This window comes from Schistocerca serialis, chromosome 6 (assembly GCF_023864345.2).
Source record: "Schistocerca serialis cubense isolate TAMUIC-IGC-003099 chromosome 6, iqSchSeri2.2, whole genome shotgun sequence".
NCBI classification, from domain to species: Eukaryota; Metazoa; Arthropoda; class Insecta; order Orthoptera; family Acrididae; genus Schistocerca; species Schistocerca serialis.
The window spans coordinates 460,328,457-460,472,635 of NC_064643.1; the positions used below are offsets into that span (position 1 = coordinate 460,328,457).

A 144,179-nucleotide genomic window follows, 5' to 3' on the forward strand; every position below is an offset into this window, starting at 1 on the left:
GCCGATTGAAAGTGCGTGAAATTGCTCATGTTTGCCAGATGTCCTCTGAAAGGGTGTATCACATTTCAAATGAAGAATTAGAAATGAAAAAATTATCTGCAAGATGGACATATCTGAACAATGTTTGGCCCATTTTAGGAGAAGCAAACAAGATTTTTTGCGCCCGTTTATGAAAACAGATGAAACTTGGGTGCACTACTATACCCCAGAGACAAAATAACAGTCAAAGCAGTGGAAACATGCTGATTCTCCGCCAACAAAGAAAGCAAAAACAATTCCTTCAGCTGGAAAGGTCATGGCATCAGTGTTGTGGGATGCAAAGGGGATTCTGTTTGTAGATTATCTCCCCACTGGGTAAACAATTACTGGAGAATACCATGCTAACCTCTTGGACAGATTGCAACAAAAGATACGCGAAAAAAGGTCAGGTAAAGTTCAGGTTTAGCAAGGAAGAAAGTCCTCTTCCATCAAGACAATGTGCACCCGCACACATGAGCTGTCGCCATGGCAAAATAACACGAACTAATGTATGAATTGTTGCCACACACGTCTTATTCACCTGATATGGCTCCGTCAGACTTCCATCTCTCCCCAAAACTGAAAATATTTCTTGATGGACGAAGATTCACTTCAACAGAGGTGACAACTATTTTGCAGACCTGGAGGAAACTCTTTTTCGAGGTGGGATCAAGGCAATGTAACATCGTTGGACCAAGTGCATTAATCTACAAGGAAACTACATTGAAAAATAAAAAATGTTTCAGTGATGTAAGTACTTTTTTTCTATTCCATTCTAAGAATTTTTCAAACCACCCTCACTGTGCTGGGTAGCCACGTGGGTTAAGGCGCCTTGTCACAGTCCGCGCAGCTCCCCCCATCAGAGGTTCCAATCCTCCCTGGGCCATGAGAGCATGTTGTCCTTAGCGTAAGTTAGTTTAAGTCATATTAAGTAGTGTGTAAGCTTAGGGACCGATGACCTCAGCAGTTTGGTCCCATAAGATCGTACCACAAATTTTTCAAACCACACTCGTAGTTCCTGCGTATGTCTGAATAGCACCTCTCGTTGTACCGTGTGTGAAGCAGATACTTATGCCATGTCATTTAAAGTTGATTCAGTCGTGATCTCTTAGGGTAACATCACTTTTTATACAACATTATCCAGTGCCTTGCGGGCCAGTCAGGTGTGTATTATATGTAACGGCGACAGTTTAATGCTTCATGTGAATTTTGATAGTTTTGAATGTAGATGTTTGCTGTCTTTAGATTCTTGTGAAATAAACGTGCAATAACTGAATTCTTTTGGTATTATTTTGGTAGCTAGTTAACCTCTGTCACTTTTTGATTATGGCTTCACCAGGGCCATCAGCTATACATACAGTATTTACATTGTATGTACACTGATAGAAAAACATCACAGCATCAAGAAAGAGTTGTGCGACATAAAATAAAGTTAGTAGGCGTGTTTCTACATCTGAAGAATGATGTGTATTCAGATTTTACTCCAGTCTCACAAGAGTGCCGCTACAGGATAGAAGTCAGATTTGCTTTAAATACACGGTGTAATGGCTGTGAGCATTGTTACCTTTTTGATTGGGTGTGTTGAATTGATGTTAGTCAAGCATGCTTACAGGGCGACAAGGATGCCATTATCAACACCTTCTGCAATAATGCAGAAAGCCTTGGAAACAATGTAGCCACTGCACATGATAGCTGGCAGCAGTGGTCACAGAGTAAACGGTTGCAAGAAGACCAGGCTCTGGACGGCCACATGGCACCACTGAGAGGAAGACCATGGTGCGCAGCTATGGCTCCGGTGCATCGTACTGCATCTGCAACAACAATCTGAGCAGCAGTCAGCACCACAGTGACACAACAAACTGTTACAAATCAGTTACTTCAAGGACAGCTCCAACCCAGTCACCCTGCAGTGTGCATCCCACTGACCCCAAACCACTGCCATTTGCGACTTAAGTGGCGTCACAGAGAGGTCATTAGAAGGCAGGGCAGAGGTCTGTTGTATTTTCTGGTGAAAACTCGTTCTGCCTTGGTGCCCTTGAAGGCTGTGTGTTGGCTAGAAGTAGACCAGTCGAAGGATTGCAACCAACCTGACTGTGTGCTAGAAACACTGGACCTACACCTGGAGTTATAGGTGGGATGCGATTTCGTATGAGAGCAGGAACACTCTCGTGGTTATCCTATGCATCCTGACTGCAGATCTGTATGTCAGTCTGGTGAGTGGGCGTGTTGTGCTGCCATTCATGAACAGCAATCCATGGGGAGTTTTCCAACAGGATAACGCTCGCCCATATACCGCTGTTGTAACCCAACATACTCTACAGAGTGTCGACCTCTTGCCCTGGCCTGCTCGATCACCAGAACTGTCTCCAATTGAGCACATATGGCACATCATCTGATGACAATTTCAACATCATACACATACAGCATTGACTGTGCATGTATTAACTGACCACGTGTAACAGGCATGCAACTCCATCTCTCAAACAGAGATACAACAACTGTGCAACACAGTGTATGCAGACATGCATGCATTCAACATTCTGGCATTTACACCAGTTATTAATGAACCAGCAACTCGCAGTTCCAATGGCTTACCTCGCACTTACTTCAACCTGTGATCTTGCAATGTTAATCACTTAAATATGTTACCTAGATAACTGTACTCCCAAAATTTCATTTTTCTACATTAATAATTTTTTGGTGTTGTGATTTTTTTCCGATCAGTGTGTAAGGCACTTTCTTTTCAACGAGTACGTCGGATAAATATCGCGTGCATCGGATAAATATCAATTACCGACACGTAGCATTTATAGAAATCACTGGTATCGGTAAGTCACAGGGAGTACTGGCATGCACCGCCAAGCAGCCGGAAACTGCTTGTCACTTTACTGTCCCGAGACGCTAGTGACGTGAACCAGTTTGCAGTTCCAAACATGTACGCTTGGGGCGCTGCTGCAGAATTGTACACGAAGGTATAATGCAGGCTTAAGTTATCAGGATTACCGTCAGACTCTGTAGTACTTTGAGGCATCATTCCTAAGATTTCATCTGCAACGTTATCAATCTCTCTTCAAAGACATCAGTATTACAGAAGTTGACAAAACATTCGGCTGCGCCCGTTTGCTTATTGTGAGTAAATGAGATTAAAGTTGGCTGTTGCATAGATAAATGTCTCCTTATCGTCCACTGATATTAGTGTTGTCTATCGTGATAAACTTTGCTGTGAAAATTTTTTCCATAAATTATTAGTATTAATCTGGCAGCTGGTATCAACATGACAAAAATTACAGTGAGACATTTTCTAAGTCTCATATTCAAGTGCCAGCAGTGACCGATAATATCTTTGAACAACTAAGAATATTTGGTGTGTGTATCTATAGCTTCGACCATAGATTTATGATCGAAGATCTATAGTCAAGTATAAAGATGCTCGAATGTTACGAAGATATCACAAACAGACAGTTGCGTTACGTTCATTCTGATAAATTACACTGGTTGAGTGGTTGCGTTATTTAAAGCTGTACTCCATCAAAATGCTGGTGTGGTCTAGCTTTCACCTAGCTGAGAACTGACGTATAACCGTTTTGGGGGTAGGAGACATCTACTAAGACTACAATTTTATGTATACTACGAACAGTGGTGCAACTATGGGTCGTGAATTATGTTAAATAGTTCCCACAGAAGTCTGACACGTGAAGAGAACAGATTAATTGTATATAAATGCAATACAAGAAAACGAATTATATTTCTGAACTGTTCGTAGGAGTTTAACAACATGTGTAAAATTACAAAGTGCAAATGACAGAATTATTTTAAAAAGGTATCCACATTTAAGTCCCGTTGGACGCGTTATTAAATTTTGGTAATAACTTGGAAGTAATGAGAGGCGTGATCTTTCTAAAAATAAATACACCGGTATTAATACCTGCATCTGGATGGAATCAAGGGCAGAGAAATGTTGGTTTTGCTTGTTAAATCGTGATTTGAAACTGACTTCAGAAAATATATCTTTTTTCTTCTGTTCCTCGTGACTCAGAATTATATGGATTTCAATTAGTTTATCAACCGGCCATTGACAAATTACACTTGTTTGAAGTTCCGTCATTGCGTGCATGACAGTGTGACGTAAATTTTAATTTCCTTAGGCTAGCAGTAGGCCCACTTAGTAACCTGATTACCACACTCTGTAGCGGCCAAAATTCATAGTCAATGTCATTTCATCCACTTTTGGCAAATACCGCCCAACAGTTCACGCTGTTGTTGCACGTAATGACAAACAAAATTTAATTGGGAATGGAACATTACACCAATTGAAAAAGTGTTAAATCATGAATCAATATGATATAAATCTGAATAAAAGTTCTGTATCGGACTCAATCGATGCAGTGTTTATACCTTTTTGGTCTCTGACACGCCAATTTACTGCAATGGGTATATCATTTATCATCAGGTGGGAACGTTGTAGAGTGAATGGACGTCAGTAAGCGTCAATTCTGTTTACGAGGGATGTTTAAGGGCTTACCGATTGTCCTAGTTGGTCAGAGGATAAAGAATGATTGAACGCAATAGGGGAAAGAAATAAGCTATCAGAGGTTGATGAAGGAGTGTAATGTTCAAATGTGTGTGAAATCTTATGGGACAACTGCTAAGGTCATCAGTCCCTAGGTGAAGGACTGACTGAGGATGTAAATATTTTATGCTTCAAGGAAAGACAGAACTGACGCTGTGCGGCAGTTCATTATTAATTCACTACTGTATTACAAAAATACCTTCTACTAAAATGCAGCTGCTATCTCGAACAAGGCAGAATGAAAATAAACGTTTTTGTACAATAAATGCTACTGGAAGGTGGTGTTACTTTGGACAGCTTTTAACACAGGCCTATTTGTTACTTCGCAAAATGAACATCAGGGATCCACCGAGACATATTTTCTGGACATGATAGGTATAGCGCAAATCTTAGTCTACAATAACCACAGGAAAAAAAAAGAAAAACATGTTGAAATTGTCTTAATGTTATCATGCAGATGGGACACCATTGTAAAAGTAGTAATTTTATCTTGAAGTAGTAGGGAAAGATGTCTGTCATAGTTTTAAATACCAGTAACAAGTGTTTGTTTAAATTGTAGGTGTACACTAGGATGCGTCATTTTACGAGCCGTACACGAAATTTTATTCCTTGCCAAAGACTTCTGGTTTTGCTTTGGCAGTGGTAAAATGAAAACTTTAGGCCATCATTAATTAAATGCTTGACCTCAAAGAGCCCTCATTTACCCACCAATCTTGACGTCTTGAGTATATAAAACGCCAAATGTTGTGCTTGAAGTATAAAATTTTTTCTTGTTAGTGCACTGGCTGTTTCCAAAAACTTTTGATCATTTTGTATAATGCTCACTATGTATCCCCCATCTTTAGTTTCACTCTCCTTCCAGGGAAATTGCCAACCTTCAAAGTTAATCATTATAAAATATCATGTTTTGAAGTAATGAGTCTGTTTTAATATGATGATGCCATTATTTGGGTGCCGACAATCCAAATGGACACTATACTGTTGGTTGGTTCTTTGTCTGTCACCTTCGTGTGGAGAGATATATATATAAGGAAGGACTATGAGACTTTGGTAGAAGATTGCACTTTCCTCCATGTGTGCATTAGTTCTAGATTGTTCATAGGCTTTAGCTGACATCATAGAAATTCGAGCAACTGTACTTTTTCCTGGCAGGACATTTAGCTTGTTTCCTCTATTCATAGCCTGACTTATTTTGTTGTCACTTCACCAGACCTTTTTTTCTCCCAAAGAATACTTCATTCACTGCACTGTTATTGGTCTCAAACTTTTTTTGAGAACTGCTTGCTTGAGTTAGTGCAGAAACTTGTTTGTATCCAATAGTAGTTACTCTTTTATATGCTTGTGGGGGAGGAGGGGATAGTTGTAATTTAAAATCTTATTAGCTCAGGACAGTTCCAGTCTTTTTAGAATTCCCTTCTTTTTCAATACTTCCACTGTTTCTGTCCATGAGCACTTACGTATTGTGCAAGATTTGAAAGACAAGTGACTTTCAGAAAAGGAAACATACAAATATTCATTCACAAAAGTAAGAACACCTCACACACACGTCCACCATGTCTGGTAGCTCGAACTGGAATGCTGGTCTAAGTTGCTGGAAATGGCAGTCGTGTTTTTTATGTATGCCTGCTTGTGTGGGTGAATGTGTATGTGTTTTCATTTCTGATGAAGGCTGTGGCTAAAAGCTGATGTGTAAGTGTCATTTGGTTGTCCCTGTCTGCAACAAAAAGTACCATCTTCAGCACAAGTAGCAATCTTTTCTTTATTCTGTTGATATTCCAACCTGGAGATTCTGTTGTTTAATGATAACTGAGTTACATCTACAGTCGTTTTGTAATCCCATTTCATGGTATTAAATGGTGTGTGTCAGCATAGTAATAAAAATGTTCTTCTGATTGTCCGTAGTTTTCACTTGAAATAAACAAAAGTTGACAGCCAAATGGTATACACCTGATGAGCAAACCTCTCATATGTTGGGTGTAGTTCACACATAAATTTCTTTCACACCCCAGCTTTATTTGTTGGTGCCCCCTGCAGCTCCCCTCTCACTTACAGCTCCCTAAATCAATCAGGAAAAACTATGTGGAATGTATGCCCACTGTGTTTGCTATAAGCTCATCACCAAAAGCAATCCACTACATGGGAAAAAAAAAAATAGGTTTGCAGATGGAGAAAGGCCAGTTTATCGTAAAAGCCACGACTCTTACTCATCAACTTGTTTGGGGTGGTCCATGTTTCTTTTGTGATCAGTGGCAGGACTTCAAGTCTTCAAATTTTTCTTTAGAAATCAGTTTTTTTTTCCATGGACACAGTGGAATTAATTGTTCAGTGAATTGCAATGGGGGGAAGAAGATCTTTTTTTTTCTTCCCCTTTTCTGAGTGCTTGTTTTAACAGCAGTCTCCTGGTCAGAGTCTCTTTTTCATAAAAATGCTTAGAGGTTTGTCTTTTCTCACTCCAATTTCTGTAGTTTTCTGTTTTCTTCATGTACAACCATTGTTGTAGCTTCAGTGCATACACTGCCTCCAAAATCACTGCCATTGGGCAAAAAGCTGTGCCCTAGAAGAATAAAGCACAAAGTAAACTTTTCTAATGTGGGGTGATTTTCCAACTCTGTTTTAAGTAACAGCACTATTTTTATGTTATGATTTTGGCTTCCACATGAGTCTGACTAAAGAATAAGTTCCTTTGCAGTAACATATTTTTATAGATGTTTTTTGAGGCTGCTGCTAACCTCCTGATCTCCGCAGCCAGCTTCACCCTCAACCGAGACATAGCAGTGGCCTTTGCCATCCTTGTCACTGTGAATACCTAAATTATACACATACTACTGCCTATTATGATATACAATGTTGTTAGGAATCTTAGGCTGAGGGTATGTTTTTGTAAATCAAAACACAAGGTTTCAGCATCAGGATTATTCTTGGCTACAAGCATGTCTTCCCTCCTCATATCTTGTGCCTTTTCTGCTTTTTACAAAATGACAACTCTTCTCTCTCTTTAACATTTGCAGCTTCACATTATCATCCCAATGTTCTATTTCTACTTCTAATCTGTCACACGTTATATGTGTCTTTGTCAAGCATTTTCCTACGTAGGTTGAATTTGAGCAAAACAGTTTTTTATATGACAAGCTTACAGGTTTAGGACTTTTTAAATATGTTCAGTTACTTGTTGTACACAAGTATCATCAGATAAATTTTTTCCACCACCTTCTGTATGACAGTCACGAACCTCTTCAGCGCATTTAATATCCTCAAAATCTGTAAAAAGAAATTTTACATACAACCATACCATACAGTTTGTATGACATACTAAACTTCCTTGCTTTCTCTCTCTCTCTCTCTCTCTCTCTCTCTCTCTTTGAACTCAGAAATGATTGAGCAAATCAATGCATGCTGAGCATCATGAGATTCAGCACTATAAAATTGGTTACATTCTTTTGTAGCATTGTTCTCTCCTACTTTTGGCAAACATTTGCAGGGACGCAAGTAGAAGACATTTCTTTGAGTAAAATAGCCCTAGTTTTGGATGCAACATTTTTTCCTGGTCTCTCTGTCTTGGTTTTCATACTTACATTTCTGGCCCCTATTTGATTTACCTTTTAATAATTGATTTCTATCTGGTCCAGGAATGTTATTTTGTGCTTCAGTAGTACACACATTCTACTTTGGGATTTCTTAAAGTATGTTTTCATCTTTGTCAATGTGGTTACTCCCGGATCTGCAGTTCTCATCTACATTACATTTTACAGCCTGATCATGTTTCCTTACCCAAAACTACACTTGAAGTTAAATCATTGTTACAATTATTTTCATTCATAGAAGAATCTTTGTTTGGAATGTCTGCACTTGAAGATGTATATTCTCCCCAAAAAATGGAAGAAGTGGAATGCGTAAGGTTTTTGACATTTTGTTAAGGTCATTTTGGAATGGTTTTGAGGTTACTCTCCAAAAGAAACATATTTGTATACCTTTAAACTCCAGATCCATTTGACATCATTGTTGCACTTTCAGTAATACATTGTGCTCTTGGCTTGGAAGCATCCATTATTGCACCTGGCAATCGCAACATTCATGATGTCACAACACACAACCTAATACAAGGCCTACAAACACTACACAGCTCACAGACCATGGCACTTTGTCTGCTGTCGCAGCACTACAGTTTTCACTGTAGCTTGTGGATTTGTGGTGCAAAATTGACAGTCAAATGCAGACGAAGTGGCTCTTAGCCTTTGCCAATAAGTCATGGCAATCATTGCTACGACAACAATGGTGATTTTTTTCCCAAATAGGTTATGTTCTTTTCCAAGGATGCATAATGTGGTTCTCATATAGGCCTTGACAATTTGGTTATATAATGACAATAACAATGTGTTCTACAATTTTGTACATTGTTAGCACAGTTTGCAGCATAGTACATCTGTAATATTTTAGTGTGTATACATTTCTTCTTGACAGTACATGACTAGTTTCCTTATGTTTAAATTTACATACAAGTGTATTGTTTATCAAGATCGAATGATGGTTACTTGTATTTTCAGGTTTTTGCCTGCATCATAGTTTTTTTTGTATCTTCCTTGCAATAATGAATAAGTTCATGTAAGGAATAAAACTGATTTTTCTCCAATAAATCTTTGACTGTGCTTAAAGGCATTAATGTTCTTTATTTGGCTGATATTGCTTGGAAGGCAGTCAAAATAGATACAGTCCCATGTACGTTACACTTTCTTTCATAATGACTTTACCAGTGCTGGATTGTTCTCTATTTCCAGCAGTTTCCTGTGTTGTACTGATGGACCTTCTCATTTTTCTTAAAATAACTTCTGTTTTCTGTTCTTGTTTATGTGTGTCAGCTCTCTCTTACCTTGATAATAAATTAATCTGGATAGAGCACATTAAAAGCATGAGCAATACATTAAATTTAGAATTTAGGCTGCTATGCACTACAGAAGTTAGCAAGTGTGTGTGTGTGTGTGTGTGTGTGTGTGTGTGTGTGTGTGTGAAGACATGCAACTGTTGAGACACATCACATTTCGTGAGGAAACATAGTTGATTTGTGAATTTCACAGTTAGTAGCGATGCCCATTTGTTGGTTTGCTACACACTGATGTGAATAATAACTGATTGTTCATGGTGTTGATGCAGACAGTGCAAATGTTCGAGCAAAACACTTTGTGGTAGGCACAGTAGTTTTGTGAAATGTTTTGTTATTAGACACAGTTGTCACATATTGATTTACTGAACTGAGATCTGAATTCACAGAGGAATCTGTTCAAAGTCTAGCAATAGTTTGTATTATGTCTGCCATTGTTGTGACATGATGGTTGTCAATATGGCAGTCAGTGTCTCATTTAACAATGGCACACTCAAATTTTATCACTGTGTGGTTTTGAGCATAGTAATTACACTGTCAGTGCATTTCACTCAAGGCCCATCCAGATGTGGTATTGTATGGAGCTGGAATAATTGGGAATCCAATAAAAGATGGCTGCATTGTTAATGTGTAGTAGGCTACTCATAATAAAAATTCACATTTTGCGTGTTGTGGTTGTGCACGGGGTCGCAACTTCAAAGGCATTCACTGTGAGGTGGTAAGAGTGTACCAGTAACAAGGTGGAAGCAATGATACTGATATCAGATTTACAGAACAAGCATATGTTTCCATATGAGTACAATAATTTCTCATATGTGAATATGTGGAACATGAAAAAGGTATTTTTCTAGAAAGAGATGTCCAATACTTATTTCCTTCCAGTAATACCATGATTCATAATACACCGTTTGTGCATCAGATCTCAAATGTGAAGGTGCCAAGCAAACCTTCTAACTACCTTAAGTCCCAATAATTTAAAATGTTCATTATTTCATCATCCCATTATGTTAAATTGTAACTTTAACATGGGTAATCTATTAGAAACTTTGTGCACTGTGTTTCCTAGTAACTGATAACCACTCTGTTTTCTGTAGGCCAAAGCCTAACTGATTACAGTGCACTCCACATATTTCACAATGACATTTGCCTAGAGAACCCAACATGGAAGCCAATTTGGAAGACAGTTGTCAAGCTGTGTTCAGAAATGTGGATGCTTTCTCAGTTATGGGTTACCTTCTAAAAATGGAGAAATGACTGGAGGGAGGTAGCTGAATCGGAAATACGGAAGCGTCCGATCCCGCCCGTCTGCTTTGACCCATGACGTCACAAATATGGCGGAAACAAAAACAAACACACATACTTTCCACAAGAAGCCTAATGACACTAACGGGACAAGCGCGGGAAATGGGGTGTTTTGGGTGGGGGGCAAACTAAATATAAACAAATTTAGATGCCTTGCGTAGCTACAACGTGTAAGTGAAGACAGCCATGCATGAATACCCACCCACCTCCCCAGGGGTCATAACCCCTGCAACCCATAGAAGATAAAGATGCTTCAGTAGCTGATTAGTGCTTTTTGTCTTTTTAAAAAAAAATCTCACGGGATAGAACGAACAGATCAGAAAGATAAATATAATAAACTAAAACAGAAATTGGAGGAAACATAATTAAAATAAGTAATAAGTGTTTTTAAATTAAAAAAAAAAAAAATCTCACGAGATAGAACGAACAGATCAGAAAAGTAAATAAAATAAGATGAAACAGAACTGGAGACAGCCACACTCAAACCAAACTCCGCGCCGTCATGACGTCACACACGACAACACCCTTACGTCACGGGTCAAAGCCGACGCGTAGGATCGGACGCTTCTGTCGACCCGATGAATCTGTATTTAGACTTGTTTGTTTATGCCTTTTATTCATGAGGGAAGTTAAAAACTTCTTCATATAACTTAATCAGTGACTTGTCTGACCTTTCATGTCCTAAAGAACAGAAAGAACACTTATGTTCCAGAGAATTGATGGCTATCTACTCAGTATATTTTTGTAGTTAGACTATGGTGTCACTTACAAGTTCAGCATGATTTCATGCCTACATACTAAGTACACCTTTTTTATATATCTTTGAAATCATTTAAGCTTGAAATTGTTACTGATGAAATTATGTCAAAATATGGTTAAGTCCAGAAAGTGTCCAGATAAATCATCATGTTTAGAAGTAGAGCTAGAAAATATTCAAAAGAGATATTTTTATTCATACACCATTAGGTTAACAGTAAACATTAAAAATCTGAAATACAAATTTGTCAGTTTCAGCTCAACTTTGGCTGACTGACGTTTGCTTAGACATGCTCATAACCAGAACTGGAAAACACTCATCTGGAGGTGTAAGAATTTTATGGCGGATGTGTCGTCTACCAACACCCTTGCTAAATGGTAGAAATGAGTTATTGTATTTTAATGTACTGATCCTTTGCAGAAAATAGAATTCTTTATGGGAATTAGTCAACATTGTTACCAGTAACAGTAAGACAGCGAGGATCAGACACAAAACTTAAACAGTCACAAAATAAGGAATAAAAAGAATAAACAGAGTAAGCATTAAACACATAAAAAGCTAGTGTGTCATGAGAGGAAGCTTTCGAAGAGCAGTTCTGAGCAATATGGTCCCTCAGATGATGTTATAATTATGGCTGGATTGTGTGGATGTATGCAGGGCATTGGCATTATTAATTCATCCAGAAGATGCACTGTCTCTCCATAGACCAGCTCCATGTCTTTTACACTGATGAGCCAAAACATTATGACAACGTGCTTAATAGCTTGTTGGGCCATCTTTGTAATGCAATAGATCAGCAACTCTGCATACCATCGATTCTACAGTTGATGTTGACTTGTGGAGCTATGGCACTAGGTTTTTTAAACACAAGCCATGTGATTCCTGTAAATAACAGGCCGCTGATTCATGTATGCAGTGATGGCACTCAATAGTGACTCAGATGGGAACCATTGGATTCACATGAGGTGAATTTGGTGGCCGAGACATTAATGTGATTTCACTATCATGCTCCTCAAACTACTGTTAACACGAGTCTGACATCAAGACAGGGGCAATTATACTGCTGAAACATAAAATCATCATCAGGGAAGACATCAAACATACAGAAATGCAGATGGTCCACAGCTGACATGTTTTCAATTACCACCGTAGCTCCCATGCAAGCACAAGAGAATGTCTATCATCACACAATACTGCTCCCACCAGCCTGTGTCCATGGTGCTGTGCCTCTTTCAAACAGCTATTTGCGTGGATGACCATCAACCTAGTGTAGCAAAAATGTAATTTATCCAACAAGCTGACATATACTCAGTGATACACAGTCCAATCTCGATGATCCTGAGCCCACTACAATCATAACTGATGATGTTGCTGGGCCAACAAGTGAACATGTACGAGTCATCTGCTGCGGAGCCCCTTGTTCAACAATGTGCGCTGAATGGTGTGCTCTGAAACACATACGCATCCATCGGCATTGTGCTCTTTCACCAGGAATGCCACAGATTGCCATTTATCCTATTTTACAGAGCAGGCAAGCTTCCAGACCCCACATTCTGTGAAGAGTTGTAAATGTACAGCCATGTGGCACCTAGTGGTAGCTCCACTGCCCTTCTAACACTTTTGATAGATGCCCATGAGAGTAGCACGTGAACATTCAACCAGCTTTGCCACTTTTGAGGTACTCATTCACGGTCTGTGCATAATACTAATCTTCGCTTTGGCAAAGGTTGTTACCTCACTGGATTTCTCCATTTGCAGCACATATCTTCACTAGAGTAATTCCCCATCCATCTCTGCTCAGGTTACATACTTTTTTTGCTGCCGATGGGCACTGCCGCTAGCCAGCAGGTGAAACGATCTATCATGGTCAATAAATAATGTCGACTGTTGGATGGAGAAAGTGGTCCCACTACATCAAGACAAACATGTTTAAAAACATATGGTTACAATCAGAATACCACCAACTGGCCCATGCAGATGGTGAGACACTTTACATTGTTGGCACTGTAGACATGTCTGCACCCATTTCAACATTATTTTTCCATTACCAGCCAAACAAAGCACTGAGGCGTCAGACAAAAGGTGGGGGGACTCCTGGATGGTACATGTTGTGGATGCTGTCAAAAGTTCGTCATCTGAATACTGATGGAAGTAACAGTTAACGTTTTCCCTGTGAGATGTCACAGTACAGCCTGGCATCTTCTTCTGGAATGTCGATGAGCTGCAGTCATAAAGCTGAGGTAGCATTGTCGATGGACATCCAGAGTTCATCATCATCATCTTTCTGTACTCAGTCCAGTGTGAAGAGTCAATATGGCTTCTCATACTGTTGACATGTGAAAGACAGTCAGCCACCACATTATCAGTGCTTGAAATGCGTTTAATGTCAGTACTGAATTGTGTTATAAATTTGAGATCTTTATATTGGTGAGGAGAGCAGGTGATACTGTTCTGCTTAAGTGCATAGGGCAATGGTTTATATCCATGAAGATTGTAAATATTGTTGCGGGGCATCAATAGTTGAACCCGGAACTCCAGATGGCTGAGCAGAAGCTGGGACCCACCGCACCACTTTTCATCAGGAGGCCGAGCAAGTTCAATAGTGTCCAGGGGCAGTGCAGAGTGATACAGCGGTATTCAGAAGCATTGCTTTATTCACATAATTCACAGAAGCGTGATGTCGGTGTGCCGCCCGCGGCATTGTCCCGCGAGTCTGGTCGTCTCAGCATTCCTGGACTGCCGACACCGCTGCTGCGGTCAACAAGACCGCCTGACGATGGAAGTCTGCGGCACTTGCCCAGTCGCTGCCATCGAGCGTCACGTTTTGCACCGTGTAGCTGCCTGCGATTCCAAAAACTGTTACAGTCCCTGGTCCCTGCCACCCTCCGCCCCGTTTGACCTGCTCTGTCTGACCATGGGATGAAGGTGGTTGTACTGGCCACTCGTGGCCCTCAGCCACTGCTGCTCCCAGGACAGGACCGGACTCAAATCCGCACCTTCCTTCATGCGGTGCCACAACTTGCCGCTAATGGCGCTTGCCATGTGGCAACACCCACTGGCGATTCTGGTGCTGCCACACCTCCTGCAGCGCACGCCTCGCCCAGACCCCGGTACGACAGGTGGGAAGCAAACGTGGCCCGTCCTGGACCCGCTGCAGACCGCTGTCACTGCCCTCCTACAGGCGACCATGCAATCTCCAAGTACACGGCTGCCGTTCCATCCCGTCCTGTCCCTGTGTTGTGTCCCCAGAGGCGGAATACAGCCTGAACAAGTACATAGAAATAAAGAATAGGTTACACAGAATAATTACAACATTGCTGCCAGACTGGCCTCTATAAGCGTAGACCAGCACAGGTCCAACCCGACTCTCGACTGACCTGACCTCGACGTTACAAGCTGAAAGTACCTGTCTATTTAAACTGCTTTTCCCCTTGCTCTTGATGTAGTGTCAGAGAGAGGCAGAAACTATGGCAGGGATGAATTCCCACACATCAGCCATCTACAAGCCCCCAGGGGCTCAGCATTCATTTGCTGGGTAGGGGCTTGGCGAACCCAGGGTTCATGAGCTGGGGACTGGTAAGCGCCGCCAGTCCCCTGTCACCGTAAGCTCTGGGCATACTTCAGCGGTGCGGCGGTGGAATGTTGTGTGTCTCAGGGAATGGGGATCGTGGCTTGACTGCCCGGATCGCGAGGATGGAATAAACCTCTATAAACAATCCCTCAATCTCAAAGTGTGCTGCGCGCTGATGAGATGTATGGCTGTTGAGGTGGAACAGTTGTTAGCGGGCAACCTCTGGGGAACTTGCTGCACCTCAGTTGTACAAGGCTTACCTAGGCACTTGGGGCTCTGTCTAGGTGGACTTCTGTTTCCCCTAGCTGCTCGTGGGACCAAGATGGAACCCTCGAACTTTTATTCTTCTCCTCCCAGCGGAAAGGGTGGGCCGCTGGTAGGTTCTAACACCCAGTACAACAAGAGGGCCCTTGTAGCCAGTCCTGATTCAGTTACTGGTAACAGAATGCAAACTGCTTCGCAGAATGTGTTTCTTATCATTAAAAGAAAAGAGGGGAGTTTCGATAAAGTTTCACCATTTTATATACAGAAAGGCTTAGAAGGCATTTCTGGCACCTTAACATCTGTCAAGCGCTTGCGAAATGGAACCTTGTTGGTTGAAACATCTAGCTTCCAGCAAGTCAAGAACCTTCAGAAGGCACAATTTCTTGGGGAGTTTGTGGTAGAGACTGAATTTCACAACACCTTGCACTACAGCAAAGGTGTTGTGACTTGCAGAGATCTCGTTGACATTCTCCAAGACGAACTGAAGGCTGAATGGTCCCGGGAAGGAATTGTTGACGTGCAACACGTTATGAAACGGGTGGATGGTGCTCTCATGGAGTCCGACTCATTTATCCTTACTTCTAACAGCACCAAATTGCCAGAGCATGTGAAGACATGTTTCCTGCGTCTCAGTGTACGGCCTTATTACTCCAACCCCATGTGGTGTTTTAAATGCCAACACTTTGGACACACTACTCTCGGCTGTAGAGGGGAAGCCACTTGCGGGAAATGTAGTAAAGCCACTCATGAGGGAGTTGGTTGCTCTCTCCTCCCAAGTGTGTCAACTGCTCTGGGGATCACCCTGTGTGGAGTATGGAATGCAGAGTTTTCCCTGAGGAGCGGAAGATCCAGGAACTTAAAACCACAATACGCTTCCCATATGGTGAGGCAAAGAAAATGTACAAGTCCATGCAACAACTGCCCATGTACGCTGCCTCCTTTTCTTCCATTCTGAAACAGCCTGTCTCGAAAACTGATGCCGCCACACAAACGGAGGTTGCTACTGTGTCAGCACTAGCACCTGCATTTGTCAATGTACGTGTGCTGCAGTTCCTGTAAAGCCTGCTGTCCCCCCCGGCCTTCTGACCAGGCCGTGGTAGCTGACGTCATGGACCTTCCTGCCTCTTCCCGGGTCCAGTCTTGTGCACTGCCCAGCGCTGCTACACCCCCTACTGCTTCTGAGGTTTTGGTTTCAATGCCACCTCAGACCAAAAAATCTAAGCCAAAGGTAAAGACTTGCCCGCTGAAGGAGACTGAAGTTATACAGTCTGCTGATGTTGATGTCATTCTTTCTGACGTCTGTCTCGACTCCTCTTCAGAGGCAATGGGGCAATCATCTCACCCCAAAACTGAGCCTCCATCTGTTGTGGGCTCTCCTCCCCGACAGAAAGTGAGGGTGAAGATACTCCCACCCTGATAGATGGCTCCCATTGTACAGTGGAACATGAATGGATTCCGGACACATGTGGAGGAACTGAAACTCCTAGCACAGCAACACCCCCCTGTGCTTGTGTTTACAGGAAACACAATTAAAACCATCTGATGCTCCTGTACTAAGGGGCTATATGTTATATCGCAAGGATGACCTGACTGGGGAAAGGGCCAAAGGTGGAGTTGCCGTGTTTGTCAGTAATGGTTGCAGTTGAAGTTCATTCACGTTGGAGGCTTACCGTTTGCTCCCTTTATTTACCTCCTCTGGATTCAGTGAACTTAGAGGCTCTCACAGATCTTATTGAACAACTCCCTCACCCATTTCTCCTCCTGGGCGACTTCAATGCCCATCATGTCCTGTGGGGCTCCACTTCTCCTTGCGCTCAAGGTTGAGTTTTGGAGAGCCTCCTGACATCTCAAGTGTTGTGCATCCTCAGCACTGGTACTCTCACTCATTTCTCTGCTGCTACTGGGTCATTCTCAGCCATTGACCTATCTTTCTGCTCTCCAACCCTGACCGACTCTGTTCACTGGGAGGTCATTGACAACCTTCATTCCAGCGATCATTTCCCCATCCGCATTCATCTCCTGGATGGTGTATTGCTGGAGTAGAGGCCACCATCGTGGATGATTGGCAGGGCTAACTGGCCACTGTTCAGTCGGTTGGCTGTCTTTGACCACCGCAACAGCATACAGGAATGGGTGGATCACATCACACTTGTGATCCATCATGCTGCTGACCTGTCCATACCAAAGTCTTTTGGCCCTCTTAAGCGGCGCGTTGTGCCTTGGTTGACAGAAAAGTGCCATTCAGCCATTCGGCTCTTTGACAATTTAAATGCTGCACAACAGCAGTCAATCTTACCGCCTTTCGAATCGCGAGAGCCAGGGCATGTCGTGTCATTAAAGAGAGCAAGAAAAGGTCATGGCAGGAGTTCCTGGACTCCATCAACCATTCCACTTGTTCCACAAAAGTATGGGAAGCCATCCTGAGGATTTCCAGTAAACACCGCTGTTTACCAATAGCTGCAGTCCTGAACCAGGGATGCCTCCAAACGACGCCCAGTGCCATTGCTCAGATGCTGGCGCAGAGCATGCATTTTGCACAAAGTACTACCACTGCAAATCAGGATCCAGTGTTTCTTCGCTACCGTGTGACTGTCGAAAGAGCAAACTTGGACTTTCGGTCGAACAGTTCTGAGGCCTACAACTCCCCTTTCTCCATGTGGGAACTTAAATCGGCACTTACTGAGACTTCTGACACTGCACCAGGTCATGACCACATCCGGTACTACATGATTCGACATCTGCCAGCGGCGTCAAAGGAAATCCTCCTCGAACGTTTTAATCTCATATGGCAGATATGAGTGTTCCCCACCTCATGAAGGGAGGCAATGCTCATCCCTCTCCTCAAACCAGGAAAGGACCGCAGATGTCCCAGTACTTATCAGAGTATCGCCTTGACGAGCTGTGTCGGAAAGACCCTGGAATGAATGATTAACCGTCGTCTGGTCTGGCTGTTAGAAACCAGACAGCTCCTTAGCCACTCTCAGTGTGGATTCTGACAATTTCGGTCCATGGTCGACAACCTGACCCTCCTAGAGGCAGCTATTCAGCAGGGTTTCCTCCATCAGTATCACTGTATCGGTATCTTCTTTGATATCAGTAAGGCATATGATACTACTTGGAGACACTGTATTCTTGCACAACTGCATCAATGGGGCTTTCGTGGCCGCCTCCCCATTTTCATTCGGTCTTTCCTGTCTCAGCGGTTTTTTCAGACCCGAGTTGGTAACACACTGTCTGATCGCTTTGAGCAAGAGAACGGTGTCCCCCAGGGCAGTGTTTTAAGTCTTACCCTCTTTGCCATAGCCATCAACAGTATAACATCTACAGTGAGGCGTCCAGTACAGTGCTCCTTATTTGTGGATGACTTTGCTGTTTTCTGTTCCTCCTCCAGTGTGGCAACCGTGAGCCGTCAGTTGCAGCTAACAGTGCGGTGGTTAGAGGAGTTGGCTGCAAAGACGGGTTTTTGGTTTTCTCCCGATAAGTGTGTTTGTGTTCATTTTAATCATTCTCTTTGTCTTTTTACTTTGCCTGCCTTGCATATGGGGGATACTGTCCTACATTTTAGAGACACAGTGCGGTTTCTGGGCCTAATTTTTGACTCCAGGTTGTCATGGCCACACCTACAAGACTTGAAAGCCAGAACCCTGAAGGCACTGAACATCCTCAAGTGCCTCAGCCACAGGTCTTGGGGGGCAGATAGGGCGCATCTCCTTCAGTTTTATCGGGCTTTTGTGTGTTCACGGGTGGACTAAGGGTGCACAGTGTATGGGTCAGCGAGGCCGTCTTATTAGCAGATCCTTGACGCTGTCCACTATGCTGGGATTCGAATGGCCACGGGTGCTTATCGGACCAGTCCCATACCCAGCCTTTGTGCTGAGGCTTGGGAACCACCACTTACCATCCGGCAGCAGCTCCTGCTGGTGTGCCAGGCTTGTAAGTTTCTTGCAGCTCCAACCTCACCTGCTCACCATATTGTTGCTCATCCACCTCTGGACCGTCTTTTTTTCCCACCGTCCTCGGGCTATGTTGCCGCTTGGGATCTGTGTGCAATGTGTGCTAGAGTCCCTCAGTGTGGAGTCTGTACAACCCCAAACCCTGGGTTTTAACCGACTGCCACCCTGGTTACTGAAGAGGGATTGATTTTAGATTTATTGCAGTACAAGAGAGATTGCACTCCTGCCACCGTTTTTAATGCAGCATTTTCTGCCATTTTATCTGAGCACCACGACTATGTAGCTGTTTTTACAGATGGGTCAAAACAAGGGGATTCCGTTGGTTGCTCTGTTGTTTCTCCAGATTGTGTCCTCAAGGTCCGACTCCCTCAGACTTTCTGTCTTTGATACAAATTGTCTGCGATCTTGCAGGCACTGGAGCAGATGAGACATTCTTCCTGTCCTAAATTTCTTGTCTGTTCCAATTCACTAAGCACCCTTCACTCATTGCAATGTTTGTATCCAGCAGATAAAATAGTCCAGACCATCCAGGATGCCCTCCTCCGACTACAGCGACTGGGGAAGGTGGTGGCTTTCTGCTGGGTTCCGGGGCATGTCGGCATTGCTGGGAATGAAAGGGCAGAATGAGACTTTCACTCTGCAGCGGAGTGTGCGCTGATATGAAACTTCCTGGCTGATTAAAACTGTGTGCCCGACCGAGACTCGAACTCGGGACCTTTACCTTTCACGGGCAAGTTCTCTACCACCTGAGCTACCGAGGCACGATTCACGCCCGGTCCTCACAGCTGTACTTCTGCCAGTATCTCGTCTCCTACCTTCCGAACTTTACAGAAGCTCTTCTGCAAACCTTGCAGAACCAGCACTCCTGAAAGGAAGGATACTGCGGAGACATGGCTTAGCCACAGCCTGTGGGATGTTTCCAGAATGAGATTTTCACTCTGCAGCGGAATGTGTGCTGATATGAAACTTCCTGGCAGATTAAAACTGTGTGCCCGACCGCGACTCGAACTCAGGACCTTTGCCTTTCGCGGGCAAGTTCTCTACCATCTGAGCTACCGAAGCACGGCTCACACCCGGTCCTTGCAGCTTTACTTCTGCCAGTATCTCGTCTCCTACCTTCCAAACTTGGTAGAGAACTTGCCCGCTGCGGAGTGAAAATCTCATTCTGGAAACATCCCCCAGGCTGTGGCTAAGCCATGTCTCCGCAGTATCTTTTCTTTCAGGAGTGCTAGTTCTGCAAGGTTCGCAGAAGAGCTTCTGTAAAGTTTGGAAGGTAGGAGACGAGATACTGGCAGAAGTAAAGCTGTGAGGACCGGGCGTGAGTTGTGTTTCGGTAGCTCAGTTGGTAGAGAACTTGCCCGCGAAAGGCAAAGGTCCCGAGGTCGAGTTTCGGTCGGGCACACAGTTTTAATCTGCCAGGAAGTTTCAATGAAAGGGCAGATCTCGCAGCCAAGGAGGCATATCTTGATCCACAAGTATCTCAGTGTGCTATCCCCCTGCACGCACTCACCTCGCTGTTGAGCTCACAAGTCGTGCGTCGGTGGGAGGATGAGTGGCTGGAAGTGACTAACAATAAGCTCCGTATAGTCAAGCCCACAACGCGTGTGTGGTGTACTTCCTTTCAGCCCCGTCGATGGGACGAGGTTCTCCTCACTCAGCTTTGGATAGGCCACAGCCCTATGACGCATGGCTTCCTGCTCCAGCGAGAGGACCCTCCAATGTGTGGTGCTTGTGACATCCAGGTCACTGTGCGCCACGTTTTATTGGATTGCGTTTTATTTTCTGACCAGTGGGCCGCGGCTGACTTGCCAGCGGACCTGCCATCTCTTTTAGGCAACACTCGGACAAATGTGGTTAAAGTTTTAAAGTTCTGTGGCATGCCAAATGTTTTTACAAAGATTTTAGGGAGAGGATCTTAATTTGCTCACTGTGTGACAAGCTTGCCCATATTTTATGTAAGTGGCCAGCCAATGACAATTTCCTGTGGCATTCTTAGTTGCTGTGTTTTCCCTTTTCTTACGTTTTACTTTCTTGTGTAGCATTTTCCTTCTTTTCCTGCTTTCTTTGCATGTGTGCTTCAGTTTTATCAGGTCTGTCCACATTCGTTCCTTTTAATGTGTGTCAGGGCGCTGATGACCTCGATGTTGAGCACGCATAAGCCCCAACACACACACTCTCAGCCATCTACAAATCGCCACTTGGCTCTGGCCTAGTACCTTGCCTCATATCGCAATAACTTCAAGCTGCCTCGTTGTTGCTTCACACAAAGCAAATCGTGTGCGCAATACCACTGTCGCGGCACTGCACTGCACTCGCGAGTGCCATGTTTGCATTTCCTGGCCCACTAGCTGTCGACTGGTACAACACCCTGCCAGTGGCCTCAGATGCCACGCCCAACTGCACCTTCATTGACTTTTGATAAAATTTCCTCTTTTCTACGACTAAGACTAATACTAGCACAGCAATATTTGTGCCCCAGTCAGCAGTTGAACATATTTAACAGCTTTGTGCATAGCCAAGAGCTCACGGTCATATGTGATCCACTTTCCCTGAGATGAGGACAGAAAGACACCAGTGGTTGTCATGAGCTCTTTGACTATTGTTGTAACAACATGTTGAAAGCTGTCTGGCTTGTGTTCACTGCTAGTGCTAGAGGCGTTTTGAGCTTGGAATGTGCAAGGAGCACTGCATTAAACATGGTGCATTTCGTGGCCTCAAATGCAGAGCACATAGCTCAGGACATTACACTAGGGATCTACTTTTCACTTTAGGTCACACCAGCACCACAATCAATGGTTCCTGCAATTCTGCTGCGTGAGGTAGAACACAATGATAAAAGTTCAATATACCTAGAAACCAATTCAGTTCCTCAATTCTGGTTGGTCTACTTAGGTGCAGAATTGCTTCAACCTTGTCTGTGAAAGATAGAGGGCCTGCAAATGGAATTCTGTGTCCCAAGAAAGTAAATTCAGGTGTCATAATGCTCCAGATGCTTAAATATAGGGTAGTTGTAAACATGGCCACATCATCCAGATATGAAAAACAGAACAGAATGCCTTGAAGGATAGAGTCAATAAATCTCTGCCATGTTGGCCGTGTGTTCCGTAATCCAAATATCATATTCGTGCTTTCAAACTGCCCAAATGGCTCTATAATTATGGTCTTCGGAATTTCTTCTTTTGTCACTGGAATCTGCATATAGGATTTTGCACATTCCAATACAATGAATATCATTGCACCATGTAATGCATGATTGTAGTCCCACAAGAGCGGCACAGGGTAATGGTCAAACACTGTTCTCGAATTAAGTGCACAATATTCACCATAGGGGTGCCAGGCTTCACCTGTCTTAGGCACTAGGTGTAAGGCGAAGAACCAGAGACTACTCGATGGTCTGATATTGCCCTCTTGTGGCATAATGTCAAACTCCACTCTAGCAATGGCGAGGTGGTCCAAGGCCAAACTCCTAGTTCTCCATGACCCTGGTGATCCATCTTTCATTTCAGTATGGTGCACAGTATTGTGTAGCATTAGCTTAGGCAGTCCTGGTTGTATGGTCAAATTTGGAAACTGACTTAGTAGAGAAACATACTCATTCTCTTTTGCAGGCATCAGCTTCACTCTTTGTATGGCTGCACTGTGATGAAACCCAGTGAAATTTAACCCAGAAATACAGTCGACCATCTGGCAAGAGGTTGTAATGTACCAAGAGATCTGTGCCAGTTATAGCTTCTGTGACGTCTGCAACAGTAAAATTCCTAGTGAATGGATGGCATAATCCTAAGTTCAAGTCCATCCTCTGGCTGCCGTAGGTCATGACAGGCAAACTGTTGGCAGTCAATAGACAGAAGACAGTTGGCAGCCTGCAGTGATGCTTTGGAGATCATGGTAGGATACTCAGATCTGAATCAGTATGCACCAGGAATTTCAGGCCAGAACTTCTGTTGCTAATAAACAGGAGACGAAATGGTGATGGGCAACTGGTTGCACCTATGACTTACCACCACTGGAATTCGAGTGAAAGCACATCACTTCACATTTTCATGCCTGCTCGCCAATCTCCAGTGATATCAACACATAGGCTGCTCACGCTGAGAATATGTAGCATTGCTAGCAGATTGGCTTCTCAGACATCTGGGGTAGTACCCTCTGTTGTTTCCAGCGCTGCTTTGTGGCAACAGCATGCTGACTTGTGTGCATAACATTTTCATGTTTACTGCATGTGTGTTGTTATCAGTGCTTACTACTGTCAGTGAGGCCATTTTACTGCTGCACAGCGTCGCAACAGCACTAATCTGAGCATGGCCGATAGCTTCCTGTCTGTAAATTCCACCATAGTGTCCAATGACATGTTCATTTTAGATGACACTACTGCCTTTATCTATGGTGACAATCTACTGCTCCACAGAGTGCACAATAAATTGTCTGGTACAGTGACTGTATCTACCTTGCTGTGCAGATGCCTTAGATATTGCTACAGCCTACCATCTCCAGTGTCCTCTTGTGTAAGAATTTCGCTTATCCTATCGTCCTGTGAGGCAGCAACTCTCCATTTAAATTCCGTCTTGAGCTTCTCAAAGGGATGTAGTGAAGACATCTTGCAACTCAGGCATAAAGTGATGAACCAGTTGGCTCACTACAAAGCTGAAATTTGTTGCGTCAGCCTTGATTCCAGTGTAGCAGCAACTTGCTTCCACCCCTGCATCCTGCAGACCTGGGTTATTGGCCAAAACAGAGGCAAATGGACTGCTAGTCTTGACACAGCTGATTCTTCTGACATGCTGTAAATGCGATGCAAATCATTTGCTGTTTAGCTCCTTCCATGTCTGGATCATGTCACGGTCACCACTTGTCAGTTTCTGCTCAACTTTGGCTGATTGGCTTTTGCTTGGATGCGATCATAACCAGAACTGGCAATCAAACACTCGTTTGGAGGTGTAAGAACTTTATTGTGAGTGTGTCATCTATTGGCACTCTTGCTAATAGATAGAAAAGAGTTATTGTATTTTAATGTACTGATCCTTTGCAGAAAACAGGGTTCTTTGTCCAAGGGAACTAGTTAACATAGTCACCAGAACAGTAACACAGCAAAAAGCAAACACAAGATATGTAAACATAGCTGTGTTTTTTCATTTGGAGAAGGCTTACAATAATTGCTGGAGGACGAGCATCCTCTGTAGAACGCACATGTGGGGCTTCCAAGACCGCCTGTCGCATTTTATTTGGGAGTTTTTATAAGACAAGGTTTTCAAGGTACATGTGGGTTCAGTTTTGTCAAACACTTCTATTGAGGAGAACAGGTTACCTAAGGGCTCTGTGCTGAGTGTAGCCCTGTTTGCCACAGCAATTAACCCTATCATGAACTGTCTCCCAACAGCCATCTCAGACTCTCTTTCCATTTATGACTTTGCGATCTGCTGCAGCTCTCAGCGAATCTGTTTGCTTGAGCTATGACTTCAGCAATGTTTCGATCATCTTTAGTCGTGGAGCATCGACAACGGCTTCCACTTTTCCACTGAAAAAACCGCTTGTCTGAATTTCTGGAAGTGTAAGGAGTTTCTTTCACCACCCTTACATGATGGTCCTGTTGCTCTTCCATTTGTTGAAATCACAAAATTCATGGGGTTCACAATCGATAGGAAACTCTGGTGGTCCTCCCACAAATCTTGCCTCGCAGCATGCTGTACCCTCTCTCTAAATATCCTACATGTTTTAAGTGGTACTTCATGGGAAGCAGATCAGAAAATCCTCTTCTGCTTAAACCAGTCCCTTGTCCAATCAAAAATGGACTGTGGGTGTCTAATTTATTCATCTGCACAACACCATCTATTTTACACCGTCTCAACACAATCTGCCATTGAGGCATATGTTTGGCCACTGGAGCTTTCTATACTAGCCCAATTACGAGTGTCTATGATGCTGCTGAATTACCCCTGTCATACCAGAATGGTGTTCTCCCCAGCAGATAAGCATGCCACCTGTCCTCTATTCCCTTTCATCCATCCTATGCATTCTTTTTTTGTGACATCACTGATTGCCAATACGGGGCAAGTGCAACTTCTTTGTTGCCTCCCAGAGGGCGCTTTGAGTTACTGCTGCGGAAGCTTAACTTTACATTGCCTGCCACATTCTACATCTACATCTCTACTTTTCAGACCACCATGAGGTGTGTGGCAGAGGGTATGTCCCATTGTACCAGTTATTAGGGTTTCTTCCTGTTCCATTCATGTACAGAGCATGGGAAGAATGATTGTCTGAATCCCTCTGTGCATGCAGTAATTATTCTAATCTTATTCTCATGGTCCCTATGTGAGCAATATGCAGGAGTTGTAGTATATTCCTAGAGTCACTATTTAAAACTGGTTCTTGAAACTCTGTTAATAGACTTTCTCAGGATAGTTTACATCTATCTTCTAGTACAGTTCCTTCAGTATCTCTGTGACACTCTCCCTTGGATTAAGCTGACCTGTGACCACTCGTGGTGCACTTCACTGTATTCATTCAGTATCCCTTATTAGTCCTATCTGATACGGGTCCCCACACTCTTGAAAACTATTCTAGGACCGGTCGCATGACTGATTTTTAAGCAATCTCCTTTGTATACTGACTGCGCTTCCCTAGTAATCTACCAATAAACCAAAGTCTACCACCTGCTTTACCCATGACTGAACCTATGTGGCCATTCCATTTCACATCCGTACAGTGTGTTATAATCAGGTGTGATGGGTGAGAGATCTTCACCATCTTGGCTTCATGCAGAGGTGTGCATTCATCTTGGATTTAGTTCACTTCTCAAGAACATTACTCTAGAATCAACCTACCACTGTAAGTTTCTCGAACTTTGCACATAACTCTGAGACAGGACCTTCATCTACACGGATGGCTCTAGAATGGAGCATGTTGTTGGACACTCCTCTGTCACTGGTAACAAACATTTTAGATTCCAACTTCTAGAGCAATGCTCAGTTTTCACTGCAGAGCTTTTCATTCTCTATCGGGCTACCAAGTACATTTGACAACACAGGCTTCTCAATTGTGTATTATGTTCGATTCACTTAGTGCCCTCTTCCTGTAATACAATGAATCCAAGAATACCTCCACTTATTGTCTGGTGGTGGAGGCAGTATGATGTTCATGTGGGTCCCTGGTCACGTTGGAGTGTCAGTAAATGAAGCTGCTAATGCTGCTGCCATGGCTGCGGTCTGACTGCCTAGGCCTTTTAATTGTTCTGTCCCTTCATATGATCTCTGTGTTGTCACACATAGGCACATGGTGTCATTCTGGCCAAAACATTGGTCTTCTCAATATGCTATCAGACCATGGGAAACTAGGAAACAAAACACCTCCCAGTGGCTTGGACAACTTCCTTTCACCCCTCTTGTCTCGAGAAGATACAGTTAGGCTGTGTATTGGGCACTGGTGTTTCAGTCACCATCATTTATTAAATGTAGACCCTGCACCACTCTTTGTTTACTGCAACCAACCATTGACAGTGCACCATTTTCTGACCCAATTCCAATTTTTAACCGTTTGTTTTAATGTACGTTTGCCACCTGAATTATCCATTATTTTAGCAGATACAGCATGAACTTTAGGTCACATTCTACTTTTTATTCATCATAGTAGTATGGCGAAGGAAATGTAACTTTCACCCAAATGAACGACCTTTTCAGAGGGGAAGTGATTATTTTTAGTTATTCCTCTACTCCAGCTGATTCGGCTCTATGAGTATTATTGAGTTCAAATTCTTTTGATAATTGACCTTTTTAAGTTATGACATGGGTGCTTATGACTTCAGGTATTTTGCACCTTAAGGTAACAACAAACAATCATTACATGTGAATTAACAAAACAAGGACTAAAAGGCGTGGTTGACTTTACTACATCATGTGACACTGCACCACCACCCACTATGCGGACACTTAGTTCTGCAATAGCACATGACAACACTCATGTTAGACACTACAAATTGAACAGTTCAGAAAGTCATTGACATATGAAAAATATTCTACGTATTTCAGTTAGTGTTCAGACCATTGTTACTGGAATGTATAGGATTTTCAAGATGTGTGAGATTATACACATAAAAAATGAGAAACAATACAAACCTCTTACAGAATTGGAAATTATTTGATGTACTAATCTGCTACTGCACTTAACTGTAAAGTTGGATGATAGAAAGGTTATATAAATAGTTTCAGAACACTGCTGTGTCTGTTTTTAAAAGGACTTTTTTTAATGCGGAAGTCAAATTTTTCAAAAATTTGAGAAATTAAATGGTATGTCTTTGCAAAGCTGATGTGCTTTTCTACCATTCAGGCTTAATAAGCAGAAATATTGATGCAAAGAAGGTATTAAAAGTCAACAGATGCATTACAATGCTTGTCATTTTTTCAGACATGTAAAGATAATGAAAGTAAACAGTTATTTTTCAGTCACGCACTGTATTTTCAAAAGGCCTTAACAATGTAATAAATATATTGCTAGCACAAATTAACCTTGAGTTATATTAATTGCAGGTGCTGTAATTAAACACAAAACTATGACTGAAGTCATTGGGACAGAAACAGAGTTACTGAAGATTTCACCCATGTTCAAGGAACATTTTCTCACTGATATATTAAAAGACATGAGTGGGCAACCAGATGCAGCACTTAAGAGCTACACATTGTCTCCCATGGCTGATCAGGCAGACTGCTATGCAAGTGACATTAGAAGAATACGAATTGAAGGCACATCACATAATGGCTCTAAAGCTTGTTCTGTATCAGTTGTTATTAAAGCTTTACCATCTAATATTTGCCACAGAAAATCATTTAAATTGGTAGAATTCTACAGAAATGAAGTAAACTTCTACAAAGAGGTAAGAAAAATTCATTTCAGTGAAAACACAAACATTCAGATTTTTAGTTTCATCATCATAAGTATGATTAACAACAAATATTTTCAAGCATTACTTGAAGAAAATAATTATGAACTTAATAAATACAGTATTACTTAATATTCAAATACTCACACAATTAAGGTTGTCAACTTCTTGATCTGCACATTGTTAAATTATCAGCCTGATGAGCTGTGATGCTAACCAATCTGACAATACAATCTCAGGTACATGAGTGAGAAGAAGGGCTAATATATATGTGACAAAAAGAATGTGCAATGAAGTTTACATTTAAAAATGTCACTGTAGGACACACTAAACACAGTACGCTTCATCTTGAAAATGTTCTTTGTAAGATTTATTTTTGTATTTTTCAGTCAAATTAAATTTCATTCTTATTAATGTTGAATTAGAATTACAAGATGATGCAGCACTACTGTCATATTTATTTTGGCATACAAGAAATTTGTCATATTAACTACCATGCTTGCTACTTAACAAAGATCTTGAATTTCACAAATTAAATTGATGATTGAGATTACCATGATGACACTTTCAAAACTGAAACTGAATGTGTTAGTTATAGTATGGAAAGCAGTCTTAAACACCTCACTGTGCACTCAACTTTCCTTCACAATTTGTTCATATTTAATCACACATTGAAAGAAGAGAGAGAAATTCGAATCAGGTAACTGATGCAGCAGGTAGTATAAAAAATGCTCATTTTAGTAACAGGCTGTACAATATGTTAATGTGTGGCATACATGGCTGAATACAGACAACCAAAATCAAAATGCTGAATGCTCTATTTTCAGGTGGCGCCATCTTGCTTAAGTAATTGTTGCAGTTTGCTGAAATGTAAGCTCAGTTTGCTCCAGGCATTCTACATGTGACACTCTATTTTTGCACACAACTGGCTCAGTTCTTGATTTAAAATTCCACCTCTTCACTATGTCAGTTAGCATCACTGTTCACTATGAAGAAGTATGAAAACTCTGGGAATCTCACTAAGGTCAGAGAAAATATTCTGACTCTTTGCTTGGGTGAAAAGCAGATTCTGCTTATGGCTTATGACATAACTATGAACAAAGCAGGCATGTTTAAAATGCTCTGTCAGAAGAATCTTCAAATGTTAATGGCAACTGCTCGTAACAGCTGCACTATTGTAGCTCTGAGCTATAACTTTATCTGAATTATTCACAGTATCCAGTAAAGTTTCTTTAAGAGATTCTGCTAAAGCTTTTGCATCATATTCATGATGGCTGAAGAAAGTCCAAAATCTTTCTGCAGACTTACCCTCAGAAAAAACATGTTTGATACTCATGACAAACTGAGAAGTTGTTGAAAATATCAAATGTCTCATCACTACTAATTGACACAAAATCAACAGCAGCAATTTCATTTCTTACTTCTTCATGATAAACCTCACAAGAAACTGAAACATTTTAAATATGTTTAGAAGTGTCTTTGGAAACAATAGCCTTTGAAAGGTGATCACTAAGCACAATATCAAGTTCACCAATCAAATTTATAAGGTAGAAGAAAATTCCTGGATTTGATGAATCATTGTGTTTGTCACGTCCATGAAGCATGAATTTAAAATCGCCACAAAATTTAATAAAATCCACAATTTTATAGAGTATGCAATTATTTTTGTGACTGGTCATTGTGTCTTTCAATTGAGTGCCTATAAGCACCAGCCAGTTGATGGCCAGTATCACACTTCCTTAAAAGACTGTGTTCTAGCTGTGCAGTCATAAGTGATTCAGTCCACTCGTGTTTATTTATCTTCTGTGATAAATGTCCAAGAACATCAACATCTCTTAGTGCTGAAGTCATTTCATACCTAGCATTTTCTTTTGCAAGCAACAGACATGGAAAAACAGTACAATTTCTTTGTGACACCACAACCAAATATCCAACCCACTATCCTCTAGGTGTCTTGTCTGAAAATTCTTACAATTTCTTTAATTTTATGCTTAAGTTTCTTGACTAATTTGATATCTGACATTGATCTCCCTGGGTCCTTGATATGGAACTCATCTTCAAGCAACAGGAAAGAGAAATTACTTACCCTTGAGCCTCTGCAATGAATTAACACACATGTTGACTTCATATTGTAGACATTGTGTACCTGAGAACTCATTTCTTGAAACTCAACAGCATATCAAATCCTCCTGCATGAAAAACAATAAAATCTGGACACAGTATTGGTAACTTAACTGCAACAAATAAGAGAGAACTCCTACCTAACATTGCTGACTAGACTTTCCTTGTTATTTCAGTTCTAGATATATAATTGTTTTCAGGGATCAACAGCACAACAGATATTATAAGTTACATAAATGAAATAGATTCAGACCCTGCTAATTATGTGTCATGATGAAATAACGACTGTGGAGGAAGAGGAATTGCACTTGAATGAGGTTCAACAGCATGAAGGGAAGCTGAGTCTCTGATGGATACCACGAAGGAACATTGCTACAACAAATGCCAGGATAGGAGGCACTTTGTGCCCCCATTCCAGTCTTCATCCCTCACCAATGAACTCGGTGGCTGGAATATGGTTTTGGGGGGTCCAGGACCAGATTTTGCACATGGATTTTCAAACGAGACTGTAGACATCAGCAGGGAGGTTAAAATACACTACCAAATAATTATCTGTCACGGAGACTGGATTATTTTAAGTTTAGAAACTTTATGCAGTGTAAATTTTTTTCAGCTGCGAATATTTCTACGGGTCTTCGTTTCTCTGTTGTACCATAGGACAAACTGCTACTACCTTGGTTTCATACAGACTGAGTAACAATGAGGCCACGCCACTTACACCCATCATGTGTTATGTTATGTTATGTTATGTGGTTTATTCATCTCATTACATACAATTTTCAAATCATCTGATTTGATGTACAGGAGACATGTCAAGGTTTACAAAAGAAACTTTTTTCACTTTTTTAAGAGAACTACAAAAGTTTACATTATATTTTACATTTCTAAGTTACAGCTACACATGTACATAAAATAATAAATGTATTACAATCCCTGTGTTCAGATTGTGAAGCTGTCCTCAATGAATTCATCGACAGAATAATAACACTTTTCCACCAGGAGAGTAAAGAGCAATCTTTTCAGTGAACCAATCTCCATTTTAAATATATTACTGCCTTTGATTTTAATGAAAATTTTTAACCCCATATACTCTGGCGTTTGGGCATAAAGTTTTAAACGATGTGTTGGAAGTTTGAAGTTATCTCTGTGGCGAGTGCTGTAGTTGTGGTCAAAACGGAAATTGTCTAGTGTATGTTGATTTCTATATAGGAACACCACCATCTCATATATGTAAAGTGAGGGGATAGATAGTACTTTTAAATTTTTTAACAGTGGTCGACAGGATTCCCGTTTTTTTGCAACACACATGTTTCTAATTACTTTCTTTTGTAATACTAGGAGCCTAGTGACATTAGCTGAATTTCCCCAGAAGATTATGCCATAACGAATAACTGACTCAAAGTAGCAGTGATAAACTATCTTTCTGGTATCTATGTTTGTGGCACCTGACAAAATACACATTGCAAATGCTAAGTTGTTCAGTTGATTTGCTAAGTAATCTATGTGTACCTTCCAATTTAAATTTTTGTCAAGATTTAGGCCTAAGAACTTCACGTGGTTTGCTTCTGTGATATCCTGATCATTGCAAGTTATCTTTATTTCACTCCTTTCTACTGATTTAGCTTCAAATTGCATCATTTTGGTTTTAGTTACATTTAGTTTTAGTCCATTTTGATAGAACCAAGATTCAAGTTTTTCTAAAGTGTTTTTGGCTTTTTCTGGAATATTTTCAGATACCTCATTTTCAATTAGAACTGATGTATCATCAGCAAATAAGACTGAATGAACATCAATAGCAAGAGGTAGGTCATTTGCGTAAAAAAGAAACAGATAGGGACCCAATATCGAACCTTGTGGGACTCCTTGGGGAACTGTTTTCCAGTCTGATGAATAATTGGTTCCATTTGAAGTTAAAATTTCTCTTTGTTTCCTACCTGACAGGTAAGAGCTAAACCATTTTAAAGCAGTGTCTCTGATTCCATACATCTGTAATTTGTGGAGGAGTAATGCATGGTTCACTGAATCAAAAGCTTTAGTCAGATCACAGAAAATACCTGTGACCTTTCTACCTTTATCTAACGTGGAGCATATTTTTTGGATAAACTCATTTATAGCATTCGCAGTGCTTTTACCCTGTTGGAATCCGAACTGGTTTTTAAAAATTATATCATTTACAGTAAGAAAGTTATTAATTTGTTTTGCTGCAATCTTTTCAAACACTTTAGAGAAGACCGGCAAGAGAGAGATAGGGCGGTAATTCCCCATATCTTCTGTCGATCCTTTCTTGAATAGAGGTTTGATCTCACCATATTTCAATACCTCTGGAAAGCATCCCTGTTCATAAGATTGATTTATAATAGTTGACAGTGGTTGGGAAATAATATCATACACATACTTGATCACAGATGATGTTATTTCATCCCACCCATGTGAGGTTTTGTTTTTTAGAGACAATATTTCCTTTTCCACATCCCTTTGGGTTATTTTTTCAAATTGTTTAAAAGATGTGTTCTGGCTGTTTTCCAAACTTGTGATGCCCTGATAGAATGTCATATCCACATCCGATCTTACTACGTTTAGGAAGAATTCATTGAAACAACTTTACATCTGAACAGGGTTTACTATAATTTCATTTTCATGTCTAATTTTCAAAATCTCATGAATTTTTACTTTGGCTCCTAGTTCAGACTGAACAACTGACCACACTGCTTTTGTCTTATTTCTGTGTTCTCGTATGAATTTATTATTTGCCATTTTTTTAGCTGCCGCTACAACTTTCCTAAATACAGCTTTATACTGTTTGACATAAATGACAAAATCTGGATTTCTGTTTGATTTTAACTCATTGTGGAGCTCTCTCTTTCTGGCACTAGAGATCTTTATTCCTGTTGTAATCCATTTGAGTTTACCATTAACCTTCTTTTGCTTATATCTACGAGGAAATGATTCATTAAATACCTCTAAGAAACAATTTAAGAATTTGTCATAGTTAATCGAGCTTGAACTATTGTAGTCTACAGGCCAGCTTATTATACTTAATTTACTGCGGAATAAATCCATTTTACTTTTACTGAGATCCCTTTTTATACACACTTCTGGAGACTTTAGGTTATTTGCTTTTGGGAGCTCAATAAACAGAGCTGAGTGATCTGAAATACCCAGTCTACAATGATGATACAGTGAGATGATCAGCTAGTCATAAGCTGCAATACAACAAAATGGCAGTTAGATCAAATGTGTGGTATTTTTAACTTTACATGGTCGAAATTGCGTTTTTAATGTTATTCTGCACTCTTCTGACATATCAGCAGGGTATGATCATGTGATTTATTATTCAAATGGGAATTTTATAAAATCTTTCCAAAAACACATTTAAGAAATTCACCATCATTTCCCACAAAAATAACATCTTACTGAAACAGTCAATGCATCAACATTTTCTGTTGGAGTTTCAGTCCTTTTTAGTCATGTTGTGCATACCAACCAAAGAAAGCCTTAGTGGGACTACTTTAAATGGGAAGAAAGCAGACCATCAGAGATTCTGGGAAGAATCCATTTTAATCTGTCCTTGATAGCTGAGAAACTCTCAGTTTTTGCATGGTCTTGACAGTAAGTATCATTCTCTCATTGTCTTTATTTCTTTTGGTTTCCATCCAGCCATTGTTTTCAACTTTCTTAATTATAAAAACTCACCAGCTGGTCTGTTGACTCCACCATCAGTCTTTAATATTCTCTGCACCTACATCTATGTCTGTACTCTGTAAGCCACATTATGGCATGTGGTAGAGGGTACCTTTGGTAGCACTACCATTTTCCCCTTCTTTGTTCCATTTAGAAAAGGTGCATGGGAGTAGTGCCCCTCTATAAACTTCCATATGATCTCTAATTTCTAAGATTTTCTGATTATTGTCATTTTATGACACATGTGGGACAGAGATTTAGGAATCAGGTATTAAATTATAAGACATTTCCAGGGGCAGATGTGGACTCTGACAACCATCTATTGGTTATGAACTGTAGATTAAAACTGAAGAAACTGCAAAAAGGTGGAAATTTAAGGAGATGGGACTGGGATAAACTGAAAGAACCAGAGGTTGCAGTGAGTTTCAGAAAGAACATTAGGGAATGATTGACAAGAACAGAGGAAAGAAATACAGTGGAAGAAGAATGGGTAGTTATGCGAGATGAAATAGTGAAGACAGCAGAGGATCAAGTAGGTAAAAAGACGAGGGCTAGTAGTGATCCTTGGGTAACAGAAGAGATATTGAATTTATTTGATAAAAGGAGAAAATATAAAAATGCAGTAAATGAAGCAGGCAAACGGAATACAAACATCTCAAAAATGAGATCAACAGGAAGTGGAAAATGTCTAAGCAGGGATGGCTACAGGACAAATGTAAGAATGTACAGGCATATATCACTAGGGGTAAGGTAGATACTGCCTACAGGAAAATTAAAGAGACCTTTGGAGAAAAGAGAACCACTTCTATGAATATTAAGAGCTCAGATGGAGAACCAGTTCTAAGAAAAAAATGGGAAGCAGAAAGGTGGAAGCAGTATATAGAGGGTCTGTACAAGGGCGATGTACTCGAGGGTAATATTATGGAAATGGAAGAGGATGTAGGTGAAGGTGAAATGGGTGATACGATACTGCATGAAGAATTTGACAGAACACTGAAAGACCTAAGTTGAAACAAGGCCCCAGGAGTAGACAACATTCCATTAGAACTACTGATAGCCTTGGAAGAGCCATCCCTGACAAAACTCTACCATCTGTCGAACAAGACGTATGAGACAAGCGAAATACCCTCAGACTTCAAGAAGAATATAATAATTCCAAAACTGAAGAAAGCAGGTGTTGCCAGGTGTGAAAATGACCAAACTACCAGTTTAATACATCAAGGCTGCAAAGTACTGACATAAATTCTTTACAGATGAGTGGAAAAATTGGTAGAAGCTGACTATGGGGAAGATCAGTTTGAATTCCATAGAGATGTTGGAACACATGAGGTAATACTGACCCTACAACTTATTTTAGAAGATAGATTAAGGAAAGGTAAACCTACATTTCCAGCATTTGTAGACTTAGAGAAAGCTTTTGACAATGTTGACTGGAATACACTCTTTCAAATTCTGAAGGTGGCAGGGGTCAAATACAGGGAGCGAAAGGCTATTTACAATTTGTACAGAAACCAGATGGCAGTTACACGAGTTGAGGGGCATGAAAGGGAGGCAGTGGTTGGGAAGGGAGTTAGACAGGATTGTAGCCTATCCCAGATGTTATTCAGTCTATATATTGAGCAAGCAGTAAAGGAAACAAAAGAAAAATCTGGAGTAAGAATTAGAATCCATGGAGAAGAAATAAAAACTTTGAGGTTTGCTGGTGATATTGCAATTCTGTCAGAGACAGCAAAGGACCTGGAAGATTAGTTGAACAGAATGGACAGTGTCTTCAAGGGAAGGTATAAGATGTGTAGTAACACGGTTCACGTTTTCCGTCGCACTTCACATAGCGTAGACCGGGAACTGTCTCCTAGGCATGCCTGATGTGAACTGCTTGGGCACGGCCCGTGCTGCCTGAGTTGTTGTTGTTGTTCCGCCGGCAGAGGTCGCGGCCGAATTCTCGCGTGCCCTCTGGTGGATGGGACTCTACTTGCGGCAACTACCGTCAGTGACGCACCGTGCCAATGTGCGCCTCTCGCGATCTTTCTGGTGGCTACTGCACTCCTCCTCCTTTGGGCGGTGAAGCCTCTGTGATCCACTGCGTCAGAAGGTGGAGCGTCATGCAGGAGCGATGACCTCCATGTCCATCGGAAGGCTGGAGTCGGGGGAATGTGCCAACCCTCAAGTCGGAATCTTCGAATACGGCTGGAAGTGACCCACACGAAGAGGCCCCCATCGACCCACCACTGGAGCCCGGGACAGAATGGGAGACAAGCCGTCGAACTCCGGATCCTGGTCCACCTCGGGAGGGGCAAGACCCAGTGGCGGGGACGATGGGGAAGGGACAACCACAGGTGAACCAGCCTCCTGAGAACCTGGGTCTGCGAGGGGGGCCAGCTGTCGCTGGGGCATCTCTAATGATGGCGATGCCGGTGCTCGAACTACTGGAGGCTGCCAAGGCTGAGAAACATCGCAGTGCGGCGGAGTCACAGGGGGGAGGGGCGGTAGCGTCCCCTGAGAAACCAACACGGGTGCCGGCAATGGGGAAGCCGGTGCCCGAGGGGTCGGAGGGTGGGCGCTCAAACGTCAACGTAGCTGATTCTGGTGATGATGTTCCTCCCGGTCCCCCGCCTGCAAGGTATAGAGCCAGCGGCCATTTCGGTGCAGGACCACCGCCAGTATCCAACGTGGATTGTGACCAAACCCACGTGCCCAGACCAACATACCCGGTGGAAAGCCGGATACTCCGTTTTGCAAAGACTGGCGAGGACCAGGCCGGAGGAGGTTCAGCAGAGTCCTAGGTTGGTGCCTGCGGAGGAGCTCTGCGGGGCTGCATTCTCCCATTGGTGTGGTCCAGTATTCCGTCAAGAAAAACGTTAACGCCTCCTCCGCAGGAAATTCGTGCACATACTTTTTCATCTGCGTCTTAAATGTGCGCACCATGCGCTCAGCTTCCCCATTCGATTGTGGATGAAAGGGGGGAGAGCAAATGTGCCGAATACCGAAGCGCTTACAAAAATCCTGGAAGGTCTGCGAAATAAACTGAGGTCCATTGTCTGAGACCAGGGTGACTGGCAGACCTTCCACAGAAAAGATTTTTGCTAGTGCCTGGATTGCAACTTCTGAAATGGTTGAGGAGCAGTGAACCACATATAGGAATTGGGAATAAGCATCAATGACAATGAGCCAAAAGCCATTGAGAAACGGGCCCGCAAAATCAATGTGAACACGTTCCCATGCCTGGGTTGCAAGCGGCCATGAAGAGAACGCTGACCTGGGAGATGCCTGTTGCCTCGCACACTGGGAACAGGCTGCCACCAAGTGCTCAATTTCTCTGTCGATACCGGGCCAGTACACATGTCTGTGAGCCAAGGTTTTAGTACGGGAAACACCCCAGTGCCCCTCATGTAATAACGTGAGGACTTCCCTTCGCAAACTTGCAGGAACAACCAAGCGAGGAGCTGTATCATCGGTAGCCAGAAGAAGAACTCCTTCCAAGATGGAGAGGCGGTCTCGTAGAACAAAATAATTATGAAGAGGGTTCGAGGGTGGGTCAGCTGCCGTTTCCCTGGCGACTGTAGAACTAGTGATCGGGAAGCCATCAACCACTTGGCAGGATGCCACATCCAAATGAAAACACACAATCTCCCCTCGATCGAACTTAGGATCCGGGCCCACTGGAAGACGGGAAAGAGCGTCTGCGTTGGCATGCTGTCCGGTAGGGCGAAAATGAATGTCATAATGGTACTTAGAGTGGAACAAGGCCCAGCGCTGTAGTCTGTGGGCCGCCCTATCCGGAATCTGAGAGGTGGGGCCAAATAATGATATTAACGGCTTATGGTCAGTGATTAACTGAAACTTCGTGCCATACAAGAAAGGGTGAAACTTGGTAACAGTGTAGACAATGACCAAAGCCTCTTTTTCCACCTGGGAGTAATGGGCCTGTGCGGGACTAAGAGTTTTAGACGCAAATGCCAGTGGCTGCTCGGAGCCATCCGCGTTGCGATGGGCCAGGACCACCACCACCCCATACTGTGAAGCATCTGTAGCCAGGACCAATGGCTTATGGGGGTCAAAAGTAGCCAAACAAGGCGCTGACGTGAGGAGGCCCTTCAACAAGGTGAACGCACGCTCGCATGCAGATGACCAGTCAAAAGGAACACCCTTGCACAGAAGGCAGTACAGGGGGCAGGCGATGGTGGAAGCCCTGGGAATGAACCAGTGATAATAGGCAATCTTGCCTAAAAAAAGCTTGTAACTCCTTCAGTGAAGTGGGCCGCGGAAGGTCGACGATACCTTGGGCCAAACTTCCTAGCGGCTGGACGCCGTGCCGAGAGATGATGTAGCCCACATACTCAGTGGACGGTTGGAAGAAGTTTGACTTAGGCAGGTTGCAACGCAAGCCCATGGACCTAAATTTGAGGAAAAGGATGCGAAGGTTGTGCAAGTGTTCCTTCGTGCTGCGGCCTGTGACAATTATGTCGTCCAGGTAATTAATACAATGAGGGATTGTCAACGTGACGTGCTCAAGATAACGCTGGAATATCGCCGGGGCACTGGATATTCCGAAGGCCAACCGCTGGTATTGGTAAAGGCCAAATGGGGTGTTGATGACTGCCAGCCGTTTGGAGTCCTCATCAAGTGGTATCTGATGATAATCCTCCGAAAGATCGATTTTCAAAAAATATTGGCCTCCTGCCACGGCGGAGAACAATTCATCAGCACGAGGCAAAGGATAGGTGTTCACCACGAATTGGGAATTAATGGTGGCCTTGAAATCGCCACAAAGACGTAATTTTCCCGAGGGTTTCCTGACAATAACGAGGGGCGAAGCCCACTCACTAGAAGAAATGGGAAGAACGACTCCTAGGGCTGTCAGCTGGTCTAGCTCTTCTTTTAACTGAGGGCGGAGAGCCAAGAGGATCTGCCTCGCGCGTAGAAAACATGGGCGAGCCAATCCCTTCAACGTTAAGTGAGCTTCAAAGTCTGAAACACGCCCCAGGCCCTCCTCAAAGATATCCGGAAAGTCATAGATGAAAGATTCCAGTGATTGATAGGGAACGTCTTCAGAGACCAACTGTATGGTGTCAGCGATAGAAAAACTGAAAGTTTGAAAGGCATCCAAGCCAAAAAGGTTAGCGGAGCTCCCATCACTGACAACAATAAAAGTAATAGGTCAAGTGACTGATTTGTAAGTCACGTCGGTAGTGAATTGACCCAGTAGGGGAACGAACTGTTTACCATAACCGCTTAGACGCCAGTAAACTGGCGCCAACAGGGGCGACTCAAGGTCGGAGTAAGTTTGTGCATTCAACAAAGAAACTGCTGCACCCGTATCAAGAGTTTGTGTGTCGACGTGTTGGGAGCCTGGCCCAATGAAACTTCCTGAATGTCAGTGTCCATGTCCTCTGTACCTGCTTCCGTAGATTCTTTTGAGGCAGAGCGGCAAACTTTAGCAATGTGTCCTTTTTTATTACATTTGCGACAAACGGCCCAACACGGGGCACTCTGATAGATCATGATGTATATAGCATGGCGCACAGGACAGTAACAGGGGCCAGCATCCGGAACTCTGTTTACGCGCCGTGCGGGAGCGGCCATAACGGCCGGATTGTACCGCTTGCACGTCATTCACCCCAGACGCAGTGGACGTGGCTGCGCCGCCCTGAACCACTGTGACGTCGCACCATGCTTCCAACTGTTGACCTGTGGTGTGAGAGACTTCATACGATTGAGCAATGGACAAGACTTCCTCAAGGGAAGGGTCTTCTAACTGCAGGGCCCGTTGCCGGACCTCCCTATCAGGGGCCAAACGAACAATGACGTCGCGCACGTAACGTGGGCGTACGACTCTTGCAACTGCTCCGTGACAAAATGACACTTGCGACTAAGACCATGCAGGGTAGCGGCCCACGCCCGGTAAGCCTGATGGGGCAGCTTCTTGCATTGATAGAACTCGACCCTAGCCGCCCCAACATACGTGCGGCGGTGATAATATGAAGACAGCAATGAACACAATGCGTGAAAAGACAAGGACAATGGTTCCTGCAATGGCGCTAGCTGCCGCAAAACTTGATACAGTGAGGGAGATATCCAAAACAAGAAAAGAGCACGACATACCTCCGCATCGGCAACATGAAACGCCTGGAAATGCTGGCGAAGGCGATGTTCATATGCGTCCCAATCCTGCGCCATCTCGTCATACGGGGGAAAGGGAGGAGGGAACGGCGCTGAAGCAGACTACGTGGAGAGCAACGCCGGAAGCACTTGTTTCATGGTTGCCATGAGCTCCGTCTGCTGCTCAACCAAAACCCGCACTAAATCCTCCATGCCGTGGATAAGCTGCGAAACCGGAACAACGACGCAACATGCGAAAGAACGACCCTACTCGTCGCCAATTGTGTAGTAACATGGTTCACATTTTCCATCGCACTTCACATAGCATAGACCGGGAACTGTCTCCTAGGCATGCCCAATGTGAACTGCTTGGGCATGGCCTGTGCTGCCTGAGCTGTTGTTGTTGTCCAGCCAGCAGAGGTTGCGGCTGAATTCTCGCGTGCCCTCTGGTGGACAGGACTCTACTTGCGGCAACTACCATCCGTGATGCGCTGTGCTGATGTGCACCTCCCGCAATCTTTCTGGTGGCTACTGCAAGATGAACATCAACAAAAGCAAAATGAGGATGATGGAATGTAGTCTAATTAAATCAGCTTATGCTGAGGGAATTAGATTAGGAAATGAGACACTTAAAGAAGCAGATGAATTTTGCTATTTAGGGAGCAAAATAACTGATGATGGTGGAAGTAAATAGGATGTAAAATGTAGACTGGCAATGACAAGAAAAGCATTTCTGAAGAAGAGAAGTTTGCTAAAACTGAGTATAGATTTAAGTGTCAGGAAATCTTTTCTAAAAGTATTTGTATGAAGTGTAGCCATGTATGGATGTGAAACATGGACAATAAATAGTTTAGACAAGAAGAGAACAGAAGATTTCGAAATGCGGTGCTACAGAAGAATGTTGAAGATTAGATCGGTAGATCATGTAACTAATGAGGAGGTGCTGAATAGAATTGGGGAGAAGAGGAATTTGTGGCACAACTTGACTAGAAGAAGGGATTGGTTGGTAACTCATGTTCTGAGGCATCAAGGGATCACAAATTTAGTATTGGAGGGCAGCGTGGAGGGTAAGAATTGCAGAGGAAGACCAAGAGATGAATACACTAAGCATATTCAGAAGGATGTAGGGTGTAGTACTTACTTGGAGATGAAGAAGCTTGCACAAGATAGAGTAGCATGGAGAGCTGCATCAAACCGGTCTCTGGACTGAAGGCCACAACAACATCAACATGTGGGAGGAAGAAATATATGGCCCTAGTCTTCTTAAAATGTATGATTTCAGAATTTCAGTGATAACTCTACACTACACTTCTCTTGTAGCAAGTGCCACTGAAGTTTATTGAGTGTCTCTGTAGTGCTCTCATGCCAAATAAATGATCCTCACATGAAACATGCTGCTCTTCATTGGATCTTCCCTATCTCTTATGTAAATCCTGGCCAAACAAGTGTTTTGTAAAGCACTTCTTTTGTGGGTGAATGACATTTGCTTAACATTCTTACAGTGAATCTCAGCCTCACCTCTGCTTTTCTACAATTAACTTCATGTGGTCTTTCCACTTTAAGTAAGCCCAGAAGGTTAATTCTAGGTGTTTTATGCTTGCCACCTTTCAACTGAGTTTTCAGCAATAGCGTTATTGAACAGTAATGGATCTCTTTAACTATTTATGTGTTATCTGTTATATTATTAACAATCAGGATCAACTGTCGGTCCTTGCACCAATCATTGAGCCTCTGCAGGTCTTCCTGCATTTTGCTACAGACTTCTTGCATTACCATCTTCCTGTAGACAACAGCATCATTTGCAAAAAGCCTCATACAGTTTCTGATATTATCCTCCAGAACATTTATATACATACTGAAAAAACTATTGGCCCTGTAACTCTCCTTTGGGGCACCTCAGAAATTACCTTTACTTTGGTCGATTCATCCCATTAACAATAGAGTACCGAGTTCAATATCTTATGAAATCCTGCATCCAGTCACAAATCTCATCCCATATTCATACTGCTCTCTAAACAACAATGCAGAACTGTATTGAATGCCTTTCAGAAGTCAACGAACAAGGTATCAACCTGGGTACCATTGCTTATGCTGCTCTGATTCCATGGACAAACATTGCCAGTTGTGTTTTGCAAGCTCTCTATGTATGGAGTCCTTGTTCATTTTTGTGGAGTAGATTTTGGTTCTCCAGAAACATCATAATGCATGAGCATGGAATGCATTCCGTAATTCTACAACAGATTGATTTCAGCGATAAAGGCCTATAATTATGTTCATCAGTTTAGTTGCTAATCTTGATAACAGGAATGGCCTGTACTTTTTCCCAATCATTTGGTACTCTTTGTTGTTCCAGCGATCTATGATAAACTACTGCTGAAAAGGGAGCAAATTCTTTCGATGATATCCATTGAATCTCACAGGTATCTCATCTGGTTCAGATTCATTTCCACTGATGATAGGTCAGATTGATTTTATATTTCAATATCACTTTTCAGTATCTGCCATTTGTAATTCTTGTGATGATTAAAAGGAGGAACCGTATTACCATCCTCTGCAGTGAAACAGTTGTGAAATACTGAACTCCGTATTTCAGCTTTCTCTCCATCATATTCCATTTCGGTGTTATTTTCATCAATGAGCAAATGAATAGATTATTTTGATCTGATTACTGGCTTTAAATGAGACCAGAACTGCTCTATATTTTTAATCAGATCAGTAGGCAACATTTTACTTTTGAATTCATTCACTGCTTTTTGCATTGCTCTCCTTCTGCTCAATGTGGCTTTGTTCAGCTTTTATTTGTCAACTAGACTTCTATTTCACTTAAATCTGTGATGAAGCTGTCTTTGCTTTCATAGCAACTTTCTAACATGTCTGTTGCACCATGGCAGAACTGTGCCATCACTCAAAACTTTGTTTAGCACTAATTGATGTACAGCATGTAGTAAAATGCTTCTGAATTTCATCCATTTTTGCTCCATATATTTGTCCCCATCGTTGAATGTTTGATTACTATTCAGATACTTTGCAATTTGTTTCCTATTACTAATCAAAATCATCTTCCTGTCTTTCATAACATTTCTTGTGACACATGTACTCAATGATGCTATGACAGTCTTACAGTCACTAACGTCCTCATCTACTTTAACTCAGTTGAAAAGCTTGGGTCTGTTAGTTACTGTGCCACTACAGCTCCTGAGGCAGATGGTTCATAAAAGCATCCTATTACCATATTTAACTTACCTTTGATATTTAACTGCTGTTGTAATCTCACTACATAATATCAAGCTCTTTATGACAATAAATGTGCTACCACCATTGTCATCTTTTCAATGTTTTGGTTATATAATATTTTAATCTGATTATATTTGATATTTTTCTGGCCTACTTTCCCACTAGCTGTTTTAAGTTCTTCAATTTGTTGTTAAAATGTATCTGCAGTAGAGGCAAACAGTAAAGCCTTACCATGAAATGAAAGAGGTTCAGATATTACCCATATCCTACATTTATTTTCCCATATTAAGGAAATGAAAACTTCCCCATGGGGTGCTGAAAATAATAGCTTTGTTGATACCAATTCTGCTTGAATCCTTTATTTCTCACTACCCTAATGGTACCCATAACTTTGACAGATACTGTGTTCAGTACACTAACTTTGGATGAATCAGCACCTTGTTTCTCAAGGAAAAGTAGTCCCGAGTTCAATTCTCGGTCCGACACACAGTTTTAATCTGCCAGGAAGTTTCATATCAGCACACACACACTCCGCTGTAGAGTGAAAATTCATTCTATAAAGTAGTACATACTTTGTTGAAATTAAATCTGTAGTATCTACAGGTTCTCCATTAACAACAACCAGCACAATAAATACAATTGCTGAAAGCATCAGAATTATAGACACATATAAGAACATTAACAGAAAAATTGCAGTCCAGGCCAACCAATAACATGCAATGTTAGGCATACAATATCATGGAACTGTAATAGTCAGTAAGCAGAACCTTCACTGAGTATGGCTAAAGCAAGAGGGTGAAGCTGCACTGGTGGCATGCTGCCGTGCCACTAGGACCACTCATCTGGTGGTGGCATTGACAGTGAGTGAAGCAGGCATTCTTGTTTTGACTTCTCACTGGCAGCACTGAATATGATTCTGCGGTCATAGTGGCAGCATAGGTCAGTTTGCTGCCACATCCCTCTCCTCCTCCATGGAGCCAGTGCTACAGGCACTGGTGGAGAAGGAGAGCCAGACATGTGGTACTGCCAGGGAGAGGCTGCTGTGGCTTAGGAGGCCACGGGATTCACCCAAGTGACCCCACAGCAATGGTGGCAGTAGCTTCTAGGTGATGCTGTTTGGCTTACTGGCATCCGATGAGGTATTGCTGTTGTGGGGCTAAACTGTCAGCTGTCTCTGGCCCAGGGCGGCATATAGCCAGGAGTAGCCCAGTGACAAGCCGAGCAACAGTGCAGAAGTTGCACCGTCAGTGGCGAGGGATGGTGGCAGTGATATTGGAGAAGGAGCTATTTGGTGCTCCTGCGCAAGGGCAGCATCCAAGCAGCCACCATCAGACTTTGGCTGAGGATAAAGTGTGGTTGGCAGCTGCATCTCGATGTCACTATTGCCCAACAGCACATCAAACAGAAGTGCCATGTGGTGCCCAGTCCCTGGAGTGGAGCAGCAGTTGCAAGAGGGCTCCCTGCTAGCAGCCACTGGGCCTTGTGGCTGCGGTCGCAGGGTGTCGGTGCCCCGCCATGGATGCAGTTGGTTCTGATGGCAGGAGAGCAGCACACTGCTGGTGTCCATGGTAAACATTTGCTGACTGTGTGTCACTTATTGCTTTGCCAGTACCCATCCAGGACACCAGCTGAAGTTACATTTCCAGACAGGGTTGCTTGGTCCTATGATGAAGGGTGTGAATGCACCTTAGGCCAGGGTGCAGGGCTCTGCAAGTGCAGCAGCATCCACAGCTGTTGGTCATGGAGGATCTCCACCAGGCTTTGGCCATTTAGTGGGATGGTCCTGTAGGTTCTGAGAAACAGAGGTAGTGCCCATCCTACAAATGAACACACCAAGCATTTTTTTTAACTACATCATAAAGGTGCACATCATACACTCCACCTGTCCATTTGACTTTTAGCTGACATGAGGTAGGTAATATCACTGCAGATGCAGATATCAGGAGACAATGCCAAAGCGAACTGTGGATCATTATCAGAGATGATAATTTAGGACAACCCTTTGATCAGGGACGCATGGATAAGAGCCTGCATGGTAGCTTCCACCATGTTGGAACATGTATATATGATGTGTGGATAATTGGACAGCTTATCAAACACTGTCAACCACATAGAGTTACAGAAGGGGCCTGCAAAGCTGATGAGAATGCAGTCCCATGGCTGGCTCACCATGGGCCATGGAATGGAATCCATGGTAGTGTTGTCTGCTACTCAGTGCACTGTTGGCATTCACTGAGAACCTTCTCAATTGTAGAAACAATCACTGGCCAGTAGATAATATGCTGCATGAGGGCCTTCATAAGGGTACAAGAGAGCAAGGATGCAAGCCCACAGGACCAAATGGACAATAATACGAGGATCGTCTCAATCACTGCTAAGGAGGAGTGCACTATTGACTGCTGCCAGCCAATGATAGAGGAGGAAACAGAGTGGACCAGACTTCTTGGTGGGCAGCCACTCAGGCCAACCATTGTGCAAAAAATGAACCACTTGACATGGTATGGGATCTTGCCAGGTGGCCTATGCCATATGATGGCCTGTTACCAGAAGTCTATCCACCACATGCTGCATGTGATCATTGGTATAGTAACAAACAACTTCAGGTTTGTCGAAGATCAGGTCAGGTCCCTTTGTCAAGCATGACTACAAGTAATGCATTAACATGCTGTGCAGTCAGTAGTAATGAATCTCATACTGATAAGCACTCAAAAACAAAGCACAACTCTTGGAGTCATAGTGTGGTTCTGTCGGGAAGCTGCAAATGGGGGCCAGAAAGTGCTACAACAAGTGGTTTATGGTCAGTGATGTGATGGAATTTGATTCCACAGAGAAAAAAACTGGAGCTTCTGGACTATGTACATGATGGCCAAAGCTTCCCTTTCTGTCTGAGGATAATTCCATTTAGTGGCTGTCAGTGTGTTGATGGCATATATGAGAGCTATCAGCATTTCCATGGGCCAAAACTGGAGCTATCTGTGGTCATGACAAGCTATTTACCCAAGCTATTTACCCAGCGTAAAAGTATCAAGTCATGGTGATGACTTGATGCAGGTGAAGGCTCTGTTGGAGTCTGCTAACCAAACAAAAGGAACACCTTTTTTTATGCAAGTTGTTTAATAGGTGAGTGATATCCACTGTATAGGGGAAAAATTTTGAATAATAACTGGCTTCACCCCAAAATGATTGGAGTTTCTTAAGGTTCCATAGTTTAGGTGGGTTGACAGTAGTCACTACATGATGTTCTGTAGGATTGACATCATCCTTTGAAAGAAGGTGGCACAAATATTCTGTTTCTATTTGATAAAACTTTGTCTCCTACAGATTACACGTAAAGCCTGCATCTTGCAGTTAACAGGAGCAAAAGGTTTTTGCCAATACCTGTGACAATATCATCAAGATAGTTTGCACAGCACAAGACACCTTGCATTAACTGTTCTAAGACTCTCTGGAAATGAGATGGAATCCAGGTGAAGCTGCAGATATGCCTCTCTCAAATCAATTTTCAAAAAACACTCACTGCCTTCCAGCTTTGTAAGTATTTCTTGGGGTAGGGGCAGTGTAGCAACCTACTTATGGTTTGGGTAATGGTGTACTTAAAATCTATGCACAAATGAAGTGTCCCCGTAGGCTTACGAACAACAACCAGAGGCATAGCCTGCTGGCTGGAAGAAATGGTTTCAATGATATTCCTGCAGTCATCCAGATCGTGCTTGATAGCTGGACACAGAGCAAAAGGAATAGGCTGGGGATGACAAAATTTAGGAACAGGTGATGGTTTAAGGGTGACGTGAGCCTTGTAGTCTGTTGCAGCAGCCAGTTAAGGCAAAAATAGAGACCTGAACTTGATAGTTGTCGTCCAAAGACTGTGAATCAATTGGAAACAAAGATGCTCTCTGACATTCCCTTGTTGACAGCCAAAAATGTTATTGCCGTTCGTGATCTGTTGATACTCAACACTGATCATGAAATGGCCTTTAAAAGGAAGCTCTTGATTTCCATAGCCAACCAAATGACGATTTGTGGAGGGAAGAGCAGGATGCCTCAAGCAATGGTAATTGTCAAAGTTCACAAGAAAGGCAGAGATTCTCGTATTGACCTGGATACAGAACAGTTAATGCTGAATTTGCAGTGTAATACAGATCTCGCTGGGAATGCTAAACACCCAGCTGTGCATTAATCCAATGTTATCAACCTCTGTAAACTGTATCCACATCCGAGGACTTGTTATGTGGGCAGCTAGGGCAGACAGCTGCCAAATGCCCATGTTTATGGCAAGCCGCATACTGTGCCTGCCAGTGTGGACAGTAACAACTGGCATGCATATGGAACCAGTCAGGACACAAGGGACCCCTGTGTCAGAAATGGGCACAGTCCAATAGCGAACAGTGAGAATCAGATGAGCACAATGAGTGCATCAGTGAATGACTCAATTTCTATGGAAATTAATGCACCAACACAACATCCATGATGTCCTCAAACCGTTCAGTAGCAGCCTGTGAGACTTTGAAAATGTGAGTGATTTCCAGAAACTCCTTGACTGTAGGGTATTCTAAACACAAATCCTTGCAGTGTACCTGTCTGTCTGGAGCCAAATGGACATCATCATCTTGTATCACAGTGCCAGCATAGGACTGTTTACAGTGAGCACAAATAAACTGTCACTTCCTACGTAACACTCTGATGTCAGCTACCAGTGTTTGATAGACTGACCCGGTTTCTTTTGTCACTGGCAAAACTCCATGTGGGGAGCCACAATGTGAATTTCCTTAAAGTAATAAGCATTGAGCATCTCTCACATTTCAGAAAATGATGACACTGCAGAATCACTATGGAGCAAATTTTCGAAGCAAATTAAATGCTTGGATGCAATTCAATAAAAGAAAAAAGATGTTTGCAATGACAGATCTGCTACCTAAAACACTGCAAAAATTCGCTGCAGACGCTACATCTATTAGTCCAAATTTTCCATCACTTCTTGGAACAGTGAAAATGCTTGGGGGAGTGGTCGGGCATGTAGAGGGCAGTTGTTGAGGGTCCATGGCACCTTGCGAATATGTAACCAACAAACTGCTGTTTTTGCTCAGACTGTGCTCAGACTGTCTTTGATCAAATTGCTGCTGTTGCCATGCAAACAGCTCTTGCCGTAGCTGCTGCTGCTGTTGTTGTAATAACTTAACCAACACAAAGTACATTGTACTCACAGAACACACATGGAAATGAAACATCCTTGTTCCCAGAAACTGTAGTATCTACAGTTCTTTATTGACAACAACCAACACATAAAATATAGAATGACAGAAAACATAGTACTGAAATCACACAGTCATGCGAGAATACTAACAGAAGATTTGCAGTATCGGCTGAGTCTGATAACATATAATCATACAATATCACAAGACGATACTAGTTGTTAAGTAGAACCTTCACTGAGCATGGCTAAAGTGAGAAAGGATGAGGCTACACTGGTGGCATGCCACTAGGACCACTTCTCCGTTGACAGTGAGCAAAGCAGGCAGTCTTGTTTTGACTTTTTGCTGAATGTTCCAAATAGAAATTCTGCAGTCATGGTAGTGGCATACATGAGTGCACTGCCACAGAATCAAAAGCTTTCCAAAAACTAACAAATCACAGACAAAGTGGTCATTCATACTAAAACTAAACTCCATCTGAACAGGCCCTGGAAGGCCCAATGGTATTGACTGGCAGCCATGTCATCCTCAGCCCACAGTTGCCACCGGATGTGGATGTGGAGCGGCATGTAGTCAGCACACCACTCTTCCAGCCATATGTCAGCTTACAAGACCGGAGCTATTATTTCTCAATCAAGTAGCTCCTTAGTTTGCCTCATGAGGGCTGAGTGCAACCCACTTGCCAACAGTGCTCAGCAGACTGGATGGTCACCCACCCAAGTGCTAGCCCAGCCTGACAGTGCTTAACTTCGGTGATCTGACGGGAACCAGTGTTACCACTGTGGCTAGGCCATTGGCTGGTCATTCATACACATTTGTAATTCTAAAATTTTGTTCATAACTTGAAAATAGTCAATTGTGCTATATCCATTTCTAAAGTCATCATGTTCCTTTTCCTGATGAAAGTCTAATATTTATTTTTATGTATTTGTGATAACTGTTGAAAGTAATATGAAGGAGGAGTTGATCTATTCAGAGATTTCTCATGATTTTTCTGTATCATTTCTTCTAAAATAAAACAATTTCAGTATTGCTCCATTTCTGCTGCTAAAGACTAAATCACTTTTCAGCATTTGGCATGATCAATGTGGACTTTTATTTTAATGTATTTGTGGTAATATAGACATAATCAATATTCTGTTTTTGTGGCAGTTGATTTGATTGTGCATTAACAGGTTGAAATCTTACCCTCCCACACATCGCAATTAAATTTCTCTTAGTGTCTTCATTATTTTCAAAAACTTTGAGAGGCATAACATAAACAAAAGAAAAACTTTTTACTTATCTTCATTTTCTCTTCTTGTTGTTGCCTCCAAGTCTTGCATCAAGGGTTACATTCTTGCAGCGGAAATTTTGATTTAACATTGTGGGTTCCTGATTACTAAATAACTGATTAAGATTTGCCTGCATATTTCTTGAATTTTATTCTTTATCACATTATTAAATATCATACTGATTTTACAATTTCCACTTAATATTCCAAATTACATTGTTAGTGTAGATCATATAAATATGTCTGTCTCCATCAGAGGCATGCCCACGACTGCTTAACATTTTGCGATACTCACAAAATTCCAAAGAGTTTACAAAGCAAAAGAGTTTACAAACTTTCTTGACAAAAGAAGAATCATCACCAAAATGTAACATTAGTTTATAAATGAATCCAAAAATAAATGTAGTAATTTGCATTAGATTGTGCAATTAATAATAAAATGAATTTTAAGTGTGCCACAAATTTTGTAATTTCAAGTATTTCTAAAAGAAGAATAATTTTGGCTGTATGTACAGAGTACTAACAAATTAATTTCTTTTTATACATTTTAGACTGAAATAAAATTTATCATATACAGAATCATATGAAGTCCATCCAGTTAAACAGCTGATATAATGTTCACCTATACAAGAATTGATAGTATAAATGGTATCAGCTATTTCTAGAAAAAAAGGTTATTTTAGAAAAGGGTGTTCCATTACAATACGCCCTCACGAAATTGGGATACAGGGTGTTTACAATATTTTGTGACAGACTATAAGGTTTGCCAAACAGTGTACAAAATGAAGCTTCCTGGCAGATTAAAACTGAATGCCGGACGAGACTCAAACTCAGGACCTTTGCCTCTCTCAGTCCGGCACACAGTTTTAACCTGCCAGGAAGCTCCATATCAGCTCACAGTCTGCTTCAGAGTGATAATGTCATTCCAGTGTACGAAGCGATGCACAAAAGATAGAATATAGATGTATGGAAGTATCTGACACATAACATATTACAGAAAACATAAGAAAAAATATCTGCTATACAAGTCATAAGTTATACATATATCAGTATATGGCATTCAGATTTTCAGATCTGTGGAACATACTGTCACAAGACAAAAAATATAAAGTCAAAACTACAACATTGCAACACTAAACTATAGAAATAATTACAGAGGCAAGATGAATTACTAGGTTTACAAATTGTAAGTGTAATCCATAGACTCAAACCTTCAAAAGATAAGAGAAAAATTTCAGAGCCTAAGTGCACAATGAGTGAGCTGACTCAAAAAACTCAGAAGACGGGTACAGACCAGAAGAATATACTCAACCTTGAATAGGCATGTAGTACAAAATCAGTCAGTTGAGGATATATTGACTCATGAAAGACCAAAATAATGGAAATATTAGGGCCTAAGTTTACAATGTGGAGATCGGCCCATGAATCCAAACCACATCGGGTACAAACCAGCAAAAAATGTTTTGACATGACAAAATGAATAAATTTCTTAATTACATCAGTAAGTTCAATCATATGCAAAGAGTAATTGTAGAAAGCATCTAAGCTCAATCAATGGTTGTACGTTCTGCTTGAGTACACATAATCACAGTCGTGATGACCAGAAGTCCCCAAAACAGAGCTAAGCATAAATCTGTCCACAACTCAAATTCCTATCAGATACAATATTGCAATAGTCAGGATAAATTCAGGTAAACATAGTCATAAATAGCTTTGAAGGATGACACAATCCAGTAGCTTGAGAACCAAACTCAGAGTATGAAAGGAGACGTGTATATATCTTGTTTTATTGTCCATACTAGTAAATGTCTTCCACACTATTTGCTAATTGTCCATACAAACTAATCAACATACATAAAGCCTAAAAGATTCATTTACAAATGATTAAAAAAAATACATACTGATTTAAAGTTACATAATGTATTCGAAAGTCAATCCCCCTACTTGAGGGGGGAAAAAAAGCATGCATTATGCCGAATAGCACTGCCTTTAGCAGTCTTGGCTAACAATTCACAAATATCAGTCACAACACAAATCTAGTCGAGAGATGCTCGAGCATGTTACCCAGCACCCACGATCTCTTGCAAGTTGACTGGTCCAGCAGGGTACAGCCATACAGCAATGAAGGGAGTGGATCCACTCACATCTTTCAGCTTCCTCCCTAGAGTTCTCATCACACACTTCAACAAGTAGGTAACTTCCCGTCTAGCATTCACACCAAATCCTGAAATATAGTTTTGTGTACTGAATATGCTGTTCAATACCTTCTTCACATCACACGAGACATGTTCTCCTTAGTCATTTATCAGTGTCAGTTATATGGGATTTATGTCAGGTGTGATTGAAAAGTTTTCACATAAGAAACATTAATAAACAGAATGAAGTGCAATAAAAATGGACTAATAAGGTAATACACACATATATGCTCAGATACTATTCCTAATTTTTACAGTAAAAATTTTGAACATTGTCTTATTTCAAAATTGCAAAAAGATCTAATTTAGTCTCATCTCATATATGTATCAAATTCTAAAGCACAAATCTAATACAGAACATAATTATATATTGTATCATAGATTTTAACTCAGTCAGTTAAGACAGAACTTCAAAAATCAAATCAACTTACATACTAAATTCCAGACAACCAAAACACAGTTATACAATTTTATGAATCTGCAAATGGATTTCAACTCAGGCAATGGATAATACAGAACTATAGAAATCACATCATCTTACTTACTAAATTCATGACAATGGAAAAATAAAAAACAAACAAAAATTAAATACTTATGAATCATGTCCATATACTTTCAGTTCAGTGATATTGCATAATCCAAACAACTTTTAGATTTCGGATGTACAAGTCTGTAGGCATTAGAATGTGGATATTCAAGAATTTTGATATAAATATCAAAAAATTCCTTTATCTCAGATGTCAACACATTAGATTTTTCTTTGGCTTTCACTAACACAAGATCTCCTACCTCAAACTTAGAAAATCTACCTTTGCCATCATGTCTCTGCTTTCTTCTATACCCCTGTTTTTTCATCATCTCCCTAACACATTCTTCCCTCTGTTGTGGTGACAGCATTCTACTTGGTGGAAACTCAACATTTTCAAGGATAAAGTTAGCTGCTCTGCAATTAAACAGGATTTCAAATGGTGAAAAACCTGTTGAAGAATGTTGTAAGCTGTTCATAATAACCTCAAAATCTTCTTCTGACATTATCTATCCAAATGGTATCATATTCTAAACAGTCTTCCAATCTCTTTCATATACCTTTCTGCAGGATTAGTCGAAGGATGGTACACTAAGATTAAAATATGCATTATTTTTGCATGATCAACAAAATCTTTCCAAGCTTGATATGTAAACCGAGAACCATTATCAGATAAAATTGTTTTTGGTATACCCCCCAGATGAAAATATTTTTTCAAGCTTAGAGGTGATTTCCTTACTGGTAGCTTTCTTAAGAGGAAACAACTTTATGAACTTCAAAAATACATCAACCACCACGAAAACATAACAGAATCCATTCTTAGACTTAGGTAAAGGTTCATAAACATCCACAGACATGAGACCTAGGTTACTATGAGGCAGTATGTTTTATATTTGGCCTCTACTTGTTTGGTTACGTACCTTCACTCTTTGACTTCTGTCACAGCTGGCAATTTTCTTCTTGATTCTCCTGCCTATGTTATAAAAATAGATGTTTTCCTGAATCTTTTGTGGGCATTTGGTTGATCCGCAATGACCAAAACCCTCATGTGCATAGTAATTAAAGTATCAATACACTGTTCTGGCCAACATAGTTTCCAATCCCCTGAGTCAGTCTTATGTCTCCTGAATAAAATAACCCTTGTGTACCTTAGAATACTGTTTTGTCTTTTCTCCTCCTTTCTTACCCAATGTGCTCTTAACCAATTTCCAATTTTGATTATGATTTTGATACCTATGGATGTCTTTGCAAATTTTCAAGATCTCTTTTTCCTCTTTCATACCTCTCAAGTACTCTTTTTCACCTTCTCCAAAGTTGTTAGATGATTCACTTCCTAAAGGTAGCCTAGACAAAGAATCAGCAACTACATTATCTGTGCCCTTAATGTGTCTGATTTCATAATTGAATTGCTCTAAAAACAAGGCCCAATGATTAATTCTGTTATGGCACAGCTTACACATCTGAGGATAACATAATGCTTTGCGATCAGTGTAAATAATAACTTTTTGACCTAGTAAATAATTTTTAAATTTGTTGAATGCCCTATGTACAGCCAAAAGTTCTTTCTCAGTTACAGTGCATATCTTTTCATGTTTCTGTAATACTCTACTAGCAAACGCAAGAGATCTATGTTCAATAACACCATCAACTTCAACCGCCTGAAATAAATGAGCACTGAATCCATCACTACTGTCCGTCATAATACAAAAAGGAAGATACAAATCTGGTCTGAACAATATCTGACTTTGATCTCATCGAAAGCATCCTGACACTCCTGATTCCAATCCCAAAAGGTATTCTTCTTCAAAAGTTCACACAAGCAATGAGCATTCAAAGTTTGGCTACTGTAAAATTTTCTATAAAATCCAGTTAACCCACAAAATGATTTAAACTGTTTTTTATTGCGAGGCAGAGGAAAATTAGCAATAGCATCAAGTTTCTCTTTATCAGGTGAAATTCCAATTTGGGATATAACATATCCTAAAAATTTAACTTCTTCCACAACAAATTTACAATTACCTACTTTGAGTCATACCTCCTGATTCCAATTTTCAAAACACATCTCTTAACAGAGCCAAATGTTGTTCCCAAAGTTTTTCAGTGACTATAATGTCGTGAACATACACAATTAATTTTGAATTCACTTTGCTTCCCAAGACAGAATCCAGAGCTCTTATGAATTCAGCTCCATCCACATCCAAATCCAAATGGTTACTCTGCAATTCACACTGAAGTGCTTGGCAGATGGTTCCTCGCACCATTTTCATACTACTTCTCTACTGTTCCATTCTCGAATGGCGCGTGCAAAAAAGGACCACTTAAATCTTTCCGTTCGAGCTCTGATTTCTCTTATTTCATTATGATGGTCATTTCTCCCTACGTAGGTGGGTGTCAACAAAATATTTTTGCATTCGGAAGAGAAAGTTGGTGATTGAAATTTCGTAAATAGATCTCACTGCAAAGAAAACCATCTTTATTTCAGTGACTACCACCCCAACTCGTGTATCATGTCAGTGACACTCTCACCCCTATTGCGCGATAACACGAAACAGCTGCCCTTCCTTGCACTCTTTTGATGTCCTCCGTCAATCCCATCTGGTAAGGATCCCATACCGTGCAGCAATAGTCCAGCAGAGGACGGACAAGTAGGCTGTCTCTTTAGTGGGTTTGTCGCATCTTCTAAGTGTTCTGCCAACAAAGCGTAGTCTTTGTTTCGCCTTCCTCACAATCTATGTGGTCTTTCCAATTTAAGTTGCTTGTAATTGTAATTCCTAGGTATTTAGTCGAATTGACAGCCCTTAGATTTGTGCGATTTATAGTACCCATGTGGATGGCCTCACACTTTTCTTTGTTTAGTGCCAATTGCCACTTTTCACACCATACAGAAATTCTCTCTAGATCATTTTGTAATTAGAATTGATCATCTGATGATTTTACTAGATGGTAAATTACAGTGTCATCTGCAAACAATCTAAGGGGGCTGCTCAAATTATCACCTAGATCTTTTATGTAAATCAGGAACAGCAGAGGGCCCATGACACTACCTTGCGGAATGCCAGATATGACTTCTGTTCTACTCAATGATTTACTGTCTATCACTATGAACTGTGACCTCTTTGAGAGGAAATCACAAATCCTGTCACACAACTGAGACAATACTCCACATGCATGCAATCTGATTAAGAGTCGCCTGTGCAGAACACTATCAAAAGCCTTCTGGAAATCTAGGAATATGGAATTGATCTGAGATCCCTTGTCGACAGCGATCATTACTTCATAGGAATAAAGAGCTAGCTAGCTGTGTTGCACGAGAATGATATTTTATCAATCCATGTTGGTTGTGTGTCAATAAGTCATTTTTTTTCTTTTTTTCAAGGTGATTCATAATGTTCGTGTACAGTATATGCTCCAAAATCCTACTGCAAACTGAGGTCAGTGATATGGGTCTGTAATTCAATGGGTTACTCTTATTTCCTTTCTTGAATATTGGTGTGACCTGTGCTACTTTCCAGTCTTTAGGAACAGACCTTTTGTCAACTGAGCGGTTGTATATGATTGCTAAGAAAGGTGCTATTGTGTCTGTATACTCTGAAAGAAACCTGATTGGTATACCATCTGGACTGGAAGATTTGCCTTTCTTAAGTGATTTCAGTTCTTTTGCAACACCTAAGATATATAGTTTTATGTCACTCATGCTAACAGCTGTTCTGGTTTCAAATTCTGGAATATTTACTTTGTCTTATTTCATGAAGGAATTACGGAAAACTGTATTTAGTAACTCCACTTTAGTGGCACCATCATCGGTAACATTTCCATCGCTATCGCACAGTAACGGTATTGACTGTTTTTTGCCACTGGTGTACTTTACATACAACCAGAATCTCTTTGGGTTTTCTACCATATTTTGAGACAATGTTTCATTGTGGGAACTATTAAAAGCATCTCGCATTGACATATGCACTAAATTTTGAGCTTCCATGAAACTTAGCCAGTGTTGGGGATTTTGCGTTGATCTGAATTTGCCATGCTTTTTTTTTTTTTTTTTTTTTGCAACAGTGTTCTGACGTGTTTTGTGTACCATGGTGGATCAGTCCCATCTCTTATTAACTTATTCAGTATGAATCTATCTATTGCTGTCGATACTGTATCTTTGAATTTGAGCCATATCTGGTCTACACTTACATAATTAGTTTGGAAGGATTGGAGACTCTCTCTTAGGAAGACATCAAACAAATTTTTATCTGCTGTTTTAGATAGATATATTTTGCGTTTATTTTTAGTGGTTTCAGTTGATATGGTTTTGAGCCTTGCTACAAGACCTTGTGTTCACTAATCCCTATATCAGTCATGACGCTCTCTATTAGATCAGGATTATGTGTGGCTAAGAGATCAGGTGTGTTTTCACAAACATTTACAATTTGTGTGGGCTCATGAACTAATTGTTCAAAGTAATTCTCAGAGAAAGCATTTAGTACAATTTTGGAAGATGTTTCCTGTCTTTCACCGGCTTTGACTGTGTATTTTCGCCAACAAATTGAGGGTAGATTGAAGTCTCCACCAATTATAACTGTATGAGTGGGGTACTTATTTGTAATGAATTCAAATTTTCTTTGAACGGTTCAGCTATTATATCATCTGAGTCAGGGGTCGGTAGAAGGAGCCAATTATTATTTTGGTACGGCTGTTGAGTATAACCTCTACCCATAGTAATTTGCAGGAACTATCTATTTCAACTTCACTTCAAGATAAACTACTACCAACAGACACAAACACACCACCACCTACATTATTTAACTCCCAAATACAATCATGCAAGACTTGTTAAAGACTTTCTATCCTCCTCCCATTCCCTATAGTGGAAACACTTTTTCACCACCAACACTACTGATCAGACTCAACCAAAGACCAATGTTGAACCTTGCCTCACTGAGTTCACTCCTCCATCCAACTGTGATCCACCCCCACTGCCCCCAAATCACTCCCTGTTAACTTTCCAGAATTTCTTAATCTCGAATCTTGCCTTGCCATCATTCCCCAAATTCCTCAACATGCAAACTAATGTTACATCCACGGAAAGAACCACAGTCCACCATCTAAAAACTGATTCCAACCTTATAATCCTACCTACAGACAAAGCCTCCATCATTGTTGTTTTGTACCGCAAGGATTACCTGGCAGAAGGTCTCTGCCGGCTGTCTGATACAGTGACCTTGACACAGTGACCCCATTCCAGAAATCCAGCAGGACCTCCAGTCTCTCCTCAAATCCTTAGGCCCATCCCAGTACCTCTCCTCAGAGTCCATCTGTCTGCTCACCCCTACAATTCCCCACACGCCTACCTCCTACATGCATCCTATAGTCCCTAAACACAACCACCCAGGATGCTCCATTATGGCTTGTTACTGTGCCTGTATATGTGTGGATGGATATGTGTGTGTGTGTGTGCGCGAGTGTATACCCTTCCTTTTTTCCCCCTAAGGTAAGTCTTTCCGCTCCCGGGATTGGAATGACTCCTTACCCTCTCCCTTAAAACCCACTTCCTTTCGTCTTTCCTTCTCCTTCCCTCTTTCCTGATGAGGCAACAGTTTGTTGTGAAAGCTTGAATTTTGTGTGTATGTATGTGTCTGTTTGTGATAAATTAGTTAGTTCAACATGTAGATCATCTTTACCTCTAGTATTGTAGATATGGTATGAACAATTTGTTTCATACTGAGCATAGTCTTTATTAACTACATTCATCAGAGAGTATATGTACTGACATGTTTTGGTCAGAATACCTAACTGAGTGAAAAGTTTTCTACATGAGGTTCGTGGAGGAACCCCACACATGATTCTGACTGCTCTCTTCTGAGCAGTTAAGATTTTTTTTGAGGCTGGTGAATTACCCCAGAATAGTATTCCGTAACTCATTAATGAGTTAAAGTACCCATAGTAAGCCGATTTTAAAATGTTTGATGTCCCCAAAATGAGTAATGATTCTTAGAGCATAAGTTGCTGATGAAAGCCTTTTTAGAGTAAGGGACACATGCTGTTCCCAGTTGAGCCTAATGTCAATGTGAACCCCCAGGAATTTAGTGGAGTGCACCTGTTCTAGTTCCTGGTTGTCATGAGCAATTACTATATTTTCTAGAGTTTTATTTTTTGTGTGGAACTGTATAAAATTAGTTTTTTTGATATTAACTGAAAGAGAATTAATTGAAAACCAAGCTGTAACTTCTCTGATTATATCATTCACATCAGTCTCCAGATCAGCAGTAGACTTACCATCTACTACAATACTTGTATCATCAGCAAACATTGTGAATTCACAATTTTTATTAATGGACAGGGGTAAATCATTGACATATATTAAAAACAGCAAGGGTCCAAGGACAGATCCCTGGGGAAGTCCATGCTGAATTTTGCCCCATTCAGAATCCACCAGATTAGAAGATCTAATATCTACAAGTATAACTTCTTTTTACATGCAGCAACTGTCAATAACTTTCATTTTACATTTCAGGTATTTGAGAAGTTGATGGCATTCCAGAAGAAGAAAAAGCCAAAAAATCCCTTTACACAAATTCCAAGGTGAGTTTGAAGACATGATTTACACTGAACAGAAGTGAACATTGTTAGGAAAAACAAGTGATTGATTGTGTTCTGTAGGTCGCATCAGGAAGGAGAACCTTCAGCAGTATAGATTGAGCCAAAATATAAATCAATAACAAAAGTGGCTGTCAAAAAGTACTTCTCTGTGCTGTATTAAAAGTTATCCATGATTAATCTGCTATGTACTATTTGTATTTATGCAAATAAAAATGGATACAACAAAATTTGCAGGAAGGCAGCAAAGGCTACTGGTACTGTTGTTCAGCTGAATAGCCAGTGTTTACCTACTACTACATTCTTAATATTTATGCTGATAAACAGTATGAGATCCAACAATTTTCATTACAAAGTAATCAGAAAAAGATGAAAATTTCTTTTTTAGTTAATATTTACATTTCCTGGACTTTGCTTCATAAAAACACTTACATCAAACATAAATTGATACTTTGACAGAGTCCAACTGTGTCTGTTAAAGCAGCACAGCAAAGGAGTTTCTAAAATGATGCATCTGTCACACATTATCTAATGATATACTTTTACATTTCTCCATCCATAACTCATAACAACCACAAATAGACTACATAGTACATAATTAGTGTCTGCTACCCATTCTTTTATTTATAGAGAATACACTTTTATTTTTTCAGTGCAGTGGGTTACACCTTCCTCATAATTATGTCATTCACCATGCCTAAGCTAACAATAATTTCATCTTTAGTACCTCATCTTCTTTTCTTTACTTTTTTCTTGTGTAGCATATGTAATGATCTGTTGTGTTGATAATGCCACCTTTCCCACTACTTTTAAATTAGCAGGTGCTATACAAAACAACCTAATATCTGGCGGTATCTAAGAGCTCATAAGAATAGAGCACAGTTACTTACAGTGATATGTATGAGTCCAGTAAATACTGCTTTAATATTAGTTGCAGTTCAGAAATACAGGCCTGCTGTCTGGGGTACTGTTGTCACAAGAAACACTGTGGCAAAATTAGTGCTGTGGCTGTTGAATGGAAAGGCAGTACAACATTGATCAAAAACATGGTGAAAATGACCCAATTCTCTTTTGCAAATCATCATGGTAATTAAATTTGTATTTGTTGGCACAGCCCTATAGTCAGATAGCAAATTCAAATAAAGAGGGACATCATAGTCTGGCTCTTCAACAACGATGGGATTATTAATTTAATATCTGTCCTGGAAACTATTAGTTCAGTAAAATAAATAAATAAAGTATCTATGGTGGCTGAGGTCATGAAAACAAACAATCTGAAAAAAAGTTATACAAATAATTGCCTCTTTTGTTAGAAGGCCACACAATGCTTTCTGTAGCTGTGGGTTACTAAAAGAAAGTTGTCATGCAGGATAATACCCAAATGCATGTGTGCATATCTTTCTTGTTCTTCATAAAGAAAAACTAAATTCATTTACCAAGTTCTTTTGATGTTTCCCCTCTTTCTCTGTTATCTTTTATACATATCTGGACTGTGATCATTTAGTTCTTCTGGTGCTATGTTTACCAGAATTGTACTACTATTCTGCACATCTAAATTTCTTAGCTCCTGACTGGGGAACCTTTAGTTCCAAAACCTGACATCTCAGATCATTTGCCAACACAAGTATGATTGTAACTTAAAAAGCATAGTTTACAGATAAATGATGAACTGCAGTGGAAGTCATGTCATCTACAACATTGCCAGGGTTGTGCTTTAAAACAACATATAGCTCCTTTAGACCAAATAAAATATTATTTTAAGAAAACAAAATTTATTTTTGTGCTGAAATACACACTCATGAGCAACTGAAATATGCAAACCTACCTTTTGCACTGATGTCAGTGGTGAAACACTGTGGTATGAACACAAGACACTGAAACCAAAGGAGAGGCACCCTAATATGTGATGACTTAGCTGCCATTCATAAATCAAAAGCATGGAAATTCATGGAAGCTGCTGCCAAGACAAACACTTTTCACTTGATAGTGTAAGATCCGTCAAACAAAAAGTTGTGCCCAGTGGTTGAAAAAAAGCACAGTCACACCCATCTACAGGAAGGTCAGCAGAAATGATCCACAAAATTATCAACCAATCCCCTTGCCATCCATTAGCTGAAGAATCTGAGTTCAAATGTAATGAGGTATCTCGAACTGATTTATGTCCTCCATTCTAACAGTTTGGGTTTCTGGAAATAGAAATTGTGTGAAATCCAACACACTCTTTTCTTACATTGCATCCTGCAAGCCAGGAATTAAGGCAGTCAGATAGATGCACTCATTCTTGACTTCTGAAAGGCATTTGACTCTCTGGCTTGTTATCAAAAGTATGGTCATATATGATGTCAGGTGAGAATTTGAGACTAGATTGAGGATTTCTTTGTGAGGAGGACACATCATGTACCTATGGATGGAGAGTCATCAACAGATGTAGAAGTAACTTCAGGTGTGCCCCAGCAAAGTGTCTTGGAACCATGTAGTACTTTAATGACCTTACATACAATATAAATAGAAATTTACACTCTACCTAGCCTGTAGGATTATCAAAAGTAATCCATTAATATTTTATTGATGTTCCAAATTTTATTTCATGTTTGAAGCTGCATCCCAGTTCCACCAACCACCACAGAGGCCTACCACCTCTGGCCTCTATAGGATTATGCCTATTAAGTAAACTTTGTATTCGGAAAAGGATCTGAACCATCATCCTTTCACATGGGAGTCCAGTGTGCTAACCACTGTGACACAACGCTTGGTGCACATAGATGTGACAGGACTATTACATATTGCTGTAGAGTTTGCGAGAATATTATTTTGGTTAACTATTTCATAGGTGTATGTCATTATAGCATTTTAGTTTTAGTATTATTGTAGTTCTTACTCCTCCCTCACAAAATGAGCGTGGGCTATGGACTGTTTTTAAACATTTCTTATGCTACTGAGATGATATGACCACAAGGGGCTGCCAAACTGTGTTGTACTTTATATCGGTGGACATTACTGACTGACACAGTCCAGATAATTTTTCAGTGCCCTCTGCCATGCACTTCATAGTGGTTTGCAGAATATACATGTAGATGTAGATGTGTTCCATAAGACTGAGGTTGTGTGACCTAGAGAGGGCACTCAAGCACTCTCATGTCTCAAGAGTGTTCCTTCAATCATTCTGACACAGATTATGAAGAATGAAGTGGTGCATTGTCTTGCTGAAGTTACAGGTGTTTTTGCTGAGCAAATAGCTATGCATTATAAAATAGTATGTCCTGGTATTTTAGCAAGGCATGGTGGCAGTTGTATCAGAGCCCACATTTCATCCTGTGTAAATATCCCTCACAGGAGAGTACCTCCATTTGCCAGTATGTTATCTTTTGCTAGTGAGGCATGGTGGCAGTTTTTCTGGAGTCTCCTGTTTAAACATCTCCCACAGAAGAATACCTCCAGTTGCCTGGATTGTGTCCTGTTGGCAAGTTGATGTATTCTGTCATGATCCAGCGCGGTGGCCAAGTGGTTCTAGGTGCTTGACTCCGGAACCACGCTGCTGCTACAGTTGCAGGTTCAAATCCTGCCTCAGGCATGGATGAGTGTGATGCCCTTAGGTTAGTTAGGTTTAAGTAGTTCTAAGACTAGGGGACTGATGACCTCAGATGTTAAGTCCCATAGTACTTAAAGCCATATATAGGTAGAGTCTGTCATGTTGTTTGTTACGTAAACATGGCCTGCCATTGCATATACACTCCTGGAAATGGAAAAAGGAACACATTGACACCGGTGTGTCAGACCCACCATACTTGCTCCGGACACTGCGTGAGGGCTGTACAAGCAATGATCACACGCACGGCACGGCGGACACACCAGGAACCGCAGTGTTGGCCGTCGAATGGCGCTAGCTGCGCAGCATTTGTGCACCGCCGCCGTCAGTGTCAGCCAGTTTGCCGTGGCATACGGAGCTCCATCGCAGTCTTTAACACTGGTAGCATGCCGCGACAGCGTGGACGTGAACCGTATGTGCAGTTGACGGACTTTGTGCGAGGGCGTATAGTGGGCATGCGGGAGGCCGGGTGGACGTACCGCCGAATTGCTCAACACGTGGGGCGTGAGGTCTCCACAGTACATCGATGTTGTCGCCAGTGGTCGGCGGAAGGTGCATGTGCCCGCCGACCTGGGACCGGACCGCAGCGACGCACGGATGCACGCCAAGACCGTAGGATCCTACGCAGTGCCGTAGGGGACCGCACCGCCACTTCCCAGCAAATTAGGGACACTGTTGCTCCTGGGGTATCGGCGAGGACCATTCGCAACCGTCTCCATGAAGCTGGGCTACGGTCCCGCACACCGTTAGGCCGTCTTCCGCTCACGCCCCAACATCGTGCAGCCGGCCTCCAGTGGTGTCGCGACAGGCGTGAATGGAGGGACGAATGGAGACGTGTCGTCTTCAGCGATGAGAGTCGCTTCTGCCTTGGTGCCAATGATGGTCGTATGCGCGTTTGGCGCCGTGCAGGTGAGCGCCACAATCAGGACTGCATACGACCAAGGCACACAGGGCCAACACCCGGCATCATGGTGTTGGGAGCGATCTCCTACACTGGCCGTACACCACTGGTGATCGTCGAGGGGACACTGAATAGTGCACGGTACATCCAAACCGTCATCGAACCCATCGTTCTACCATTCCTAGACCGGCAAGGGAACTTGCTGTTCCAACAGGACAATGCACGTCCGCATGTATCCCGTGCCACCCAACGTGCTCTAGAATGTGTAAGTCAACTACCCTGGCCAGCAAGATCTCCGGATCTGTCCCCCATTGAGCATGTTTGGGACTGGATGAAGAGTCGTCTCACGCTGGTCCAACTGAGGCGCCAGGTGGAAATGGCATGGCAAGCCGTTCCACAGGACTACATCCAGCATCTCTACGATCGTCTCCATGGGAGAATAGCAGCCTGCATTGCTGCGAAAGGTGGATATACACTGTACTAGTGCCGACATTGTGCATGCTATGTTGCCTGTGTCTATGTGCCTGTGGTTCTGTCGGTGTGATCATGTGATGTATCTGACCCCAGGAATGTGTCAATAAAGTTTCCCCTTCCAGGGACAATGAATTCACGGTGTTCTTATTTCAATTTCCAGGAGTGTACATTTACATTCACAGCTGTGCTCCACAATCACGTTGCAGAATGTGGTAGAGGCACCTGGTGTACCATTGTCACTTCCTCCTGTTTTCTGTTCCAATTGCAAATAGTTCTTTGGGAAGAAATTACTGGCAACCCACAGTGTGGCTTTGAATCTCTCTTATTTTATCTTCATAATATTTTTGTGAGATATATGTAGTAGGAAGCAATATATTTATTGGCTCTTCTAGGAACATACACTTTCAGGACTTTAACAATAAATTCTACAATGATGCAGAATGCCTCTCTTGCAGTGTCTGCCACTGGAGTTAGTTGATCATTTCTGTGACACTTTTGGGCTTACTAAATGAACCTGTAACAAAGTGTGCTTCTCTTCTTTGGATCTGCTGCCTTTCCCTTATCAGTACTATGAAATACAGATCCATTACAGATCATCAGTATTCAAGTACAGCATATACAGTGGTCCATCAGTCCCAGTATACTTTCACCACACCTTGAGCATCCATTGGTTGTGTTCCTATGTTAATGTTAATTCCTGAGACCTGTGATGTTGGCAGGCTAAGGCACACTTCGTGTTGTCCAGCAATGAACTAGTAAATGATGAGCTGCACTGTGGTACATCTATATGCTGTTACAGTATATATCATAAACATTGGCAACCCAATGCCAAGAACACATTATTGTCCACTGCACCTGGCTCTAGCAGTAGCAATCTTTCCAAAATTATGATACACTCTTGACAAGATGGCACATGGCTAGCATAGTGTCTGCATGACCTCAGGAATAGAGTGCATTACCATGAAATGGACAACTACTGTCTGGTTGCAGTCATATGGTGGCTTGTCATGGATCTTCCTTACACTGCATTCGAATGTCTCACTGAAATTCCACTTGTATGACATCCTGGACAGCTCTATTTGTCATAGTGGCAGAAGTGCTCTCCTGTATAACAGCTATTTCTAATTCAATTGCTCATGGGTTTAATGCTATAAAACTTACTTTTTTAATTCTCTGATACTAAATTCCAATTTAACAGGTGCTATAAGGCATTTACAGATGGTGATCATGACTTCATTGTTTTGGAAGACCTGAGTGTGTTTGGTTTCCAGCCGGCAAAAGGACAAGACACATATAACTTTGAACATTGTGCAGAAGTTTTGAAATGCATGGCTAAGTTCCATGCTCTTTCATTTGCTATGAAAGACCAGGAACTGGAAGAATTCAGAACCGCTGCTGCCAATTTGGAGGTAACACCAGTACTTGCTGAAAATTAAGCAATGGATCAAATTCTGGAATGTGCCACATACATTGTAGAAAACTGATACTTTACCACTGGATTAATCTTAATACATATAAGAGGAATATCAGTACTCAGCAAATGCAGGTGGTAGTGAGTAGAGAATAGTCACAAATGAAAATACCGAAAACTCTTCAGCTTATGAATAAAATGTAAAATCCTTGATTACAACTAACTAATCTCTCTCTCTCTCTCTCTCTCTCTCTCTCTCTCTCTCTCTCTCTCTCTCTCTCTCTCTCTCTCCATCCCTCTCTCTCTACTTTTCTCAGAAATACATACCAAGTACGGCTTTGAAAGCTTGAAAAATAATTATCACACAATTGTTCTTTTGCATTCATAGAAAACTTCATTTTCATTAATTTGTTGGTTATTTTTAACTGACTCTGTTTCAGAAGTTTAAGTCAGTATAACTTGACATGATTGTCACAAGTCTAAAGTCTTTCTTGCAGATGGGATTTATCTCTTCAGGATTTGCCTGATAAACATCTCAGTTTCATGTTGCTTTAACAGTGTAACTTGTTGTCACCTATCTTCTTGACAAAGATTGCTGAATGAACTGGCAGCATAGCTGAAGATGGCCACTCCAAATTCTTGTGATGTAATTTACAGGATCAGCATTTTGTAAAAAGGTGACTCATTTTGCTAAATATATGTGTTGTCTACTGCCTGACCATAGATGAAAACTATCATACCATTTGTCTGAGATTTGCAAGTTTTTGTATTTTTAATTGATGTGTAAATAAGGCCCCAGCTCCTGATTTGTGTAGCCTTTTCCCTTAATCCTGCTTAAAAAGTTTATCCATGGATTTGTGACATTGAACCCCTCCTCCTTCCACCATGAACCATTCTGGGAGCAAATTGTATATTTTGTATTTGCCTTGTTAGTTTTTTTAATTATTCTTAAATATTATATAAGTAAGTTAGCAATGTTTAATAGCAAATTCCTTTATTACAGGAAGTGCTCTACAGTGAAGCACAACGAGAGTGGTACCAAGGAATGATGAAAAATGTACTAAATTATTCTATGCAGGCAGTTTCCTTAGAATATCCTGACAGCGTATATGAACAAAAGATGAGAGAATTCTGTGAAAGTGCAGTCTATGATAAAGCCATTGATCTGGTTAAGCCAGACAAACCTCACTCTGTAGTTCTGAATGGAGATACATGGGGTCCAAATTTTTTATTCCTGTATGATGGTTCTGATGATCAACATTTAAAAGATGTTCGTATAATTGATTTTCAAATGTCACGGTGGGCAAATCCAGTATGTGATCTCTCATTCTTTCTGTATTCAAGCACATCCAAGGAATTAAGAGAGTCAAATATCTCAGATTTACTTAAAACTTATCACCAAAGTCTTTCTGAGATGATTCAAGATTTGGGATCTGATCCACAAGTTGTTTACCCATACAAAATATTTGAAGCTGAGGTAAAACAATTCTCAACTTTTGGATTCATTATGTCATTGGAAGCAGTGGCAGAGAGCACACTGGATGACCAGGACAAGCCAAAACCCAGCTTAATGGAAGGAGAAGAATTTATTCCATTTCATGAAATTTGGAAGTTTCCACCATTAACAAATAAGCAAACTATCAAGCGACTAGCAGATAATGTAAAATATGCTATAGAAAATGGACATATTTAATATATAAGGAAACCTGTTTCAGCCTTCAACACTTTGCCTGCCATGTAGCCACCGGTGACCACAACAGAGCCTTTATGCATGACACCAAGGCCTGGACTGGTGGTGAAATATCCATCACAGTGCATATGGCAGTCAATGTGTTAATTTATCACAGTTTCAAATTACTATTTTAAGAAGCATAGTCCTGGGTGATAGTTCAACACATCTAGAAGAAAATAAGTTTACTAGTCTTTGTCCATTATGACCATGTATCACCAATGAGCAATAATTTGTATCACATCTTGTTACACTCAAAATGTGCAGTTGCTTTTTTTTCTATTTAACAGAACCATTTTTTGGCAATGTATTTTGGTTCACAATGGTGACAACCTGTACTTTCCAGTGAGGCTATCTAGGACATTGTCCCATGTTACCTTGCATGATTGAGACACATACAGACTTCAATTTCATGCTGTTCTTATAAAATCAAGCAATGGAAAATCCAGGATAGAATGTAACAATATTATGAGAAGAAAAGTTGCTACCCACCATATAGTGGAAATGCTGAGTCGCAGATAGGCACAACAAAAAGACTCAATTATAGCTTTCAGCCATTAAAGCCTTTGTCAACAATAGACACACATTCGCACACACACTCAAGCAAATGCAACTCACATGACTGCAGTCTCAGGCAACTGAAACCAGCGAGCAGCAGCACCAGTGCATGATGGGAGTGATGACTGAGTGGGGGTAAGGAGGACGCTGGGGTGGGGTGGGGGACGGATTTATGATGGGGGTGGCGGACAGTGAAGTGCTGCAGGTTAGACGGAGGGCACGGGAGAGGTGGGGAGGGGAAAATAGTCATTGTCCTTACCCATCCAGCCCCTTCCCTATTCCCATTCCAACACTACACAGCCGTCATTCCACCACCACATCCAGCCTCTTTATTTCTCTCCTTTTATGCTACTCCCCTGCCCCCCTCCCCACTTCTCCCATGTCCTCTGTCTAACCTGCAGCAATTCACTGTCTGCCACCTCCACCATAAATCCCTCCCCCTCCCCATCCCAGCCTCCTCCTTACCCCCACCCAGTCACCACTCCCATCATGCACTGGTGCTGCTGCTCGTAGTGTGGCTTCAGTTGCCTGAGATTGCAGTCATGTGTCTGAGTAGCATTTGCGTGAGTGTGTATGCATATGTGTGTGTCTGTTGTTGACAATGGCTTTAATGGCCGAAAACTATAATTGTGAGTCTTTTGTTGTGCTTATCTGCAACTCAGCATTTCTGCTATATGGTGAATAGCAACTTTCCTTCTCTTCTTGTTCTTATAAAAGTAATAGAGGTGAGGCACTGCAATACCCCCCCCCCCCCTTTTTTGGTATATCCATCAATCTGCATGGCAGATTTTAATGTACTGTTCATTGTGTTGTGATATATGTGAACAGCAACACCAAAATCTGCCTGTAATTCACACACATGTAGCTCCAGTTGAAGTACAAAATACAATGCTTCACTGTGTTTGCACCCACTGTACTCTGTTTGTCTGCTTACACCATTGTCAGCAGATGTTAAATGGAACCATCAAACTACAAGTGAAATTTATAGACAAATTTCACAGCAAAGAATTGTTTTATTTGTGAATTAAGGTTATTTAAAATTGTTCTCATCAGAACAGGTTTGTAAATAAATTGTGACAGAGGTGGATTGTTAATTGTACATATTATAAAAATGTTTGTATGTTCCACATCTCCTCCTAAACCACTGAACCAATTTCAGCAAAACGTGGTTCACATATCGCGTACTATATGGCAATAATAACTTTGTGAGTAAGAACCATCTACCCATCATAGTTCAGGAGATATTATGTTGTAAACAATGTAATCTGACAAAAACTGCCATGTCATGCATGACATCTAAATTTATTACTTCTGTACTACTAACACTATTCATAACAAATTTTGCAAGCAGTATTCACATATACTGCCTAATATACCTAAAAAATTATAGCATGGTACCACATGTAGATCAGGAGGTATGACATCATAAAAGCTGAGATGCATGAAAAACTGCTGCATTGTGCATGGCATTTAAATTTATTACTTCTTTGCTACTAACTCTATTCACAACATATTTAACAGGCAGCGTCCACATATGCTGATGAATGTAGCTACAGAAATATATCATTTTACAACATATAGTTCAAGAGAGATGACATCATAAATGCTGAGATGTGTGAAAAAAAGAAGCCTCATCATCTGTTAAGCTTTAATACATTTCTTTCCTTTACCACTAAGACAGCCCCACAGTTGAGTCAACTTCAGAAAATGCCTTATACTTTTGAAAGCTTTCAACTACAAAATGCAAATGGCTGTGGCAAAAGCAATAGCTGTCTATTGCGCTATGAAGAGCAGTTGCCGTAGAGACATTTACAGAATTGCATTGTGGACACACAAAGCAGCTGTGCCCAACATACAGAAACTTTGCACTGCAAACATAGTTCATTTTTTGCTTCTGTTTCTAACAGAGAATTGGCAAAATGAATTCCTGGGCAATGCTGTGTTTGTGAGCTAGTAATCAAATAAAGTACCTGTCATGTTCCTGAGATATTAAAACTTTTTGTAGCTTAAAAGCTACAACAAATGTGTGTAGTATGGCTGCATCAAATGTTAGAATAGCTATGAAAATTTTCGGATCTGGTGGCACAAATGGCTGTTACTTGTCTATCAGGTGACATAGCAAAGTGATATTTATGAGGGGGGGGAGGGGGGGGGCAATATGATTGAAAGGAAACAGAATCAAAGTTTGATTTAACGTTGCTGATTTGTTATCATTTGAGTACACGGAGTTCAATTACACAGTACCAATACCTGTTAAGTTAAAGTGGCAACTCATCATTACATTGAAATGATAGGCCACATTGACAGTTTCAGGAGAGAGCTGTACTTCTGAATTTGTGGTTATTGGTTTTATTCTGTAATACCAGTTTAAATTTATTCCTACAACAGTCCATTATTTTTAATTTGCAAAACCACAGGTCTCATGCAGTAAGTGGTGATTCTTTTTGCAATAGAATACCATGGTAAGAATTCAACATATCATTATTTGTAGGCTGTGTGCCCTATGTTATTTAGGGCCTAAACCAATTCTTCATCTGAAGTATCATTTAAATATAATATGAAGTCATAAGAGAACAAGGTTAATTTGAAGCTATAACAAATTTTTATTTACATTTCTATTTACCATTGAGCAAATTTTCAGCATTTTTTATTAGACTAATATTGTATGGAAGTTGTTCAAATGTACACGTAAATTTTACTTTAATTCATTACAAGGAAATGGAGCATATGAATATATACTGCACATAAAATAACACACACACACACACACACACACACACACACACACACACAAAAGATAATACAAAGTGACCCATACAAAATTGCATACTTACACAGTCTGTCATAGTCTGTTCTTTGTAAGCTTACACTCTTGTCCTTCCTAAACAGCAAATCTATTTATAAACAGCATTGATTCAGTACAAGTTTGCCATCAAACAATGGTTGTCTGTGATACATAAACATAATGAAAATGTTAAGGGGCAAAAGAGTATTTTGAATTTTGGCTTCAGATAAACATATTAGCATAATGTTACTACCCAACATTCACATGCAGAGTAACATTGTTTTTTAAATGTTGCTTAAAAACTATTTTCATCTTCTAACTTTACAATTAGACTGGTGAGCTCTTGTAAAATGTAACACTAATGTGGCTCATATGTCTTTGTATGTCAGCTTTTTTTAGTTTGCTGTGTATGGAGTGCTGTGCTATTTCAGCAGTAGTTATGGAAGTCAGGAATTATCAGAACATCTTCAAGGTTGGCCCTGAAATACAAAACACATTTTTTTTATAGAGTGAGGGTATAGTTAGTACTTTCAGTTTTTTGAATATAGGTTTGTATGATGTCTATGGAGGACTGTGTGTTATTATTTGGATAGCATTCTTCTGTAACAGAAAAGAAACTGTTTTAGGTGGCAAGTGGTGGTAATACAAAATATTCCATTTGTTGTGATGGACTGGATATAACTGAAGTACACCATCCTGGTATCATCAGAGGTACAAATGTCTGAGATAACTCTTTGAGCAACACAGGCTGAACTGGATTCCTGTGTACGCTTTACTGAATTATCATAAAAATTTAAGTTTTGATCAACATGAATTTGTAGCATTTTGTTGGTTTTACACTGCTTAAAAACTTGATATGTATTTGTATGCAGCAATGGCTTTGGTTTGCTTATTATCACACTGGTATCTTTTGCAAAAACATGAGATTGGTTTCACTATGTAAGGTGTATACATCATTTATATGAATAAGAAATAAAATGGGACCTAGAGCACTGGCTTTTTTCATCTGATACTAAACTGACTTTGTGATTGGAATAAGCTAACATCACTCATAAAATCTGTCTGTGGTTCCACAGGTATAGTACAAACCACATTTTGCTTTTCCATTGAATACCAAGAGCTTCCAATTTTTCTAAAAGGATGCCATGATTAACAGTATCAAATTCTTTGGAGACATATAAATTATCTCCAACTATACTAGCTTTTTAAGATTTCTATTTATTTGTTCAGTTTAGCAGATTTCTCCTGTTTTGGTGTTTTTACCTACCTGAAAGCCAAGTTGGATTACTGATCAATAACTTATTCTCATCTAAATATTTGTTCATTTTGTGCTTTATCATTTTTTCTAATATGTCTGCTTGTGTCTGTATATGTGCAGATGGATATGTGTGTGTGTGCGAGTGTATACCTGTCCATTTTTCCCCCCAAGGTAAGTCTTTCCACTCCCAGGATTGGAATGACTCCTTACCCTCTCCCTTAAAACCCACATCCTTTCGTCTTTCCCTCTCCTTCCCTCTTTCCTGATGAAGCAACCGTGGGTTCCGAAAGCTTGAAATTTGTGTGTGTGTTTGTGTTTGTTATTGTCTCTATCAACATACCAACGCTTTCATTTGGTAAGTTACAGAATCTTTGTTTTTAGGAGTGGTGATATTGTTAGATGATTTTTCCTGCTTGTAGTTGTTGTCAATTTTAAATAAGGACACACTTTTGAGATTTTAAACTTTTCAGAAACTCTTCATCAGTGAATGATAAGCTCACAATATATGACAAGGGTCTTGCAATTTTCATTGTGACAGACACCGACACCTCATCTACTCCTGCCGACATTTCAGGTTTCAAGCTTTTTATCACTTTTAACCTGTTTGTTGGATCTACCCTCACGTTACAAGCAGCTATTGAATATTCTGTTTTTCTTGATATGTGAATTTTGAGCTTAATGAACTTGCTGTAGTTATATAATTTGGCAAATAATCTTTTTTATATTAACATTTTATGTGCTCTTCATAATGATTTCCAGTCCTTCACATCTCCTCTCCATTTTAATTTTTGCAATTCCCCATACAGCTTTTCATTTGTTATCAGACTGTCTTATTAAGCTGTCCTTACTCAGAAATTTTCCTATAGCAATTACTTTTTGATAGGCCCCCTTGTTATTCTTAAGATATTCTACAAACTGTGGATGTTTTTATTTTAGATATTGGTCTTTTTAGGGTTCCACAAGAGTATTTAATGCCACCTGTGATCCAAGAACTTGGCTCTGTGTTGCTGTGGGAACTGATTCTTGACATTGGAGAGAGATGTGGTGGGAGGGCAGGAAAAGATGGAGAAGCTTATGTTCCAAACAAATCAAGTCAGGGGCAAGAAAGTATGGGAGACAATAATGAAGTTTGGTATTTTAGGGACTCTTCTTAGGACTCATTAAGTAGCATATTTACAAAGTTTACATCATTTTCTGCAGAAAAAAATCATTTACGCATGAAATGTGCTTTTGTTTGTTTCAATAACATTAAAGGAATTTTGAGAACAAGAGCATTTTGGTGTGCTACTGACATGTGTAGTAGCTATGGATTGTTTTCTCTTTCCTTTCATTTTACTTTTTACCATCTTATTAAAAAGAAGTGGCATAAGTACAAAAATATCTCGGTAAAAAATAGGATTCTGAAGGTTTTTATTTGTTTCTAACATGAACGATGCAAGGTGAAGTGAATTTTGTGTACTTTGAGGTGAAATAGAGGGCAAGAAACAGTTACAATATTTGCTCTCAGAGTGCAGCTCTTGATTTGTAGACAATAAATGCTACACACAGCTTCTGATCCAGAGACAGTAAACACTACAGGTGAGCTCTTTGAAACAATCAAAAATGATTTAAAATAAATTGAGAACTATATTATAGTGTGTGATAAGCGGGAAGAAGAAAAATTTTCGTGAGCCTTGTTAATACTTTTGAATGAACTTTTGAGGTTGATTTTGAAACTGCTGAAGAAAAAAGAATTGTCAAAATAAAAGGCAATAGATGATAGTTGATCTGAAACAAGAGAAACTTTCATCTTAATTATGAATAGGAAAACAAGCTGCAGTGTAGTTTCGTTTATGTAATTACAAAAGAACCATTACAGCTCAGAATTTTAATGTGAAATAAATCATGGCTTTAAGCAAACTGAAATATAACTTTTCATTGCCATGTGCACTCTTTCTCAGTGCATTAAGATGATGGTAAAGGTTTGATTCAGCAGCCACATATGATAAGTACATGTGGGCTGCTAATGAATATATGAAGTAACTACTAGTGTAGGCATAACTCCTGTCTCAGCGAACATCATAGCTAGTGCAATAAGGGATAGAGCTGACTGAAAACAATATTTGTCTGTGTAAGATAGGCTACTGGAGGGTATCACCTAGTGGTTTGGGTATTGTGTATCCTAAAGGCAGTGATAGACCCACTTGTTAATTAACTGAAAATTTAATCATTTATCATAAGACGTGGCAAAGTGACTATGGTCAAGTCCAGTCTGTAAACAGTAAAGGGAACCTGTATCTTCAAATCTGGTTCTCAAGCAGTATACAATAGTAATACAGAGAAACTCAGTTTACTTATTACAATAGTAGAAAGGGATTAACTCAAAATTTTATTTAGATACAAATATTTGAAGAACGTGAATACTGCCCATATTTTCCAAATTTCAGCTGAGCTGAGAAAGTTTTTGAGTCACACATTTTCTGGTGTACATACACCATACATACATACAATTGTAACATACAATTTCAAACCATTGACTTAAAGTACAGGAGACTCGTCAAAACACAATACCAGTAATATAATATACAGTACTTAATAATTACTTAATTAAGCAATTAATAATTTTTCTTCAAACGTAACATACTTTTAAGATTAAAAGTCCTAAGTATTTGCTCTCTCCTCAAATTTTCAAGTTGTCATTTATGAATTCTTCTATTATAGTAACATTTATGCACTAGTTTCTCATATAAGGATTTTTCAGTGTTTCTAAATTTATGCTGAGCAGTTCTCCTCCTTTCACTTCGTTATAAATTTTCATACCCATAAAGTTTCAAACAGTGGGTGGGCAGCATAAAATTATTTTGATTTCTGGTGTTGTAATCATCTTGAAAATGATTTGCTACAAATAAATCAGGGTTATTGTGTACAAAGATAATCAGCTCATATGTGTATAGTGAGAGAACACTTAATATACTTAGATTTTTTAGGAGTAGGTGACATGATTTTCTTTGCCCTACATTGTGCATATTTCTGATGATAGTTTTCTGAAGTTTTAGTATTTGACACATATGGTTTGAGTTACCCCAAAATACAATTCCATACCTTATTACTGACTCAGTCACTGTGATATACTACTTTTCTTATGCCCATACTGGTAGCATTGTACAATATTCTCATGGCAAATGCTAGACTATTTAATTTATTTGCAAGGTACTGTATATGTGATCCCCATGATAGATTTTTATCTAGTTGCATTCCTAGGAATATCACACAGCTTCCTGCAAATCCTGGTTTCTGTGACTGACCTGAAAATCATTTAATTTTGCTTGTTTTGTTTTAAACTGCATTAACTGAGTCTTTTCCATGTTTAACCTATTTAAATCAAACCAGGTATCTAATTTTTCTAAAGTATTTAATACAGTTTGTGGAATTTGAGCAGTACTGTTACTTTCAATGATTAAAGATGTGTCATCTGCAAATAAAACTGAGTGACACCCATATTAAGTGGCGGCTCAGTTATGTAAAACAAAAACAGAATGGGACCTAAGACAGAACCTTGGGGGTATTCCATGTGAAATGGTTTTCCATTTTGAAGTGTAAGTTCCTCTCTCCGATGTTATAACCACTCTTTGCCTTCAGTTTGTTAGATAGGACTTAAACCATTCTAATATTGTGCCCCCTAATTCCATATTTTTCCAGTTTACAGAGTAGCAAGGAGTGATTCACACTATCAAAGGCCTTTGACAGGTCACAAAAATTCCTGTGGCATGCAGTGAGTTGTCTAGAGATGAGCTAATTTTATCAACAAAATTAATTATAGCAGATACTGTGGTTTTGCTTTTTTGAAATCCATACTGATTTTTTGAGATTATTTTAAATCTTTCTATGAACACACAAAGAATACACATCAAAAGGAGAGTTTTTCAGTACAAGAAATGAAAGCAGTACAGTTCCACATGGGACTTTGACTTAAGAAAGGACAAAGATAAACAATACTTTCTTTTGGTTGTAGTACTTGTGTAGACATATGTAAAATTCAAAGAAGATCAAGCAGAGTCACATACAGGGTAGAAACAATTTCCCACTTGGACTTCACTGTGTGATTCCCCACATACAAGCAATACAAAAATATTTCTCACAAAATTTCATCCTGCACATATTTCCAGCAGTAAATGGAACTTTAAAGATTGGCAATCTGGCACTGCATGTAGGGTAACTAACTTGGTCAGCATGTAGGAGCAGTGCTGTACAATTGGTGAAGTGGGTAGTGTTTTGAGTTAACAAGCAGGTGGTCAAGGGTTCAATTCTGAGTCGGTGCATATCTGTTTTTAATTGCTAAATGTAGTCTGTATGGTATGGTAACCGGCATCTTAACTATCATACAGTGATTACAATGGGTCTTCTGTAAAACAATAACACTTACATACTACAAAAACAGAAATGGAAGTACAATGATTTTCATTGGTCAGCTTTGAAAGAAGCCCTTTGCACATCGTGGAAATTCAAATGGTTCAAACGGCTCTAAGCACTATGGACTTAACATCTGAGGTCATCAGTCCCCTAGACCTAGAACTACTTAAACCTAACTGACCTAAGGACATCACACACATGCATGCCCGAGGCAGGATCCAAACCTGCGACTGTAGCAGCAGCGCGGTTCCAGACTGAAGCGCCTAGAACCACTCGGCCACAGCGTCCGGCCACATCGTGGACATGAATTGATTCACACCACTGCGTCTACTAAATTCCAAACCTGTTTCCTGTGTACCCACCTCCAGTGGTCCCATCAATTAGTAGCAACTATTATTCTTGCCATTTTCAAGTTCATTACATTTCATTAATGCCTTATGTCACCAGTAGGACTAACAAAACGTGGTTTGCAAATAATTTGCACATACAATTACCATTTTTATGTGCTGGAACCACTGATTATGACTTTCAACATTGAGTCTGATAAACACATGCTGTTTAGTAAGTATCTCCATATCTTATTATTATTATTATTGATGGAAATGTGGAAACACCACATCCATTAGCATTAGGGAAACTGTATAATTCAAAAACAACCATTTCACCATTGGCAGTGTTGGGATTAATCATGCCAAACAAAAGAGAGGTGATGTGCCTTAGGTGGAACAGCCCACTGCGACTAATGACATGTTTATACTGTATGCACTGTTCACCAGACAGGGAGCAGCTGCTAGAAGAGCAATGTGCCTGTGACAGACTCCAGGTACATTCATACACACATCATATTTTCTTCTTGCGTTATTCTAAAACAGTGTAGCAGACATATGGCATACACAAACAATGAATATTTGGGTATGCTTCTGGTCCTTTGTGCATCTGATAACTGGGTTGGTACTGCCACTCATGGATATGCTGCTAGTCATCCTCGTCAACATCACCCAGATAAAAATGTGTTTCAATGTCTAGAGCTTCACCTTCAGGAGATAGGTTCTCTCTTTCCATCATCATGTGACAGAGGTCATCCAGGGACTTATCATACACCAGCTACTGAAGAAGCTATTCTGGAGGCCGTACACCAAGAACCCCAATGAAGTACACATAGTGTAGCAAGGCAGCTGTGTGTCTCAAATACAATGGTAGTTGATGTATTGCACAACCATTGGCTGCACCCCTGTCATTATGCTTTAACACAACACCTGAATCCTGCAGACCACCATATGCAGATTCAGTTCTGTGCGTGGTTGCAACAACAACAGGAAGCCACTGAAATTTCATAAACACTGTAATATGGTCAGATGAAGCAGAGTTCACTCATGAAGGTGTCTTCAATATGCACAATGCCTACCATTGGCATGACATTAACACGCACATCACCCAAGCCCGTGGATATCAAATTCACTTTCACATCAACGTCTGGTTCAGAATATTGGGAGACAGGAGTTTGGGTCCCTACTTGTTGCCTGACTGTTGACTGCACAAAGATATCATGCACTCCTCTCAAACTATTTGCCTGACACACTGGAATATGTCCTACGTCATGTATGGCAGAGGTGATAGTTCCAACACGATAGTGCCCCTCCACACTTTGGAATTAGTGTGCTACAGTGTGGTTCAACTATCAAGTTCTCGACGCAGGCGCAGAATAGTTACAGTACGCTATATATTTCGGAATGGAGGACGTTTTCGCCAGTCTGTGATGGCTCACTAGAAGGTGACTGGCAGGTGCCCAGTTGAAATATCATGCGAAGTATTGAACGACGACCGGCTGCAAGCCCGAAATTTGTTTGAACAGTCAATTCGCCAGGCAAATTTTAAAATTCCTACCACATCTATTTTTCCTCACATTTTCCCACTGCTCTTGGGTTTTTCCAAGAAAGTCTATGCTCTCATACCCATTTCCTCTCTCATTTTTTCTGTTTTGAGCATCTGGCCTTTCATATTATCATCTCTAAATTCATTGTTATAATTTGGAGGCAGCTCAGGGCTGTTTGATAACAATTCACCTCAGGTGTACCACCACCCCTACCATCTCTCCATATTAGGGTTACTTTATTCTACTTTCTCCCACACTTTTCCCGAGAATAATTTAAGTAACCAAGCCATCTAGAAATTCCAACAATACGTGAACATTCTCCCAATACCTAAGTATTAGCTTTTATCTTTAGCACCCTTGGTAAGTGGCTAGTTAATATTTCAATCAAATGTGATTCATCAGTTGTTTCATCTAGATATTTAACTCAAATAATATGGCATTCTACAAAGTTTATTATAAACCCAAGCTCTTAATACCTGAAGCCTTAAGTGTTTCTGGGTCTCTGATGACCAAAATTTGCTTTTAACTCCCACTCAAATTGTTCACATGGTTGACATTTCTCTGCATTTAATAATGCCAACTGCAACAAACTATCTTCTAAATGGTGCATTACAAATCATATTTATGCTCATAACCTCAACATTGAACATCCATAAACCACAAGAAATCCCATGCAGATTCACACTTCATGAATGAGGGCTACTAACACACCTCTGTTTTCTCACATCAAGGCATAATTCACCAATTATGATGCTGATATTGTTCACAGAAAATTACATTCTCTGATTTTTTAAATTACCAAATTGCATTTCAGCAATATCTTTATCTACCTTCTGATCAAAGGACTCTTAATCTCCTTTTGGCACTTTGACTTTCCTTTTTAAATACTTGTGGTTCCTATTGTAAATTTTTAATCTCATCCCATTCCTTCTGTTCCTTGAAAATAAGGTCTGTCACTGAAGCAGTTGATGTTACCAGTTTATTATTTGTTGTCATTCTTGATGAAACCATCATTCATCTCTTTTCTAAAAATTATCAAATGTTTTTTGAAAATGTTTGAAAAAGACTTACCTCATTTTCTTGCCTGTACTTTTCGCTCTCTTGCCTCTCCTTGACTTTCTTTTTGCCTCTTCTGCAATGGTTCTTACAATGTGCAAATTACAATAATTACAGAGGAACTACCACTTGTAATAGAAAGATATTAACAACTTTGGTGGCTTGTCACAGGGGAAACCTCTAATCTGCTTCTACAGTCACTGCCTCCTTGACACTGTTTTTTTTTTTTTTTCAGTTAAATTTGCACCACCATGCACCCCCCCCCCCCCCCCCCCCCCTCCCCACACTCTCTCTCTCTCTGTCTCTCTCTCTCTGAGACTTTGCAGCACGATTGCTCGCGTACTAGCAATACAAAGATGTATCTCATAAAATTTTGGCCTGCACATACTTCCTGCATAAATGAATGTTAAAAGATTGGCAGTCTAGCAACACTGTAATCACATGTACAGCAACTATCTCTGACAGCATGTAGAAATAGTGCTGTGCAGTTGGTGTAGTAGATAGCATTTTGGGTTAGCATGCAGGAGGTTGAAGGTTTAGTTCTGGGTTGAGGCGTATTTGTTTTTATTTGCCAATTTCATTATGCCATATAATACTGTAGTATACACTGTTTCTTAAGCTGCACATACCTGACATTTATATAGTACAGGGTTTTGTCGTGGTGGACATAAGAAAAACATGGTCAGACAAGTCAGAAACAGACAGTTGAAACAAATGATTGTTATAGGACAGAATAACTAAAAAACAATATCAATTTTGAGATGCTAAAGATGATTGAACAGTTAAATAAACCAACATCTACTAGCCATTTACATTACATGCAGTACGTCCACTCAGATGTAACAGGTTAGCAACCAGTGACAATAATAATTTCCATATTAATGACTACATGCCATTTACAAAAGAATACATTGTCATCAGAGCAGATGCTAAAAGTTACCCCACTGCACATCAAAACATTGCATGTCCCACTGGATCATACAGCTCTGGACTCTTTGTTACATGGCTGCATCCACAGACACAAGAGCAGCACAAACACACACTGTCAGTTCTTCTACATGTGTCAATGGAGCAGAAGACACATGCTCCTTCAAACGTCCCAACAGGAAGAAATCCAGGGAATTTAGGTGAGGTGAATCTGGAGGCCATACAACTGGCCCTCTCCGTCCAAGCCATTTCCCTGGAAATATTCTATCATTCTTCCTCCGATGGTTCTTTAGGGCATTCAGTGTACCGGAAACTCACTCATACTGATTTGTACCTGCAAGCATCGAGTTGCCATCACCCATCGCAAACCATGAGTTTGCTTAAAACACTTGTTCATAGAGCTCATACTGTCTCAGATCTAGCTTACCTCAAGAACTCACCCATGTAAAGACAGTATTCAGTGAAAATGGGTATTCCACCTGGCAGATTAACAGGGCACTAACAGTTAAAACTAAGAAGCAGGAAGTGAATAAAGAGGAGAACATGCCGGAACAATCTTTAGCTTTTCTTCCTTTCGTTGGCAACACTTTATTTAAAATAGCAAGAATCCTCTGAAAATTTCAGGTAAAAGTGGTTTTCCACCCACCATCGAAGATTGCGGACCTTGTGGGATCAGTTAAGGACAATCTGTTACTACGAAAGGCCAGAGTTTACAAGATACCATGCCAATGTGGTATGGCTTACATAGGTCAAACCACACGCACCGTGAAAGAACGCTGCATTGAACATCAACGTTACACCCGCCTTTTGCAACCAAGCAAGTCCGCTATTGCTGAACATTGTATTTCTACTGGACATTAAATGGAGAATGAAAAAAACAATGATTTTGTCCACAGCAATGTCTTTCTGGGACTCCATTATTAAAGAATCCATAGAAATATGACTGGCGGAAAATCTGTTAAACAGTGACAGCGGCTACCAGCTGGACAGTGCATGGAATCCCATCATCTCCACGATTTGCTCAAATCAAAGACGACAGAGCGCGTCGACGGCCGTGGCAAACAGCAACGCAGAGGGTGACTGAGTTCCGCTATTCCGCCAGCGAGGGCGCTGCAGGCGGGCTATGTGGTTCAAGGATCAAGTTTTCGACGCATGCACAGAATAGTTACAGTACACTATATGTTGCAGTACGGAGGACATTTTCGCCAGTCTGTGATGGCTCACCTGAAGATAACTGGCAGGTGCCCAGTTGAAATATCGTGCGAAGTATTGAATGACGACCGGCTGCAAACCCGAAATTTGTTTGAACAGATGTGGTAGGGCCAGTAAGTCAATATGGAATTATTGTCTCTTAATCAAGCAAATCATGCAGAATTCTGCGAGAGGGAAGAAACAGTACGTAGTCTAGTCTGGGCCTATTGTTGAATGGCTAGTGAACGAGAAAACTGTAAGTTTAAAAGCTGGCACATGTTATGATTTATGTCTGACAGACAAAACTTGGTGGAATGGAGTGAAAGAGAGGAGGGAGATGATATCCTGGTCAGTGAAAGGAATATATTTACAAGAAATAGTGGAAAATTGAACCAAAAAAGTGGAGGAAATGGCCAGAGCGATATTTCGCATAGATGGTATGGACTTCTTGCAGCCTATGTATGTGGTGTAAAGATTTAGTTGAGAGTAGACTTGTTGAAAAACCAAATTATTATTTAGCAATCTGGAGACTTGTAATGTACATCAGAAAACATGAGAAAGTTAAAGTGAACCAGTACTGGGATAAAATATGGGTGTACATAGTACCCGTATTAGGAAGTGCGTAGAATGGCAGGATAAGATGATGAGTGAGGTTCAACGAGTAAATGTATGAGATGAGGTACAACAGATTAATGAACCTAATATGACTGTAATGAGAGCACAAAGGATAATGGTAGTATTAGCTGAAAAAAAGTTGGTGGATGAAAGGTGTAAATATGTAAGTGATGAAATCTTAGAAGAGCTAAGATAATGCAAATAGAAGAACAACATTTTAGTTGAAAATCCCTATAGTCGAGGAAATGGTGAATAATATGGAAGTTAGGATAATATTGGACTCAAGTACTACTTTTAGCCTAATACAAGCAGAATTTTGGAACAGCATTGGAGGACCATATGGGCTGTGTTGTCCAGTAACTAGATTACATATATAAGAAATGAATGAAAAAACAATAGTAAAGTTACCAAAGAACCAGTCATTAATTTCAACCTTAATGATATGCATTTAAGTCAAGTTGATATGTGTGCTGACTGCAGCACAAAGAATATCCACAAAAAGATTATTTATCAAAGATTAAATGCACATCTACTCCAACATGAACTGCAAAAAATTAATAAATAAATAAAAGAAAAAAAATATACCACTTCTTGGAATAGAACAATAATACATCTGGTAGTCAAAGGTTGGATAGATTGTCACTGAGTCTTTAAGTTCTTTAAACAAATACTTCATAAAAGTATAGTCTCACAGAAAGCAAAATTTTCTAAGTCCCATATATAGCCAGCCATTTGTAGGTTAAACAGGAATAAATTTACAAGCCCGCAAGTCTTCTATGATGACAGAGTACCCGTCATCTTCAGCGAGGAGGCCATGAACACTCTAAGCCACAGCTGGCAGCTCCTGGGGCTGCAAAGTCAAATGTGAATGACAGCGAATTCATGGAGACAACTCCTGAATGAGAATCCTGATTGATGGAATCCTTGTGGAATTGGTGCCTAGCCCAGGAAACTCACTCAGAACAAGCTGGTGTGGTCTGCCCCGAAGGCTGTCCTAAATACCATTTAGTGCTAGGATACAGCAGGCCCCATTTTTGATCATGTGTCTTGGGGAAGTGAATAGGTTCATGTGGCCCACTTGGGTCCCCTCCTGGTGTATGGTTGGAACATGGCCATCTGTCCTCCATAAAACTGTCCCCTGTTTGTTAGGCATCTTTGATGTCTGATGTGATGTTGGTTGGTGACACTGAAGGTGTTAAGCGTCAGTACAGCATCTCTCCCGCCCCATGGAGGGGAGGAGATGGTGAATCTAGTCATCCCTGGGTGAGCTAGGTTACACTAGCACCCAGAGGAGCTGGGAGTGGAGGGGGGGTGGGGCGGAGAGGGTTGGTGGGATGATGTCCACATCCACTGGTGTTGATCCTGATGTAGTATGTGGAGCTGTTGAAGGCCTCTCCAGTGAGCTGGTCACCAGCAGAAATTGAGATGGCCCAGTGATGTCTGGGGTGGAGATGGTGGGTGGCTCCATCTCTGAAAGAGAAAAAAGCGGTTGGTCCTTGGTGTCAGGAGAATGACTGCGGTGAGGTCATACTTGGTTGACATGGCACAGTGTGTGCTATTCTGAAGTGTCACTTTGGCTATGCCCCAGCCTAGATTTGGAAATTACTGCTGGAAACCAGTGTTAGCACCACTTAGTAAATGGAAGGGTCTGCACTGGGTCTTTAAATGAAAAATGGTGGTGACTAGACCACTGAACAGGGGACTGTGAACTGTGGGGTGAAGGACAGAAAGGAGGGACTGATGGGCTCAGCCTTGATGTTTCTTGGCAGCAGACAAGCTGTCCTGTGGCCTTTTGCAAAATCCGAATGAAGCCTGGACCAAGAACTGGAAGCGTCTGGCCATGGAGAGAAATGGTGTGGAGGGGTGGCCTGCTTGCTGTGGCAGGTAGTACAAGAGGATACCAATTGCGTAATAGCACTGCCCATGTCAGATGTTTAGTGAGCACCACGTCCCAGTGCCCAGTGTGGAGAATCGTCAAAATCACACTGATGAAGGGATGCAGGGATGACCATCCAAGTGCGGCCTCTTTCTCCATGGTGCAGCAGCACATCATTCAGCGTTGAGTGCCAGTAGCCTGTTCCTCCCACTACCAGGACTGTTTGTGGTCTGGCAGCCAACCACTGTGTACCAGGTGGAGGATCTCACAGGGCAATGATAACTCTGTGGCTTGGTGTGTGATGAGCTTGGTGTCAAAAGGGAGGTTGGTGATGTCTTCTTTTACAGTGATATCAAAGTGGAAACACACTTCAAGATCCTTGCCATATACTGGATTGTGACCAAAGGGTAGCTGGGAAAGGAGATCAGCATTTGCATGTTGTGTGGTTGTGTCATAGATCAATACTGAATATCATAATTATAACTTGACAGGAAAAGGGCCCACCACTGAAAGTGGCATGTGGTTTTGGAGGGAATGTTGGCTGAAGTTGGTTTATGGTTGTCAAATAATGTGAAGTGCCTGCCATACACTTAATAATGGAATTTTTTAATGCCAAAACTGATGGCTAATGCTTCTTTCTTAACCTGCCCGTAATATTGATGAGCAGTAGTGACAGTTTTGGGGACAAAAGTGATTGGGCATTACACACCTTCAATCAAATGGGACAAGACTGCCCCCAGCCCATAATGTGATGCATATGCTGCCAGTATAAGAGTGCTGGCATCTTCGTATGCTGTCAGGTATGAGGGGCAGAGGAGGGTATGTTTTAAGTCTCAGCCGGCCGCGGTGGCCCTGCGGTTCTGGCGCTGCAGTCCAGAACCGCGGGACTGCTACAGTCGCAGGTTCGAATCCTGCTTCGGGCATGGGTGTGTGTGATGTCCTTAGGTTAGTTAGGTTTAAGTAGTTCTAAGTTCTAGAGGACTTATGACCTAAGATGTTGAGTCCCATAGTGCTCAGAGCCATTTGAACCATTTTTTAAGTCTCTGAAAGTTTTTTCACCTGCCAACAGATGTTTTGGCGCAGTAGTGGTTTAGCAATGCTGGTCGCATGGGGAATAAATGTTTGTTAGGAATTCAGTTGTCCCAACACTGATTTCTACTGGCTGGTATTGGCAGGAATCAAAAGCTTTTTACTGCCTCAGTGTACTGAGGCATGTGGCAGATTCTGGAAGCACTGAAAATTTGTCCAAGGTATTCGTCTTCACAAATATTTGTCCTTGTTGCATTTTGGATTTGCTATTGGAGGACCATTAACAGAGCATCCAAGTTGCTGACCAGGTCATGGACATTTTTGCCAATGGTCAGAATATCATATAAGTAATTCTGTGTCCCTGGTACATTCTGAGTGAGATCCTCCAGATGTTGTTGAAATATTTCAGGGTGCTGGCTATACCAAACAGAAGTCTGTTGTACTGGAACAACCCAAAGGGAGTCTTGATGACTAGGATACACCAGGAGTCATTGTCCAACAGCAGTTGGAAGAATGGGTCCCTCATATCAACTTTTGCAAACACTTTTCTATCTGCTTCACAGGCCCAGTTATTCTTTACCTTAGGTAATGGGTCTGTCATAATCGATGGGCTGGGTGTTGATGGTCATGTTGAAACCTCCATAAATGTGTATCACACTGTTTGGTTTTTCAGCAGTGGCAGTGAGTGTGGCCCATCGACTGTTTGGAATGAGAATGAGGACGCTCTCCTATCGTAGGTGCTGTAATTTCCCCTGAAGCTTATACCTGATCACAAAAGGAACTTTGGTAGCCTTAAAAAACTCCACTGCTGCTGATAGAAGGAGGGTCACATGGGCTTCAATGTCTCTAACATCTGAAGAGAGTTGTGAAAATACAGGGCTGGAAAAAAAAAAATGCTTTGACGTGCGGGTTTTTATCCAGGGAGTTGGCTGTGGAATTAGAGTCATGAACTTCTATCCCAAATGCATTAAAACGGTACATGGCTAAAAGACTGACAGTTCTAGGGCACCACCATCAAAATTGGCCATGATATTGTGGGACCAATATTGTACTTGGACCATTAATTTTTATAAATCGCTGCTGTAACTTCACATGGGGGTGTTGAAGGGTTGGAGGGGAGGGGACCCTATGCTATAATATGATTTCCAATCAATAATGGTCATGACAGATAGTGTACCTACATGGAGATGGGTACATTATTGATTCTGAGAGTGTGGGAATATTGATTAAGTATATGCTATGTCTGGGTACAGTTCATCCATATCGTCTGCCCTCAGATCTGAGAAGCCCATGCAAGCAGAGTCCAATGGAATCTTCAAAGCTGATTGACGCACTTCAGGCTTATGTCTGGATTTCCCATAAGAGGTTGCACCTTGCTGACTGGTAGTGACATTAGTGTTGCTGATCACTGACAAAACACTGACTGCAGGAAGACCCAAGTTGGTGATGGCACCAGAGTACTGTCTCTTTGCTTGAATGTTGGAAAACTGATTGGGCAGATATGCATAGTTGAGTTTGAGGATGACATATTGCCCAAGTTGCAAACATTTGTGAGGGGTAGTGTAACAGGGGCTGAAGAAGTTGTTTGAATGCTTTGATGGTGGGAAGACAAGTTTCTAGAGATGGGTCCTTGAGCTTCAAGAGATCAGCATGCATGAAAATCATACATCTAACCAAGGAAGCTGCATATAATTGCTTGCACTTGGGGTTATTAAATGGAAAATGGCAGTCACAAGATAGATCCTGTAGGCAGGTAATCCATTCTCTGTATGACAGTCCTTCCAGTTTAGGAAAACTATAAAGCTTGTGGTGGGCTTCCACCACATGCTCTCAGGAGTCATATTACTCAAGTAAATTGGTCTTTAACTTTCCTTGCAGAAGGCCGTTGCGCTCTGTTGCCAGATTTAGATGTTGTATGTTGTTGTTGTTGTGGTCTTCAGTCCTGAGACTGGTTTGATGCAGCTCTCCATGCTACTCTATCCTGTGCAAGCTTCTTCATCTCCCAATACATACTGCAACCTACGTTCTTCTGAATCTGCTTAGTGTGTTCATCTCTTGGTCTCCCTCTATGATTTTTACCCTCCACGCTGCCCTCCAATACTAAATTGGTGATCCCTTGATGCCACAGAACATGTCCTACCAACCGATCCCTTCTTCTGGTCAAGTTGTGCCACAAACGTCTCTTCTCCCCAATCCTATTCAATACTTCCTCATTAGTTATGTGATCTACCCATCTAATCTTCAGCATTTCGAAAGATTCTATGCTCTTCTTGTCCAAACTATTTATCGTCCATGTTTCACTTCCATACATGGCTACACTCCATACAAATACTTTCAGAAATGACTTCCTAACACTTAAATCTATACTCGATGTTAACAAATTTCTCTTCTTCAGAAACGCTTTCCTTGCCATTGCCAGTCTACATTTTATATCCTCTCTACTTCGACCATCATCAGTTATTTTGCTCCCCAAATAGCAAAACTCCTTTACTACTTTAAGTGTCTCTTTTCCTAATCTAATTCACTCAGCATCACCCGACTTAATTCGACTACATTCCATTATCCTCATTTTGCTTTTATTGTTGTTCATCTTATATCCCCCTTTCAAGACACTGTCCATTCCATTCAACTGCTCTTCCAAGTCCTTTGCTGTCTCTGACAGAATTATAATGTCATCGGCGAACCTCAAAGTTTTTATTTCTTCTCCATGGATTTTAATACCTAATCTGAATTTTTCTTTTGTTTCCTTGCTCAATATACAGATTGAACAACATCGGGGAGAGGCTACAACCCTGTCTTACTCCCTTCCCAACCACTGCTTCCCTTTCATGTCCCTCGACTCTTATAACTGCCATCTGGTTTCTGTACAAATTGTAAATAGCCTTTCGCTCCCTGTATTTTACCCCTGCCACCTTCAGAATTTGAAAGAGAGTATTCCAGTCAACATTGTCAAAAGCTTTCTCTAAGTCTACAAATGCTAGAAACGTAGGTTTGCCTTTCCTTAATCTTTCTTCTAAGATAAGTCGTAAGGTCAGTATTGCCTCACGTGTTCCAGTGTTTCTATGGAATCCAAACTGATCTTCCCCGAGGTTGGCTTCTACTAGTTTTTCCATTCGTCTGTAAAGAATTCGTGTTAGTATTTTGCAGCTGTGACTTATTAAACTGATAGTTCGGTAATTTTCATATCTGTCAACACCTGCTTTCTTTGGGACTGGAATTATTATATTCTTCTTGAAGTCTGAGGGAATTTCGCCTGTTTCATACATCTTGCTCACCAGATGGTAGAGTTTTGTCAGGACTGGCTCTCCCAAGGCCGTCAGTAGTTCCAATGGAATGTTGTCTACTCCGGGGGCCTTGTTTTGACTCAGGTCTTTCAGTGCTCTGTCAAACTCTTCATGCAGTATCGTATCTCCCATTTCATCTTCATCTACATCCTCTTCCATTTCCATAATATTGTCCTCAAGTACATCACCTTTGTATAGACCCTCTATATACTCCTTCCACCTTTCTGCTTTCCCTTCTTTGCTTAGAACTGGGTTTCCATCTGAGCTCTTGATATTCATATAAGTCATTCTCTTATCTCCAAAGGTCTCTTTAATTTTCCTGTAGGCAGTATCTATCTTACCCCTAGTGAGATAAGCCTCTACATCCTTACATTTGTCCTCTAGCCATCCCTGCTTAGCCATTTTGCGCTTCCTGTCGATTTAATTTTTTAGACATTTGTATTCCTTTTTGCCTGCTTCATTTACTGCATTTTTATATTTTCTCTTTTCATCAATTAAATTCAATATTTCTTCTGTTACCCAAGGATTTCTACTAGCCCTCGTCTTTTTACCTACTTGATCCTCTGCTGCCTTCACTACTTCATCCCTCAAAGCTACCCATTCTTCTTCTACTGTATTTCTTTCCCCCATTCCTGTCAATTGTTCCCTTACGCTCTCCCTGAAACTCTGTACAACCTTTGGTTCTTTCGGTTTATCCAGGTCCCATCTCCTCAAATTCCCACCTTTTTGCAATTTCTTCAGTTTTAATCTACAGGTCATAACCAATAGATTGTGGTGAGAGTCCACATCTGCCCCTGGAAATGTCTTACAATTTAAAACCTGGTTCCTAAATCTCTGTCTTACCATTATATAATCTATCTGATACCTTTTAGTATCTGCAGGGTTCTTCCATGTATACAACTTTCTTTCATGATTCTTAAACCAAGTGTTAGCTATGATTATGTTGTGCTCTGTGCAAAATTCTACCAGGCGGCTTCCTCTTTCATTTCTTAGCCCCAATCCATATTCGCTTACTACGTTTCCTTCTCTCCCTTTTCCTACACTTGAATTCCAGTCACCCATGACTATTAAATTTTCGTCACCCTTCACTATCTGAATAATTTCTTTTATTTCATCATGCATTTCTTCAATTTCTTTGTCATCTGCAGAGCTAGTTGGCATATAAACTTGTACTACTGTTGTAGGTGTGGGCTTCGTATCTATCTTGGCCACAATAATGCGTTCACTATGCTGTTTGTAGTAGCTTACCCGCATTCCTATTTTCCTATTCATTATTAAACCTACTCCTGCTTTACCCCTATTTGATTTTGTGTTTATAACCCTGTAGCCACCTGACCAGAAGTCTTGTTCCACCTGCCACCAAACTTCACTAATTCCCACTATATCTAACTTTAACCTATCCATTTCCCTTTTTAAATTTTCTAACCTACCTGCCCGATTAAGGGATCTGACATTCCACACTCCGATCCGTAGAACGCCAGTTTTCTTTCTCCTGATAACGACATCCTCTTGAGTAGTCCCCGCCCGGAGATCTGAATGGGGGACTATTTTACCTCCGGAACATTTTACCCAAGAGGACGCCATCATCATTTAATCATACAGTAAAGCTGCATGCCCTCGGGAAAAGTTACGGCTGTAGTTTCCCCTTGCTTTCAGCCGTTCGCAGTACCAGCACAGCAAGGCCATTTTGGTTATTGTTACAAGGCCAGATCAGTCAATCATCCAGACTATTGCCCTTGCAACTACTGAAAAGGCTGCTGCCCCTCTTCAGGAACCACACGTTTGTCTGGCCTCTCAACAGACACCCCTCCGTTGTGGTTGCACCTATGGTACGGCTGTCTGTATTGCTGAGGAACGCAAGCCTCCCCACCAATGGCAAGGTCCATGGTTCATTGCGGGGGGGGGGGGGGGGGGGGTAGATTTTGTAATAGATAATGAATGTCTTGGTCTATGTCTGCCAAAAAGAAAATGAGTCTCAGATTATCACTAGAGGTGCTGCTCCATGCATGTGGCATAGTTTGCTCATGGTTTGGCCTTCTTGTCAAATGGCTGAAAAACAGGTGCTGCTGAGCAGAAACCCTTGACTTTGGAGCTGATATGGTGCTTATAATGGAGATGTGGGAGGAGATAACTGGATGTGATGAGGAGATGACCACCAGATTCTTGATCAGGATTTCGGATTTCATGGGTGCACTGTATCTGCTGGGGTATTCTTAACAGCTGGGCAGAGGGATCCACCAGTTCAGTCATGCTGTAAGCAATTTTATAATGAGCATATTGTCAACAGGAAATCACATGCAAGGAGTGATCATGGCACATGCCGGAGTCTGATGTAAATATAAAACTTCGTTGCCAACTGATATAACCACCAATGGCGGCACAAAAAATATCCACGTAGCAATGATTGAAGAGTTTTATTTATCAAAGATTAATAGTTTTTCTATACAAATTAAGGTTGTAACTAAAAACAAAATAACTCCTCTTCAAATAGAACAGTAATATTTCTGGTGGCCAAAGGTCAGTTAGGTCATCACTGAGTCTTAAGTTTGTTAAACAAACACTCTGTAAAAGTCAAAGTCTCGTAGAAGGTAAAATTGTCTAAGTCCAGTACATAGCAATTTGAAAGTTAAACAGGAATAAACTTACCAGTCCACAAGTCTCCCATCATGACAGAGTCCCCGTCTTCTTCAGCGAGGAGGCCAAGAGCACACTTAAGTCTACAGCTGGCAGCTCCTGGGGCCGCAAAGTCAGATGTGAATGGCAGTGAGTTCATGGAGACAGGTCTTGAGTGAGAATCCTGATTGATTAAATCCTTGTGGAATTGGTGCCTGGCCCAGGAAACTCACCTGGAGCGAACTGGTCTGGTCTAGCCTGGCCTGAGAGCTGACCTAAATACCACTCCGTACTAGAATATGGCTGGACCTATTTTTGATCATGTGTCTTGTGGAAAGGAGCAGATCCATGTGGTCCACGGCCTCTAGCAGTGCTTGGGTGGCCTCCGGGTGTATGGTTGGAGCTGTGTGTTAGGCATCTTTGAAGCACTAATGTGATGTTAGTTGCTGACACTTCAGGCATTAACCCTCAGTACAGCAGATACCTAGACAAGGGAAACATTTTATTAGTTTTAGAATGGCCATTTGAGTGAGAAGCTGAGTGTATTAGTCAACAAAAATGGAGATACAGTATAAAAGAACATATATAGAGGTGTTCTTCTGTGATGCAACAATCACTAGGATGGAAAGTAGACAAAGAGAGTGAGTGGACGGAAAACATTTGGGAGATAATTTTAGGAGAAAATTATTTTTCGGATGAGGGGTAACAAAATGGTATCATTCTTGCTTATTGAGTATAAATAGGATTTAGTATTTATCATCATTCAATGGCACACACATGTAGTACATTTATAACATGTAGTGAATGTCATTAAATAAAGCAAAAGTAAAATGATTAAATATTAATATCTAGGTTTTTAATGCAGGAGTACTGGGCAAACATCAGAACATGTAAAGCAAGACAGTTGAAATAATGTGGTCCAAAGAGGGCCTATATGAAATGAATGAATGAATCTAGATTTTTATCCATTTCACCATTGTGGCATTGGCATTCATAAAATAATTCCATGTGCCCTTATAGCACAGTAGGATGCATTCCTCTCTTATATGTTTGATAGACTGCTTGAGTGCACCAGTCACAATTCAGAGACTCCACAATACCCCATTTATAGAGTGAGTCAGAGCACGGATCACAACCAGTCGGATTTGACCCACTTTCCGATCAAGTTCAACACCCACAGTACCACAGTTATATTTCTCAGACCATTCCCAATCATTGATGAGGCTGGTAAGAAAACTATTGCACCACACTGAAGTACAATACTCTGCTGTAAAAAAATAAAAAAAATTATATAAATTCTGTCTCTGCTGATTTTCAGGACAGATACTGAGCAAACAGGGTGGATAGTTCAGAAATGTTGATGGATTGAAATAATTGGTACTTATCTGGTAAAATTCTTCTTGATTCTTTCTCATGGTCCATGTCTAGGAGCCTTCTTTCTTGCTTTCCTGTAGAATATTGACAAAATACTTGGATTTTTGGGAGTTCACAGGCTTGATCTTGTTGTATCAATTCTAATCAAGACAATGAGCACGTTTCAGTTTTCATTTTGTTGATATATTCTTGAAACATTTCACAAATTTTAAATTACACTTTCTCTGTGTGGTTCATAATTATAAAAAGATACTTTTGAGCATTGTTATTCAGACATAAAATGCAACACTCTCCCAGCATTAACCACATGACAGCATTTTCTCCAACCTTGCATACATCTCTGACATTTACATTCATCAAAATAATCAATACAATTTTTATATGAAATATTTACAAATTTGATGACAGTTGAAAAGAGTATCACAAAATGTGTCTTAAAACATCTCGTATTGGAAATTACACATGGTACATAGACCACGATGCAGTCAGACCAGTTTCACTTCAGTGTGCACCCTGGGTAATGCTAAATGAGCTAGAGTGCCTTGGCAGTCACTTTTATTGGACTTCATGGCTACAAGCATGCACACTAACTTAGGCAACCAAACACTAGCAATAGATTTAATAGTTAGTAAATGTTATATGGTTACATTAAACAGGAAAAATAAATGATAACATTGCACCTGTTTATAGTGTGCCAAAATTAGTTACAAAAAATTAAATAATGAATTATAGATACCAATATCGCTGTGGAGTAAAGAATAAAGCTATTTTGAAAAAAACAGATAGTAAAGCTTGGTTGGTTTGGGGAAGGAGACCAGACAGCGAGGTCATCGGTCTCATCGGATTAGGGAAGGACGGGGAAGGAAGTCGGCCGTGCCCTTTGAAAGGGACCATCCCAGCATTTGCCTGGAGCGGTTTAGGGAAATCACGGAAAACCTAAATCAGGATGGCCGGACGCAGGATTGAACCGTAGTCCTCCCGAATGCGAGTCCAGTGTCTAACCACTGCGCCACCTCGCTCAGTCCAGATAGTAAAGATATACAACTTTTTGTGGAGGAAACAATGTGAAATTAAGCAATGAAAGGAAGGGATAATAACTTAACTTGCAGATAACATTGCTCACTGAAAGGACAGGAGAGATCATAAAGGTAAGGTAAGAGATAAAGTCATTTTAAAATTGTTGGGTGGTGAGTGTGAGACTAATGAGAGAAGGCTAGTGGCAAAAGAGCAACAGAATTTATACTTAAGAAAGAAATGAAGAAATGGGAGGTTTAAAGAATTAAAAAAAGACACACATACACAGTACAAGGGGAAAAGAGTAAATGGTTAATAATAAATGCAGAAATGAAATGAAGTAGGTCCAAGTCTTGAAGTTACATAAGGACTCGCTAGGGGTAATAAAATATCTTTATTCTCTTCAGAACCTTGTTTTGGCAACATCAGGCAGAACGTTCATATTTTTGTGGGTATTAAAAGGGAGGACTCTTGCCTTTGATACAACAACTTGAAATATTTCAATAGATTACAAGCAGAAAAAATTAGATTTGTTAAGTTAAACAATGTGCAGGAAAATAAATTTCATTGCAATGTTTAGCAATTAACACCAAGGAACTTGAATGGGAAAGCAATTTTTTTATATATAAAAGTACTTTATGGAAACCAAATAAATGTCAAAATGTAAAATGTAAAATATTGACACTTGTGAAACAAGTAATTATAGTAAATTCAAGACAATTACATGTTGTAGGTGGGAAGAAAATTTTTTTTTTCTTTCAAGTCTTATGAATGTATTATATGTCATAGCCAAGACAGACACAAAGCCCACAGCTACCACAGTAAAACAATTTTCTACGTCAGCTAGATCTACAGATAATGAAAATACTGAAGAAATGTATGATGAGGTAAAACAAATTATTCAAGGTAGTTAAGGTGGACGAAAATTTAATTGTGATGTGGGACTGGAATTCAATAACAGGAAAGGAAATAGAAGGAGAAATGGATAAGTTGAAAGAACCAGAGGTGGTTGAGAGTTTCAGGGGGAGCATTAGGCAACAGTTGACTAGAACAGGCGATGCCTAGAACAGACAAAACCTTGGATAACACAGAAGGTACTGAATTTAATAAATGAAAGGAGAAAATATAAATATGATATGTATTTTTTAAGTAATGTTCACTTAAACATAAGTACACAATGAGAAGTTATTTCAAAAAAGTAAATTTATTTTCAGAAAGTACATACTTCACTCTATTTTTTGACATAGTTGCCCAGTTTGTTCAAACATATATCATACCTTTCAACCAATTTTAAAATACCCTCTTCATAAAAACTTGCCCCCTGCTCTGATAACCAAGAGTTCACTGCCGATTTCACGTCATCATTATCATTGTAACGGTTGCCACTGAGGTGTTGTTTGAGATGGAGGAACAGATGGTAATCACTCGGCACAAGATCAGGACTGTAGGATGGGGTGGTCTAAAACTTCCCAGCCAAAACTGTCCAACAAATCATGGGTATGACCCACAATGAGAGGTCTTGCATTGTCATGGAGAAGGACAATTCCCTTTGTCATCGTGCCGCATCTTTTGTTTTGAATCGCCCTGCATAGCTTTCTCAGGGTTTTGCAGTATGCTTCTGCATTGATAGTAGTTCCTCATTGCATGAAGTCAACCAACAAAACACCAAGTCTATCCCAAAACACTGACACCATGATTTTGCACAGGGACAGAGTCTGTTTGGCCTTCACCTTCACACGTGAGTGTGTGTGTCTCCATGCTCTGTTGCTTTGAATCGGGCATGATGTGCAAAATCCACGCTTCATCTCCAGTTATGATCTGACTCAAGAAACCATCACCTTCTTCATGATAATGAGTTAAGAACTTCATTTCACACTCAAATCTTTGGTTTTTGTGGTCCTCTGTTAGGAGTTTTGGGACCCAACATGAGCACAGTTTCCTAAACTTTAAGTGTTCAGGAACAATGTTGTCAAGCACTGATCTCAGCATGTTAGAAAATATGTTTGAGAGATCTATTATTGTGAAGCACCTGTTCTCATGAATCCTCACTTCAACTGAAGCCACCAAATCATCTGTAATCAAAAAAAGGGCGACTGGAGCGGTCCTCATCATGGACGTTGTCACAGCTATCTTTGAATTCTCATACCCACTTATGCACTTCACAGTGTATGGTGAATTTCTGCAGCAGACAGGTTCCTTGCTAACAAAAACTGTATCACTGAGTGAACCTCACATGCGACGGGTGAGTTGATTGCCTTAAACATTTTGAAAGCACAGAACACAACTGTACATGTTAGGTACAGAGCTGAAACTGAGCACAGTTGTTTCTGAGGCATGCTGGTACACGATGCATGTGCTCATTGTTGTATGCATGTGAACTACTAGTGTCTACAACAAAATGGACCTTACTTAAAAAATATTCCTCATATATAGTAAATGAAGCAGGCAAATGGGAATACAAATGTCTAAAAAATGAAATTGACAGGAAGTGCAAAATAGCTAAGCAGGAATGGCTAGAAAACAAATGTAAAAATTAAGGAGAAGATATACAGATACTGCCTACAGGAAAATCAAAGAGAACTTTGGTGAAAGAAAAGTACCTGTATGTATATCAAGAGCTCAGATGGAAAACCAGTTCTAACCAGAGAAGAGCAAGCTGAACACAGAAGGAGTATATGGAGTGTCTATACAAGGGAGATGAATTTGAAGATTATAAGATACAAATTGAACAGGATGTAGATGAAGATAAATATGAAGATATGATACTGTGAGAAGAATTTAACAGTACGCCTTCATCAAAAACAGATGAGACACACACACACACACACACACACACACACACACACACACACTCTCTCTCTCTCTCTCTCTCTCTCTCTCTCTCTCTATAAGACATAAGTAACTCACGCAGACGACTGCAGTTGTGTGTGTGAGTTATGATTTGTGTGTGTGTGTGTGTGTGTGTGTGTGTGTGTGTGTGTGTTGTTTATTTTTGATGAAGGCCTTACTGGCCAAAAGCTTTATTTGTGACAATCTCTGTGACTCAGCGTCTCCACTGTCTGGTGAGCAGCAACTTTCCTTCTCATAATATTGTTACATTCAATCCTAGTCTGAGATGAATTTGACAGAGTACTGGAAGACCTAAGCCAAAACAAGGCCCCAGGAGTAAACAACATTATGTCAGAACTACTGATAGCCTTGGGAGAGCTAGCCATGACAAAACTCTTCCATCTGGTGTGCAAAATGTGTGAGACAGGCAAAATACCCTCAGACTTAAAGAAGAATGTAATAGTTCCAATTCCAAAGAAAACAGTTGTTGACAGGTTCAGAAATTACTCAACTATCAGTTTAATAAGTCATGGTTGCTAAACACTAACACAGATTGTTTACAGAAGAATGGAAAAACCACTAGAAGCTGACACTGGAGAAGATCAATTAGGATTCTGGAGAAATGTAGGAACAAGTGAGGCAGCACTGACCCTACGATTTATCTTAGATGATAGGTTGATCAAAGGCAAAACTATGTTTATAGCATCTTTAAATTTAGAGAAAGGTTTTTCGCAATGTTGACTGTAAACATTTCTTCAAAATTCTGAAGATAGCAGGAGTAAAATAGAGGGAGCAAAAGGCTATTTGCAACTTGAACATGAACCAGATAACAGTTACAAAAACAGAGGGGCAATAAGGGGAATCAGTGGTTGACAATGCGATGAGATAGGTTGTAGCCTATCACCGATGTTATTCAATCTGTATATTGAGCAAGCAGTAAAGGAAAGCAAAGAAAAAAATGGAGTAAGAATTAAAGTTTAGGGAGAAGAAATAAAAACTTTGAAGTTCTGTCAGAGACAGCAAATGACTTGGAGGAGTAGTTGAATGGAATAGACAGTGTCTTGAAAATTGGATATAGGATGAATGTAAACAAAAGAAAAACAAGGATAATGGAATGTAACTGAACTATATGCGATGATGCTTAGGGAATTATATTAGGAAACAAGATACTTACAGTAGTAGATGAGTTTCACTATTTGGACCTCAAAATAACTGATGATAGCCAAAGTAGAGAGGATATGAAATACAGACTGGCAATGGCAAAAAAGCATTTCTGAAAAAGAAATTTTTTAACATCAAATACAGACTTCAGTGTTAGGAAGCCTTTTCTGGACATTTGTCGGGAGCGAGCCATGTATGGAAGTGAAACATGGATGGGTAAGAAGAGGACAGAAACTTTCGAAATGTGGTGCTACAGAAGAATGCTGAATATTAGGTGGGTAGATCACGTAACCAATGAGGAGGTACTGAATAGCATTGGGGAGAACAGGAATTTGTGGCACAAGTTGACTAGAAGAAGGGGCTGGGTGGTAGGACATGTTCTGAGGCATCAATGGATCACCAAGTTAGTATTGGAGGGAACTATGGACAGTAAAAATCATAGAGAGGGACCAAGAGATGCATACACTAATCAGATTCAGAAGGATGTAGGGTGCAGTAGTTACTTGGAGATGAAGAAGCTTGCACAGGATAGAGTAGCATGGAGAGCTGCATCAAACCAATCTTTGGACTGAAGACCACAACAATAACAACAACATTAATGTAACAGAACTTTCGAGACTGACTCAAAGTATTGAAAGAAAATAACTGTCAAAATAAAAGGCAAAGGACTTTGTTGAGCTCGTTAATCTGAAATGAGAATCATTCATCTGTATTACAAACAGGAAAACTGTATTGCAGTTTCAGTTGTTCAATTACAAGAGAATCATTGTAGCTCAATATTTTAAATTAAAATAAATTTTAGCATTAAGCAAACTGAAACAAAACATTTCATTGACACTTGCAGTCTTTAGCTAAGTGCACCAATCTAATGATAAATGTTTGGTTTGGCAGCCACTTGAATTAAGTACATGTGGACTGGCTAATGAATGTACAAAGTACCAGTATGGGTGTAATTTGTAATTCCCATCATAGCCAGCACAATAAGGGCCAGTTCACTGACAATACCTAACTGTGGGAGGTAGGTTACTGGAGGGTATCACCAGGCAGTTTGGAAAATATGTTTCCTATAGACAATGGTAGACCCACTAGTTAATAAACCAGAAAATTTTATAATTTATCACAAGAAGTGATAAAAGCTAGTGAAGTTTTCATTTCTTTTTTGGTGCCTGTCAACAACTCAACATTTCTACTATTCAACAAGCCGTTGCCTTAACTCCTAAATTATTTACTTTCTGCATGAACTTTCACTACCATATTGTTATTCCTGTGGGTCCATGTATGAAGGAAAAGGTTAATGTTACACAAGAAATTTAAGAAAGGCACTGTCTACTTTCATTTACGAGATTTGAGATTCGTATTGACGTCTCCACACAGAGCTACATTGGTTCTTTTGGTAAACAGAATGTTAAGAAGTGTTTCTAACTAATTAATGACTATTTCTATATTCCCAGTGGGTGGTCTATATGTTGCCATGACTTGTACTTTGTAAGCTGCACAACAGCTGCTGCTTCGGAATGTTTTTCCTCCTAAATGAATCTGTTCCACACCTTTTATACTCAATTTGGTATGGAAACATACACTCAGTTTTGTCATTCATTCTGTTATACTGATATGCTAACTAATATAAGTGAATGTTAATTTACTGGTAATTATTTATTTATTTGTTTATTTTGCATCCTTATATCTCAGCACTGTAAAATGATATAGGATCTGTCATACATAATCTTATGTAGATAATAGAACTAGAGATCAGAAACATGGTGAGTATGAGTCTAATGTTTGGGCTGCATACTTCACAAATCAAGCTGCCTCTGTTACATCAGTGGTAATGGGGTTCATCTCCATCTACATTTACATACATACTCCACAATCCACCATACGGTGCATGGGAGAGGGTACCTCATACCACAACTAGCATCTTCTCTCCCTGTTCCACTCCCAAACAGAATGAGGGAAAAATAACTGCCTATATGCCTCTGTATGAGCCCTAATCTCTCTTATCTTATCTTTGTGGTGTTTCCGCGAAATATAAGTTGGCGGCAGTAAAATTGTACTGCAGTCAGCCTCAAATGCTGGTTCTCTAAATTTCCTCAGTAGCAATTCACAAAAAGAACACCTCCTTTCCTCCAGAGACTCCCACCCAAGTTCCTAAAGCATTTCCGTAACACACGCATGATGATCAAACCTACCAGTAACAAATCTAGCAGCCCACCTCTGAATTACTTCTATGTCCTCCCTCAATCCGACCTGATAGGGATCCCAAATGCTCGAGCAGTACTCAAGAATAGGTCGTATTAGTGTTTTATAAGCAGTCTCCTTTATAGATGAACCACATCTTCCCAAAATTCTACCAATGAACTGAAGACAACTATCCGCCTTCCCCACAACTGCCATTACATGCTCGTCCCACTTCATATTGCTCTGCAATGTTACGCCCAAATATTTGATTGACGTGACTGTGTCAAGCGCTACACTACTAATGGAGTATTTAAACATTACGGGATTCTTTTTCCTATTCATCTGCATTAATTTACATTTATCTGTATTTATAGTTAGCTGTCATTCTTTACACCAATCACAAATCCTGTCCAAGTCATCTTGTATCCTCCTACAGTCACTCAACAACGACACCTTCTGTACACCACAGCATCATCAGCAAACAGCCACACATCGCTATCCACCCTATCCAAAAGATCATTTATGTAGATAGAAAACAACAGCAGACCTACCACACTTCCCTGGGTCACTCCAGATGATACCCTCACCTCAGATGAACACTCACCATCGAGGACAACGTACTGGGTTCTGCTGTAGTTCTGCAAGTATGATGAGTCTGAGAACCACGGTGCTGTGGTCACTTCATACTCATCGACTCGTTCTATATTTCTAAAGCATGCTGGAGTGTAAGGCTAGTCATGACTTATTGTCATTATGGAAGATGAGTATGTGATGTTGCTGATGTGACGTAGAATTAACAAGATGTAATGTCCGCCCCCGGTAGCTGAGTGGTCAGTGCAACAGACTGTCAATCCTAAGGGCCTGGATTCGATTCCCGGCTGGGTCGGAGATTTTCTCCGCTCAGGGTCTGGGTGTTGTGTTGTCCTAATCATCATCATTTCATCCCCATTGATGTGCAAGTCGCCGAAGTGGTGTCCAATCGAAAGACTTGCACCAGGTGAATGGTCTACCCGACGGAGGCCATCGTCACACGAAATTTTAACAAGATGTAGTGACTAATTGTCAGAATCAATGGCCTTTAATGAAGCTGTTTTTTGTGAAACTGTGGAGGATGTAAGATGAAAATTAAATTATGTAAAGTACACAACTGCAAGTGTGTTCCATTAGAGGAGGGATGATATCTGGAATAAATTCCATGCTACATTCCACACTTAAGATGGAAAACATACAAATTTTGTCTAATGCCAGCAAAACAGTTGTATTCTTGTTTATTCCATCTCCACTACAAGAAAAATTATGTGCTACATTATATGAAAACTGGGTACAGAGCAATGTCACTGTTATATCCCTGTGACAAAAAATCATACTATTTCTATATTCATTTGGTCATGGCAACTTGTGTTTATGGGCTTACAGTCAGTAGTTAGCTTATTATTCATTTCTATAATTTATTTTAATAATCAATCACCAATTAGAGATTGTACTTCATCCTCATGTCATCTTTTCTGGTGCTGGTACAGACTCAGTAATGCCTTGAAAGTGTGTATACGTCAACACAGTTGTTAGACATTCTTTGAATGGATGTTAAATATTAAAATGAATTTATAGCAGTCTTTAAAAAAAGTTTTATCTGCATAGATGTATGTATAAACACATCAATATTCACTGCTAAACGATCAGTCATTATATTGGTACATAATTTGCTTTTGTCATTTAGGCTGGTTGGACATTGTCTGACATTTCAGGTTGCACTTGTGAGTGGCTATAAAGCCAAAATCATGACTGTGTGAAGTAATTGAATAGTAATTTACAGTTTAACTGTGAAAATTTCTTTTAGAATGGTTGCATATGTAGTGGAAATGCCACAAGTCTGGGGTTATAGTTGTGAATTCATGTACTCACTCTCCTTTTTGAGTGAGTCGAGTGCACTTGTACCTGACAATGGACTCAGGTGATGCATGTACTGCGGCAGAACTCAAAAGTTCAGTCTATGGGTACACAGAGATGGCAAGTTCACAGTGTTGTCACAGGACACACTGGCAAGTTTAAAGTGAGTATAAGGAGCACATTTCTGATTTCTAGGACATGAAAGATTTACATTTATATGTTGGATAATAAATGTTCTTATGTATAACATGAAACCATTCATATAACAACAGTCATAATATACTAAATTAGAATAATAACTGAATACAGTTTATTTTTCAGATGAGCACTTCGGGTCACTATGATGAAATAAACAAGCTGCTCTATTCTGAATGCTAATGGTCTAAGTATTCTTTGCCACTATAAAAACTCTTGATAATTATCATTTTGAGTTCTTTTTTGAATATGTGGAATTCTGATATTCTGTAAATTTCCTTTGGCAATTCACTAAAAGGGATTTTAGACTGATAAAGAGCACATTTTGATAGACATCTTTTGTGTGAATTTCTCTATGAAAATCATCTCTCTTTCTTATTATATAGTTGCAGACTTGACTGTTGAACACGGACTGGTCATGGTGTGCCCCCAGAAAATATATACTTTCATAAATATAGATTCTTGGTAGGGTCACGATTTTTAATTCCCTGAAAAAATTTTGATGCAATTCTTTATGTGTCACTCCTTTTGTTATCGTTATTGCTCTCCTGTGAAGCATGAATGTTTTCCCTAAAATATGGTGCCATATATTAATGTGCTATGTATGAGCACAAAGTACAAACAAAGCACTGCATCAATACTCCAGATTTTTTTAGCATTCTAAGAACATAACAATACTGACATAATTTTTTGTTTAACACTTCTGTATGTGTCCCCCACATTAAATTTTCGTATAGCCATACTCCTAAAAATTTAATAAAGGTGTTTCCTCTATCATACACTGCCCAAGTTCTTCTGTTAGTTTTTTCCTAGTTTGTTTGTTATATGTCTGAAGCTTATCCAAACTGTTTTTTGTTGTTCACAGTTAATTTGTTACTTATGTTACTTAGTTCAAAATTTCTGCACCAGTACGCCATAATGCACATGCAGTCAATATATACACTATCCATTGCTCCCTCAACATCTAATGGTTTGTCTCTAAGACACTGAGTGTTGCAATGAAAACTAGTTACATTATGTGGTGCTCCTTATGGTATGCTTAAGCAGTACAGTTTTCGTGCACCTTCTGTTGTTGCTGCTAGTGTTATTTTCATTGCTGCCATTGACAATGTTGTTGTTATTGCTGCTGTTAATGTTATTGTCATTGCTGCTGCTGCTAATGTTATTGTTGCTGCTAATATTGCTGTCGCAGATACTTCAGGTGTTGGTTTTGCCTCTATTGTGCTTGTCTGTGAACAACTTGACTTGCAGGTTTCCTTGAGTTAACCAAACATCATACTTGTCTTGGAGTGGTAATGCTTCCGTAATAGCGGATTACACATTAGATTGTCATAATAATTACTAATTATTGTCCTTGAGTGAAGGTATCTGAAGTGTCAATATTATCATAATTTTCTTATTTAATATTTCCAAAATACTCCCTAATGGACAGTTTTACATAGTGAATTGAGGTAGAAACCATGTGTTGTGTGGAATCTTTTTCCCAAATTGCTTACCTCTACAAATGTTAAATTTTCAGTTTGCTGTAATATATATCATGTCTCACTATCCACACTTTCCACTTCATTTACAAAAGATCATCCTGCCAGGCTATGATGATGTGAAAGTGACAGAACAAAAACATTAGTACTTCTTACCTCATATAATATTCGTTCAAGAAATAGCACTAGATCTGTTTTCCATTTGTTCCCACTAGGAAAACAGGAAAGTATATTGCTTAATGAAGAAATTTTTTCACAACTTGCTGATGTTGATATACAGAATTTTGTCCTTGGTATTATCATCATCTTCCTTATTGCATAAAATTCTTACCATTAGAGGGACAATTATTTTGTGATAACAGCAAAGAATCCACTGTGTTCATTGAAAACATTATTTCTATTATCTCGTTTATCATGATCCACAAATAGACATATTGATAAAGAACAGATTTCATACTTTTTTTTTGTCTAGTGACAAATAACAGCAGAGACTACAAACCTCTGTCACTCCCTTCTCAGTTACTGATTCCCTTTCATTCCCAACACCTGTAACTGAACAATCTTGTTTCTGTATAAGTGACACATAGCATTTTGCTCACTATATTTTGTCCCTGCTAATTTTAGAATTTCCAGAAATGTATTCCAGTCAGAAATCTCAGAAATTTTTCCTAACTCAACAAAAGCTGTAAATTCAGTTTTACCTTTATTTAGTCTATATTCTGAGATAAGTTATGGGGGTCAGTATTGCTCCATGCAATCCTACATGTCTACAGAACCCAAACTAATCTTTCCCAAGGGCAGGCTTCTCCCAGTTTTTCCACTGTTCTGAAATAATTCACATCGGTACTTGGCAATCATGACTTATTAAGCTTAGGGTTAAGTAATATTCATACCTGTCAGCATCTGCCATCTTGGAATAGGAATAATTAGATTCTTCTCGAAGAATCAGCAGGTACTTTGCCTGTCTCTTATCTTGCATGCCTTGTCAGGTCTGACTCTCCCAAGGATCTCAATAATCTTGAAGAAATGTTTTCTACCCTAGGGGACTAGTTTGGACTTATGCCTTTCAGTGTTCTGTCAAATTCTTCTAGAGTATCACATCTTTCATTATGTTTCCCAACTGTTCCCCTTTTTTTCATAACACTGTCAAGTTCATCTCATTTGTATACCAATTCTATGTATTCCTACTACCTTTGAGCTTTCTTTTCTTTCCTTAGTACTTCCTTGCCCTTTGAGCTAATACTCATGCAGCTGTTTCTCAGAAGGTCTGTAACTTTCCTGTAGATGGCAACTATCTTTCCCATAGCCATGCCTGATTCTGCAGAAAATGCAACACAGCAGCTTAATGAGGTCGAAAAGCATAATAGATTAATGTCATCTGTGGCTGCTGGCAAAGGACTATATTTGAAACTATACCACTTACAAATACTGACCTTCTTAAATTCATCAAAAAGTTCTTTATCCCAAGATTTTGTGGAGAGTTCATGCACAAAACCCTACCCAAGACTATGTGGAAATCTAATGAATGTGTAATTGTGAATTAAGACACTGTTGGAGGACCTGGAACTCTCCAGGTGGCATATGAAAGAGGAAAAAGAACCCAAAATAGTGTCTATACTTCAGTGCATTTGACAATTTACTGTCTCCAGAAGAACTGTGCCACTACTTTGCCTATAATCACATACTTCACAGTTTTCTATGCTACCATAAGTTCTACACATATCTCTACAGACTCCTATGTCTCATGTTCATTCTGACAGTTGCAAAGAAGATATAAAAACAGTAATTGTGGACACCATTTCATCAGCTGAGCTTGAGGAGTGATGTCACACACTTTGACTTTAAATGGTTGATCATCAGTACTAAGTGTGAATTACTTCCTAACAACTGAACTTAGCAAAGGGGACTGGAGTATTGCACTAATAGATTTAGAAACATACAAAACTGTAACTGATATCACAGCATCAAACTGCAATCTACATCTGGGAAGTGGTAAAGTTGTGCAAGTACGTCAGGTTGCACAAGACACTGTTGATGTAAATGAATATTTAAAATGGGCAGTGCCAGGTTTCAAGTTATGTGCAAACTTTAACATGCTTAACTCTTAACCAGAATCAACATTTTGATGTACATAACTAGAATCGCGGGTCCAAATGGACCCTTGAATAAAAATTCAACATAATCCCCATAAAAGATATAATTCATATGTAAATGTGTAATGATTGTATTAAAATAGGTTTTATTTCAAATATAAATCAACTTTTATTGAGCAAAAATTTCACATTGTGTTATTTTTTTAACTTTAAGTCCAATGTCTCATATTTTACAAGAATTTTTAGTAACTTATTTTGGAATGCCACATGATTACAAAAAAGCCTTACATTAAAAAACCTAAATATACTTTGGAGTTTCTCATAACTTCCCCTTAACATAAATAGGGACTCTTTATGCCATCAGTCAGAAACAAAAATAATGAAAATGGAACATGGAAGTGTCCAAATGATATCTATATCAGTACCTGAACTAAGAATGACACTTGGTACACAACACTTTTTTTCTGCATGTCGTTTACAGATGAATTTAAAACATCTGTCACATTTTTGTGATTGTTTCCTGTCAGTTTTAGGACCACATTAATAACATCTTCCTCTTTTTCATGAGCCAATTTGATTACGAGATGAATTTTCTAGTCGTAGGTCATTTTGTTGTTCATCAGCTGCCCCTACAAAATTATCTATCCTACTCTTCAAATCTACTGAAAATGAAGAATACTCTCTCTTTCTTTCTGTGATAAATGGCCTTATCAAATTTATTCCAATTTCTTTTATGTAATGATTATGTTTCATACGTTTTCCACCATTTTGATGCCTTCCATAATATGAATCCACCTGCACATGCAACATTCAATACTGCTGAAAAAATTACACATGGCCTTCGTTGAGTTCTTCTAGAGACTGAATAATTGGTGCATTTCTGGTCTAATGTATCAACACTACCTTTTGTTCTGTTGTAAAATTCAATTATCTCATCTTTTCCACTGTTTTCATTGACTGAATTGTCATGGTGCATTGATGAGATCACCAGTATGCTTCAATTCTTTATTGGGACCTAAGATGCCAATGTTTTATCCTTCACAAAACCAAATAATGTAGATCCTACTACCTGTTGTTTATTGGCTAAAAATTCTGGTGGAATTTCCTTTTTATTTTTGTGCATCATTCCAGTGTAAGTCAAACCATTTTCAATCAGTTTGTCAACCAGCTCCACAGAAGAGAATCAGTTATCGGCAGTTATATTTGTGTTTGTTCCAAACAAAGGGTCTGCAAGCTGCAATGCATTATGTATTGGAACTGAATGTTGGCTTGTTTTATTAGTGACTGCTTGGCCCATATAGATAAAAGCATTGTATAAATAGTGTGTTTTAGCATCGCAAAGGCACATAATCTTGATGCCGTATTTAGCAGGCTTCAATTTCATATAACCCTGAAAAAACATTTCCCTCTAGAAGGGCAATGCATTTCATCATCTGTCAAATATTCTGAGCTGCCACAGTTTTTTTTTTTTTTTTTTTTGACAGTTCTGAATGAAATTTCCAAATATTTCTGATATGAGAGCTGTGTGATCATTAGTTCTTCTTTCTTCCCTAGAATTCACATCATCAAATCTCAAAGCAGATAACAGGAACATAAATTGCTTTACTGCATCATTATTCTGAATATATTTTGGCCTATTCCATTAGTTGCCTATAAACTTTCTATATCTTCATGACCAGATTTAAATACACCAAAGAATGCTTTCATTTCCATAATACTCACATGGTTAGTGTAAGTGGCATTAGTTTTATACTTTTCTGAATTTTCTGTTATTTTCTGATTAGTATGAGTGCAAATGTGTGTGATCATTTCATCTGATATCAGCAACTGCCATGATTCAATTGGTGACATGTTCCGCTTTTCACGAGCTGTACAGATGATACCAGGCAGGTGAGTGATGATGTTGTGGCTTCTGACTCTGTACCTATTTGGTGGATTAGTATACCACTTGAATTGATTTTTACCTCTGGCTATCTCTCTCTCTACTGAATCATTAGACTATGAATTACTTGTATCAGAAGAAATCTCTTGTTGTGCATTTTCATCATCACTTATGTCATCATCACTTATGTTCTCTTCATCACAAGGTTGAAAATCACTTAAAGATTCTGTGTCTGAATAATTTTCATCTAATAATAGTTCACAGATTTCTTTTTCAGTGAGACCCCGCTGCATTGTGGCAATAAAGTGCCTGAAATACCACAAAATAAGTCATTATACACTGACTAAAGAAGTCCCGTATCTCGAATCACAGGTCAGATTGGACCCAGGGATGGCACTTACCTCCATTTCCAGTAAATTTCAAGCAGCGAGCTCCCGGTCCCTGGTGCACCTCACAATGTACTGAGATTACATTTGTCCGCAAAACTGAAACTCGACGCATTTCCATTGTTAGACAGTTTTATTGTTGTCAGCCAAAATGACCCATAATTCCAGTTAAGGGTTAAAACTGAAATGAGAATGACTAAGCATCTCTGCAGACACCTATGTCTCATGTTCATTCTGACAGCTACAAAGAAGATATAAAAATAGTGATCCTCAGCTGAGCTTGAGGAGCGATGTCACACACTTTGACTTTAAATGGTGGTTCATCAGTACTAAGTGTGAATTACCTGACACCAATTGAACCAAATTATAAATATTATAAATATAAAGGGAGACATAAGGCCAGAAATCTATCGGCGCATCAAGCTTGGCTGGCAAGCATTTGGGAAGAATTCAAAAGTATTCAGATCAAAAATGCCAGTAAATCTGAAGAAAGCAGTATTTGATCAATGCATTCTTCCTGTGATGACGTATGGCTGCGAGACATGGACACTGAACTCATTCACAAAAGGGAAACTTAGGACAGCACAGAGAGCCATGGAGAGATCAATGCTGGGCTATACAAGAAAGGACAGGAAAAGGGCAGATGACATCCGGTCTGTGACAAAGGTTAATGACATCTTAGAGAGAGTAGGTTCCTTGAAATGGCAGTGGGCTGGCCACATTGCAAGAAGAAAAGACAACAGATGGACGAAGCTAGTACTGGAGTGGAGTCCGAGAGAGCACCGGAGGCCTAGAGGAAGACCACCAGACAGATGGGACAAAGACATCAAGAAGATCGCTGGTAACACCTGGCAGAGAACTGCCCAAGACCGTCCCACTTGGAGAAGACTTCTGAAAGCCTACCTGAATCCACAGCTCGAAGAGGCCACATCATCTAATGATTGAATTGGCTAATGATGATGATGACGATGATGATGATGATGATGAATTGAACCAAGCAAAGGGGTTTGGAGCATTGCACTGATAGCTGTAGAAACATGCAACACCATAACTAATATCACAGCATTAAACTACAATCTACATCTGGGAGGTGGTAAAGTTGTGCAAGTATGTCTGGGTACATACGACATTGATGATTTAAATGAATATTTAAAAAGGACAGTGCCAGGTTTCGAGTTATGCGTTAACTTCAACATACTTAAAACTGAAATGAGAATGACCAAGCATCTACTAGACACTACAAAGGAAAATTCAAAACAAATGCTACTAGGTTTTCAAAATAGTTAAATTCTGCAGAATGACCAGAATAAATTTTACAAGTCAGCTCATTCACTGGATATACTTATGCGGTTAGCACAATTTGAGTTGAGTGTGAAAAGTGACAGATTCATTTCTCAATAACAAATTGGTTCATATAATCTACAGATTCTTTCCCTACAGGCAATTCAGAATACAAAATTTGTGGAGACACCAAGCAATGTGATTTATCTCCTAGTCATTTTCCAGACGTTTGACATCTTGAGTTGTGAATTGTGGACCAGAGTGCAGTCTTGTTGATTTTTGCATTGGGGAGATCGTGGTACACCTCCATTCAAAGCAGTAAGGGCTGCAGTATAAAACCAACACACACAATCCACAGCACTTCGCTTTATAACTAAAATACAATGTGGTACACCAAAGAACCATCAATTCCTTATATCAATTTGCTTGAAACCACACAAACACAATGTCTTCACTCAACATAATCACTCCAGTTCAATATCATGAATGAGTCATTCGTCACGAATGCTACTCACACAAACCTTTGCTTCAGCAACATTCCTGAACAATGATGAGATCAGATTGTGATCCAACACCTGGATACTTTGATCATTCCAAGCAGGAGTTTCCTATACTTGGAGGGTAAATTCACAAGAAAGGCTGGGAGTTGCACATCAGCATACTATCTTACGTGTAACACATTTGCCTTCTGATTTCAGGAAATAAGTAAAAACTACTGGATGATACTGTGACTGACCATAGTTGGAATGTACATATCACATCAGCCTCAAAAGTGCACATTACAGTGTTGAAATCAGGCTCAAATAGTTTAAAAAATGTAGGATGTTTAATGGATCATCAACATATGAGTACAAGCAATTTAGTGCATGCATACCTCTCAGAATGCTTATGGGGTACTTTGAGGATATGAGGAGTTTTCTAGTTAATGTGAATCAGTAACTTACATTAGTAAGAAGTGAAACAGATAGTAATGTATATATCCAAAGTGTCAATAGGAAAGAGAAAAGTATTGTGCACAAGACATTAATCTGAAACGTGCCTCACATCTCTACAACAATGAAATGCATTTGAAACTTTTAAAAATACTTGAATGTAGAACTCAGCTGCCTTTAGATTTCATATTATGGTAACTGTTTGACACTTTGATTTATCATCCTCATATTTCAAACTAATAGGAAAGCGAACCCCAAAATGATTCAAGTGAATTCAACAATTGTAATTTAATGATTTTCAGAGTTTATTTAAATTCTGTAATTTTCCCATATGACAACTTATGGCAAAACTGGCCTAATAATGCATACTGTCAGCTTTTTGACATGTATACTAACTAACATCCTTCATTCCATGAGAGTGAAGAAAATAAGGGATGTCTGCTCAGTCCAAGTGAATTAAAGGAGCTGCCTCCAATTGTTGTTATGGAATTTCCAAATAAAACGAGTCAGAGAAGAATAGTCCTATCGATGTTCATCTTGAATTTGAAGCCTCTAAAAACTTTCCAGAGAATGTGGCAACATTCTCACTAGTACTATACAATCAGATCACACTGGAACTGTGCAGAGACTTGTATGAACTGATAGTTGCAACATAACAACTAAGGCATTTAACAATTGCACCTCCAAGTGCTAACATTATAATATATGTTCAAGGCTTCCTCAATGAGTATGGACATTCCATATCTACAAACATCACATTTATCACCTTCACGAATGAGGATGAGTTATCACATTTTCAACAACTGTAGCTCCTATAAGCCTTTCAATGACATCTGCTGCCTCAAAATGCATAGACGTGTATTACAGTTGAGTCAATGTTATTATGGCATCAACTGGGAAGAAAGCGGAATGATTTTTGAAGGTCTAATGATATTACTTTGAACAATAATTTGAAATTTCGATCATACACACTCAGTTGATTACATGAAAAGTAGTGAGAAATCTTTACCTATACATGACATTTACAAGATATAGATGTCATCCACTGCATCACCTTGGACTGAAGAGGAAGAAGATATTTTTTTTTTTTTTTTTTTTTTTCCCACGTGCGTGCACGTTTGACATTGTAAAAGTACTGTTTAATTGGATTATAAATAAATTATTTTAAAATTGTCTAGCCTGTCTTCTTATTTCAAAACCACATCCCTTGCACTCTACCCTAAGAGCCACCATGATATGCGTCTGCTCTGAGTGGATGTTGAAACACTGAAACAGCACAGGCTGAAATCTATCCTCCACCACCACTCTGCTGGCCTCAACAAAGATTTTGTCACACTGGAGATGGCTAAGGTTTTGATACAGTTCAAAAAAAAAATGTTTATGTGGGTCTATGTATATTTTGAACTCCGTATGTACCAGTTCCATTATGAGTTTCTGAAAACCTATTTCACAGATACAGAGTTGCTTTATATGTCTGTGGACAGCTTCATCTACTGAATGAAGTAGTAAGGTGCCATCCTAACACATTTGACATGTCTGGATATGCAGCTAACAATCCTTATGACATAAAGCTGGTTAACGATAAAGTTATTGGCCTGATGAAAGACAAGGCAAAAGGGTCTTTGCTTGTGGACCTTGTAGATCTCTGCTCAAAAATCTATGCATACCACATAGACACAGAGCTAAGGGTGTATGGCATGTGGCATCAATGGCTCCCACGCTTGTAGATTACTTCAAGGTGTGTGTGTGTGTGTGTGTGTGTCTATATATATATATATATATATATATATATATATATATATATATATATATATATATATATATATATATATAATGGAAGGAAACATTCCACGTGGGAAAAATTATATATAAAAACAAAGATGAGGTGACTTACCGAACAAAAGCGCTGGCAGGTCGATAGATACACAAACAAACACAAACATACACACAAAATTCAAGCTTTCGCAACAAACTGTTGCCTCATCAGGAAAGAGGGAAGGAGAGGGGAAGACGAAAGGAAGTGGGTTTTAAGGGAGAGAGTAAGGAGTCATTCCAATCCCGGGAGCGGAAAGACTTACCTTAGGGGGAAAAAAGGACAGGTATACACTAGCACACATGCACATATCCATCCACACATACAGACACAAGCAGACATATTTAAAGACAAAGAGTTTGGGCAGAGATGTCAGTCGAGGCAGAAGTGTAGAGGCAAAGAAGTTGTTGAAAGATAGGTGAGGTATGAGTGGCGGCAACTTGAAATTAGCGGAGATTGAGGCCTGGCGGATGACGAGAAGAGAGGATATACTGAAGGGCAAGTTCCCATCTCCGGAGTTCGGATAGGTTGGTGTTGGTGGGAAGTATCCAGATAACCCGGACGGTGTAACACTGTGCCAAGATGTGCTGGCTGTGCACCAAGGCATGTTTAGCCACAGGGTGATCCTCATTACCAACAAACACTGTCTGCCTGTGTCCATTCATGCGAATGGACAGTTTGTTGCTGGTCATTCCCACATAGAATGCATCACAGTGTAGGCAGGTCAGTTGGTAAATCACGTGGGTGCTTTCACACGTGGCTCTGCCTCTGATCGTGTACACCTTCCGGGTTACAGGACTGGAGTAGGTGGTGGTGGGAGGGTGCACGGGACAGGTTTTGCATCGGGGGCGGTTACAAGGATAGGAGCCAGAGGGTAGGGAAGGTGGTTTGGGGATTTCATAGGGATGAACTAACAGGTTACGAAGGTTAGGTGGACGGCGGAAAGTGGGGAGGATTTCATGAAGGATGGATCTCATTTCAGGGCAGGATTTGAGGAAGTCGTATCCCTGCTGGAGAGCCACATTCAGAGTCTGGTCCAGTCCCGGAAAGTATCGTGTCACAAGTGGGGCACTTTTGTGGTTCTTCTGTGGGGGATTCTGGGTTTGAGGGGACGAGGAAGTGGCTCTGGTTATTTGCTTCTGTACCAGGTCGGGAGGGTAGTTGCGGGATGCGAAAGCTGTTTTCAGGTTGTTGGTGTAATGATTCAGGGATTCCGGACTGGAGCAGATTCGTTTGCCACGAAGACCTAGGCTGTAGGGAAGGGACCGTTTGATGTGGAATGGGTGGCAGCTGTCATAATGGAGGTACTGTTGCTTGTTGGTGGGTTTGATGTGGACGGACGTGTGAAGTTGGCCATTGGACAGGTGGAGGTCAACATCAAGGAAAGTGGCATGGGATTTGGAGTAGGACCAGGTGAAACTGATGGAACCAAAGGAGTTAGCTTGTTGTTTGCACACCATGTGTGTGAGTTATATTGTTTTCTGCACAATATATGTGCTTTTTTTTGCACACTGAGTGTGTGAGTTAGTTTGTTCTGAACACCATGTGTTTTCTTTGTACAATAGCTTACATTTCACTGCTGCTGGCCAAACAAAATATTTCATGTCATATGTACTTAAAGTACATAAAATGTATATCACATGTACTACAGCTTTATATACTATGCTATGACTATTCCAAGCGGCTGGAAGAAAAATGCATAAATGCATCAACTGTTTGTAAAGTGTGCTATGAGTATTCTAAGCAATTCAAAGAATAAAATTCCATCAACTGTAGAAAAAGTGATATTTATCTGTCAGACTCATTTTATATGCATGAATCTATATCTAAATTATTTTTTAAATATTCTTTATCTTGTTTTTTCTGTGTTGAAACAAATATTAATGTAAATTCCAAGGTGTTAGGCATATTGCTTTTTCTGTGTTGAAACATATATTATGTGGAAATGGACTATTTCAACATGTGGGAATATTTTAATACTAAGAAAACATATTAACTGTAATATATTAAGAGAAACAAATAAATCTAGTTGTTGAACTCAAGTCATTCATTTTCATATTAAAATTCTAGTTTCAAAACACTGTATAAAAAGAACCACTGCTCAGAATTATGTCAAATTCTACAAATGACAGATGAATCTCAATACAAGGGCTATGGTTTGAGTTGCACATTACACCATTGTATTGTTCAATGTGCATAACTGCACAAGTTTGGCAGTCAACAGTTGTGACACTGTTAATCAGGAAAACCCTTCCACCACATTGCATGGGAGAAATCAGTTTTTAATTGCCCTGAGACCGAAAAGCAAAATGGCATTGGTTTCTCATTATCATGAAACTGGTTCAAGACATATTCCATATCCTGTCTACCATTTTCTGCCTCAAGCTGAAATTGAGAAACAGCACATTCCACAACAGATCGGAATGTCTCAGAGTTCCTGTTCAGAATGTGTTGCACAATGCATGCTTCAAATCAGCTACATTCATAATTGGAGCACTGAACACATCTTTCAGGTAAACTCACAGCCAGAAGTCACAGGGATTAAGATCAGGTGATATAGATGGCCAGGCTGTACAGAAATGATGGCTGGTAATGCTAGCATTTCCAATGCCTCACTGGCTGTGTAATATGTGGAGGAGTGCAACCTTGCTTAAAGATGTGCTACCCACACATCCATGCTGTTGAAGGCCTGGAATGACACTGGTGTGCAAAAGACTCTCATAGTGTTTACCACTGATGGTACAGGTACAAGACCTGCAAGACTCATCATTTTATAAAAAAAAATTAAAAAAAAAAAAAAAAAGAAAAAAAACCAGCCCTGTGATAAAGAATGCCATTAACTCACACCACAGAGTCACCTTTGCAGATATGAAATGATACTGGTTGATGGGCATGCAGATTTTCTGTTGCCCTTATTATGGAATTCTGCACATTGTTTTCCTTAGAGACAGAAATAGTCTTGGTCTGTCCACAGAATGTTCATGGCCATTCATTGTATACTTCCATGTGAGCAATAAATTCCACACAAAATAGCCCCTCCTACAATGTTGCGCCCACATCTTTGACAGTCATTGGATCAACTGCTTTTCTCCCACTACCACACTACATTTCAGAAGAAACTGTCTTTTCGAATTTTGTAATAATTTTCTCCACACCGTTAGCAGACATCAAAACAATGGCTTTTTGTAACATTGACTGTCCAGCACTTCTGCAGGGCTGCTGTCGCTAAGTACCTGTTCTTCTAAAAGAGCTTTATCAAGAGCACTTGATCCTTCATGGAGACAGTCTTTCTGGATGTCTCAGATGCAAACTGAGAAGTAGTTGTGTGCTGTGCTTATCTGATTTGCATATTATGATACTTACAGCATCATCTATTGGTCAAATTTTCATAATTTTTTTATTTTGGTCCAGTGATGTTTCATCCTGCATCAGTAATATACAGCATTTTGAAACTGGAACATTAGGGATTTTTCCAGCCTGGAGATGACTGGGTGTTGTGTCGTCTTCATCATCGTCATTCATCCCCATTCTGGTCAGAGGAAGGCAATGGCAAACCACCTCCACTAGGACCTTGCCTAGTACAGCCTACGCTCCTTGGAGTATGGGACCACAGAAAATTGGAATAGAGATCAACATAAACATCATTTCCACCCATTTTATTGCTCATGGAAACCACACACAGCATGTTTTACCACCATACAATGAGACCTTCAGAGGTGGTGGTCCAGATTGCTGTACACACCGTTACATCTTATACCCAGTAGCATGTCCTCTTGGATTTATGCATGCCTGTATTCATTGTAGCATGCTATCTACAAGTTCATTAAGGCACTGTTGGTCCAGACTGACCCACTCCTCAACAGCAATTTGGCATAGATCCCTCAGAGTGGTTGGTGGGTCAAGTCGTCCACAAACAGCCCTTTTCAATCTATTCCAGGCATGTTTGATAGGGTTCATGTCTGGAGAACATGCTGGCCACCCTAATCAAGCGATGTTGTTTTCCTGAAGGAAGTCAATCACAAGATGTGCACAATGGGGGTGCAAATTGTTGCCCATGAAGATGAATGCCTTGCCAATATGCTGCCGATATGGTTGCACTATTGGTCGGAGGATGGCACTCACATATCGTACAGCCATTACAGCCCTTTCTATGACCACCAGTGGCATACGTTGGTCCCACATAATGCCACCCCAAAACACCAGGAAACCTCCACCTTGCTGCACTCGCTGGACAGTGTGTCTAAGGCATTCAGCCTGACCATGTTGCCTCCAAAGATGTCTCCGATGATTGTCTGGTTGGAGGCATATGCGACACTCATTGGTGAAGAGAATGTGATGCCAATCATGAGTGGACATTTGGTATGTTGTTGGGCCCATCTGTACTCCACTGCATGGTATTGTGGCTGCAAAGATAGACCTCACCATGGAAGTCGGGAGAGAAGTTGCACATCATGCACCCTACTGCGCACAGTTTGAGTCATAACACGTACATTCTGTGGCTGCACAAAAAGTATTATTCAACATTGTGGCATTGCTGACAGGGTTTCTCCAATCAATAATCCATAGGTAACGATCATCCACTGCAGTAGTAGCCCTTGGGCAGCCTGCCTGTCTGTACCTCCTCCATGTCCAAGCACCATCGCTTTGGTTCACTCTGAGATGCCTGGACACTTGCCTTCTTGAGAGTCCTTCCTGGCACAAAGTAACAATGCGGACATGATTGAACTGTGGTATTGACCATCTAGGCACAGTTGAGCTACAGACAACACAAGGCATGTACCCCTCCCTGGTGGAATGACTGGAACTGATCAGCTGTTGGACCCCCTCCATCGAATAGGAGCTGCTCATGCATGGTTGTTTACATCTTTGGGTGGGTTTAGTGTATATACAGGGTGGGTCAGGAGGAAAGGTACGTGTTTCGTTGATTCTGAACAAAAAACTTGATGTGGACATATGCCCTATTCCAAATGGTTTCTGAGATAGAACACTTTTAATGTACCTTTCTATTTATTTTATGTATTATTCATTGTCATTGTTTACAATGTACCACAGTAATATGGAGGAAATTGAGACAAACATTTTGATACACGATGCTTGTGGTGTATCAAGTCAGAAAACTACCTCAAACTGGCCTACAAAAAGTACCTGAGTTACCGCACGTTCACGTCACATGAGATTTTCAATATTCTCGTGATCTCTCTGCACAAACTGTTGATTTGATTTGATTTTGGCAGGGAAGCTAAAACACCTTTGGTCCAACCCGCTACTGCCCACACCAAAACTGTTACATAGTTTAATTCTTAATTTCTTTGCGTGTTTTTGTACTTGCATTGTTTAATTCATAAATTTCGGGCGTATTATAGTATTTGAGAGTTGTAGCATCGCGTTTTAGTACCTGAATAGTGTAAATTCGCGTAGTCGTTTGTCTACTGTTTTTGTTTTGAACGGCCAGTGTCGGTTGGTCACAGTCAGTGTGCTCCCTGCCGCCGTTGGATAAGCAGCTGAGCAGCAAGTCGTATATTCCTAGCTCACTCATTTGTTACATAGTTTAATTCTTAATTTCTTTGCGTGTTTTTGGTACTTGCATTGTTTAATTCATAAATTTCGGGCGTATTATAGTATTTGAGAGTTGTAGCATCGCGTTTTAGTACCTGAATAGTGTAAATTCGCGTAGTCGTTTGTCTACTGTTTTTGTTTTGAACGGCCAGTGTCGGTTGGTCACAGTCAGTGTGCTCCCTGCCGCCGTTGGATAAGCAGCTGAGCAGCAAGTCGTATACTCCTAGCTCACTCATTTGTTACATAGTTTAATTCTTAATTTCTTTGCGTGTTTTTGGTACTTGCATTGTTTAATTCATAAATTTCGGGCGTATTATAGTATCTGAGAGTGTAGCATCGCATTTTAGTACCTGAATAGTGTAATTTCGCTTAGTCTCCTTCCGCCGCCAAGCAGTGTCGGCAGTGCGCAAGTAGCAGCATTACTGCATTTACTAGGCAATCTTGTATTTTAATAACCGTTTAAATTTTGTCGATTTGTTTGTGCTCTCTGTAGATTAGTTCAGAAGTTCTTTGCAAAACAGTTTTTAGCATGGATAGGGACTGCAACTCCTGTGTTCGGATGCAGGCTGAGTTGGCACCCCTTCGCTCACAGCTTCAGGCAGTGTTGGCTTCGGTCACACAGCTTGAGGCTGTTGCCAATGGGCATCACTGTGGGGGTCCGGATGGGGGTTTGTCGGGGACGGCCAGCTCGTCCCACGCATCCCCTGATCGGACTAAGACTGTGGTTGCCCGGGATACTGCCCGCATTGAGGCTGATCCCTCACCTGTGGTAGAGTGGGAGGTCGTTTCAAGGTGTGGCAGGGGGTGAAAGACATTCCGGAGGGCTGAACGGAAAGCCTCTCCAGTTTGTCTGATGAACCGGTTTCAGGCTCTGTCTCAGGCTGATACTGATCTTTGGCCTGACACGGCTGCTTGTCCTGTTCCAGAGGTTGCCCCTCAGTCTGCAAGATCCGGGCAGTTGCAGAGGGTGGGCTTGCTGGTAGTTGGGAGCTCCAACGTCAGGCGCGTAATGGGGCCCCTTAGGGAAATGGCAGCAAGAGAGGGGAAGAAAACCAATGTGCACTCCGTGTGCATACCGGGGGGAGTCATTCCAGATGTGGAAAGGGTGCTTCCGGATGCCATGAAGGGTACAGGGTGCACCCATCTGCAGGTGGTCGCTCATGTCGGCACCAATGATGTGTGTCGCTATGGATCGGAGGAAATCCTCTCTGGCTTCCGGCGGCTATCTGATTTGGTGAAGACTGCCAGTCTCGCTAGCGGGATGAAAGCAGAGCTCACCATCTGCAGCATCGTCGACAGGACTGACTGCGGACCTTTGGTACAGAGCCGAGTGGAGGGTCTGAATCAGAGGCTGAGACGGTTCTGCGACCGTGTGGGCTGCAGATTCCTCGACTTGCGCCATAGGGTGGTGGGTTTCGGGTTCCGCTGGATAGGTCAGGAGTCCACTACACGCAACATGCGGCTACACGGGTAGCAGGGGTTGTGTGGCGTGGGCTGGGCGGTTTTTTAGGTTAGATGGCCTTGGGCAAGTACAGAAAGGGCAACAGCCTCAACGGGTGCGGGGCAAAGTCAGGACATGCGGGGACCAAGCAGCAATCGGTATTGTAATTGTCAACTGTCGAAGCTGCGTTGGTAAAGTACCGGAACTTCAAGCGCTGATAGAAAGCACCAAAGCTGAAATCGTTATAGGTACAGAAAGCTGGCTTAAGCCAGAGATAAATTCTGCCGAAATTTTTACAAAGGTACACACGGTGTTTAGAAAGGATAGATTGCATGCAACCGGTGGTGGAGTGTTCGTCGCTGTTAGTAGTAGTTTATCCTGTAGTGAAGTAGAAGTGGATAGTTCCTGTGAATTATTATGGGTGGAGGTTACACTAAACAACCGAACTAGGTTAATAATTGGCTCCTTTTACCGACCTCCCGACTCAGCAGCATTAGTGGCAGAACAACTGAGAGAAAATTTGGAATACATTTCACATAAATTTTCCCAGCATGTTATAGTCACACACCGTTGGGTGGCTTGCGGAGTATCAATGTAGATGTAGATGTAGATGTACCTGCTTCAACCACACTATGGCCCCATAGGAGATCCTAGATCTAACCACCATGGAGTATATCAAGTGCATACCTCTGGGGCTTAGGCTCCAGTTTTTGCCACAAGCCCTTCTGGTACTCACTAGAGTACCTCTCGCCTTGGAGCAGATGTTCTTAATGTGAGGGGCCCATGTTAGTTTCTCATTTAAGGTTATCCCCAGATATCTCACTATCCCCTTCACAGGTAGAGTTTCATTGAAAAGCTTTAGATTCCAACTTGAGTGCTGCATATGCTTCTTCATGAATGGTACCACAACAGTGTTCTTATGATTAATCCTTAGATCCTGTTTGATGCACCAGTCTTGCACAATGTCCAGCGCACATTGAGCCATATTCTTAACTTTGTCAGTAAATTTACCATGTATTACTATTACAAGTTCATCTGTATATTCTTGGCAAAAGCATTGTCTTAAATTTAGTTCCCCAATGAGTTCATTCATCACTAGATTCCACAATAAAGGGGACAAAACTCCTCCTTGTGGACAACCTCTAGTGGTGTTAATTACCATCTTTTCATTTATCATGGTGGCCTCTACCTTCCTTCCACTAAGCATGGCCCAGTCCACCTACATACAGTGTTCCCTAGGTCATGCAGTTCTGCTACCCCAACCATGGAATCGGAGGTTGTGTTACTAAAAGCCCCCTCGATGTCCAGGAAGATGCAGAGAGCTATTTCCTGAAAGTGAAGTGCTTCCTCGACCTTCCCAACGAGCTGATGGAGAGCTGTCTCACATGATTTACCTGGTTGATATGCATGTTGTTTTGAATGTAGTGGAGCCCTAGTTAGCCTCCTCTCCCCAAAATGTTCATTAACCAGTTTTTCCAATGTTTTGAGATTGAAGGAGAAGAGACTGATTGCTCTCATATCCTTGGCGTGATCGATTCTCCCTGGCTTTTGAATGAAGACAACCTTCACTGTCCTCCAAGCATTGGGAATGATTCCTACTGCAAGGCTAACCCTGAATAACCTGCAGATTCCATCTGGGCCAGGTGACTTGAGCTGTTGGACTGTTCCCACTGCCCATTGGATTTTACTGAAGTCGACGCACTCCTTGGCCAGTTCCCAGTACTCTCTTCAATTGCCTGAGAACCTTTGTCTCCCAGGGATCGCATTCTGGTCCATGTTATGCACCAGAGCATATTGAGGAAAGTGAGTTTTGAGGAGCTATTCCAGTGTCTCGCGTGCTTTGTGTATTCCCTATCCTCCTTCCTCAGCGTGCCTCCTAGATTAATTGATAATCTGGTGAGGATTTTCTGAAGTCTGGCTTGAGCAGCCGTGCCCTCCACTTCCTCACAGAATGCCTTCCAGGATGCCTCCTTTGCTTGTCTAATTGCAAGGTTGTATTTGACAAGGACGTCTCGACAGTGTGGTCGAGTGGTTCTAGATGCTTAAGTCTGGAACTGCGTGATTACTACAGTCGCAGGTTTGAATCCTGCCTCGGGCATGGATATGTGTGACGTCCTTAGGTTAATTAGGTTTCAGTAGTTCTAAGTTCTAGGGGACTGATGACCTCAGATGTTTAGTCCCACAGTGCTCAGAGCCATTGAACCATTTTCAACCAAGGGCATCTCGATATTTTGCCCATTGTCCTTTATATCTCACAAGGTTAAACAGTCTTTGTACCTGTGTTCTTTGTGTTTCCAAATTGAATCGGTAGTTGAAAGAAGGGGATAAACACCGAAAATAATAAATCGAAATTTTGCCGAATTCGAGTCATGAAAGGGTACACGCAACTATAGAATACAAAAAAGGAACAAAAACCAAACCATAAAGCCTTCAAAACCAGGTCTGAATATTCTGTAAGTTGGAAGAAGAAAACAAAGACAGAATTTATTTCTGTCTTCCAACTACTGTCACGCATGGTGAAGAGATGGCAGCAGGGCACGCAACAAGTTCGTTCTTGCTCCATCTGCTGGATATCTTTTTAACCAGTTAGTTTGCAAATAGTTGGTTATGTGATTACGTGTTTGTGTAGAGCTTCTACTAATCACTAATTTCTTCGTACTACAACATACTTGTATAACGTCACCGATTTCCGAGAGTGATTCTGAAGTGGCTTCATCGCTTAGAAACAAGCGGAAGAAAGGAGTTCGCAATGTTCACTGCTATAAATGTGGTGTACAGAAGAACCAGCGTCTTCTTGGCCAACAATATGTGAGTTCCTCCACAGGTAACACTATTCCTGCAAAATCAAACATCATTTCGTGTTCTTGCAAGCTGAAATGTACAGAAAACTTCCCTCCTGAAGAGAAGAAATATTTTCTAGAGAATTTATATGATGGACGAAACAAGAATGAACAAGATACATTCCTAATGGGTCTGATAATACGACGTGATCCAAAACGCCGCCGTTCAAAGAACGAAAACCCTAAGAAACGAGACAACGTTCTCGATTTCTTTCATCTGAACAATGTCAACAAAAGAATTCAGTTTTGTTGAAGTGCATTTTTCGTTTTATATGCCATCAAAAACAAAACACTTTTCCGTTTGACTACGATACTTTTATTGCTTCTGGAAAATCTGCAATTGATATGCGCGGTAAACATATCAACCGGGATAACGTGTTACCTCCACAAATGCGAGATGCTATTGATGACGATATAAATGAGTTCCCAATACACCATTCTCATTACTGCAATAAGGAAGTTAAATATGTAAGTGCAGAGCTGGACATAAAAATTTTGCACCGCTTGTTTTGTGTGAAATATCCGCATTACTCTTTCAGCGCCAAATACGACTTTTATCGGAAATATTATAATGAGAACCATGGATATAGATTTGGGAGGCTCCAGATTGACGTCTGTAGCACATGTGAGGAATTGGAAACGAAGATCAAATCAGCAGTTCTTAACAACACCGCAAAATACGTCGCAGTGGCTGAAAAGATGGTCTATTTATGTCCAGCCAAGAAATTTTACTCCAAACAAAAAGAAGTGTTGCAACGGTCCAATGAGAAAAAGAAGTAGGGTGCCTTGTCTTTGACTACATGCAAAATCTTCCACTGCCGAAAATTCATGTGCAAGATATGTTATATCTAAGAAAGCTTTGGTTGTACGTTTTATGTATGCGTGATGTGAAAACAAGATCAACAAATTTCTACACATATCCAGAAGGTGTGGCTAAAAGGGGCACTGATGAGGTATGTAGCCTACTTTGGTTGAAGATTCAGGACATGAGACAAACTGCTAAAGAACTTCACATTTTTAGCTACGCTTGTGGTGGACAGAACCGAAATAATACTGTCATCAGGTTTCTACATGCCTTGGTATCACTTGGCCATTTTGCTACAATTCACCAATGTGATAGGATCTTTGGTACCGCTAAGCATAAGATTAGGAAAATGGACAGAGTATACACTCCGGACGAGTACTGTGAGTTGATGCAAACAGTGAGAGTATCTGGACATTCTGTGAGAAAGATGACTTCAGAACATATCGTGAACTATAAGGATTGGTGGGCAAAGTTCTCCAAGAAATCAACGAAAAGTACTGACAAACATTCAAATTTTTGTGTTTCTAAATACTGACACCTTCAATATTCAACTGATTTGAAGGGTTCTGTAATAGCCTCCGAAGTCATTGACGGCATCATTCAGACAAGATTTGTCCTTCAAAAACCAATGTTATTGGATGAAATAACGCATCCTACAGAGACTGCACACACAGGAAAACTACCCATAAATGACAAAAAAAGTATGACGTAGAGAAGATAATCACCTACATGCCTACAGAAAAGAAAGCCCTCTACGAGGACTTAATGACTTGGCCTACCACCTCAGATCATGGTGATGAGTGGTTTTTGTGTCCAAGTTTTTTTCTTTAAAACTTTCTGCGCATTTTTGGGGTCAAATAATTGATGCCCTTTTCGACTTTTCAATTATATACATTTTTCCAATAGCCTATTGTGTTATGTTTTTACAATTTTGAATAAAATTTTAAAGACATTGTTGACTTATTTCTATACTTTTAGTCACATTTACAATCAGTTGGAAGAAGGAAACAAATCCATCAACTTTTTTTAATTTTATGAGTCAAAGTACAGTACCTGGAAATTGTCCAAACACTGCAAAAGGATGGAAATAATGTTCTGTATGTGCAATAAAAAATAATTTCTGGTTCAATAAAAAGTAAGTTACACAGTTTTTTATTTTATTTTATTTTATTTTTATTTTATTTATTTATTTATTTTTTGTATTTCCCAACAAACAGTTTTATGGAGTTATTTCCTTCTTCCAACTGCCGATTCAATTATTGTTCCACCAAGGCAAACTCCTACTTGTGCACTTCTTGGTGATCGAGCGGTTGACCTGGTATGAGGTCACTATGGCAGAGGTTGCATCCTCTGCTACTTCCTCAAACTCTACTGGATTCCTTATCAAGGTTTTAATTTCTGATAAGCTTAAGCCAAGGTCCCTCCTGTATGTTTCCCAGTCTGTTTCCCTGGGATTCCTATAGGCCATGGTCTTCCCATTTCAACCTTGAATTTAATATACATGTTGTTCGATGATGATGGCTCTAACGCCACATTCAAGAAGGTACTCACCTCTACTGTTGATGTCCTTGCTGCCCCCCACTAGGTTGCGGGCATTGACATCACATCCAACCAACAGTTGGTTGCCTTGCTGATGGCAAACTTCCGTCAGTCTCCTCACCTCCAAAGGAGGAGGAAAGCTGTCTTCATAAGGACGGTATGCTGAGGCCAAAACAATGTCCCTCGTGATACCTCCCTCACATTGCTGCATCCTGATAGTCAGCAGGTTCCTGGAACAGTAATCCATCATTGGCATGAAAGAAATTACATTTCTCACATAAATGCATGTTCTGGAGATTCTTAGATTTCTAGCATAAATCAGTTTACCACCAGTGCCGCTGAGGCCAAATACACCCCTTTTATATAAGTATGGTTCTTGCATCACGGCAATGTCCACTTCCTGTCCCCCCAGGAGATGGCTCAGGACAGCAGTGGCCCCTTTACCGTGCTGCAGATTGATCTGCAGCACCTCAAGTCTCTGTCTTGCTGCCATCATTGCCTTTGAGGGCTTTGATTACCCCGACGATGATCTGCAAAAACCCTAAAAACAGTTTCAGGTCTTACTCTTGCACCACCTCCAGGGACTTCTCTCCAACCTCCACCACCAGGGTTTGTCCTTGTGGTACAGCCTCCTGGTTGATTACTCTCCAATCCTCTGTCGAGACTTTTGGGTTATGGACACCTATTTTCTCGAACAGAATCTTTGGAGGGACATCCTTAACGATCTTTGGTACCCATATTGATACCTTTGGAGTCTGAATAAGCTCAGCTGCCGACTTGACCAGCAGCTTTGCGTCCTCCCAAGGGGATATCATGGGCACCTTGTTCTTGTGCCATTGCACCGTATGCACCCCCTTACAGACAAAAACAAGGGCACTGCGATCTAGATAGACCCTCCTGAAATTGGGTCCTGGACCAGTGTGCCCCCTGTCTTTTCAAAGAGGGTCATCTGTACAAGCTCCTGCTGCTGTGAGGTGATGCCTGCCAGTGGGTAGCCTTCTTGGATAACTGTCATCCCAGAAATCGAGACTGCAGTCCTAAAGGTCCGTTTCCCCATCTCTTGTCGTGGCCCTTTCTGGACTCGCTTATCCTGAGAGGAGGGATTCTTAGACTCCTTCCTTATCCTTCTGTTACCCATCTTTGATGCTGTGGGGGTCTGTGTATCCCCTTCAACCTGAGACAGTTTTTTTTTGGTGGGTGGGTCTTGGGCTCAAACCCTTTTAATTCTGTCAACTTTTGTTTGGGAAGCCATTCTTTCCCTTCCTTTTGTTTCTGTTCTCCGAGAAGTCTCCTCCTCTAGGCCCCAGACAAGGTTTTAATCTTGATCTGGTCCAACTTCTCAGGCACAGTTCCCACTTCTTGCTCAGGTGTAGACCCTAATTCAGTAGTGAGAGTCCATTCCATCAGTCCTGACCCCAACGTTTGGGTGTCTGAGGTCTCAGTTTTCCCCTCATTCGTTTTAAATTATTTTCATCAGTTGTATCCATCTTGCTCCCTCTAGATTTGGGGATCTACATGGTCCACACCATGGAAACCCCACGCAGTGCAAGGCTACTTGCTCAGGGAGGTCACCCAGAGTCCCTGAGACTCCAACTGCGACATATCTTCCCATGTGCCACACACCCCTCAACACATCTTGGTGTGGGGAAGGGAACTGGGTAAGGACTAGGAGTCAATAAGGAAGACAGGACGTTGTGGGACACTCTAACTCTGATTCATCAGCTAACGCCTTTCTGGCAGTAGGTCCTCTACTTTTGCAATAGGTCTCAGCTTCACACGGAAATGCAAGCCTCTCCACCTGTATGGACAGTGCTTCACCAAGGCGGTGTCCCCCGGAGAGGTGCAAACTGTTAGTCCTAGACAAAAAATAAATAGGACTTTTTTGTAGCAAATTTAATTTAGTTTAATTGTGTACTGAGACACATTTTTTTGAGTTATTAAAGAAAAACATACAAAAGTGATATTAGATGTGTTCTATCTCGGAAACCATTTGCAGTAGGGCATATGTCCATATGAAGTTTTTTGCTCAGAATCACTAATTCTATTGCATCTCAAAGCATGTATCTTTCCCCCTGACTCACCCTGCATGCGCATATACATATCTTTGGAGAGACATATATATATATATATATATATATATATACAAGGGCAGTTCAATAAGTAATGCAACACATTTTTTTTCTCGGCCAATTTTGGTTGAAAAAACCGGAAATTTCTTGTGGAATATTTTCAAACATTCCCGCTTCATCTCGTATAGTTTCATTGACTTCCGTCAGGTGGCAGCGCTGTACAGAGCTGTTAAAATGGCGTCTGTAACGGATGTGCGTTGCAAACAACGGGCAGTGTTCGAGTTTCTTTTGGCGGAAAACCAGGGCATCTCAGATATTCATAGGCGCTTGCAGAATGTCTACGGTGATCTGGCAGTGGACAAAAGCACAGTGAGTCGTTGGGCAAAGCGTGTGTCATCATCGCCGCAAGGTCAAGCAAGACTGTCTGATCTCCCGCGGGCGGGCTGGCCGTGCACAGCTGTGACTCCTGCAATGGCGGAGCGTGCGAACACACTCGTTCGAGATGATCGACGGATCACCACCAAACAACTCAGTGCTCAACTTGACATCTCTGTTGGTAGTGCTGTCACAGTTCTTCACCAGTTGGGATATTCAAAGGTTTGTTCCCGCTGGGTCCCTCATTGTCTAACCGAACTCCATAAAGAGCAAAGGAGAACCATCTGTGCGGAATTGCTTGCTCGTCATGTGGCTGAGGGTGACAATTTCTTGTCAAAGATGAAACATGGGTTCATCACTTCAAACCTGAAACAAAACGGCAATCAATGGAGTGGCGCCACACCCACTCCCCTACCAAGAAAAAGTTTAAAGCCATACCCTCAGCCGGTAAAGTCATGGTTACAGTCTTCTGGGACGCTGAAGGGGTTATTCTGTTCGATGTCCTTCCCCACGGTAAAACGATCAACTCTGAAGTGTATTGTGCTACTCTTCAGAAATTGAAGAAACGACTTCAGTGTGTTCGTAGGCACAAAAATCTGAACGAACTTCTCCTTCTTCATGACAACGCAAGACCTCACACAAGAGAGGAGCTCACAAAACTTCAGTGGACTGTTCTTCCTCATGCACCCTACACCCCCGATCTCGCACCGTCGGATTTCCATATGTGTGGCTCAATGAAGGACGCAATCCGTGGGAGGCACTACGCGGATGATGAAGAAGTTATTGATGCAGTACGACGTTGGCTCCGACATCAACCAGTGGAATGGTACCGTACAGGCATACAGGCCCTCATTTCAAGGTGGCGTAAGGCCGTAGCATTGAATGGAGATTACGTTAAAGAATAGTGTTGTGTAGCTAAAAGATTGGGGAATAACCTGGTGTATTTCAATGCTGAATAAAACAACCCCTGTTTCAGAAAAAAATGTGTTGCATTACTTATTGAACTGCCCTCGTATATATATATTATTTATGAATTTGGCTAGCTATGGACCGCACACAACATAATATTTATGGCGTTTCTTTTTCTTTCTTTCTTCCCAGTACTTCTTCATTTTGTCTCCAGCAGGAAAGTTCAGTTACGGTTTAGTCATGAAACTTGAGTATTGCCTGTTCATTCGAAACTTTCATTTCTTTTCATTATATTTTGCTTTTAATAAATTGTGCAGATTATCTATGAAATAATATCTACTACGACATTTTCTATTCATCAATAAACCACAGTCAGCAAACTCTCTACATATTTGCTGTAGTGATTTCAAATCTTTGAGTGTCAGTTCTCATTTAGACCAACAGGAAGCTTTTGCGGGTTGCTTGCCAAGTGGTTGGTCTTGTTTGAAATAGAATTCTTCATTCTATACTACACTGTTTGGCAGTCTGTATGATGCTGTTCCAGAGTCTAGTTTGAGGGGCCATGTTTGAAGAGAAGACTGCCTTTGTCTGATGGTGATCTTTGCTTGTTTGGAGATTCTACAATGAGTAGGTAATTGTGATGAGGCAGTTACATTACTTGCCAGGCTGAAGCTTATTTAAAGTGGTTAGTTTATTTTGGCACTGCTTGTTCGTGATTATTCTGCAGGTAGGAATTGTGAAGTGTGCATGTACATGGTAATACAGTAACATGTAGGTAGCTCATACTTGATTGAATGGAAAATGATAATAATGTTTTATATTTTCTTCTCACTTCATTGTGTTGCAAACTCAAGCTGTTGTCACCCTCTCCTGAATTATGAAACAGTATTTGGTTTGTTCAAAACCGTGAACTGGGAACATGATGTTCAGATTACCAGTACATATTGTTTTGAGTACACATGTGCACCTGTAAATAATTTACTTTCGTTTAGTAACAATATAACAGGCTTATAATCCGAAACCTAGGTTGTGTAATGACAATAAGAGAATTTGTTAAACAAGGCAAAAAACAGTGTTTGTTTAGTTACTTTACAATGTTTCACCAAGAACTCAAAGCTGATTCAAATAAAACAATATAACCGGTTATCAACGTACTTCTTTCGGAGTATTTCGATATGTACCTCATTATTCATTGTTATTAATGCATAAAATGGTGCCACATTGCACAACAGTCTTCTTGTCGTATATTGTGGGTTTGCCTCCTGAACTACTTATATTTGGTGCATCGGTAATCATACATTGAGTTGCAGTCACAGGATATTAGTAATAAGAAGTTTTTCTTTTCTTGTTGAACAATCGGGTTTCTGCTGGTTACTTGCGTCTTTCTTGCACGATATTTTAACTACCGGTACATAACTCACAGTCTTCTTCAGGTTGATGACGGAACCTGGAGAAGTCTGAGAGTTATGCATTTGAAATATCGTAACAGAAAGAAGAGAATAACCGTCAAAAACCTGATTATTCAACAAAACGCCTCGCCGGGAAAGCCTGAGGAATTGTAATCTGTTCATCATAAGAATAAACCTGATATAAACATACACAAACTCGATGATTGGTCAGAAGCTGTAGCACACATACATTTGTTACACTCTTGGAAATAGGTCGTACTTATGTATTACATATCTGATTACTAAGTTACATTAAATGAAACTTTAAGATAATATACAAGTGTATCGACAGCCATCAACGTTTTTCTTAATCACGCTTTAGCTACGTAGTTTTTATTTCAAAAATCGTGTACAGTCACAGCCTTTGAAGCGTTGTGCTCGGATTGTCGCGCTGTTAATGCGCAGTATGGAAATGGCTGAGGCTGCTTTCTGCTCCCTAGTGAAACGCGCATGGAACACGGTTAAAAAGTGCCGAGAAATGGGCTGTTCTTAATGTTTCTCATAAATTTACGGAGACAATCGGCTTTGATGTTCTGTATACACTGCGGTTGACGACAAACCCGCGTGGCACGTGTAACAGTTGGGAGCATGATGGTATGTTGGCAAAATGCGGTTATTCGTGCGTGGGTTGAAATTTTCCCAGTATCACTTTTTTCTCGTTCAATTTGAAATACATACATCTCGTAATTATATAACTCATCAATTTTATGAATAATGCGCAGTATGAAAATGGCTGAGGCTGCTTTCTGCTCCGTAGTGAAACACGCGCGTGGAACACGGTTAAAAAGTGCCGAGAAATAGGCTGTTCTTAATGTTTCTCATAAATTTACGGAGACAATCGGTTTTGAAGTTCTGTATGCATTCCGGTTGACGACAAAACCACGTGGCACGTGTAACACAGTTGGGAGCATGATGGTATGTTGACAAAATGCGGTTATTCGTGCGTGGGTTAAAATTTTCCCAGTATCACTTTTTTCTCGTTCAATTTGAAATACATACATCTCGTAATTATATAACTCATCAATTTTATGAATAACGCACGACTTCTTGTTTCTAATTACATATTGCACGCGAAATTCCTGTTTCCGTTTCAAATACAAATCCTTAATTATCGATGTTTTATGAAAGACTTTCATGAAAGTTGTTTAAATTAAGAAAACATAATTTAATTTTTAAGGCAAAAATGAAAAACCAGATCCTCTTGATTTGGACTATGCCCATCGCTTTATACCACAGAGGTACATAAGTATCGTAGAAACGGCGCACAAGTCGCCCAATGTTGCGTCGAATGAAATAAGACGCACTTGGCGGCCGAATTTCCCCGAATAGGAACCTCCCGGCCAACGATGCAATACGCTCATTTCATGAAAAACAGCCATTTTCACAGCATCGAGCGCATAACACAAATACTGCATTTTTGCATTTGCTACGGTAACATTACAATATGAATCCAACAGAACTGATCCGGAGCCAAGCTGCGGGATTTGGCCCGAGCAGTAACAAGACTATTAAGCTGCCAGACGTACTGGAACTAATCCACGCAGCTTTTCGACACGTCACTGTCGAACGCTGGCGGTATTAGCACGGCTCGAAGAGAAAATGCTGCGCCTGGTTGGCTTCGTGGATTGTGTTGTTGGTAGGATCTTTATCAACGTAGCAGGTGACACTTCCAGAACTGAAATGTATTTCTCGGATTCGGATAAGGAAGGAGCTAAGAGATTACCAGACGACTGACCATGAGTAATACTTTCAGTGGCTTCAATTTTTAACTATACGGTGAAATCCTTCAATACTCCCTTGCGTTACACACTGCTTATGCAGAAAAATTACCCCGTGGTTATGTCAGGAATTTTCATCATTTTTGTTTTTAATTACAATAGTACGTTATCTAAAAACGATAACGTGTTGCTGTTTTCGTCTAGTCGTCTAAGGAGCGTATTGTAGGAGATTTGTAGTGTATTATTTCATTCTGCTTAAAAATTAATGACATTCGAAGCTGTAGTGCTCCTCTGCTCGTCTCTTTTTACGTGTGAACTGCAGTTGACCACGTCACCGCACCCTAGCTGTACCAGCTGACCGGCCAGTGCTGTCCGAGTTAAATACACCGGTAAAGCTGTTGTCTCGTATTATCGCTAAGTCGATATTCACGTAACGTACCGTTAATATCGTACTTGACAGTACTCGAGACAGCTTGGCCGCAGTCCCACGTGAAACGGAAATGCAATGAGGTTCCAGCAAACGCGGAAGAACACATGGTGCAATGTTTACATCTGGTTTATTCTTATGCTGAGCGGAACGGATTATAGTTTTTCTTTGTATGTTGAAAGATTTCGGGTGCCGATAAGGCAGATCGACGGATGCTGTTTCGGAAATTGTTGTGTTTTAAACATTGTGTGGATGATCTCACACATCAGCATGGTGTTATGTAAACGTGGCATTCGGGATTTATATATTCATTCTGGTTGTTTAATTGTCCTTTGTATTTAAAGTTAACGATTATAAAACTGAAAAGACATCCATAACTACACGGCAGGACACAGGGCCTCCTACTTTAGTGGCGATAACTAAATAAATAACCGCCGTCATAATGTGCCACTTGCAGTATGCGTACTACACTTCTTCTTTAAGTTAGTAAAAAACATGACGCCAGATTAATGGTCCGCTTACGAGATAACGGCAACTGAATATCTCATCAAATACGTGATAGGCGCTTTCGGTCGCTAATTTCGGGTGTCAATAGCTAAATAAATATCGGCCGTCGCAAAGTGCCACTTACAATTTGGGTAGTACACTCCTTCGTTAGTTTAAGAACAAAACATGAAGTCTGATAAAGGGGCAGTTATGAGATACCACCAACTGAATATAGCAGGAAATACGTGATTGGCGGATTCGGTCGCCAATTTCAGAGGTCAGTAGCTAAACATATATCGGCCATCGCAATATGCCACTTGTTGTATGCATAGTACACTGCTTCTTTAGTTTAATTTCATAGCATGAAGTCAAATATTTAACGGTCCGCTTACGAGATAACACAGAAAATACATGATGGGCGCTTTCGGTCGCTAATTTCGGAGGTCAGTAACTAAATAAATATCGGCCGTTGCAAAATACCATTTGCAATATGTACAGTATACTTCTTCCTTAGTTTAATAACAAAACTTAAAGGCAGATTAATAGTCCCATTACGAGATAACGGCAACTGAAATATTGCAGGAAACACGTGATTGGCTCTTTCGGTGGCTAATTTCAGCTGTGAATAACTCAATACATATTCCTCGTCGTAATATGCCATTTGCAATATCCACAGAGTTCTCCTTCTTTAGTCCAATACCGAAAGGTGAAGATAGATTAACGGTCCGATTACGAGTCATGGATTGCTCAATACGGCAGAAAATACGAGATGTGAGCCCTCTGCCTCTAGCTTGTACATGCTCCAAAAAAAAAAAAAAAAAAAAAAAAAATAATTATATATATATATATATATATATATATATATATATATATATATATATATATATATATATATATATTCGTAGGGTGAGCTCTATACACGGTATGTATTTTACTGCGGGGTGATTAATATTAAAGGTAAGAGTACAGGTACCCAGAGCAGAACTAATGAATCAATATTTAGCATTTAAATTTGGCAATGACTTGAATAAGCATTTCTCTTACTCAACTAATAGTGTAAACAACATTGTTAACTTTGGGGAATGGATAATGACAGGAGAAAATATATAAATTTGAATTAGGGCATGGAATAGGCCCGTTAGATACAAGACATAGGTTTCTTAAATTTTGCACAAAAGCGATTTATTGACAAATAAAAGCTGATTTTGGTGAACACAAAACCTATACACTCAGACGAATAAAACAATACTACATTAACGAAGGGAAGCTACACCCTTCGTGGAATGCGTGAATGTTTAACGTACTGCATTGCATTAGGAAGCTTTGGGAAAGACACATGTTGAAAAGGACTATACATTTTGTGTACCTGCATTTTCCTGTGTCCTAATCCTGTGATTAATCTCAGAATGTATGGTTGTGTTTGATCTGAAGGTGGATTTTCGCAGGGGACGGATACTGCTAGAACGGTATTGTCAATTGGGAGCTATAATCACCAAAACGTTAATGCTTTCTTTACTGTGTGAGGTTATATTGTATACATCTATACGTAAGAAACTATTTTATTGTATAAGGTTAAATATAAGAAAAAGAGGAAAGCAATCCTGAGCTGAACTATTGAATCAGTATTTAGTATTTATATTTGGCATTATTGCTCGTAAGACACATTGCATAAACTGTGAAATATGCGCTGAAGAAAACGAAGCGGCTCTTTTTCTTAATATCAGTACTTACACAGAAATTCGTCAATGAAATAAAGGGGGTTGCCCAGGTGAAAAGATTTTAGGTTAGATTTAAAATTTGCTCGCTACCTGTTAGACATTTTAAGTTACTGGACAAATGACTAATGGTTTTTGTAGCTGCACATTGAACTCCTTTCTGAGCCACTAACAGATTTAACAATGGGAAATAATGTCATTTTTCTCTCTAGTGCTGTAGATGTAGACCTCATCGTTCTTTTTAAATTGTGATGGTGGGTGGGGGGGGGGGGAGGTGAACCATAATTTTTGTTGTTCCACCCCAATGAACCTAAATCCGCCACTTGTCATTACTCAGTTAATAACGTGCTTGGGTGTCGGCGAGGATCAGTTTGCCAAATCTGTTACGAAAACCCAGTGTAAGCAATGGCACTATTCAAGATATTTCCAACATAATTAACCCCTGTACTCGATACTTTACAAGATTTTATTCGGTCGCTTAACTAGAATGTGTGTGTGTGTGTGTGTGTGTGTGTGTGTGTGTGTGTGTGTGTGTGTGGGTCCCTAAGGGACCAAACTGCTGAGGTCATCGGTCCCTAGAATTACACACTACTTAAACGAACTTATGCTAAGAACAACACACACACACACACACACACACACACATGCCCGAGGGAGGACTCGAACCTCTGGTGGTAGGGGCCATCTTAATTAGACAGATAGCAGGAACGGACCTGTAGCTGTCTTCATTGATAATGTATCCACTCTGTTGGAAATTGTAGTTCTAAACATAATAACAGTAACAGAACTGCTGCAGTTTCCTCATCTCCCAAGAGGTAGGCAGCTGAATGCGTTATCCATTTTGATCAGTGGTGGGTTCGCAATTAGCTATATAACGACGTGCGGCGTTGCACACTTTACAAGTGAACTGAAAGTTTTCTGCGTCGTTGACACTGCGAAAACCTTCACAGTATTTGGCATGTATTAATCGCCAGCATTTTCGGCATTTCATGGTTTGGTCACCACTTGCTTCTAAACCACAGTAAAGACATCTACCGTGCATGTCTAGAGACATCTCTTACAACTTCAGTTGCGAAAACTTTCTTGCACCAGAAGAATTTACGCCTTCGGTGCGTAACTTCCCTGCAGCCATGTTTTTCAAACACGACAAATAATCCACAGCTCCAACCATCTTTTATTCTTGAATGTTCCACCTGAACAAACTTAAAAAGTTCCTGTAGGTCAGTTACCGAACAGAGACAATAATCCCACGACTGCTGTCGCAAGGAATCCAAATGCATTTCTTCTTTCAACTTCATGTTGATTGCAGACAGGCACCAGTGATTGCCATTTACCTGTATTGAACTAACATCCTTTGAAAATCATTGAGATTCTTCCGAGATATATGATTATTTTTACGATTTCTTCCTTTCCAAATGCTGCCGGCTGTCTGAGGGGCACAGCAGAAATCTTTCTCATGACCTTGAAAAATAATTCCTGCACAACAATCTGTAACAACATTTGTCAGCCAATTATTATCGAAGAGAGATTTATAATCTTCACTTCGCAAGAACTGTTCTTTTTGTGGCTCAATGGTGTCACGCACACAACAAACTCCGCATAGAATCTTTTCTCATAGCGGGAGCAAGCCGTTCTTTAAACATACAGTTACTCAGTCAGGAACGTTGTTACTTCAAGTGCACATTTCTTTGTAACCATACGCAGAATACTACGGCTGCGACATCAATAGTCTGTCTGAAATAAGAAAATTGTGGCTTCGTTTTTTTTTTTTTTTTGTATTGTTTTCAAATTGCTTCTGTCCTCTCTTTCTTTTGACTCTTATGCAACGTCTTCCACTGAATGGGGAATATTGACTATAAACTCACTGAAAACCCATCGTATTTGGGTCTGCATGACCTCTAAGAACCGTCCGACTTTCTGTTTCCCGAAGATAAAAAGGAGTGGTCCAATTTTGATCTGCCCGAACCAGTTCTCAGCTGCAGCATTGCTGTTTTAGTTTTCTCCGCCGGGACGAAGACACGTGGTAATTCTAGACCACAAAATCAAGCAATATTTGTTCTCTTATTTACTCTACTTCCGTTTTGAAAAGCCAGTAAAATCTACTCTGTTCGTATACCGTTGATGATCTTCAGACTTGATTTGGGAGGTGTCAGTGGTCATTCATGTGAAACTGATTTAGTTCATCCAACGATTCTTGAAGACGTGACGTTCATCAAGACGGTGACGAAATGCTGAAAAATGCAAAGCAGTTCTTAACATTTCTTTGCAGAAACCACTGCAGTCATATCCACCATAATACACTTTTTGTTGCACTTTGGAAGCCCTCGTTTCTTCAGACGCACAGATTCAGCAGAAAACGAGCATAGCAAGCTTGGAGTGTAACTGAACCCTGACCCTCAAAAGAAGCAGCACCGGTTAGAGTGTCAGTGTACAGGATGTTTAAGTGTACCTCAAAGTTCACATCACAATTTTTTTCTAATACTTCATATGTACTAGCCTAATTTCAGTCCACTACCATCCCAGACACGGCTGGCCATTTGACGCCTTCTTTAACGTAATATTCTTTAAAACATCCAAACCAATACTCAACTGCATTGCCATCATGCGTAGCACTTACCATTTCGAGGACAGGTAGAACTTTTCTGTAAATGTTTATTACCCAAGCGTAGTAATAAATTACATTACCCATCTCTCCTGGCTGTCCATCCTTTTGCGTCGAATTACGAAGTTGCATGCTTGTTTTTAACAAAGGACTCTGTTCGGCGCAAAACATGAAGACCTGCAGCGACACCGATACACGCTGAATGTATTTGTCTTCTGTATTTTGACTCAGGTGTGGGAGTACCATATCCAGATAACCGTTCTTATCCAAGTCATGATCACCAGAAGCTTCCGATCTGGCTTTCTGCAAAACACATAATTTCCGTTCGTTTTGCGTATTACCACTCAAATCAGTATTTTCGTCGCAGAGGTAATTTAAGCTATAACTGTCTTGGAGCGACGTTTCTTCGAATATTTTTCATCCTTTCGGTCTCGGTACCCCTGAGAGCGTAGAATTGTTTATCCTGATTTTTGTAATTTCCGATTCCATCAGTTGTAGTCATATAAATACGGAGTATTCCGTTGTTAAGAGCGCAGCTGAACGTGAAAGTGGTACAGTTGCTATATTTGCGCTTTTCATAGCAAACGTGCGATCCGTTGTGTATTCCTTTGAAACATGTAACACCGAAAATGCAGGATGCATGGCACCTGCTACCGATATATAACTTTTTTAAATTGTATGTAAATATTTGTAATTTAAATGCTTTCTTTTAATAAATAAGGACATTACTTCACTGTATGTGTACATTTAGGTAGAAGTCTGTTGACGTTTTATTGTATTTACCTGTGTTTTACTGTGAAACTTATAAGCTCTGGGAAAAAGCCAAAGGAATTGTTATTTGCATCGCCTGGCAACGATAATAGCAGTGCTTGTGCGTTGTAAAATCTTTGGGTAGGGGTTGTTGCGCAGAGCGCGCGGAGAGAGCGAGAGACGGGTCCCAGCTTGGTCCCAGCGCTTGTGGTGTGCGGAAATGTGGTGTTAACGCTCTCGTAGTAGAGAGTACCATTTCGGCGGCATCATGTACGCGCGCCGGCCAGATGACTAATAGCAGGATGAAGGCCAGTGGACGGGCGGAAGAGGCTGTATAAATTACGATTGCCCGTTCCTGTAATTAGCCGTGGCCCCACAAGATGCTACCGTCTTCAACAACAGCAGCAGTTCCAGCAAGACAGATTCGTCGTCGGCTCCGAGTTTCCATCGCACGCACAGAACTGAAGTAAGACTGTTCATTGGTAGAAAGTATTAACGGCTAACCCAGCAGCACAACTGAATGTGATTTGACTAATGAAATTTATTTAAATATTAATCAGTTAAATTCAATGCGATTGTGTCCTCATTGCCCGCAGATATTGTTACCGAGCAGGGTCCTTGTTCCCTTCTTTCCTTGTATGCAACCGAAGTTTGAGAATCTATCATCGAAAAAAATTCAGATCTAAAGAAAATGCACAAATTAAGAATGCGGAAGTTTTGTTTTACATATAGCTTGGAGCACATGGCTGTTTGGTTTGGCACGTATTATGGGTCTAGTGAAGCAGGCTTTGACCAATGACGTCATACCTTAGTCATAGATAGTAATGTCTTCACTTTGAGGCATAGATAATAAAACAGTTCTGTGTTCTAATAAGCGCTATCATTAAAATAATTGAATGTGAATCGAAAAGCGATCGCTTGATATTCGTTAAATTATTAAACGTGTGATTTAATTAAGTTCATTGTTTCTTTCTTATTCAGACGGTACTTAATATTTTTCGTAACGTTATTGAGGTAATGTAGAGTATTAGTTTTTTACTGTAGAACTATTTTTAGTGTCTTATTTTCGTTTATAGGAATGGATTTGCCTATCCCAATGAGTCTTGAGGATTTAAGAGAAGCCATGGGCGAAGACATGTTGACCACAATTTGCTTCTTGCAAATGTGTGGTCTCATTGCGGAATACGTCCAATGTCGTGAGTGCGGCGAACATATGCGCCTCACGAGTGTATCAAGTCGCCGTACACGCGACTTATTTGTATGGAGGTGCAGCAGAGACCGGTTATGGCGATCTATTAGGAGGGGAACGTGGTTCGAGAAATCTAAGCTCGCCCTGAGAGACATAATGAAAATCACATATTGTTGGTGTTTAAGATATCCTGTGTGGCTCTATGTGCATGAATGTCGTGTGAGTAAGCGTACGGTAGTGGACTGGTACTCGTTTTGTACGGAAGTTTGTGGGGAGTATATGAAATATAGGGGACCGTTGGGGAAGGGGGGGGGGGTGTTATGGTCGAAATTGACGAATCGCATTTTGGGAAAAAGAAATACAATAGGGAGGAACCTCCTGTAGGATTCTGAGTGTGGGGGGCAGTAGTTTCAGGTCAGCATTGTAACGATGTAGTGTTCAGAGTAGTACCAAATAGAAGTAAGGAAGTTTTGGTTAGGTTAATTGAAGATCAGGTTGCAGAGGGTTCTATTGTTATTTCAGACGGGTTCCTTCGTATAGGGATTTAGGGGATAGGGGTTATCAATATCTAGTAGTAAACCACAACATTGAATTTAGATCTCTATCGACAGGCGCCTGCACTAACAGCATAGAGGGGTACTGGTCAGCCGTAAAATCTCTTACAGGGAAAGGGAAACGTCAGATTTCGACTCTTCAAAGCCATCTGGATGAGTATTCGTGGAGACTGAGTACTCCGCGGACATATTGGCCGTTTAAATGTTTTATTAAACATGCTGGCAAAATGTACCGTCCCAAACATCTCAGTTAATTTCAGAGATGGGGGGGGGGAGGAGGGAAGGGGGGTTGGTGAATGTGTGTGTGTGTGTGTGTGTGTGTGTGTGTGTGTGGAAAAGGGGAAGAGAGAGAGAGAGAGAGAGAGAGGTTTCGTACTGTTGTGTTTGTTGTGAGTGTGGGTATGTGATTTTCGTTACTGTCTGTCTAGGCGAGCTTCCGTTATTCCTCGATATTACCATGTGTTAAGTTCACTTTTCCATTTGCTTCTTTCCCTGTATTTCACTATTTTGCCATATTTCACTGTTTTATTCCACCAATATGTGTATTTTCGTGTTGTGAAGTACGTAACAGAAATTTGACAGCTGTCGATCTTGTTTCGTTTTCCAGCTCTAGTATCAGTACGACATTTTCGAATGTGTGCTTGCGAAACCCTCGTCACCATCGTTCAAGTGAAGAACACAACACTAATGCTAATGAAAACGAAGAAATCGACTTACAATACACTCGTATTCCGTAGGCTACTGTACTTAGGCAACACACTTCGAATGAGCTTTTAATTTGTATCTGGTGTTTCATTTACAGTTTAGTGAAACAGGCGATACATAGTTCAAGTGAACAACAGGACAGTAATGCTACTTAAAACTAAGAAATCGACGTACGCTAAACTTGTATACCGTACTGCACTTAAGCAATAGATTTCGAAAGAGTTTCGAGATACAACTGACATACATCTCACGTGATGTATTCTTTGTTAGTAACATATTTCATTCACTTCTTCCATTGTATTTTGCGGAGAAATGCTAAGATATAAATACTCGATATCGTTAACGTAAAAATACTACTGGCCCTTACATATGTGAAATACAGTTTTCTCTCTCTCGCATTTCTTTGTTTCTGAACATTGTTCTCAGCTCTTTCATCTTTGTAATGCATACTCTCTGGCGAATTCTGACGCCATTGGTCATAGCCGACGGGTTGTGTCCCCTGCTAAACTAGACCCCGTATTCTAGTATTTAATTCTGTTCAAGTCAGTAAAAAATAAAAAGGCTCAGTCGTTCAGACAAAAATATGAAATCCAATTTGAAAACTAAGTAGCTGCAAAGTAAAAAGTGCTTACCTTTCTCTAAATTTCTTTGATGACGTTATGTCGAGATCTATGAAAGTCATTATCCACGTTACGAAGTTCAATACTAACATACAGTTTAAGTGGATATTTTCAAATCATTACTTGATTGCCTTTTTCAAAATTTAATGACAAACTTAACGTAAATATGACTTCTCAGTTTTCTTTGTCATTACATATTCGCTTAAAATTAGTGTCAATAATAAATGTTTTTCTTTCCCATCATCTTTTACAGGATTTTGGATGTAAATCGCCCTAGTTGGTTGGAGACCATAATTATTTCCTTTTCGTTCATTAGTGTGACTTTTGGATTCATGATCAGTGGTACCCCTTTTCTGTCCAGTGTTGTTCGTGAGTGAATGCACAAAATAACTTTCATTTTTCCAAATTGTAGCCCTGTTTGGTTTAATTACTTTTTTATTTTTATTTTTAGTAGACTTCTCTGTCAGAAAGATCGGTTGTACACTTTCCCCCTACTTATCGGCATTACTTCTTCGGGAAAGATGGCCTTATCCAATTATAAAAATTCCATTAGGTATACACGTGATCCACTGTCATATTTTATATCGCAAGCAGAGTAGGCCGATTAGTAAGGGGGAGGTTACAAACATATGTCACAAGGTAATTTCATATCAGTTAACTTTACTTCAAAGGGCATCCATACATTCCCTTTATCACTGTCGTGCGTAACTTGAACACTACAGGTAACAAATTCTAAACCAATTATGCCTACTTCATTATTAAATGGCGCTGACTGCTTATTCCGATTAGCCATTTTCATGCAAGACACTGCATTTACTTCTTGTAGGTGACCTTTCACAATTTGTTGTCTTCCACCCGTTAACTACCTGCCAGCATTTATGAAGTCACGCACAATTACTCTCCTAGCATAATGGCTCGCAGTATTCATGGATCACGCCTTGCCTTTTAATCACCTACGCGATATGAAATGCGACACGGTCAACGCCCGAAAATCCTTTAAAAGGCATTACGGTTTGACACCACCAACCTAAAGTGGGAAAATGTCAACCCGGAAAGCAAACAAACAGCACACACAGCGGTGTAGCGCAATCAGATGCCCTCGGTGGACGGTGAGGCCTCTGTTCTGTTCTAGGTAAAGACAATTTCCCTGGGATCTGTGCTCCACCAGGAAGACAATCTCGATCTGACTAGGTGCACTGCAAAGGACGTGGTAAGGATAGCAGCCCTGGTGAAAATTCGAGAAACTGTTACAAAAAATTTGCAGAAGTAAGTAACTTAAAAGGTCCGTATCTTTAGTATGGGAAAGAGAAACAAGATTAAAGAAGAAAAACTGTCTCTTTATGCAATCGAACTGGAACATTATCAAAGTCAAAATAGCCTGCCTGGGTTCGGCGTAGCAGAAAATAAGGTGGAACAAAAGACAACCTGCCCAAGCAGATCGCACATAGAAATCTAATTTGAGCCATCACGTGCGGCGAAGAGTGTTAGGCGCCGCATAATATCATCCAGATTAAAGGCGGAGATCTTTAACCAGAAGAAAAAAATAGCAAAAACTGGTTTAACGATAAGACGGGATCTGATATGCGAACGGCTAAATATTTTCTACGTCATAGCGTATTTCGGCCTTCAGAATGAGTGGACCGAGGATGGCTAAATAATTACGAAGACCGCAGTGGGAAAGAATTGACTAATTTTAAATAAAGCACCACGAGCAAAACTGTAAATCACCAGTGTTTGTCTTTGTTTTGCTACCAAACAAGTGAAACATCGTTTAATCCCTGGAATACTATTTTGCATCTGTAATAATTTTGTAATTGTTTTCTTATTTGTGCCTTCCACTATTCTTGCAGTACCCTTAACTATTGACAAACTGCCTATTGGCTTCTGTCTCGGGTTCTTCGGCCGACGTTCATCTAATGATTTTTCTGACGTTTCGCCAGCACGAGTGGCTGGCATTGTCAAAGCTTCACCCTCCATTGCCGGTGGTGAACTGGAGGCGAGCTCGCGGCCGCAGACTATATGTACCTGGCGCGCCAACGTCCGAGGGCTTCTCCGCGGTCATTTCCGGCGCGGTTCTCCTCTTGCTACCTGCGACGGTCGTTCGCTGCAGTACGGGAAGCCAGGATCCGTTTACCTTAAGGCTTTCTTCTTTCTTGTTGAAACTGTTCGCGTGTTTTTGGATTTCTACAGCTTCTCTGAACAAGCGCGTGTGATAGTGCTTCTCTACAGCCAGAACTTCCGTGTCGGCGAATTTTATTACGTGGTCGGTCTCATTCAGTGCGTGCTCTGCCACGGCCGATTTCTCCACCTGCCCCAACCTGCAATGTCGCTTATGCTCTTTCATACTGGTGTTAATTGATCGTCCAGTCATTCCGACATAAATTCTTTATTCGCATGAAATGTTGAGTGCTATTGACAAGGAATTTCAGACTGATTCCATATTTCTGGATTTCCGGACGGATTTTGACACTACACCACACAAATGGCTTGTAGTGACATTGCGTGCTTATGGAATATCGTCTCAGTTATGTGACTGGATTTGTAATTTCCTGTCAGAGAGGTCACATTTCGTAGTAATTGACGGAAAGTCATCGAGTAAAACGGAAGTGATTTCTGGCGTTCCCCAAGGTAGTGTAGTTTTGGCACAACCTGAGTTTCAGGACAAAGTACCGTCATCCAAGATGGCGGCGATGACGTCAATCAAGATGACGGATTTTGGCGGGAAGTTCGAATTTTGGTGCGAAAGTGCCACGCCCCACTCGCCCAGAAAAATGGCGCAAAGTTCAATTTCCATCATGATAATGTGTCACACCACGCTTATCTCTAATAAGCAAAGAAAATGGCGGGAAAAAGGACTTATCTTTATTATTTAACCAATTTCAAGCAGCTGTGTTCTCCACTGGGTCTGGACTCCGACTGGCTTAGTTCATATCGTTGCCACCAGAGGACGCTCTCCTGACGTCAGATCATGACGCAAGTACAGTCATTCAACATGGCTGCACCCAGTGTATCCACCACGAGCTCCAGAGTCCAACTGGCTTAGTTCATATCGGTGCCACCAGAGAACGCCACCGTGACAGTGGATGATGACGCAAGTACCGCTATTCTACATGGCCGTATACAGTGTGTTCACCGCGAGCTCGAGCCCGACTGGCTTAGTCCATGTCGTTGCCACCAGAGGGCGCTCCCTTGACGTCAGATCATGACGCAAGTACAGTCATTCAAGATGGCTGCACCCAGTGTATCCACCACATGCTCCAACTGGCTTAGAAACATCGTCTGCGCTCTCTCTCGGCCGGCCGGGGTGGCCGAGCGGTTCTAGGCGCTACAGTCTGGAACCGCGCGACCGCTGCAGTCGCAGGTTCGAATCCTGCCTCGGGCATGGGTGTGTGTGATGTCCTTAGGTGAGATAGGTTTAAGTGATTCTAAGTTCTAGGGGACTGATGACCTCAGAAGTTAAGTCCCATAGTGTTCAGAGCCATTTTTTCTCTCTCTCGCGCCGTGCCACCAGCCGGCGGGCGTCCGACTGCTTACGTCAAACACCCTCAGCCGCAACCTCCATACACGCGCCGTACATAGTCTTCTGTAGATATGCTAACTAAACTAACACCCACATCGCGCATCTAACCTATCAGTTACCTAAGTACTTAATTCCATTTCAATTTTAATCATATTCAATAAGTGAATTTAAAATTTCAATATTCCATTATCAAATGAGAAGTTGGACATTTTCCCACTATCAGCGTGGTGTTCATTCATGACATAGCCCCCCCCCCCCCCCCGACCCCTAGAAGAACGCTGCACCACTATTAGCTGCTGCATTAGTCACGTGATTCGACTTCATTGAACCTAGGACTCGGAATCAATTTTCACCAATGCCACACCCACCTGGACTTGGAATCAAAAAGTTAAAGTCTCCACCAGGATTCTCAACCCAGCACCACGCCCCCTTACTGACCCATGTTGACGGGCTACGTGTACTAACCTGCACTAATGTGTCCTAATGTGCACAGCCAGCAGCCTCCTCTATAGGAGGTGCTGGCACAGCGCATTACTTCATCCAATATGGTGGGGCGAAATGACGGGAAAACAGATCCGAGCACAAGTCTTACTTTGCAGGACGTGTCTCCACCATGAGATTTACTTTCCAACTGACATAGTACACATTACTGCCATCAGATCGCAATGTCATCCCTCCTATGACCTAATCCCAGATAGTGGTCTCTAGTGGCGAAAATTATGCTAAAATTACTCAGGCTGCACTAGGTTGCTGGGGAGAGTAAGGGAGGAGTCTGCTCTATTTACTTTCGAACATTTTATTTAGAGTTCGAATATATTTATCACACTGAGGCAAAACACTCTTCATCTTATGCTTGTGCTCACAATACACACACTACAGACACGCAAACAACTCCTAATTTACGCAAATAATTTAATTACAGACATCACACTCCTCCTACATATTTCAGCAGAGGTATGTCTAGACACGCTCAGTACTTGTAGACTGTCCAAATAACTCATAGCACAGCCTACACATCTGTTCGCGAAATAATGCAATCAATGCCTGCAAGCACCGTACGCCAACCCCTGTCCACTTGTAATTTTCACATGTCGGACCCTGCTGTTATGCGTTTATCTGTTTCCTTGTAGAATGTATGCCCCGCCACTAACTATCATTTTATATAGGCCTGATGCGGGCATCGTATAATTTCTGAACCGTGATTGGATGTGAACAGTGTACACTACACAACTACGCAAAGCTATATTGTGCTCGTATCATGCAATGAAAATGTTTTACGGAAGCAGTTTTTTCTTTTTACGATTCGATAAGATAGTTCAGCGTAGAGAAACCGTGAAGAAGGATGTATGTCATGGGCCTGAAATATATTTCTCACAATGCAATATTAACGGCGCTACATTCGATACGTCTGATAGGTTGGAAATACAGGAGATCTAACATTTGTAAGTAGGCTGTTTAGGTTTTTATGTTGGTAACGCCACGTAGCGCTCTGTATGAAAATCACTGACTGTGCTGTGTGCAGTCTGTGGCTGGTTGGCATTGTTGAAATATTCTCTATTGTAGTGTTTGGCAGTTGGATGTGAACAGCGCATAGCGTTGCGCAGTTGGAGGTGAGCCGCCAGCATTGGTGAAAGTGGGAAGAGAGATGGCAGAATTTTAAGAGCGGACGATCTGGACGTGTGTCCGCCAGAAAGAGTAAATTTGTAATACTGAATATCATGAACTGATATATACAGGGTGTTTCAAAAAGGTACGGCCAAACCTTCAGGA

General features: G+C 40.6%; 1 protein-coding gene across 1 annotated transcript; it reads left to right on the forward strand.

Annotated features, from left to right (window-relative positions):
- Nucleotides 1–2,928: 2,928 nt before the first annotated feature.
- On the forward strand, nt 2,929–67,883 carry LOC126484647 (uncharacterized). Its single transcript, XM_050108237.1, has 5 exons — nt 2,929–2,990; nt 27,828–28,171; nt 58,998–59,065; nt 65,240–65,450; nt 66,456–67,883. Exons 2-5 carry the CDS (start codon nt 27,851–27,853, stop codon nt 67,143–67,145), a joined length of 1,290 nt encoding a protein of 429 aa, XP_049964194.1. The 5' UTR covers nt 2,929–2,990; nt 27,828–27,850; the 3' UTR covers nt 67,146–67,883.
- Nucleotides 67,884–144,179: the final 76,296 nt, after the last annotated feature.

Coding starts and splice junctions, on each gene's coding strand:
- LOC126484647 (XM_050108237.1), top strand. CDS start 27,851: ATGACTGAAGTCATTGGGACAGAAACAGAGTTACTGAAGATTTCACCC. Junction 28,172..58,997: donor AAGTAAACTTCTACAAAGAG/GTAAGAAAAATT, acceptor TTTACATTTCAG/GTATTTGAGAAGTTGATGGC. Junction 65,451..66,455: donor CCGCTGCTGCCAATTTGGAG/GTAACACCAGTA, acceptor CCTTTATTACAG/GAAGTGCTCTACAGTGAAGC.